This window comes from Halyomorpha halys, unplaced genomic scaffold, assembly GCF_000696795.3.
Source record: "Halyomorpha halys isolate HHAL.00 unplaced genomic scaffold, Hhal_1.1 Scaffold946.1, whole genome shotgun sequence".
Taxonomy (NCBI): domain Eukaryota; kingdom Metazoa; phylum Arthropoda; class Insecta; order Hemiptera; family Pentatomidae; genus Halyomorpha; species Halyomorpha halys.
The window spans coordinates 118,770-257,053 of NW_027107439.1; the positions used below are offsets into that span (position 1 = coordinate 118,770).

Below are 138,284 nucleotides of genomic sequence, written 5' to 3' on the forward strand. Positions count from 1 at the left end.
AAAAAAAAAAAAAAAAAGATATATTGAGTTAGATTATAATGTAACGTTCGCTAAAACTAAGAAATGGGTATAGTTTTGGTTCGAAATAAATTTCTATGACACTCTATTCAAATTCGAATCTCTTTATTTTCGAAGGGAATTGGGAGACATGTTCTCTTCGATGCTTCTGCAAAGAAGAAAAGGACGTTCAATATTTTCCATTCAATAACATAACCACCTATTCGTTTTGTTGGCTAATCAATTTTTTATCTATAATTATATGATATTTTGTTTAAATCGTACCAGTGATGCGGCGAGAGGGATGCGCTGGGATCTCTTGAACTCTGCTCTACCCCTCACACGTGGGGGATAGAGTGGGCTCATGGATCCTCAGGTCGATTGTGTAAATATTGTATATATTATTTTATTTATTTATTTTTCATACAGATAGGTTGATTGTGTTCATCTTGTCTATTCTTTTGTTTATATATATATATATTTTAAGAGAATTTTTTTTAATTATTATTTTTTTATTTATTTTTTTTTTATTTTAGTATTATTTTTTTTTCTTCTTTTCTTTTCTTATTTTTTATTTTAGTATGTATGAGATCATTCATCACTATTACCTATTGCCCACAACTGTGTGGCAAATTGTAATATCTATCAATAAATAAATCTATCAAAGACAAAAAAAAAATTTTTGTTTAAATGGCTATTTTGATTCTTTCATCGTATACCTAGTTTGTAATTTGTCAAGTAAAATTTGCAGGTTTGCATTGATTCTTAGATCTTGTTGTTTGTTTTACAACAATCATTATGGAAGGGATGATTATTAGTTTATTAAATTGAGCTTTATAATAAGTTATACGTAGTTGCTATAGAGATTGTATTACATTTATCCTGTGTGCGTTAGCATCCATGCGGTAGGTGTGCTATCTTGGGAGGCGGAGCTTTCTACTCGGAGCCAAGGTCGGTCCGCTACGGCGCCGTACTCAACGTTGGAGAGGATCCTTCTAGAACCGAATCAAGGAGGCTTATTAATTTTCGAATTGATTGTCTCAATTATATTTCATTAATAAAATAAATTTAAAAAATCAAAGTATGGTTCTATCGGTAGTTTAAGTCATGCTCAGGAAGGATTAGGAATACTTGAAAATTTATCAAGTTTGTTGGTTAGTAGATGTTTTTGATTCTCAGTTGTTGATCCTTTTTATTAAGGGAATGATTGAAATTTAACAATCCTTTTACATAGAACCTAATCTATCACCAGTTACATTGATTAATAATGCACAACACTAAACAATGGTATTTATTGAAAAAGTGTATTCGTTGCGTAATTGCGTTTTGTATTCGTGCATTTTAATATGTTGTTATCAATGCGAGGAATGTTGATTGGCATCCAATTAAACACCGGCAATATTACCAATTCCCGATTGTAATTAAAATCGTCTCGCTTTCCAGTTCTCTTCATTAATATCCCATGGAAGTATTTTTTATTTTTTATCATTTTATGGATTAAAATCTGTACTGGTACAACCCATGAAGTGTCAATGTTTCAGTACTTAGTAAGAAAGTACTGTTAATAGACCAATGGTTGTGCAAAGAGGTGATTCATCTTATGGATTACTTTAAAAAAATGTCTTCAAATTAGTGATCCTCCTTGTACATTGTTTCCTTCAGAATATATTTGCACGAGTAAACTATCCCAGGATTACACATAAGACATCGATGGGGAGATAACAAGTGTGAAAACAATACACCTAATTGACATACTAGTTGGATTTAACTGCGAAGAGTCGATTGATGCCTCCCAGAGAGCTGACTCACCGCGCTGACATCCACTCCTCTAGCCGCTGCGGTTTACGATCTGTAAACATACAAAACGCTTCATCAAAACTTTTCTTTGTTTACGATTGTTTCTTAGGCGGGGCAAACAGAAATAAAAATAATAGGCTGCTGTTTACGTTGGGTCTTTTTATAGGTACTGATAGTCAATTAGTGATCCCAGTTTTTGTTTTGTTTTTCCCTTGTTTAATCTTCTCTTGTGATTGATGTTTTTACACCCCTAATGGGTGTGTTTGGTTTTATTTTGTTACTGTCATTCCTGAGTAAGTGGGAATAATATTTTCATTTTTATTCCCCATCGATTTCAAAACTCGAGAAAAAAAGTATAACCTGAATTTGTATTACTTTTTTCACATGACTTTTTTAACTTTTGTTTGCTTGGGTAATTTAGAATTATAGTAACAATTTGTATTGTATTCTGGTATTAAATGTTCTTTGATTTTGAGCTCTGCGTCTGCATTCACCTCAGAAATCAACATATAACACCGATTTATTTAAGAACTAGTTTTAATACAGTAAAATTAATTTTGAAATTCGTTACATAAGTTAATTCGTCAGCATGTTGAGTATGGTTTAACTAAGTTGACTGCTTTTATTAATGCTTTCATCAAACCGCCGCAGTAGCTATGGAGCCTTGATGTGGATATTACTATTCAAATAGTGATCCCAATCCAATCAGCTAATCATTATTGATTGGATATTAATCCAATTAAGGAGATGAGCTGTTAAGTATGGATGAGCACCGAGGCGGTTACGCATAAGATCATTTAGGCTTAATTAAATGGCCTGACGTTTGTCTTGGTGTCTTTGGCAAAAAACCGTTACAACCCAACCGAATAAATATCTTGACTGACTATTTTGGAATTGGTTTTGTGACATTTGGTAATAGATATCTGTTCAGTTATTCCATTTCTGTTAATAGATTCCGTATTGCTGAAGACTGATTTGCCATGGATTCGAAGGATCCAGCAGTGGAACCCCTCCAGATGATAGACTAATGCAGATCCATGGAGTGTTCCCCTAGTGCACTCCGGCCGGGGGAGAGGCGACGTTGCCGGCTGCCAGTGGTAGAACCGGCAACGTCGACGGCTGTTCCTGCGCTGTTGCCGGATCCTCTCCGCCAAGTTTCCCAACGTACTCCTCTCCGTTCTCTCTTGGCTTTTTTTTCTTCTTTTTTTGGTTCTACGTGGCTTCATATCTGTTTATGCGTGCCTCCTTCGATTTATGGGGACATTTTTTTCCGTAGAGGCGGTCAAAAACAATCGTCTGTCAATCAGCATTCCTTCTCTTCTATTCCATATCTCTATTTCTTTTTTTTATTGTTTTGTTTTCTCATCTGCTCAGTCTGTGCAGGTATTCCAATGCCCACTGTGTTGTCGTAGGCAATAATTCGTATACCTTCTTTTTGTAGTATTAGTTATATTATGAGAATATTTGTCGCCTGCAGGACACGCCTGTCGCAATCATGACTCTGCTTCTATCGACTACTCACAAACTTAAGATATACATTACATTGCAGATGGTAAACAATAATGTTAAAACGTGAAGTGTGTTCAACTGTCAGTGTTTTTTCATAAACCTGTTTCATTATGTGAAAATAGCTTGAAATTCAGCTGTACTTGAGTTATTGTAAACTAATTTCTGTGAGTAGATTCTTATGTAAAAATGTTTTTCTTATGAAAAACCCGATGGTAAGAAGTTTATCTCTCTCTCGAGGTGCATAAGCGTAATGTGACTGAGTTTTCAAAATGACCCTCGTATATTTTTTGGTTTACGGTCTATAACTCGGAAAGTATAACAAGCAGCTAAAATGCTATTAACTATTTTATAGCCCGTATAATGTGCTTTCAATTGGGCCTTAACATAGTTCTTTATGCTCCATAATTTCCGAAATACAGTTTTGTCAAATCTATTATTCTTTTTCTAAAAAACGAGAGAAAATTATTTTGGGAATTTATCTCGGTAAATATTATTTTTAGGAAAATACTTATTAAACTTTTGTGTGGGGAACTTAACTAGCTTCAAATTGATCCTTAATATAACTCTTTACGTTCAATATTTTCAGAGATAAAGCGTTTAAGGTGTAGATAATAAAAATAATTCATAAAATAAAGTAAATATGAAAATAATTTATAGTGCATTTATCGAGTTTCGAAGCCCTAATTTAACACTTAAGTTTCAATAATTTCTGAGATAAAATTTATTAAACTACAATATATTTCCCAAATAAATAGAAACGACATTTTATGGATTTGTTTTGGCAAATATCATGGAAACAACATTCGTTAGGAAGATAATCATCATAGACTACTTTATATTAAGTACCTATAAACATCTCCACGTCTTATAGTTCCGGTGTTGATTTTTTTCCCTCTTATTAAATATTTTAACAATAGTATACGTTTATTTAATAATTAAAAGTTCATTATTTATGAGTTATCACATTATTTGGTGAAATTATAATCCTAGATATGTTGCTCCTCTCAGAACAGCTTATTAATATTTTGACATTAGACGAAGCATGTTGATAAAACCTCGATATCTCTGGAACTATTTGATTTACAGGAGTCTTGATTTGGAATTCGTTACATACACTATAAAGTACTTTATAATGATAACCTTCCCGAGTATAACAGTTTTCGTTATATTTGCCAAAATAAATTCACCAAGTGTTACTCCTCTTCTTCTATAAAGAAATGTTGGTGTTGTAAAAGAACAATATCTCAGAAATTATTGAACGCAATGAATTCTATTATGGCTCGCTTTGAAGGTTGTTAAATCCTCTGTATAGTTTATATAAGAATAGTCTTTCTTGAAATATTAGTTTTTGTGATGATAATAATAATAAGATTATATAATTATGTATATAAGGCAATTTAAAGTTTATAGGCAGCATTGCTTCCTTGGATGTAAATCATATTTTCGCTCTTTAATTGTATAAAAAATATTACAATTAAAATAAATCAATAAACATTAGATATATCTACAAATTATGAAAATACAATCTTACAAGAAACATTTCACATTTTACAAAACCTTAATTTTTATAGTTTCAATAAAAGAACTAATTGTTTATTATGAAAATATTCAGACAGAAATGGCTAAATTCGAATAACGGAGTCGCACATGGCAGTTATTCAGAGAGAAAACGGTCGAAGGCACATGCCTCAGAATTTCGACATCAAAGTTTCTGAGGTTTTTTTTTTTTTTTTCTTTTTTCGAAAATGAGCTATTGAAATTCCTTCATTATTTTTCAATACATCATGCAAAAAGTCTAAGGAACAATTAGTATCATTAAAAAATGTTAAACAACATATAAAAAAAAAAAATAAATAGGTTCAGGAGTGCATGCTATTTGTAATCGGGTGCTGGGGTTATTATAGTTCTGTACACTAATTTATTTTATAATTGAGTGCAAAGATGATAGTACAAAGTTTAGGGCTTTTCAATGCTTATAATTTTTCATTTAAAAATAACATCTACTAGACTAGCAATTTGTGAAATATGTCATTAAGAAAGGAATTCTTTGCATAGTATACAAAGTTAGGAGACGTGATGTGATGAAATTGAAATTGACTAGCCCTATTTTACACTAATTCATAATTTTCCTCCAGTCTAGGACAAAATCTGACGTAAGGAAAATACGTTTACGTGTGCGTTAGTGAAAGTACTTGAATGAATATGAAAAAATCTATATTGAACCAACTTGATGCCTGTCCCCATAGTCTGGAATTTCATCAAAATCTGAAGGTTTCATCTATCATGCCCGAACACAAATTTACTACAGACAAACTTGGAACCAAATTCATGTCTTGATGTGTAAAATGCGAATGAAAATTTTCGATTCCTCCCTTTGATAGAGATGAGGTAAATTTAACCTGTGTATTGGACCTTACAATCTACCATGTTGATGAAAAAGAAAAAAAGCAATACTTTTTTACAACTATATCATAAGTTGACGGCGTAGCTCTATAAAATGTAAAAACTATTAGGCCTTATTAATTCTCAAAGTAATAACTTTCGCATTACTCTTGGTGGGGAAGGTGTTCAGGGAGGTATGAAGACGCCAGCATTAAGAATCTGTCCCGGGACGGCAGTAGATAACCCGAAGGGGATATGGAATGACAGGACAAGAGGCCTCTGAAAAGAATTTGGTATCCTCTTGGACACGTCACGTCAGCTTTGGTTCAATGGACCAGAGCATGCCACTATGAATGGAGACCATCCTATCATCGTATTGATAACGGCGTCAATCAACTGTCTCTGTCAGTTGCAAGGAGGGGTGTCTACCGCCCTCTATCTCCTAGTGTACTTCATACCATCATGGTGTAAATAGTTCAAAAATAATTCCCAATTTATTTCATTTTTTATAAATATGTCCTGACCTCTGCTGTCTTTTTTTTTTGTAAATTCATACTCTGAGTTCATAAATAATTGTAGAAATGAATCGATGAAATATTAGCGAATTTTAATTGTAGATTAAAAAATAATATTAGTAAATGTTATTAAGCATTCAAAATCGCTTAATAATTGGTTTCAATGGTTAAGAAATGGTAGAACCTTTCTTTGTATTTTGTTAACTAGTTCGTATTGATGTATCTTATCGTATAGGTACTGTGTTATTTCTGTGAAATAAATGTTTATTTACTGTGGTATTTGATGCAAAATGTAAATTATTGAAAAAATATTGATATAGCTTGTAATTATTTGAGGTGAAAGTCGAAGTTGAGTTTTACAGTTACAGTATTTCAACTCATCACAACTTGATTTCAAAGTGGAAATAGGAGAAACAAAAAAAAATTGTTGGAGATTTTATAATTTTTTTCGCTAAAAATAGAAAGGTTACTAACAAATATTTTTTTCTGCTTTTTTATGCACTTTTTTTACGCGTCACCTGGACCATCTACCTACAGCTATAACTAGAAAACTATGTATTTGTCAATTAATTAATTGATCGTCTAAATTAAAATAAAATTTTCGACAAAATGCCTTACAATTCGTTTTCAACTATCTTTCCACGTCGCTGACTGTCTAAAAAGCCCTGAACACACTACCTTCTCAGCGTTGGGGTTGACCAAAGAATACCTAAAATTTGTTAAAATAAGTAGTTTCAGGATTATGACGTTGACTCTATGGCACAACTGGACAGTTATAAGTAAGTTGTGGGAGTTATCCACAGGTATATTAAAAAAAGTTACTTTTTTTTTTCATTGTGAACCCGGTGGCTAGTGTAGTAGCAGATATGAAATTCGGATTCAGAACGACAAAAAACATACAGAATCCTTCATATAAAAGCTTCTATGATTTTTTTCTTTGGAAACCCTTTGGGGACTGGACTAAAATATGATCTGACAAATATTTTGGTTGGTTCCTTATACCATATATAGATTTAAATAATACATACTTAATTTCTTTACAAATGATCCGTACTTTAAAAAATGATCTTTCATTTTATGTTTTTTATTTCTGTATGTTATTTTGGCTCCGACCGATAGATATTACCATGCCATGCCGTGGCTAATGTGTAACACCACCGTAACAGTATAACTTAAAACCATTCCCAGGAAACCATGTATAACTTTTATATACTTTAAGTAAATATAATCTGCTGTTTGTGAAAAAAAAAAAAATAAAAATAAGGAAAATATCCAATAGTATACTTTGTCCGCTAATTCTTCCGCGTCTCCTGCGAATAGTTTTTCTGGACCGGAAACTCCTCAGGGAGGTTTTCATGTTTCATGTGAAATTCAAATCAGCTCTCCAAGAATGACTTTATACTAATCTATATAACCATCACTCTCGGCAAATCGTCTGATAACGGATTTCGCACATAAAATTGTCTTCGAATAGATGTATCTAAGTATGAGTTGGTAGAGAATAAGGAAGTCGACAAGCCCGATAAGATGTCTATTCTACATTGACACATACAAGTCGTAAATATAAGAGAAACCTGTATTATACTATCAAAACAGGAGTACAAAATACTAAATAAATAATTAAAAATAATACACACTTGATTCTTCTTCTCCAATTAATATAAATATATATGTTTTACATGTATTTATGGTGAAGCATTGTTTAATAATATATATTATGTTACAGGACCTTACGGGACAGAACAGCAATGACAGCTCGAGCGGCGGGGGCCCAGCCCCCGGTACCCCCAACAGCGGGGGAATGAGGCCTACCCCCTCTCCCACGGGGTCTACTGGTTCTAGGTCTATGTCACCTGCCGTCGGTGGTGAGTCATATATTGTATTTTATTATGTATTATATTCAGTGGTAATAAACTTAGAAATAAATACCGTCGAAGGTGGGGATGGGTTTGTTGCGAGTTGGCAAACACCCAGCCTCTAAGGTCAGTTTGAGAAGTCAATGAGGATATTTAGTCATGAATCACCTTATAAATCTTTTTTTTTGTTAATGATTCATTCATTGCTGAGTTGAAGTGGTATTTTGAACCGGCCGGTTGTAAATATCTATGATTTATGTATTTCTGCTATGATGGTAGGTTATGTATGCTTGTGTACTTTTTTACTTTTCTGTATTTCTTTATTAACAGATGAGCCTGTCGTGGGCCTTACATGGTTATGATAACAATTTGATTTTTTTTTTATGTGTCTCGTGTAAAGATACCTCTAATTATTTACAATATTATTGAATCATTTTAAATAATATAATAAAGGATTAAAGAAACAACAATCAAAATAGTATTAACATCGAAAAATTTTAAAAAATAAATTAACCACAATTAATATTTATAGGATTAACAGAACAAATAACTGACTTATACAATAAAAAAATACTTTGAAAAAAAAAAGAGTGAGAAAATAAAATAAATTGTAATGAAAATACATAAATACTGAGCTTAAAGCAAAATGTTGGCTTCTGTCTTCGAGATAAAGTTAGATATCCTACTTTGTAAGCCACTGCACCTAGAAATCTTGGTAACTTGGATTTGAATTGTATAATGTTTTTTGATCAACTTATCTAATTGATTAATAAATTGAATGTCTATACTGAAACACATCTTGTTTAGGGTTACCATAAAATAAAATTGATTACTTGATATTACTTATGACATTCCTTCCATCAACCCACAATCATCTTAAAGTACTGTTTCTAGAATGGTATTATTACGAATACAATTGGCAGACAGCCCGTAGGATATTCTCTCTCTATCTTGTACTGGAGGATATCCCCGAAGAGCTCCCAGATAGACAAATGTCGAGCCCTGATGTACGGTGGGATAGGATAATCAGAGATAAGGGAAGTTAGAAGAAATACCGCAGGAGCGAGGGTGTACGGTCATTAGTCCGCCTTCTTCCTTATCTTCCGCCCTCCAGTTCTTCTGCTGCATTTCGGTCATTAGAAAGGGGTTTCTTGGCTCCGGTCTTCGCACCGCTATTTCCAAATCTTTACGGGATTATGGGTTGTTTTAAATCGTTTCTTGATGTGATAATTTTACTAGTCTGGTGTTACAAATGTGAATCATAATCCTTATTAACATAGACTTATTATCAAGAACACTTACTCAGGTGATTAACATAACGCTATAAATACGTCTAAAATGCATTTACGAAAATTAGTATTTAGTGAGACCTTGGTAGTTTTTATAGTGGTATCTAACTTTTAATTATTTTTGCAATGGATCCTGGATACACATATAATTATATAATTTATTATGGAGAAGATAGTATTCAGCCTTGCTTTATTATTTTTTTATTAGATATTCCAACGGTTCAGTCCGAAAATGTGGGCCAGTCATTAGGCCTAAAATTGAAAAAAATAAGAGTACGTCTTTTTGAAAACATATGTAATATTGTAAAACTTATAGTAGTAATAATAAATTAGTTATAATAATTTTCGTTAGGGCTGTGTGTTGTTCTAAGTTCCTCAGTCGAAGATCTTGCGGTGCATTTACAGTCCTGTGAAGGATGGATAATGAAGACTATATCTCGGGAATTATATCCTCTATAAAATGATAAAATTTATTTTAATTAAACACAACTAAAGTAGTTACATAGGAGGTATTTTTATAAGGCAAAGTCGTTGATTCTTATGTTACGAAGAAAAAGAATTTGATTATAAATAGATTGAATCAATTTTAGTTAGGCAAATGGAAATTGGTTTAAAATTTATAAATTTTTACGTATTGTATTATTTAAAATACCATTTTGTAGAATTATTCGAAGTATTTTCGACCGTAAGGTTTGGATTTTACGAATCGGTATTTGAAGAAACTTCAGTAATTATTTTCTAATTTTTTTTCTTAGTCGTGGCATAGTTTGCAGCCTTCAGATTTCAATATTTATTTTTTATTAATTTTCATCAATAATATGTTATTCACGGTGTTTTGGACCATCCATCATGAGGTGTTTACTCTTAAAATATTAATTAAGTGCAATTTAATATTGTTTATAATTTTTTTTTAAATTAACTATTTTAGTTGTGGTAGTTTTGCATACCTTTTATCTTATAATTAATTCTTATGTTTTTTTTCTCTTTTTTTAATTCCTTTTGCAACGATTGCCTTAAAATATTTTTTCAGCTGTCACTATTTCTAATATGTCTAATTGAAAATTTATCATGTTGTATACTAATACCAAAACACACTTATTATTATCAACGTATAATATCTATGCTAACTAACTAACCCAGAATGAAAATAAAAAAAAGTAAACATTAATAGTTATTTAAAAAAAAAAAAAACATAAATGCCTTCGTCAGAGAATTCCAATCAATTAATGTTAATAATCTGCTTTGTTTGTATATAATGTATTGATTGTCAAGAAGTGCGTCAATAGACTGTAGTGTTATATATTTAAAAGGAACCCGTTGTTTTGTATCTATAAACTATCTTAATGCCAGAAAAGGAATGCTATAAGGTAATAATAGATCGACTCCATGAATGGGAACCGATGTTTTTGAAATAGTATAGGAAATGAAGAGATCCATTGAGAGAAGAGAGAGAGAGTTAGATGAGACAGATGTTGTAAACTAGGACCGGTTAGGTTAGAGCTAGCCGATAAGTTGGAAACGTGTCCGAATTGACCCACAAACAGCTGATCCACCTTCCGTATTTGCACACAATGGCTGCCTCTCTTATAGTTCCTTCAATTAGCTATCCATCTTGTAACAGTTTCCAAGCCTGCTTGCATCTTACTTGATGTTGAATAAATTATATTCTACGAGTCTCTTTCAGAGATCATCAACCCACGGCCTTGCTGATTATTTTCGTTTTATTCTGTATTTTTTTTTTTGTCCCTATTATTTTATTATTAATTGGCAGTATAAACCCTTAAAAGTTATACTATAGTCCGTATTTATTGCAGGAGAAATAGATATAAAAAATATAAATAATAGAAAAAAATTAAATCCTTAATATATTTTCTGTGGGAAAAATAAATATTTATATTTTCTTACATAATTTTTTTTTATATATCATAAATACATATAGCTGGTTATTATCAGGGCTGGGATTCCGGACTAAGTGGCGATAGAAGGAAATATTTTTCGGAGTCTGCCAAGCCTTGTCAGCAGCAGAAAAATTTATAGAGGTTTTTGATTCCTCAAATGTAATTGTGTGAAAACCCTATTCCTTAAAGCGGAACTTCCAGTTGGTTCCTTATACCAGCATTAAATATGCAATTTCAGTTTCTTAGTTGTTTTTTTTCATTTTTGAGCTAGGCTGATCATATACTATTTTGCGAGACTAGATTTTTTGGACTCAGAAGAAGCAACCGAGACCACCTGAACTTTCCTGATCGTATTACAGCTTCGTTATCTTTGTTAAACTATTATATTTTTGGCTAGAAAAACTATATTCATTTTTCCTAACTCAGGAAACATTAGGGATATTCAAGATGTTATGTTAAATGTAAAATGTTTTACCATGTCAAATGTTATAAGTTTAGGATTGAGAGCAGCCCAGTTTCAAGTCATATTGAAGGTTAACTGCATAAGAGCTCCTAGCGCATTTTTCTGAGCAACTTGTTTTATAACCTTTCCTTCCAAAACTTCATATTATTGTTTACTTCTAAGTTCTGATTAAAGTAATTTATTGCAATATACCTAAAGTGAGTGAAAAGTGGAAGTTGTGTAAAAGTTTGGCTCCCGAGTGTTTTGTTGATCTTCTGACTGGTGAGGAAAAGAATCAAAATGAGCTAGCCGATTGACAACTGTCATTACATTATTACTATTGTCATTCATTGCTTTATTAATTTTAAAAACATCCAAAACAATACCAGCACAATCAAAGCACAAAATACGAGAAAGTAACCAACAAATAAAACGGCGACGAGCTCAGATGGTCTGTTGCTTGACGTCACTCTCCATTTAAGAGACCTAGTAACAGACTCTCAACCATGTTCCATGTTATATTGTTTTAACATGGTAAAAGAAGGAAATATTTCTCCATTTAACACGCTTGTTAACATGTTAAACTAAAAATCATGAATACCCCTATTATAACTAGTGTTTTAATCATATTTGATTTAAAACTATTTAAACGTAGTTTCGGATATTGATTTGTATTCGTAGAAAGGAGCTGTCAAAAGGACAGGTCTATATCATCATGGACATAATGATATAGCGATGATTTCTTCTGTTGAAAATACCCCGACAACGAATTGCATGGAGGACAGGATCGCGAGAATGAATAGGGTTTGATAAATGAGAGGGTGGTACATCAACAAAAATAGGGGCAAACTGTGGTGCTGTGAGGAGATTGATGATCCCTTTAGTAGGTCATGGGTAGGACGGTCCTAACAGGGACGTTGTAGGAGGGTATGGGTGTACCTGAGGATTGGCCATCTAGTATACCAAACTCAAGGTAATGTCTCTTCTTTTCTTTTAGATTGTAAGCTGATTTTTATTGTTTACATTACTGATGGATTCATAGTAGAAACTTAAAGAAATATTACGCCTCCTCCGATGTGTTCCATTGCGAGGGGCCGCACTAGAACCATTCTACACCCTTCTTGCACCTTTAAGTCAAATGGAGATGTTCCTACCTAACATAAAATCTTATGATAAATAATAAATCTGTTTATTCTATGACAAGTTCCATTACAATAATATAACTGGCATTGAAAATGGGCTTTAGTGCCTTGGAGTAAAATACAAAAATTTTAAAAATAATGAAATATCAAAACATCTTTAATAATAATAAATTGAAAAAAAATTAAATAAGACAATAATAATTTTAAAAAAGAAAAAAGCAAATAATATTTACTAATCACTGTAATTATTTAAAGTACAACGTTCAAATGGTTATTATAGACATCCATTGTTTTTTATCAATGAAAAAAATAAATAAAATGAAACCATCTATCATGAGTAAACTATATTCTAATAAAAGGAAAAAATCAAAGAATGAACTTAAAATAATTAAAAAGAAAAAGCAAATAATTTTTGTAAACATATTTACAGGTTTTAAATGAAAACTAGAAATATCAAATGTAAAATAAAAAAATAAAGACCAAAAAAGGGGCTACTTCTTTATTGTAAAACTCCTCAATGATCAGTTAAATAATTTATTTAATAAAAATTAATATATATTATATAATTTTGACAATAATTTTTTTTTTACTGTTTAAATGATAAGGGAAAGCTTAAGATTTGATCCACGAGGTTGATGACCGTAAAGTTTACGAACCTGTAGATTTTTAAATTAACATTTTCGTTTCTCATTCTTAATTTTTCTTTTTTCCGTTCCATATTGCCAATGATTATTATATATGAACTTTTTTTTTTTTAAATGATCCGTTATTCCGAGCATAGCTTTCAATTAATAGTCATAACGTTTGATATTCCCAAAGAGAATTATAAATTTCGTTTGTCTTCTTAGTCAATTTAAGTGATACCTTAAGCGAACGCATAAATCTAAGAGTCCTAAAAAACAAAAATACTTCCCTCATTAAAGTTGTTTTGGTCCGTATCCAAAGGTTGGAATCTGGTGGGTTCCTTCCCCTTCTACCTTCTGGAAGAAGAAAAACTGACCACTTAAATCTCGCTGTTCCGTTATTTTAGAATCTTTTTTTTTTTTTTTACGGGTAAGAAAGAAAATTCTGTATTTAGAACGTTATCGGAACTGATCTAGATGTATTATTCTTTTTTAAGTTGAATACCGAATATTTATTATTTACAAACTAAGCGCGTTTTGACATTTCATTTTCTAAACGAGGATAGCATGGTCTGTTAATTAATGCTAAGGTTAGTATAACGCATAATTAATAGGTTTATCCTCTAAGTCACAATGTTAATGAGCAACTTCATTTTTCTGAAAAAGCGTAGTTTTCAAGTGCCATACGTTTTCGTAGTTCTTTAGATTTTAATCTTGTTAATGATGTAAGGTTTGAGGAGGTATTCAGTATGTTGGATGGGCAACGCAATGTAAACCATCGTTTTGTAGGTTGCATAGTAACTGGTCGCTTATTGCGAGGGGTCGTACAGAGATACAATCTTGAGTCCTCTAATATCCTCTCTATTAGCATACTTGTCGCAGCATTGGTGATCTGAAAGGTCAGCTTGTTCATTGTGCGCGAAAAACTTCCAAGTTTTTGGAAATTATCTATTTGTTATTCATTATTCCAAGTTCATTCTCAAGAAGGATTATTGAAACAGTGTCTACTCATTAATTTTTTATTATGCTAAATTACAGCCTTTTGAAAATTTAAATGAAGTATTTTTCTTTACTTAAGTTTACATAATAACGTTTTTGTGGCTTACAAACGTCGGTTCAGTAAGCTCCTAGGAACAGTAACTGGAATTAAGGTATGCACTTGAAAAAAAAAACATCCGATTCTTACTATTTTTTTTATAGATTGCTAATTTAAAGTTTTTATAAATTAAAATGAATTATTTTTCTTTATTAAAATTTACGTAATAAAAAAAAATTAAGGCTAGCAAAATTGGCTTATAGAAACAGAACTGAAATAATGGAATCTACTTATAAAAAATGGAACGGATATGTTGGTTGATTTTTATTTCAATCATTTTTTCTTCTTTTTTTTTTTTTGGTTAAAGTACAGTTTTTGTAAATTAAAATGGAGTATTTATCTTCATCCAAGTTAACATAATAAAAATGAGATAACCTTTTTTGTGCTTGCAAACTTCGGCTCAGATCACCCACTTTTCATGTACTTTGAACGTGGTTTTTAATCGTGGTTGGCTAATACGGACTCGTTGGTTACATCAGCACCGACTATGAACGTCAAGTACAGCTCTGTTCCGTGGGTTAAGCATCAGCTGTCCGCCCACTGAAGTCTGCCAGGCGCACTCACGGAACAAGGATTTTTTTATATACGTTGAATATTTCGGATTTGCTATCGGTACTAAGTTATGTATTCTTTCCTAATTAATTTTAGACGGCTTAAGTATTATTTCCTAATTAAATTTGTGAACTAATGATAAGACAAAGTGGATATGAAGAATTTTACGGTTATAAGGCTTGGTGAGTCGATACTCTCCTGTATGTCCGCGATCGGCGACGCTATCTATGTTTTAAATAAACATTTTTTTTGTAATGTTACAGAATGTTTTATTATTATATTATTATAGAAATTTAAAATTCAAACCCACAGCTATGCGCAGGTCTCTTACCAAATCGAAATGTCCGATTTTGGGCAACATATTTTTTTAAATCCATCTGGACAACACACGACACAACCTTCAAACACAGAAACCCCTCCTGACCCACTTCTACCGAGGTGGACAAGAGAAGATCTAAGAATAATGACTCGGCACAAGGAGGGGAAAAAAGAACTGAAAAGAATATTAAGTTTTGCTGAGGGACCGGGAACCCCCACCACCTCTTGTCCAAACCGGGCGGGGCGGCCTCGGACGCTTCGTGCCCCGGCTCTTGTACAGTCGACTGGAGGTTGTTCTCTTGTCCGTCCATTGTGGGAATATACCGGGCCATGAAGGCTATTCGGAATCCAATTGGTTGAAATAAAATGAAAATTATTATAATTTATGTGAAGCCGAATAATTTTTATAGGTTTACCTCAATATGAAAATGATAGTAAATACCATGGTTTGGCAGACTTTTTAAAGTCCACTAATCGTTAATTATAAAATATACCTGGCGATTAAAGCGCAGTAGTCAGTACTATCGCAAGTTTTTCGCGAGGTCCGCGAACCAAACTCCTCTTATAAGTCAGTTTAAACACACTAGACTCTATTGGATAGTTTCAACACTGTCTGATATCAACACTAATATATTTTTAGCATAAGTTCATGTTACAGTGCCACTTGTTCATCCTTTGTTATATCGAATACTACTTACATATGTTTATTTGTTAGTAATATCCAAAACAATAGATAAAAGTTATTTTGTAGCACAATAGACTGTTCTTTGGTCTTACATACAGTATTGCTGACGCGAGACCTGTTTCTTGGTTTTATATAGTAAAGAATAAGAGAAAAACTATTTAGTGTAAGAATTTTTTAAAAATTCATTTTGCATTCATTCATTGTACCTATGTAAATATTATGTTCATTGTAAATATAACTGAACACATTTTCAATGTGTCTCTTAGCTTAAATTATATTCCTTTTTACTACCGCTTTGTAAAACTTGACGAATTGTCATACTTAGAACTAACGATTGGTTTATAACATATAATAATTTATATTATGTTATTTATTGCCAAAACGATTGACTGTTCTTAAAAATACTGAACTTTATAATGTACTTTAAATGGAGAAATAAATAAAAATGTTAGATCAATTTTTAAATATCTGATCCATAGTCGAGCTGCTTTATGAGGCTTTATAGGTTTTTCTATAGAACTTTTTTCTGGGAAGCCTAATGGGAAAAGTTAAAATGCAATCTTTCAACTTTAAATTGCCCCTGCTTTCCGAGTTAGCTTTTAATAACACTTACGAAGTCGTCAGAAATGTTCTCGTTTCCGTCCCTGGTCCGGACATTATAGAAGAGTTATCTACAAAAAACAGATTCACATTTATGTATTTTCTTCCTTTCCTAGTCAGCATTATAAGAAATTAAGATGCATTTCTGATCGTTCTAATTTTATTTTTATATGTCTAAATTGAATTATTATTTTATTTTTATAAGTCCTTTTTCAGAATTATATTGTTTTTCACGAGGAGTTTCATCAAAGAAATAACTTAATTCAGTGGTTCTAGTTTCTGGCACCAATGATAATCCAAGTTTAAGAATTTTTTTCTACTCCAGTTTATTGTTGTTCCAGCGAAGTTTACGATTTCTCAATTAATCTTGTTCCATCGGTTCTACAGAATAATGTTTAATTTATTGCTACATTATTCCAACCTCCAGATTAGTTTAAATTAATTATATTCTTCTTGACAATTATATGAGGCACACAAATTCTGAACCAGCCAAATCCATTTTTATATTTTAAATTAACACTTTTGGAATTAGAATATATGACTACAACAATTAAATTACATGTCATTTAATAAAATTATTTTCCCGCATGATAACCTCATATCAAATGTGTTAATAAAAAAAAAAATCAAATCTGAAAATGGATTTGGCTAGTTTTGGATTTCTGCGGTTCATATAATCTTGTAATGTAATAGTTAAAAACATTTATTTTTATTTTTAAATTATCTATTTTGGTTATAGGACATAGGACTAAAAACTTATAAATCACATGTTAATCAACTGATTTTTGAAGGAATTATTTCACCGGGTGATAATCCAGTACCAAAACTGTTAATTAAAAAAAATAAAATTTGAAAATGAATTTTACTGGTTTTGAAATTCTTCGACTCATATAATCTTGTAATGAGATGGTTTAATATAATTTTCTTTATTTTTAAATTAACAGTTTTGGTTCTAGATTATATTACTAAAACAGTCATATCACTGCTGTTTTGAAGGAATTCTTTCACTGCGTGATAATTTATTACCAAAACTTGATTTAACAATAAAAACAAAATTAAAATTTGAAAAAAGATTCAACAGGTTTTTGAATTCGAATTCATATAATCTTTTAATGGTTAAATACTCATTTTGTGTTTCTGTATTTCCTATAATGATTTTTATTAATTTGGAAATTGATTTGTATTCATAATATTTTATTTTCGTTGTTAATAATTAATTATTATTGTTGTTAACGACTTGCATTTTCTTATCTCGCTATATTTAGATGACGATAGCTCTATTACGGTGTGATTGTAGTTGAATATGATACTTTTCTAAAAATTTTGTTTGTTAAAAGCTGTAAGAGTATATCTTGGTATCTACAAGATACTGGGAAAAATTTGGGCATGCGCAGTGGCACTTGCGCTTTTAACAACCCCACACGCTCAAGACCGAAGGCCAAACCTCCTGCTAGATTTCTTAAATACTTTGTCTTTTCTAAGGAATATTTATATAAGTTCTTTGTTTCCTCTGCTTGAATTATTTTCTACCAATCGCGTTATTGATGAACTTCCAAGTTTTACTAATCATGCTGGTGATTTTTTAATTGTTTGTTGCTATTGAAAAATATATCAAATTTGTTACCGTTTTCGGGCATTTTCATGTCCTATAAAAAAACATTTTATCGGTTAAAAAATAAGAAAACATTGCTTTTTGATGAGAAGTAAAAAATTGTACTTTTTTCTTTTTTTTTTTTTAAACAGAGAAAGCCCTATATGGTTTATCATACTTATTAACGCCATCAATAAATTGTTGTACTAGTATAATCTATCGAGTACGTGGTTTGAAACTAATTTTTTAGTATATTCTTATACTTACTTCGAAACTTTTAATTGAATTTCCCTTTTTTTTATCCTATTTAATTTTATAGTTTTCTATTAATAATCTGATTTACAGAATAACAATAACTAAAAAAAAAATTAAATGATTTTCTAAGTGTCACCTGCACACGTGAATCCGTTCGGCGTGTCAAGAATTATTTTGATTTTGATTTTTTTAATTATAATAATTCAGTTTATTTACCGATGCTTTAACCGTGTAGAACGATTTTGTGATTTTCGAAATCATAATTGAATTTATTTTTTATATTCCTTTTTATTTCATATTATTTTTAACTTGAGAAATATTAAGTGGTACAACGTTATGCCAAACTTGACTTTCTAGCGCTTTCTCTCGAGCCGTTGTAGACCAGTGAGCTACTGAAAATCTTGCCCTAATGCATTTATTTATTAAGGACCTACTATTAACTCATCCATTTTCAATAAAATACTTCATCTATTATAGTAATGAATAGAACTATATTTACTATAGTGAAAGATGAAAAAGCAAGGTAATTTTTGTTTACTTTATATTAAATAAAAATATCTTTTGATGGTGCAGAAACTTATTTTAATGTTTCTTAATAACAGTCAAAATTTGACAAAAGTTCATACTTCCTTGAAATACTTAATCTTTTGTTTGATGTATTTGTATCTACAATATTTACTTTGAAATTATTTTTTCTAATCAATCCTATTACACTGGTCTGACATGAGTGTTTTTCACCTCATAATTATTCGCTTTCAATTGATTTAAACTATTAGAAAAAGCATCCTTTTTTTTGTTTTTCAAAATTTATTATTTTTCTTACTCTTGCCCATGTTTCGGCCTAAATTGTTGGCCATTATCATGACAGGCTAGACAAAAGATTCTAACATACCAAGGCTTGCATTTTAGACTGAAAAGTTGGCACATCGAGAAATAAGTTTTGCTTTCTTCACTGACTCTACCAACTGATCAACTTCTCCTTAAATTTATATTTTTCATAATTAATTTAAAATTTTAAAATAAATGATTGACTAGTATTGGTGATATCTAACCTTTGGTAGTAAATAATTTTATATAAAATGATAAAGACTTATCAGATAATAAGTAAGGAATATGCATGCTCCACATCAAAACAAGCTTTAAAATTCTGTTTGCATTGATGTAAGAGATGTTTTTTTTTTTTTTTATAATAGTCGTTTAATGTCAATCTTTCTGGGGACTGATAAAAATGATTTATCCTACAAATCTAAGTCCATGTTATTGAACTCTGCTTAGTCTGTTTAATATTACTGTACCTGAGATTTCATTAGATATAAGGATATTATGGAAATTATTGTTATTCTTATTATGTCTTGTAATTATTATTTGTTATTTATAATTATTGCTTAAAACAATTTATGATTGCAGGTCAGCAAACTATCAGTATGCCGCCACGACCGTCCAGTGGGCAGTCAGACAGTGGTAATGGGCCCACTAGGATGAGCCACTCTCCTATGGCAACTCAAGGTAATAATTGACTTATATTTTACTGTTACAATTTTCTGTTAATAAGTTATTGCATGGATGTTTTTCAGATTGATTGCTCTAAAATTTTGGATTTTTCATCCAACTCGAGTAGTCTCATGTTATGTACTAAATACAAAAATACACCACCCCTCTTACATTCTGTATCATTCGTTTTTTGATACATTACAGTGCCAAAGCAACTAGGCATTCTATTGGTTCTATACCTCTATTTTTTCAATCTCTGCATAAGGTAGTAATGATTTAGTTCTTTAAAAAAATATGTAAATATTAACTGTTTTAGTTGATTTCTTTATATTCAACATCTAATTTGTTTTCGGAAATGAATTTAATAACAGCAAGCTATTTATTACCCTTTTATTTAAACTCCTTTTTTGTCATTTCTCTAATCAAAGTTATTAAAACCAATAATGATTTGATGAACCAATATGAAGTGATAAATCCTTTTAGAAAAGACTAGGGTTTTGCTTAAATTATGCAATCAGTCTCACTTCTGCTCACCATGTTTAAACAAACTACCGTCCAGTTAGTTTGTGTTGACCCAAAACACTGCAATTTTTAAATCATTTAATTCTTCAATATAAACACCAATATTTTTATATAAGCGATTATTTAGACTTATTATTACTTTATTTTTCAGGTGGTGGTTACCCTGGACAGGGCCCAGGAGGAGGTGTAGCACCACCACATATGCACAACTATAAAATGTCTCCTCACCAACTCCCTCATCCTCCACAGTCGCAGCAGGTTCCACCCTATTCTCAGCCTCAGCAGCATCCTCAGTACCCTCAGCAGGGTAAGTAGCTTAGTATTAGGATAGCATGTTATTTAATTTAAACATATATTGCAGAAAAAAAATAAATGTTCGAGTAAAATACTGAATTAAATGTTGAAGGTATTATTAAAGTATATTATCAAGCTAATATGAACTATTTTTAGGAAATTATGCTTGTATGTTTTAAGAATAAGGCTTTTTAAAATGTTCTGAATAAAGGCTATGTAAGGATCAAGCCTTTATAAAATTGTCATAATTTTTCTGACCCTGATGTTCCAGTTTCATGGTTTTATTAGAGTTTAAATTAACATAAAAAAATATAATTAAATGTATATTATTCAAAAAAACTTAAATAATAGGTTTTCTAATAATTTATAGATGAACAATTTTTTATTTTTTAAATGGAACTATGTACTACTATGTACTTTACATTTACATTGTGTGGGAGTGCGGTAGCCACTGGGTAAAGCGTGTGGCTACTATCTTCTAAGGACCCGAGTTCGAATCCGGCTGGGCAGAAAAATTGTTTTCTGTTACACTGTAGCCGTGAGTCAACTCCTGAGGGTTCTGGAGCCCTCATGGGGTTCACCCAGCCTCTTAAATTGAGTACCCTTAATTGGTTAAAAATACTGTTGCAACATCTAGTTTATGTGTTAAACACAATGTGCCGCAAATTCAATTTCTTGTAGCATTCATGTATCATCTCAAGCATCCAACAGTATTACAATCCAAGTTTAAACTAACTTTAAACATCCAACCTCGCATTAATTAATAAGATTTAAACATTAAAATGTATAATTAGCCAATAATTCTTCTATAAATATGAAATAATATACAGAATAACATTCAAGAGTAAAAGGAGAAAATTATATTATAGAATATTAGTGTGTAACCTAGTGGCAAAAGACACTTCTACCTTTAAAATAAAGTGAATTATTCTTATTTTTTACTCAGAATTCACTTATTAGGAATGCTAAGCTAAAAATTCTGGTTGTATTTACTTTACTTATTTACTGTCATCAAGAATTCATCCTTTTAATTTATGATTTGTTTTTCCATTATTAATAGAGTAGATAGAGTAGCATTTTTGTTGTATTTTTAGAAGGTTAATTAATAAATTATATTTTGTTATTAAAGAGTTTACCTAACGAATGTTCTATTCTCTGGAAGTCACATAGTATTAGTTCTTTCATTATCTATTTTATTTAGGAGTGTAATCCGTTGTTTAAGATTTCTACTGTCATTATTTATACAATTTCAGATTATTTAGTCACCCATTGTTGAACTTTAAAACCCCGTTACTTTATTCGATATTAATAATAAAAAAATGTCTTTACAGGAAGCTATGGAGTGCGAGGAGCTGCCCCGGGGATGGGCCCCGCTGCGATGGGCTACGGCTCTAGCTATGGAGGTCAGGGTCCTCCTCCTCAATCGCAGTATCCTCCTCCACGACCTATACCAAACCATGTACAATATCCTCCGTCACCCTATCAGGTATTTATTCATTTCATTTCAACCAATAACTTTATCAATTTACTTATTTTTATGTCGTGCTATATAATCCGTGCACATTTCAAGCTTTTTTTTAATTTCAAGTCTTGATATCGTTATCGTCTGTTAATATCCTCAAAAACAAAAGCATCTATTAAAATTTATAGGGATTTTTCATTATACACAACTAAAAGTTCAAAACTTTAGAAAGTCTCTTTTTTTAATTTAACAGTACATTTATATTATTTAATTCTAAATTATCCCATACATATTTTCTTATTTCTGTATATTAATTTTAAAAATTAATAAACATATTGTAAAACAAAAATTTAGTTAGAAAATTCAATTAGTTTCATAATCATTTGATTTTTACTGACTTTTCGATACTCTTCTAGCTTAGACATTAAAGAAATCAAGTCCATACTCTCCATATTATTATTTTAATTATAACTGCTTTGGTAGTTATAAATAAGGTTATGGTTTTTATTGATTAGATTCATCATTTGATCTTCCCTATTTCATGAAATTTGTTATCCTCTTATTCTGCCTTCCGATCAAAAATTAAGAAAGCACAATAGTACTTAATTTATCTTTGAATTTTTAATAATACTGGAGGATCTTAAAAGTTTCAATAATATTGGGACAGATTAGATGCTGAAGAGGAAGACAGTATCCAAGATAAAATAATTTAAATATTATTTTGTTTTTAATAAATTGAATTTGGTCCGGTTGCAGTCAATTAAAACTCAAATAGTAAATTGGTGTACTATTATTTTTGTTATTATATGACGTACTTAACTGCCATCCCCAATCCTCCCAATACAAACAGCTCACTCTGACTTTGACTTCCATCAAAACAGGTGTGAATTCTGTCTCATTAATTTTCATTTAATTTTATTCTTATCCCTTTTCATCTCTTAATTTGTACTTTCTTTAATATTTCTTCTCTTTATCTGTTACTACTACCGTTTTTATTTATTCTTTATAACCTTTAATTTTTCTTTTTACATTCTATGTTTTATTGTATACCCCTGTTATTTTCTACTAAATTTTTTTTTTTTGTGACTGTCAAGTGTTTATATCTTTTTTAGCCCTGACAAAGCCCTGCAATGTGGGGCGAAACTTTGGCTCTAATAAAATAGTACACCAATTTACTATTTTTTTAAAATAGTTTTAAAGAATTTTAATTGACCGCACCCAGACCAAATTCAATTTATTGATACACTCGGTCAATCAGCAATCTTCCAGTATTTTGTTTTTAATTATTTACCTGAAGTCAGGATAAAAAGAATACATTTATGATTTTTGAAATGGCTTTTATTATCAACCTTAGTTTGACACAACATGTAATTTTCAACTATGATTTTTATGATATTCGAGTACTCATCGGCACATAAAAAGAAAGATTGACCTGTTCATTTGTAACTCAGTCAATGATCCTTCTATATTCTATTTATAAATTATTGGGAATATAAGGTATAATCAGGAATTTAGCTAAGCGGTTGTGAGACATGCCCCACAAAGGGCGCAGGTACAAAGAGGGTACAAAATTAAGAATGAAAAATCTTCCTTTTTTTTTTAAAACTGTGCAATTTATCAAGCTATAAAACTTCCACATTAATGGCTGAAATATTTCTAGTTATTAAAAATTACTGATGAGTAGCTTTTCTTGGATAATAACATTGTTTTCAGATTAAAACAATAAATAATTTAACTGAAATTCTATAAAATTATTCAGACCCTCCACCCCCCATGTTGGAATTGGAGGCCACAGATTTTTCAAACTCACCAAGGGTGCAAAAGGATCTTGCTACAGCCCTTGATATATTATGAGTATTTATGCAACTATTTTTCATTAATTCTTGTCATTGTATTTTCAGCATAAGGTCGTCAGCTATAGCAGTAACATGCCACCTAGCCCTGGGAGCTACAACTCGCATGGTGGTGGAGCGATGGGTCCCCCTCCACCTCACCATCCTGGGATGCCGCCTCCACCACCTCCAACATCTACACCAACTCATGATATTCATGAACCATCGATTACAACTACTCCTCCTGGTAAATATACTTAATTTTTCTTATCCAAATTGAAATATTTTAGATTGTTTATTTTTGGAAGGCTCCAAAAAAAGCTTTTAAATAATCCAGAAAATTTTTTTTCAACTCTAACTAAACACTAAAACTTAAAAAGTACAATGCATTTTATGATAAAATTCATGTTAAATTGCTAAGTTGTTCTAGTTTCAAAAAATTGATTTTTTTTTTTTTTAATAAAAGTATATATTACTCATTTTGAAGTAGTGATATTTCTAAAATAAATAATAAAGTTCAAATGCCAAGCCGCTGTGTCACTGAACTGTTTTGATGGAGAACATGGCAATATTTTAATAATCCAAACTTTATTTATTGTGATCTCTGGGTTCTCTAGCAGTTTTTTGTAATTCCAATTAATAATAGAATTCCAGTTAACTTAATAGAGTAATTATTAAGTTTACTGATTGTTTTTATTTTTGTGGCTCTTTATAAAATTGTCACTAATAGGTAATATTTCACCAATTAAATTTCATAACTTTTATTTATAATATCGATATTATAGGTCCAAGTATGACATCAGTTAGCCAAAGCGGGGGTGGTGGAAGCGGAGGTGGTGGTAGTGTTACTTCAATAGTAACTACCGGTCCTGATGGAACACCTCTTGATGAGGCCTCTCAGCAGTCTACCCTTTCAAATGCCTCTGCAGGTAAGGAGTAATTCGAGTCAATGTTCCTTATTTAATTATACATTACATGTAGATTGATTTTTCTTATATCATTAAATTAACTCAATTTTTGTAATTTTACGAATGTCTTGTTATTATCGCAGCATCTGGAGATGATGGAAACATTACTCCAAGTAAAAGAGTAAAAGATAATGTAACCGGAATAATGGGCTACCATAGCCATCCCACTACACCTCAGAGCACAGCTCCGTCACCTGGCGGCGCCTCGCTCAATTCCATGCATGAGGAGTACCCGCCGGATCATAGCCCCACCTGGCCTAGGACTCCTGCCAGCCCAGTAAGTGCTCTTTTATTTTGTTTAGTATTATTTATATCTTTTTCAGTTAGTTCATTTACTAGAGTTTAGCAAAGTTTTTATTTATCTTTTGAGGCTAATTAAAAGATTAGTTAAATTTCAGTTATATAACTATACTTTGTTCACGTATCTGTCCTGTTGTTCTTCTTACCAATAACCCACTGTAATATTTTTATCAAGAAACAAAAGTGTGATATTACTGCTTGTTTAGTTTTCCATTTTGCTCATGACCTAGGAGTTTTAATTTACAATCAGTATTTTTGTTGATAATGTTTCACTGATGATCCCAGCACTTCAGTTATTTGTCTATATACTAAGTATCACATATCTTGCTAAATTAAAAATCATTATGGCTAATTGTATTCTGTCCACCATGAGAATTTCTCTGAGTATTGAGGATGACTATCCAGCATTTCTGTATATCTTACCTTCACACTGCCCAACTCTGGACTTCTCTAGTTAATTTTTTCTTCTAAATTTGTGTGAGTATTCTTAATAATAAAGCAAACTTGATATTATATGAAAGTGAGGTAGCTCAGTGAGTAAGGCACTGTGTTATTTGTTACTGTAGCCATAAGCCAATCCTTATGGGACACACTCAGCCTCTATAATGTTGATAGTATTTTGTTATCGATATTATAAATACTTGTTCTCAGAATTTATAGAAATAGTTGAAAAAATTCATATGCTCCATTTCCTTCCATTGGGTTCTATATTGCCTAAAGCTTCCATCAATATTGATCCCACGGTCTATCTAACACAAAAAGAATTTTTCAAATCGGATTGATAACTTGTTCAAACAAACAACCCTTTCTGCCGTCTGTAATAGTGGAGATAATAGAATCAAGTAATCTTGGAATAAATAATTTAGCTAAAATAAATGAACTTTGATTCCGTAATTCCTCTATGTTGCTTTTAAACATTTTAAAGTTCAAAAGTTTGCTGGTGTAATAATTATTGATCGTTATGTTTGATACTCATTTTGGACTCTTCTATTTGGCTGAGTTGTACTAGGAGTTAAAGATTTTCAGGACATCTTTGCAATATTTTTCAATGTTTAACATATATTTGTATAGCTTTTGTAGTTCCTCATATGTATATACAATTAACAGGAATCAATGGACTGTCATTATCTTTCTCTCTAAGAATAATCTAGCAAAGGTTTCACTACTAATCAGGACTGTCAGTTTTAAGCCCTCAGGTCGGGTAGGATATTTTCTAAATTTTAAAATTTTGGCAACTTGATAATCATTAATTAATCAACCAACAAGTTATGTGTGTGGAAAGTATTTAGGGATATTTTATTTTCTGTATTTTTATGTCTTCTACTCTTGTTTGAATCCATGATTCTTTGTCTCAGATCTGGGTTAGCATTTTCCGAATTTCTTTATTTTTTAAAATCTCTTGTCTTGATAGCCATTCATTGGTACTGAATGGCTCACCTTTTGCTAACATCGAATAATTCTGTGAGCGAAACAGATATACAATATCATCCTGGAAAGTATTTGGTATTCAGGATTAAATTGTGGTCTTTGTTTGCATCACACCCTCCTTGTAATCTATAATTTGATTATTTAAAAAACCATATTTTATGGACTGTATGATTAATCACCAAAGTTTTTGTTGTTCTTTGTTTTATCATTAATATTTTTTGGATTGGATATGTTCGTTAAATGTTGATTATTTTAAAAGTAAGTCTGAATTTCTTTAAGTATTTTTCAGTATTGATTATGACTTAAATTTCTTATTCTTGTTCCTTGAACATTTGGTAAGTGATAATAATTATTAAATATTATAAAACTAATTTACTTCAAAGTAGATATTAATTTTTATAAATAAAGGAGTAGGTGCTAAACAATTATTTGGAGTTCTATTCATGAGCGAAATTAAAACCACATATTTCCCCACTAATTTGTGTGTATATACTTTTTATTTTATTATTTTTTTGTTGTCTAATGCATGTTCAGTGTTTTCGCTATTACACTCTTTAACTTGTCTACACATAAATGCTTAAGTGTTTTTATTTTGTTATCTTTTTTTTTTTTTAGTTTATTTATTTTTTCTATAATTACGTACACATTTAAGTTTTACTTTAAAAATATAATAGTAGTACGCCTTCTCTCCTTTCCTTTTCTGGGACTATTACAAAGTCCTCTTTGAAGAATGCATTTCTTCTTTTCTTTTTTTTTCTTTAACTTTTTTTAAAAGCTAATTTAAAAAATTATGATTTGGCCTTTAAAAATAAATCGGTTTGAAAAAACGTGTATTTGTTTTTTTTCCAGGTGTTTAACAGTCATATTCCCCAAGATCTGTACAGGCCAAAGGTTAATACTTTTTAAACATGTCTCTTATTCACTGTGCCTGCTTTGTCTTGTTATTTTCTTTATTTATTTGCATATAAATTTCAACAGCATCTAGAAATAACATTTCCTTGATTTATTTTTTTAAAAAAGAAGCACTAACATACTGAGGCTTAAAGGTTAAAAAGAGTTAAGAATTATTGAAAGCATTAATTTAAAAATTATTAGTTCAAAAGCTTCCTTTTAATGTTCAGTAATGAGGAGTAATATTTAATTAGCTCTTCTTTCGCATGTATGTATGTTTAGAATCATAAATTTTGTTTATGGTATATCTTTCATGTGAAACCTTAATATATATTCATAGCTCAGGGTGTTGCAATAAAATTAGTAATAATCTGGTCCACCTATAAGTTTTTTGTTTTATTGGCTGGAAATATTTTGTTTTTAAATTCATATTATTAATTTCTTAGAGTTTTGAATTGTGTAATGTTTATTTATTATTTCGAAAAAATATTATATTTGTTATTGCTTGAATAGACTCTCATCAGTCAATGAAATTAATACTTAATTAAAAAATAATAATAATAAAATTATTAGATATTGGTCATTATGGATCCTGTAGGATCCATCAATCTCTCAATTTAAATTATGTTATGAAAAATCGTGATACTATAAATTGAAAACACTAATTCAGTTCTTGTCAGTTATCTGCACATGGTTGATTCTGATATTGTTATTTATATCTAAATTATCCTAAAGCTTTAATAATTGCAAAAAGATTATACCATTTTGATACACCATTAATCAACATTAGGTTTCTATAAACTGTTAGTGTCAGTTTATTGCTGTTACAAGTTTGTGATCAAACTTTACCTAGCCTGGGTTATTTCTTTAACACTGGTCGTGCTTTAATTTAAAGGTAATTCATGTACAAAGTAGTCCTACTTGTTTAATATAATCATAACATTGGAAATGAATTTTTCATAAAAGGATTCATTTATTGCAATATTCCAAATTAAAATTTTGTGTCTCTTTAAGGTTCTACTGTAAGATTTTTTGTATAATTTTTAACATTATCATAGCTTCAGGATTATTTTGATGTAAATTGGGAAACTGAAATAAACATCTGTATAGGAAGATTACTATCGCCAGTATGTATGTTTTCATAGAATCCGTGCTTAGGGTCAGAATGAAATATAAATATATATCTATTAAAACCTGAAATTCGGTTCAGTTTGAAGTAGTCAAATTATTAATTATATATACATTTAATAAAAATTAAATTATTCTATTTAAAAATCAACTTTTAACCTGATTAATCAAGTTAAAAATATTTATTATATTCTTTTGCATTATAAGTATACAAAAAATAAAGTTTATGTATATTTTACATTACTATTTTTTATTAAAACAATAATAGGAATATAAATATAATAAGTATAAACTCCACAAAATGATAAGTTCTACAGGATGATTTATTGTTTAAACACTTAATACCTAAACAGTTAATCGAAATAAAAGTATTTAACCTTTGATTGATATCTTAACCTTAATAAACTAAACATTTGTTAAGGTCATGAGATGAGCCTAAATTATGTGTTTGTTTTTTCTTTTCTGATTTTTACTCTAAAGTACTATTTTTCAAAATCAGGTTCAATGCCGTATATATTCTTACATATTTATACTGTATTTCTACATTTTATATTTGTTATTACTCTTATTTGGCCACTTTCGGGGCAATATAGCACCTATATTTTTTTAAAATTCATTTAAACTATTTGTATGCATATAAATAAAATCTTTTTTTCTTTTTTTTTTTTAATTTTATAATTTGTGTGCAGCACCCTGAACGATCTCTTCTGTCTGGACATTATTAATAACTGCTGATCCTTCAGCGCACAGCTGCATGAGATACTAAAGAAGTGCTTATGTTATTTCTTGACTAGCTTACAGTTATTTAGTCTAGTTTTTTTTTGTTTTTTTTAAATACAGTAGATTCCCAATAATAAGTTTTTTATTTATGATAAAAATTGTGTATTACAGGTTTAAGTGGTGTGTGGTAAATTAAATTTTATTGATAACAGTTTGTTACTAAACAATAATTATTAAATTAATATGATAAGTATTTTACAAATTCTGAGACTTGAAAAATGGGTTTCATTAATGAATAAGTTTCAAGGATCTGATGGGATGAGTACTTTTTATAATTTTTCCACTTTAAAGTGTATATAATTTTTTTTACCCACGTATTTTACATCATTTGTCACCTTTTTCTGATTTTTCGATACTAAGTGGCCTGTGGATCAGTTTCAATTTTTTTATCTATGAATAATTAGTGATTAACAATCTTTTTCACAGTCCCATCAGCTGGATACTGTTTAGAATCTACTGTATTAAATTAATATTACTCTCTCAGGACCCATAATTAATTTACTAACTTTTTTTTATATCGTATTTATGGCAGTACCTAGTTACTTGAATGGTTTTGTGGTGATCATTAAAGCTATGTGGTATGGGAAACATTTATCCAGGGCATGCAAAGAGTAAGGAGCAGTCTTTTCCTTTTAGTATTCTATCCCAATTAGGGGAAATGCATGGTTTTTATTGCGGCATGAATAAACATCAATTGCAATATCAAATGAGTTAATGTTCAAATTAGAAAATTATAGATTCATTGATCCAACTGATTATTAATACATTTACATACATTTTTTTACTGTTTTTGTTTATTTTCGATATTATTTTCACCAAAACCTCTCAATTGGTTAGTATTTTAAATGCTCCCTCTCTATTGTTCTTTCAAAGAATGTCATCATATTTCCATATTATTCAGTCAAAGTAGTCTAGACTGAAGATAGTTTAAGAGAGTTAGCAGTCGCTTAATTGTACTTACAGTCGAATCTCGGTCACAAAAATTATAAGGGAATGATAAGTCACTCTAAATTTATTATAAATAGTTTGAGTAATAAAGGTTAGGTTTTGGACATTTTAAGGGGAGAGGTGATATTTTTATTTGGGATGCTGAGGCTCAAATAATGAAAATTTAAGATAGAATGGTAAACTGGCTACATACTTATATTTTTTTCATTTTTCACTCTTAAATTCTCCCACCCCACTCAATTAAAACAGTTATATACAAAAATTCTTGAAATAGACACAATTATGGACTATTATAGTTGTGTATTTTTAATAATTATGGCTTATATGGAATTTTTTGATTAGTGGGGAGCTAAATTTTCTGTTTCTCAATAACAATTTTTAATTTTTGAAGGTGTTGTAGTAGAGAAGCTCATCTGACTTGCTCCAGAGGGTTTAGATTTGGGCTGTATGATTGCTACATTTTCTCTTTTCCTTTCAGTATAATGTATTCCTGTGACTTTATGAGATAAGTTTCATCTTAAATTTCTACCAATTATCATGTGATTTCTTTGCTTATTTTTTTCTCTGCTGAACAAGTTTTTCTCAATAAAACTTAAAATTGTCAAGGATCACTAATATTTTGTAATCATTCTATAGCGGTTATCAATATCACATTTTACCCTAATTATTTAGAGTGGAAGGGATTTATATTACTCTCTTTATAATGTTTCTTCTCAGCAGTTTTAGTGATTTTAGAAGTGTTAATTTATTAAAACTAATCAAGTCCTTTGCATAATGAATTTTTTTAGTATTGATATTAGTAATAAATATCACTGGTCCGCATTTTTATTAATATCTTTTTAACTAACAGTATTTACTTTAACTACAAATTTAGAAATAGTTAATAGCATGTTAATGCCATTATTGTATTATTTTCTTTAAAAAAATTTGTTTGTGCTCAATAAATTTGCATTTAGTAGGGTATTGATTAGAATAATTTATTCAGCACTTATTACTTTTTAAATGAAAAAACAGTGACTTTAGTTATTGGGAGTCTTAAAAGTTCCATTGCTCATCATTGCAATCATGACATAATCTGAAGAATTTTATACACCAGTTTTGTTTAATTAATTATATTTTTCATTTTCATTTAGATATATTTTTTCCAATTTAATCAATATATAAATAATTATAATATTTTCTCAAAAATAAATTAATAAACGAACTTGAAAGTTTTTAATATTTTGATTTTTAATCTTGCTCCTCACCTTGAAAATGATTGTTTTTGATAAACATTCTTCCTCGGGATATCTCATTTTTTCTCAGGTTGTTTTCTTTCTCGTCATCGACTAAACAGTTTAAATTGTATAATTAATTGAATTAGCAAATTCTGAATAAATAACCATTCTAAAAGCTCCTTAGTAGTCCAATTTCACCGCATAAAGTTTAATACAGAACAAATCAAATCAATATTTTAATCACATTTCATGGTGCAATGGACTGAGTTTGGTTTGTTTTAGTGAAACTTTTGTTATAGTCGCTTCAAGTATGTTTTCTTGTCAGCCATATATTCATACTCAGATGTTGGTTTACTATGCTGAATGACTGGCTGAAAATCTCCTCTTTTAGGTTAAGGTGTAAATAATAATTTTAATGTTTCAGAAACAACATGATAGCCTGGGTAAGCTGTATGAAATGGACGAATCTCATGACCGAAGGATGTGGCTGGATAAACTGCTTCATTTCATGGAGGAACGAGGGACACCTATATCTGCCTGCCCGACCATATCAAAGAACCCTTTGGACTTATTTAGGCTGTACTTGTTTGTCAAAGAAAGAGGGGGCTTCATGGAGGTATGCAAGGTGCAGTGTAGTTCCACATGGTACCCGGTTTATTTTTTTCCATATCTTTCTTCTTATTAACTTTTTATTGTTTTCATTAATTTTTCCACTTTATTTGGCTAAGGGATTTATTTGCATGCTTTTTATTTTTTTATGTATATTTCTTCTTTTTCAATTTTTAATGCTATTAATGGAAATTAAAATGTTTTGGGTTGCTATTTATAATTTTTAAATCTATATATTAGCGGCAAAGTATGAATTAAGGCATTCTGTGGAATACTTTAGAACTTGGATGTGATAAAGATACTTTGTTTGTATGAAATATTTTTATTTTTTACTACTTTACAAGGTTTAAAATTTATAAGGATTTTTCCTAGAAATTTTTGAATGAGAAATTGTAGAATTTTCTCAGCATAAAACCAAGATTTAATTTATTCATCTGACCCTCAAAAACAGAGGACTATTAATTAGAACAAGGAGATAAGGTGATGGTTAGCCTTCATGAATATTTAGTTAAATCTACATCAAAGTTGCTAATTACAAATTTGGGGTGCTAAATAAAGTTCATCTTTAAACAATAATTACTAACGTGGTTACAACCAGTTCAGTTTAGTTGTCCTTTCTCGTTTACAGAAATATACAGACAATAAGAGTAATTTTTTGTTTTATGAAAATGAGGGGCAAAACAAGTGGTTATAATTTATTATTTGTTTTGGTCTCAAGATCAAAATACGCAGTCCAAGCCAAATAAAATGATAAATTACTAATTAAATTACAAATGTATTTAATAATATTAGACAAATTTAATTATGTTTATCATGCTTAAAAAAGAACAGAATGTTTTGAATAAAAATCTATTCAGAATGAAAGCAAGGATATTGTGCATTTTCAGTTCCAAGTGGGACCGCTTTTATAGTAGGTAGTAATTTTAATGAAATTAATTTCTCCAGTTTGATTAATTCTGTTATTACATTCACAATCAAGAAAAAAAAAATTTAATCCCCTTCCTCTAATTTTGAGGTTTTAAGTTTCAAGATTCAGAGAATCCAAATTTCATTTAAAAATTAGTCTGCAAGTTTTTCTAAGACTACTGGGTCAATTATTATTGGTTTTTGTGTGTGTGTTTTATGTAGAATTGGCACCATCACAAGATTACTCTAGGATGATCCTTGGAACTTGGTACTATTCGCCATTTGGTTTAAAATTTTTATTACAATTCAGTAATAATGTTTTATAAAACTAGTGGGGTTCATTATTATTTATATTGATTAAAAGTATTAGTCTGTATGTACAATAATTAGACAACAAACAAAATTTGCCAAATAATGTTGGCATTAAACAAACTTCCAGGTCATTCTATAAGATGCTGACTTTTGTACTGAGCTGTTAATACATTTAATGGTTTCTTCTTATATTCTTGTGGTTTTTTATTAAGTGTAAAGAAAATGGTTTTGGGAAACAATGCTTTGAATATATTATAGTTTTTGTCTTATGTATTTTTCTTAAAGCTGTTTATGTATTTGTTTTCTCTAAAATTGGTTAATGGTCTTTTTGCTTGGATTATTCTTCATCCTTGCTTTGCTTTTATCCTCATCCTCACAACGTGAACTACAGTTTACTGCACTTTTTTTTTTTTATATTTATATTTAGTGGATATTCTTTATAAAATTGTAACACATTTCCTATTACATGTGTATTATGTGTTAGACTGTGTTAAAATAAGTATTTACAAGTTCATAATTCAACTATTATATGAAATACTAATTGATGATATGGATATTGTTTTCAGAAATATTAAAATGTGCCCATTGTCTCTTTAATATATTGAAATTCATATTAAATCAATTTTCTGTCTTCTATAAAATATTAATGACTTCTTTATCTTAATTAATAACTTTTAATCCCCATACCTTTAGCTGCCTTGTCAGTCAGTTATTAAGTTTACATGAAATGAGTGGGCCTGTAGTGGGGAGTGACAAAGTTCAGAGCTATGTTAGCAAATAAATAACTTTTTAGAATACTATTTGTTTGTTTCAGTGGGAAGAAATTCAAATTTTATTAAATTATTATTATTTTATTATATTAAATTATTGTTTTAGAAAATTTGGTTAATCTTATTGAACTAAATCTTTATGATATATTCTTGGTGATAAAAAGCCTCTTACAGCAAGTTTTAATGTGATTGTCATGCTTAATTGCCAGTTTATAAGTTAATGCTGAAAGCTAGTTGTTAGTAATGGCAGTAGTGTTATCTCTGTATACTATCAATATAACTGTTAGAACATTAGAAAAATAGATATTCACATTCAGTAGTATTATTGTCATTGATATACTGAAAATTATCTGTGTATTTTGTTGTTAATTTTGTATGTAGCCTGTAAGAATCATGTAGTTTTCTTGCACTATTGAAATATGTGTGATCCTAAATTTTGTGTTTGAGTTCATTTTTGTGTTGTATGTTAGAACTCTATTTTTTTCCCCCTTTTTACTCATCATGTTGTTTCCTTTTCTTTTTAGTAATTTTGTTGTGTGAGATTAATTGTATTGCCTTAATGTTTTTAGTATTTTTGCACTTTGTAGCGGACAGTCAAAAAGTGTTATTGAGAATTTGTATTTCAACTTTCACATTATTTATAGGTTACAAAGAACAAGATATGGAAGGACATCGCAGGTCTCTTGGGTATCGGTGCCTCTTCTAGTGCTGCATACACCCTGAGGAAACACTATACCAAGAACTTGCTTCCCTTTGAATGCCATTTCGATAGGGGTGGAATAGATCCACAACCAATCATCAACCAAGTTGAGGCTACATCAAAGAAAAAGGGAGCCAAAGGAACTGCACCAGTGCCCTCTCCAGGTTCTGTCATTTAAAATTTATTTTCCTCATTTTAAACATAACAACATATTGTTAGGAATAAATAGTTACTTTTAAGAAAATCAATAAGTGTTTATTTTTACATCGACTGTTGGCTGATCTCTAACAGTATATAACCTCCATAAATCAAAACATTTCCCACCCCTCACTTTTGTTTTTGGAATGTAATTTTTTTTTTTACAATTTTGAGGAATCATATTTTCTTTTTAAATTTAGTTCCTTATTCGAGGAACATTTTACAGTTTTTTAATTCATTCGTGATATATTTAAAATGATTTCCTTTTTTTAGGTTAAATAAAACATACCTATGTATATTCCATTTTCATATTTTCCTTAAAAAATTCTAATTTTGTCTGTAATTAAGAAACGAGTGTAGACTTAAAGAATAATGTGGTTACAATTAAGATAAAAAGTGAAGGTTACTTACTCCCGTTGTAATAATTCCTGTTTGAATTCAGGTTCTTCAAACTCCCAAGATTCATTTCAAGGTCCTGGTAGTGGCGGAACTAGCATGGACGGCTATTCCAATTACGGAGGATACCCTCAGGATTATAATAGTCAGCAACAACGCCCTCCTTCCCAATCAAGTCAAGGTAATTAAAGAAAAGAAAAAAAAACCTATTAAAAACTCTGTGGACTACTTTGATCTACTTACTTTAAAAACTATACTTGCTTTGTTTTCTGATTGCACAACAACTGTACTAATGAGAAGACTCCATTGGTTTCATTGTATCGCACAAGTATTAATTAATTTTGATTAGTATTGCTGTATCAAACTTAACTAGCACCATGTTCTTCATGAATCGTAATTATTAAATTATTAACAGTTGCTTTTAACTAACTTTAGTATATTTGCGATCTTTTAGGTATAACAATGGGAGTAGTAAATATGAAACTTCTTAGCACCTTAATGCAGAATCAATCAATTTAATTCACTCTTATTATCTGAAAAGGGTTAAATAGGGGGAAAGTTATTTATTTCAGAGTAATGACGAGCAATTTGTACTTCATGAAAAAATATGAATGATGGGGTGAAATAGATCCACAAAGTATCCAAAGGGTGAAATACGGAGGAATTTGATGATTTTGTTGAACAATGTTTGTCAATATATGTTGTCCCAAAACCAGCTAGTGAAATGTTGAAGTATGTCAACCTAAAACTCGTCAAGAAAAATGTACCAAATCATAGAAACAATCTTCACCATGTTTTGTAGTAAGTTTCTTCCTGTTTTGTTGTAAAAAAGGGTTTGTGTTCAATTGCTACAACTTTCTTTGGGATCACTAAAAACTAAATATTAATTATGGAACATGGGTTATTTATGGTAATAACTCATAAATATTAAATAAATTATTTTCATGGTTTTGGTTCTTTTGGCACGATTGCTGTCAAAAAAAGATTTGCACAATACACGTTGGACATTTTATAATTATTTACGATTAATCCTGATACAACATACAGTTTGATATAATAAATTATTATTTTTATCTTTTACAGTCAAAAAACAAAAATGTGAGCCTTAATTATAGGGATAGATATTTTAGCTATTCCGTTATTGTGGAACTTTCCTAAAGTTTTGTATCAATTATAATCCTTCAACATCTTACATGTCAGCTCTAGGACTAATATTCATAAAACTTGAGGTTATAAATCTATTAGAATTTTAAACTTGGGAAGAATCTTTTGATTTTTTTTCATTTACCTCTGAGCTTTTCCTTGTTCCTGGCATCACATTTCTAAATCTTTCAAATAACTTTTTGCCAGGATCTTGATAAGAAGTGTGATCATTATAAACTCGTAATAGGAGACAAAAGGTTTCTGTTATTTCCTTTTTTTTATCAAGTAAATAATGTATTATTTCTTCCTGAAAAAATGTTTTGTTCAGCATAAAACTTGCAAGACGGTTTTGAAACTTCAGCCTGTTGTTCTACACTTAATATGAAAGGATAAATAATTTCATACTTGTTTACGTATAAATTTTATTAACTTCTAAACTTGTCGAAAATTGGAACTGTATCACCTATATAATATTATTGTGAATCACATTTCTAATGCCCATAGCTTTTAGTAAATCAAGACATTAAAGAGTATATGTTTTATAAATGTTTTCATTATAAGAACTTTCTTGTCGAGATGAACCAGGGATTGTTTACTATTTAAGGATACAGAAACATTCTGTTTCTTTCTTTTTTTTTTTTTCTCGGCCAAGACTCCATCTGGAGTCCTATATTGCCTAACCATGGTTAGGGGTCAAAGTTCTCCATTTTGTGGCACCGCCACTCAATGAAAAAAGTCAACATCCCAGGCCAGATTTGAACCGGCACCGCCAATAGACATCAAATTGGTAAGACTGTGTCTTAACCACTGAGCAACAGGCGGCCTTCCTTTAATCTTCATATAACCATAACTTTTTTATTTATAAATGACCCTGATGCCCTCCAATATCCAGGGTCTCCTCACAGTTTCTTCGCCAGCGATTAGGATCAGCTGCCAACAACCATTATCCTGTGTTACTATTAAGCTATTGATATTTTTAAGAAATTGTGACTACTAAAATCATTAAGAGTAGCAATTAAAAACTATAACTAGCAAGTCAGTTATTTCTGAGTGTCAGGTGACTAGAGTGGTAACCAGCAAGCTAATGTAAATATAATATTTTATTAGAGTATGATACATTATTTTATTAATATGTTAATTGTTACATTTAGATATTGTAATTAATTTCCTTTGACTCCTTTTACTTTTTCATTTTACGCCTGACAAATTGTCAGTAAATAATAAAGTGAACAGACCTGATAGTGTTGGTATGGCTAGGTATGGTTGCTGGTCAGGATAACATTAGTGTATCAAATCCTTTTGACGACAATGCTACTAGCAGCTCCCGCGGAGGTCCCTCCCGTCCAGGTAACATTCTTGCATGCTATCTCCAATACCCTCTCCTTTTCCTTACTCCATGTCCACAAATTTTGCCGTTTTATATGTGTTTTCATCGGGCATGAATTCTGTTTTAATATTTGGTTATTTTCTGTTCGTAATGTATTTGTTACTTATATGGAATCCTTTTTTTACTTAAAAATGTTTAAAGTTTCCTTGTTTTCGTTTTTATTTATACAAATTTTGTACTATGCACTATTTTGTTAGTTATTTTCCTTACATTGAAACCTAATTCATAGAGCTTGGGAAGCATTGTCAGGAATTCGCCTTTAGGGAACATACCTTGAATGCTTTAACCGTTTTAAGTAGAAAAAAAAAAGTATACGTAATTATCTAATGTCTATTTTATCTCTAAAGTTATGTTTGATAAAGATTATGATATAATGATAAAGGATTCATTTGACTATTCCTTCAATTTTTTTTCTAAAATGAAAAGATTGTAATTTTAAACAGTATTTTTAACAAGTGTTTCCTGATGGAGTCCTCAATTTTTCAAACAACCAAAAATTATAATATAACAGAAATATAATTTTAAAAAGTGCTTGTTTTGTGATCCAACAATAAATGAACTATTCCTTTTTTACTTTTTATCAAGCGATGATTTTCTAATAATAACTAGTTCTAGGCTTGTTAATACACAAAATTCAAAACTGTACTTGTTTTCTGCTATCTTTGAAGGCATATTTTGAGTACATGCCTAATCCTCTGATAACTGAAAAAAAAATTGGTCCTCTATTATAACTTATAATTTATATCATAAGTATTTATTTCTCTCCCTTATCCTCCAAACATTTATTTACGCCAAACATAATTGAAGTGGTCACATATAGATCTTTTATAATTTGTTGTTACACATTTTCTCCTTTATTAGTTGTTTTTAATAATTTCATCTATGTGTTTTGATAATTTTTTTCATTCTATGTTTAGAACTTAGGGTTGTTAGCACTATTTTGTTCTAAATGTTAATAAGTAGTTGGTGCAGCTGTATGATGTATTGAGCTTGGTGGTTACTTCTCTGTTTATTCAAATGTTTGTTTAATGTTCTCTAATATTTATAATAAAATGAAACGATTTCTTCTTGGTGGTTGGTTAATCTATATGTTAGTTGTTGATTGTGCTTGCTTATTTCGTCAGTTATTTATGATTCGTGTTGGATGTTACAAATTTTTAATTATTAATATATACTTTGTCTACTTGTAGGTTTAGCACCGAGTGGTGGTGGCTACCAGGGGCAGGGCAGCGGCTATCAGTATGGAGAAGGTTACAGCCAGCAGTATCCAGGAGCCCAGTACCCTCCCAACAGACCCATGTATCCACCCTATGGGCCTGAAGGAGACAGGTCAGCAAAGTATACCTATTGATTTTTTCTTGTATCTTCATCTAATGTCGTTACTTAATATATCCATATAATGTGAATGATATCTACAATAGGGGCTACAACCAAAGCAGCAGCAGTGCTAACAGCACCGTGCCACCACCGCCCGGCCCTGGAAGTGGAAACAGCAGCCAAGGACCTGGGCCTCAGGCTCCTCAGCAGGGTCAGCAGCAGCAGCCTCAGTCCCAGCAGCAGCAACAGCCCCAACAGCAGGACTACAACAGGTATCCCATCGGTGGAGGCTACCCTCCCCCAAGGGGCTACCCGCCGCCTGGTGGTGGGGCCAGCCCGTCCGGAGGAACACCTCCCGGCGGCCAGTACTCAGGCGACTTCTACAGAGAGGGTTACTACCCCCCTGGTGCTGGTGGGGCTAAGGCCATGCCGCCTCCCGCTCCTCAGCCGAGGAGGCATCCTGATTTTGTTAAGGATGCAGCACCGCAGCCACCGTACCCTCCCTATCCTCAGCAGAGACCCAATATGTATCCAGGTATGGAGCTAATTTTCAAAACTCTAGTTTATGGATTGGCATTTGATTTATCTAAGCATGAAACATCAATTAATTATAGGACAGTGCTATATAGAAACATACCATCTGTTTTTATTCAGGATTTAAGATTCGTCACATTTCTCAAAAGAATGTGAAACTGTGCTAATTGATTACGAATTCCTCAGTATTTTATAATATATTCTATACGGTATACTATAGATATGAAGAAATACTGCTAAAGAATTTCAGAAGTGCATTTCTGTATTAACCCTGGCCAATTGGGATTGAGATATATCAGTGTTATTTTCCTTACTAAGTTACTTTTAATAAATCCTCAACTTAATCTATAAATATCTTTGTCACTGTTTTTCTCATTCTTGTTCATCTTTTTTTTTTTTTTTTAATGTTTTTTTTTCCTGCTAAAAACACATATTGATAGTAGGAAATATCTTAACTCCAATATAATAATCTAGGAGTAGAGAGTTTTTCAGTTCCTACCACTAATATTTTAATGTTGCTTTCATTTTTGTTCTAACCTTTAATACTGTTTGTTTGAATTAATCATCTCTAAAATATATTCTTTCAGGCTGGTCAAATAACAGTAGCAACAACTTCCGAGGCCAGTACCCTACTCCCGGAGGCAGTCCTGGGCCTCAGCAGTGGGGCCAGGGTCCTTCACGACCTGGTGCTCCTCCCAACCATCAGTCCAATAGTCCTCAATGGCAACCTCCATACCAGCCTTCTCAGGTAATTATTTTTATTTTATTCATTTATAACATCTTTAAGTTTTATTGTTATTATTTCAATACATATTTTATAGAAATAATAATTATAAAAACAGCTGTTCATGTGTTATTGAATAGTTATTTTCTATTTTCTCTTAGGTACTTAAAATAAGTTAAATTTGTAAAATATAAATATTGAATATGAAATTTGCAAGGAATTCCATTTCATTATATATATTAATATTTAACTTTGATCAACCACTTTAAGTTCAAAATTTATTTTTAAAAGTGTTTAAAGGCTAATTAAATGTGAGCTATTTGCTATATGTATCATTACTGAAGCTAGTTTACTATAGTATATTTATTTGATTTAATTATACTTCAGGAGATTTATTTCACGTTTATTTAATGTTAGTATATATATTAAGCTGCTTATTAATTTTTTTTTTTAATTATTAGTAAACTAATAATGAAAACTGAAATTTAATAAGCAGCTTAATGTTAGTATATATATTTCTTTTTGTATTAATTTTTTTAAGGCATTGAATCGTACAAAATGGTAACTAACATGAAAAGTTTTAGTAGCGTTAAAAGTGTTTGCTAATTAAACGGTTCAACCTCCAACCAGCAGTCATAACTATAACTTAATTCCGAGATTATTCTTTTGAATAACTAATTTCCTAAATATTCTTTCAAAAATCTATGAGATCACCTTGAAGAATCTGGTGATGGTGAAAACATCACTATAAATACCATGTTTTATGACCAAGTGTCCCATTTATGTTATTCCACAGCAATTGAAAATTGCATTTTAATTTTACTGGTAAGATTAATAGAACAATCCTCTAACCTCTTTTTAGTTAGTAAATCTTAACAAATTTTATTTTATGATTAAGCACATGCATTTTTGTTTACCTTTGTGATTCTAATGTTTCATTAAATCATTTATCTAGATTAATAGCTGTAGTTAAATTGATATTCCAAAATATTTATCAGCATGTCTAAACACTCAAAGCTCCTTATTCAGGTTTTGTTATTCGCGTTTCCACTATTTTTAGATCTAAACAACAATTTTTATTTTATTTATTTACTAGTTATCTTCCAAAATAAGTATCAAAGTGTTAACAAACAATTCCTATTGTTGTTGGCCTATTAGTTCTTTTATAAAGTAATGCTGGATCGCTTGAGCCACTATGGCTCTTGATGGTTTCACAAGTGGCTGTGTCTAGTAGAAGCCAAGAAAAATTAGTTTCTACAATGAAGAAAAGTTTCAGCTTAAAGTAATAAATGGTAATGTTTGACCATTTATGTCTTGGAAAGTTGTTTGTAAAAAGACATTTGCCAGAAAAAGTTAATAAATTCCTTAAACCTTTCCCAAAGTCTGATAATATTTAAAAGTATTGTTAAAATGTCTCTCATTAAATTTCTTCTGTTATATTTGTAACCTTGGAACATAGTCCCTAACAAATTATGTTTTCATAATTTCTGTATGTGTCATATTTATATTTAAGGTTATTTGATCTGTACTTGTTTAAATTACTTTTACAGAGATATATTTATTACTCTGTTCAATATCATATGATGCCCAGTTATAGTACCATTACTTCATGTATGTACTGAGGCTGCTTGTATGTATGTAATCAATTCCTGATTATCCGTGGCATTGAATGGCCTGTTTGCCATGGATGACTGAAATTCACAGATATGAAATTCAATCTACAAAAGAATTAAAAAATAGTTTTTTTTTTTTAATTAGTGAGTCACTTTTCAGTGACTCTCGCTTTGCTGACAATTTGCTCATCAATAAAGTGTTTAAAGTCAGCATCACATCCATCCAACCAATGATTTTTTCTTCACCACTTTTGGTTGGTGGTTCAATTCTAAATCACGGGCTGCTAAACATTTTTGATACCCCTGAAAATTTTCTAATTCTGTTATTGACTCTATAAAAAAAAATAATAATAAACATTTTTTTCTTAAATGAATTATATTATTTAAAATTGATCCTCGTTACAAACATTACTGACAGTATTCTTAACTAAAATTCTATATACTGGTTTGTTCTCAATAAATTTAGGATTGAATAATAATGGTATTCATTGACCCCTAACTATATTATATCGATCACTTTGCTCATTCTCCTCACCTGGCAACAGTTTTTTTCCATGATTTCAAGAGAGTGGATTGTTTTATTTATTGGCATGCAATTTCATAAATAGTAACTGAATAATATATATATTTATATATATATATATATATATTTATTTTATTGCCACCGATAATCAGGAATTAGATTTAGCTTTTCAATTAATATTTTTTAATACATAACAGTTACTGTCCTTTGTCATTAGAACCTAATATTAACCGTTTTTGTAATTTTCGTTAATAATTTTGTTTTGTTTTGGAATAGCAACCACTAAAAAGATTGTCTGTCATTGTAATACTCTACAAATTGCTTATTAATTAGTATTTGACTGGATTAACTATAAGGCATATTTTAATTAAATAAAATATTGATTGTTAAGGCTCAGCAAGGCTGGGGAATGGGAACTCCCGGAGTGAACCAGAATTCTCCGCTCAGGCCACCAATGGCACCTCGTCCTGGATTCAGGCCAGACTCGAAGCAATACTGTCAAATGCCACCACACCCGGGAGTCAAGGTAGAATATTGCTCTCACTATTTTATTTTTTAGAATTAAAAATATGTGTTAATTAAATCAAGTAACCATTAAAATATATTTCCTATTTTCTATTCATTATTTACTTCTTTTTTTACAGGCTCCTGGCATGGGACCTGGTTTCGGCCCTGGAAGTAGTGCTCCAGTGAAGAGGGAACTTGTTTTCCCACTGGATAGTGTTGAAGCTACCACTCCAGTTCTTTATAAGAGGAGGAGGTTAGCAAAGACAGATGTTGCACCACTAGAAGCTTGGAGGATAATGATGGCATTGAAATCAGGTCTTTTGGCAGAAACTACATGGGCATTAGACGTGCTAAATATTCTTTTATTTGATGATAGTACAATAGCTTATTTCGGTCTTGCTCACCTTCCTGGTCTGATGGATATACTGCTTGAGCATATGAAACGTGCCCTTTCTGACATGCTTGAACCACAAGAAATCAAATCTGATGATCAACCTGTGAAACCGGAAGATCTTGGTGCTGTAATATCTCCTCCTGTCCCCGAGGATAGGGTAACTTTTTTGAAAAATGGTGACTATACCTATCGGAGCCGAAAAGGTCATACTGTTACTATAACTCAAGACACTGATGATATTTTCGTCTTAGACGGTAAAAGAACATGGGACTCAGATGACATAGTCGATGATGGGGACCAGGACTCAAGGTACATTATCAGTTGTTTTAGGGCAGAATTTGGAAAAATTCCTTTCTTTAGGATGTTATCAGGGCCTAATAAAGAAAAGAAAATCGAAGTGAAAGAAGAGCCAAGGTCAGAATCTCCACCACCTCCAGTAATAGAAGAGAAAAAACCTGAAAAGAAAGTAGAAAGAGTTACTAGGAAAAAGACAAAATCATTAAGTGATGTTCTTTCACGAATTAAGAAGGAGGTTCCACCTGAAACGGTAGAAGAACCAGTGAAACCTCCTGACATTAAAGAAGAAGTGAAAGAAGAACCTGTATCATCACAGCCTTCGACTGAGGAATCTCCTCCGGTAGATATCCCTATCAAAGAAGAAGTCAAAGAAGAAGATAAACCATTGTCAAGGATAAGGGATCCTGCTGGCACATTAAAAAGGAGAAGAATATCAGACTATGAAGACGAATGTTACACTAGAGATGAAGCTAGTTTGTACCTTGTAACTGAAACCCAGGATGCTATAGCTAGGCGATGTGTTTGTATATCTACCATTCTTAGGAATTTAACTTTTGTACCTGGTAATGAAATAGAATTTGCTAAAAGTGGTACTTTTCTCGGTCTACTGGGAAAATTATTACTCTTGCATCATGAGCATCCACCAAGGATAGCAAAACAAAGAAATTATGACCGGGAAGAGGACACAGACTTTGCAGACTCATGTTCCAGCCTACAGGCTGACTCGGATTGGTGGTGGGAGTTCCTTCACCATTTAAGAGAGAACGCTCTAGTCAGTATAGCCAACATAGCAGGTCATGTCGATCTCGGTCTCTATCCAGAAGATATCTCAAGACCAATACTGGATGGGTTGTTGCATTGGGCTGTGTGCCCTGCTGCCCAAGGCCAGGACCCATTCCCTACGGTGTCGCCAACCAGCTCGCTGTCCCCCCAGCGCTTGGCTCTCGAAGCACTCTGCAAGCTGTGCGTTACCGACTCCAATGTGGACCTTGTTATTGCTACCCCTCCTTACTGTAGGCTAGAAAGGCTAGCGGGAGTACTCACAAGGCTACTCTGCAGGAGTGAAGAACAGGTATGTAATTTTTATACCATATTTATTTTATTTGTGGATATATGAAGTATTGCACTGCCATAGAGGTAGTAATTAACTAATCACCATAACCTCTTCAATATGGAAAATTGTCACTTGTATGTAATATCAATATTTTATTAATTGGTTATTTCTATTACAATTGGGTAATAATTTAGGAATCAAATGAAAAATATTATAACTCATTAACTCGACTTCAAATTTGTTTCTTAGATCTTATCAGTAAATGGTTTAAATTGAATGAATTTACTTTTGTCAGGAGTTGGTATAGATTACCTTTGCAGATACAAGATTATTTCTTGTTTTGTTATTCATTTTAGATTCCTCTTCTAAATTTGTTTATGCTTTTAAATCCCTACTAATGTGTTTGGTTTTAAATCTATATCTAGATAAATGTTTAATGCCAAAGATAATGCTCGTTCATGCTTTAGAAACTATCCTTTAAGTTAAGATTTCTTTTTTAAATTGGGGGATTTGCTCACCACATAGAATTGATAACGGTAACTGCCTCCAATTATTTGACCAATGATACCTGGGTTGATATGTCACTAATTACTATTCACAAGGTTATTTTGTAATATATGTGAATAACATGAATAATAATGAACAATATGTATAAAAAATGTCAGTAGGGATTATCTGACAGATAGGTTTCTTCTTTTAATCTTATTTATATTATTTGATAAAATATTCAAAAAGACAACATTACTGCATTATGGAAATATATTCATGTTTTATCTTGCAGTCATCTTTTATATTGAAACTCTGTACCTTGAAATGTCAGAAAGGTAACCTCTGTTAGCACTTAAATATTCAGATTGACTTGAAATTTGACTTCTTGAGAATAGGCTACACTTTTTTTCATTAGCGGTTTTATTAGAACTTTGTATTTGTTTATTATTAAATATTAATAAATTACTCTGAGCCAAACTTAAAATGTAGTAATCAAAACCGGAATAAACCGAATTAAGTTTCAATAATTTTTTGAATAATATTCTTAACTGTTACTTTTTCTGCTTTTTTCATAATTTAATCTTATATTACTGCGATTATACTTGTCCTTATGAAATAATAGTTACCTTAAAGAAAATTTTCAGTGCATGATAACGTAATATAAGTAGGAACTGTACTGTGTATTTATGTTGTTAACAAGTTTAAACAACATATGTTTAATGGGTTTTATTAATTTAAAATGAAAGTAAATCTCACTGTTTTTATCAATGCTATCGTTGGAACCCAAGAATGAAGACGATGGAAATTCCTGCTCTAAAACACAGTCTGTACGTAACCTAGATTTTCCATTGTTCGTACAGCATTATAGATTTTATTTAGAAAAGTTAAGCTTAATATTTAAAAGATTTTGAATTCCTCAGTTGCTTTAAATCTGTGCAGGATAGGATGTGTAATGATGTTCGGTTGGTCTAACATTCGTAAATAATTTGTTTGTGTATGCATGAAGCTGTATAGTATGGTCTTTGGCTCTTTTACAAAAAAAAAATTTTTTTTCTAATAAATAAATGGAGAATATGTTTTTGCTGAAGATTCCTAGAATATGACTACAAAATATGGAAAAAAAAAAAAATAAATAAATAATAATAATCCCACTAAATAGGACAAAATGTAATTATAAAGCATTTATATAATAATATAAAGCATTTAATTTATTCTATATTAATTGTTATGAAAAAATGAAAGATAATAATTACTAGTAAAATTGTTACCTATACTGTGTCATGGATCTTACATTGAACTACTATTGTTAACAAGTGGGGATTATTATGAAATCCACTCCAGCTTGATTTAAATTCATAAATTAACATATGTTGTGTTTTAGTTTATTTTGAGGATAGCCAGGTTTGCTACCTTCAAAATGTCCTCTTTTATTTAAAAAAAAAACAGAAAAAAAAAACGATTGGCTCACTACATAAAAAAAAAAAAAAAAAAAAAATGCAAAAACATATTCTTTTTTTTGTAATTTTAGATGTTTATGTGTAATTGGTCGAAGCCATCACTCAATTTGGTTGACGGTTAAAAACTAATCTCACTTTGTAGATCAGTTTTTATTTGTTGTTTGGTGTGGATAGTCCTTGTTTTGGTTCATTTTTATATATGCATGCTTTTTAGAGACATATTTTATAGTTATGCATCCATTAAATGATCTAATCTTTCTAGTTGAAAACAATATGAAAATGTCACTGAGAACTTTCATATTGTCAAAATTTATGGTAGTTTGCCAAAAATATTCCTAGGCTGGTCCAAGAAGAGAAAAATCAGGCCTATTACAATCTGAATAGTCTGGGAGCCCGTGTACATAAATGCCATTTATTTGACCCCATATATAATTTATTTCAATCAATTATGCCTTCGAAGATGGGCTTAAAAATGCATGACTGTTGCCTGAATAAAAAATGGTGGCTAATTGAATTTTCTAACTTTCCATCATTTTTCAGTCTGTGCGCAATATCTTTAAAGCTACCTTCTGGAAGAAAACAAAAAGTATAGTAAATGATATAAAATTTGAGCAGTAATTAGAGACCTTTTTCATTTTCAATATTACACAAGTTAATACAATTTTTTAAGACTAACATTTAATTCTGTATAAAAATTTAATATTTTTAAAAATTTATTTTGGCAAATATCATGGAAATGGCTACTCTATCTAAGATCATCAATATGAAATAATTTATAGTTCATTTAACTAGCTTTAATTTGCTTGCTAATGGACATCTATAAGTCTAATAATTCCTGAGGTGCAGTTTTTCATAAACTAACATTTTTTTCTGTTTAAAAAACTCAGTATTTTGTCAATTCATTTTAGTAATCAGAAACTATTGGACTTCAGAGTCACAGTTTTCATGATATTTGCCAAAAAATGTTGATTTTTTTGTTATATGGATTGGTAGGTTTATGAGAAGGTATATCTCAAGAAATATTAAATGTTAAGAAGAACATTAGAGCTCAAATGGCAACAAATTTTCTCTACTTTAAAAAAGGAACTGATCATCTTTTTCGTCAATTATTAAATATATTAAAAAAATATTAAGTGTTGAATAAAAAATGAGACATCTTCGATGATATAATTGATTTATGTTGAAATTAGTGAGACTTGATTGTGTAAAATAAGGTACATTTTTCTCCAATGACTCCCAAGTTAAAAACACTATTGAATACAGAATGTCTATTAAATGTTTTAATTTTTAGTGAGATGTTATAACTTTATTTATTGTTAATTTTATACAATGATAGTTTTCATAAATCAATATAATTTCCATTCAAAATGATATTTTAATGTACATTTACAGCCTCGTATATGTTTTTAAAATAACAATTTATTATATAGAGGGTTGAGTAGAGTAGCTCCCTAAACTATTATATTCTGGACTGAGGATTGGGTTCGGCTGTAATTATTTATTTTCTTACATTTGCCGTGGATCCACCCTGGGGTCAGGAGACACTCCTGGGGTACCTTTAAGTGGGTACCCTCAATAGATTCCTAAGGAAAGACCTGGGGGTTGAGTGTAGTCCTGAACAAATCACCTCCTTGCTTAATTATTGGTCAAGAAATAGTACTTCTTTATTATTAATGAACCTTAGACCATCCATGGTATTTTGGTATTGCTTTTTATTATATATTACTTAAATTAATTTTTTTTTAAATATTTCAATTTGTTGTGTAGTATATTATCTGTGAGATTAGATAAGTGACATAAATATTTGTTGATTAACAGGTTCTACGAGAATTCGCAGTGAACCTGCTCTACTACTTGGGCGCCGCAGATAGTGGGATGGCACGTACTATTGCCTTACAACCTGCTTGTGTATCTCAGCTGGTAGCATTTATAGAGGAAGCAGAAACAAAGGCATTAGGAGTGGCAAACACGCACGGGCTGTCAGCGCTTCGAGACAACCCTGACTGCATGGGTACTAGCTTAGACATGCTGAGGCGAGCAGCAAGGACCCTCCTTCACCTGTCACAACACCCTGAAAACAGGACACTCTTCCTTCAGCAAGAACAACGCCTGCTGGCCCTCGTCATGTCCCAAATCCTCGACCAGCAGGTGGCATCTGTCATATCAATGGTCTTGTTCCATGTCTCTCGGAGCCAGTCCCCTCCTGCTCCAGAGGCTGCTGCCTCGTAGTCTACAGTGTACAGCTCTCCAACTAGCGTATTCCCATAACATTGTACAAAGCCCGCGGAATCACACCCTCCTAAGTCCCCTCCCCCCCGATTCGACTTGTGTAAAGTGAACTAAATAAGTGGAAAGAGTGTGATATTAAGAAATTATGAAAGTGCATAATTATACGATATAAATAAGATACTTAATAGATATGACACTTGTGATTTTAGGTCTTGTGGATATATACACTCTTAATTAGGAAACTCTAATTACTTTTGAAAATAATGTTAATATATATATATAAATATATATATAAAGACAATATTATTAATTCCATCGATACTGTGGTTATGATTTATAAAGTACCGTGTTTAGGTACATGTATTTATTTAGCTATATTATATATAAATATAAATATAATATATTTACATGCCACGTATCGAATGTACGGACTAGTTAAAATGAAAAAAAAAATTAAAAAGAAAAAATATGTGCTGACTCTTGTCTAGAAATATGTTAATTTTATCAATTGTTTTAATACTCTGTGTTCTAAAATGGACTTTTTAATTTTTCCGATATTTCGACAACATGATGTTGAATTTCAGTTTTAGAGCATTCAATGTCGGTTATTATGTTTTTATTTTTACGATTATTTCCCCACAGTTAGTACGTTTATCTAAAAATTAATTGGTATTTACTTGTGCAAATGCTTTATATATGTCTGAATAAATATTGAAAATATAAATGTAAATAAGATGATTTAAAAATATCCACATGTGTTATAATGACTTATTTTTTAAAACTAAAACTGATTTAGATGTAGTGTTTATAATAAATTGATTTTTAAAGTGTCTCAGGGTTTATGCAGTTAGATGTTTGCCATTTTTCAAGTTAATTTTTATAGTTTTGAGAGACCATTCTCCAAAGTGATTCTGATGTTGCATAAATGCTTGATTTGTATAGGAAAATTGGTGGCCAACTGTGGTAGAATTAAAAAATAATATAAACAAAAAGAAAAAAAAAAAACACAATATGTCTATTTGTTGAATGTGGATTTGAAGATTGTATAGTTGTCTAAAGAAAAAAATTGTAGGTATACTGAAAATATTTTAATTAAATTCTTGTTTAAAAATTAACAGGATTCAAACGTGTTTACCGCTGAATATCTTGCTGAACTGAAGAGTGATATATATATATTTATATATATATCAAAATAATGTAAATATTATGAATTATAATATATAGGTATTTAAAGAATACAGATTTACAATTTAGTGCCTGATGAATTTGTATACCTGTTTTATTATCATAATTTCTGTAAATGCATCATGTTTTGATATTCAGGATAGATTTCTAGTAAGTTGTGTGATTTTAAAGAATTTAAAAAGAAAGAAAACAAAATCACTATGAAGTTATTTTTCAAATAGCTTACCAAAGTGGTACAATAAAACCTTCTTTATTCACTTTATTGTTAAGGCTACATATACACATGATTAACTAAAACCACTTAAAACTTTCCTTCCAATTTTCTCACTATCCTAGAGAAGCTCTCATGCTGGAGTGGTATGAATTCGTAGGCCATGCATGTCTTTAATTTCTTCCTTCAAGGCCTAATAGAAAAAAAAATTTAAGTTATTAATTAGAACTGAAATGAAATATTCAGGAAAAGTGTGATCTAAATTTTGAGGAATGAAATATTGGAAAACTTATAATTATATTGTTTTATCAATGTATTGCTTAGAAATACAAGAGCCAATAAAAAGTTAAAGGTATATTTAAAAAGATTCGAACTAATAGGAAACAGTATCAAGATCCAGAAACTAAGTGGATGGGTACTAATTTCTATTTATTTTTTAGTTGGATGAAGAACTGAGCCACAAATAACTAAAAAAGATTAAGTTGTCTTGTACTACAGACAAACATAAAACTACAAGAATAAATTAAAATTTATACCTCACCCATTTGTTTTTAAAGATTATAAATTACTTAGTGCACTTATTTTTGGGAGGGAAAACAAATTCATATGAGTGTTGAAATCAATTTAAACGCTGAAAGTATGTTGCTCATGTACATTAAGTCGATAATAGGAGAAGCGAACTGATGATCTAATTTTGAAGATATATTTCTAAGAAAGATATACAATAAAACATTTATTTAAAATACCCAGTGAGGAATGTTCTGAAAGTTTGAAGCAAGATGTTTTATTTCAATAGAATTCTTTAAAAAAAAAACTGCTTTCGTCCATGAGATGGATATGAAAATAATGTTTTTGTAACATAGGGTGACTAAGCTCTTTGTACGCGGTCATCTCCCCCCATTCGTGCTTTAATTGATTTCCAGAGAGAAATTTTCATAGAAAAAGAGCTAGACATATCTGGAGACAATTTCATTTCCAAGTAAGAGAAATATATATAGCTATGATACAATTAAAGTAACAACATTAATCAGGTAGATTGTAATCTATCTACAAGAGTACGTATGTTCTATAGGATAAAAGGTAAGTACTCTCATTTTAATTTTTTATAATCATTATTGACAGAATGAGTAAAATTTCTCTATTGCTCCCTCAAAGCACAATAAAAACTAACTAAAACAGTAATTCTGGCAAATTTAAAGGTTTAAAAATCACTTATGAGGTATAATATTGTAACAGAAGGTTGGCATTTAATCTGAAAAAATATTGCGTCATTTTTGTAATATAACAAAAGAACTAAATATTTTAATCAAATTATTTTTATAATTTAAATCATTAATATTTAACATAAAACTGATGATACTAAAACAAATTTAAGTTATCAATTGAAAGAAAGAATCTGATTTATTTGATAAACAGTGGGACAATTGGATTAGCTATTGTAAAAATGTTAAGAAAAACTATTTAAAATTTAATACAACTACTGAGTGTAGGTAATAAACAAGCTAGAAAAGCGTGGTTGGTAAACTTCTAGGTAACTGGCTTCTCACCTTCAAAAACTAATAACACCTGAAAAGACTCATAGAGGGAAAAGGGCCTTTATATTAAAATACAAATTATTTTAATTAATCCAAGAAAAATTATACAACTCTATATGGATACTTCTGATCATAAAAGCTCCAGGTACTAACATCCTAGCATCTGAAAATCGTTCTAAGCTTTTGGATTGATTGGCAGTACTTACTTAAGTTTATTGACTAACAGTTATGAAATGAGAACATGATGTGATCAGTATCAATGTTCAATTGTCATGTTAATCCTCAGACCATTGAAGGGTCAGATACCCACATCACCTGAACTTCATTCTGCTCAGAAGGTCTAACCCCCGAATCAATGAATGCAGTGGCTTAACAAGAAGTACTGTAATTCTGGATTTTAATTTTAAATTCTCAATTTTTATAAATTTATTACTTTTGAATTAAATTTTGGACAATAAATATATAATGAACAATTTCTAGTTATAAATACTTACTTATTTTAATTTGTAGGCACATGATTTAAACTGATCACTTTTCAAAAAAGCGAAATAAAATATTTAATCATCTATGAACAAGAATAAACCAGAATTCAGATGATATTCATTTAAGAACAGATGGACCTCGAATATAACAAAAAAAATTATATTCCCACTAATAATAACTAAGTCATATGGAAGAATGAAGGACTAAAAGTGGACTAGGAAGTAAAGTTAAAAACCATAACACTGAATGATACCCAGAACAAGCTTATTCTAGTGAGAGTTTTTCATAATTACCCAAAGCCACTAGTTAATACTATTTCCAAGAACATTCATCACTTGTGTTTTAGTTAAACTTTTTTTTTACTTGTAAGTTGGGTTAGACTCTTCATATGTTAATCAATGCATTACTATACCTCAAATTTATCAATTTTAAAACTACATTTAATAAAGTGAATAAATATTGACAAATGAAAATATGACATAAATGAATAAATATTAATATACCTACATTTGTATATGAGACATTTAGATCAAGCATTAAATTTTATCCAAGAAAAAACCAAATTTTGGCCGAAAAGAGAAAAAAGTTAAATTTTGTGCAGAAAAAACTCAGAATGTGCAAAATTGTGGGAAAATCCCAAAACATGCTATAATGAGCAACAAAAAATTAGTTTTATGGGAATGTCTACTTCATGATTGAAATTTCTGTCAAAGTTTGGCAGGATTTGAAGTTAGGGAATAAAAGATATAATTGTAAATACTATGGTTTAAAATATCATATTTTATAATCGAACTTCTTTCCTGATTAATCTTGTTAATTTTCAATAACAAAATGTATTTTCAGCATGTATAACAAGTTCTTATGGAGCACATGCATAAAAAATGTCAAAAGCCTAACTCTCAAATAACAATATTTTATTATTGTTTTACTATTCCACAGTTTATGAAGTTACTAAGAGCATAAAGTGTACAATTATTCATCCATGGTAAATAATAACTAATTAAGAACACCTTTAAATAATTATGATTGAAAAAATAAACACCCTTTTTAATTCCGACCTATAAAACAAGAAAAAATGATATTTCATAATTTCATGAATCAAAAAAACAGCCTTAACGAAGTCCAGAGATAAAAAATATTTATAATAGTTCAACTAACTGGCTACAGATAAAGCACAAATCAAGAAAGGTAGATAATAGTAGTTCCGATAACCGCTGTAAGAGGCCGAAGTGGAAATACAAGATTTATAATGATAGTTACAATAACTGATTATAGATAGCAGCACAAATCAGGGAAAGTAGAAATAGTAGTTTCTATAACTGCCGCAAGAGGCCAGCACCAACAAGACGACCAATTCTCAAGTCTAGCAGGAAAATTTAAATTTTGTATTAGGAGAGTAGGAGTTTGCAGGAGTTCGTTCAACTATTTGGTATATGCCTAGATCTCGATCAAAGTAGCTCCTGTAAACTCCTAATCTCCTAATACAAAATAAAAATTTTCCAGCTAGATTTCAGAATTTGCTGTTTGGATAGTGCTGGCCTCAAGCGGCGGTTATCGGAACTACTATTTTCTACCTTTCTTGATTTGTGCTGCAGTCTGTAGGCAGTTAATTGAACTATCATTATAAATGTAGAAATTTTGAATCATTATTTTTATCGAATTTTTTTGTTTTATTAATCAGAATTAAAAAGGTGTATATTTATTCAATCGTTTTTATTTAAGCGTGTTCTTAATTATTTATTATTTACTGTGGATGAATAGGTGTACATTCCTTTATGCTCTTATTAAATTAAGACAGTGTGAAATTTAAAATATCTTTTCATTTGACTTTGACTATAATAAAATAATTCAACCTTTATATGAATGTGTTGAACTGTTATAAAATATCTATTAGTCAAACGAACCTTTTTTAAAAAATTGTGTCTATATTTTAACAATTATACTACCTTAATTTCATTAACAATTATACTATACACTGAATAATAATTCACATCTCCATTTGTTATTCACCAAAAAGAATAAAATGGAATGATATTTTGGATTTATAGGGAATTTTTACTAAATAATTCCAAAAGTATGTACTTAAAAGAAAACATTTTCTTGTTCTTTTTCTTTTTTTATAGTAGATAAAATTCATACAAACTTAAAATGAGTGATGTACAATCTATCATTACTTTCTATGATATATGTTGACCATTTTTTCCAAAAAAGTCAAACAATTGCTTTTTATGTTGAAATAAAAGCTAATTAAGTATACTTAAAATTCAATAGGCCTAATCCTGTAAAACGAATATTTTACAAAACAAGAGATGATTATGAAATTGTTTAACTTTTTAATAAATGGTTAATTTGCATATAGAAATTAGTAATCGTACACAGCTAATTTTGGTCTCAAATCATCAAAAATTTGATTGACATTAAGTAAGGATAAGCTAAGCTTTTCAGTTGCATCGTTTAGGAGTTATTTAGACTGGAAAAATCACTTCAATCCCACAGATCTTACAAAGCATATAGCTGTCTTTACCTTAAGGCGGTGGTTTCCAAACATTTTTCACCATAGCACCCTTGTAGGGATAAAAAAATTTCACGGCACCCTTATCGGGCCACTAACAGATTGTTGCATAATTATTCTTTAAGCAGTTAAGTATGTGAGAAAACAAGACAAAATATTGTAAATTAAATGCTGGAATATTTATTAAAACACAAATATCGAAGGTACATTTTGTATAATATAATACTTTTAATAGGTAATCGTTAATAATAGACACCTACATACAAAAAATAAATAAAAAGTACCACTATAACCCATGTGAAGAGTTCTAAGTTCAGAATCAATAATTAATTGAAAATTTTTAAATTATATATTTATTCCTAACCCCAAATGTCCTATGAGTAGTAAATGTATCATAGACAAGATGATTTTACCATTTTTTATAAATGGATTCTACTTATAAATAACAAAATCATTGTAAATAAATATTACTGCCACAGCACCCTGGCATTCGCTTGAGTAACCCCCCTATTATATGCTCACGGCACACCACGGTGCTAAGGCACCCAGCTTAGGAACCACTGCCTTAGATCATATGACCTCACCCCCAACCCTTCTATTTAGTTATCACTATGGCAGAAAAACTGAAACTCAAGATTGGTGTCGGGTGTTCAATATCCAACATTAGTAAAATTGAAAATTACAATGTGACACTTTACTTTCAAGATATATCCTCACATAACAATACATATCTCTTAGAATATTCAAGTTTTTTTCTCTATTGATAATATAATTATTGTTATTTATAGTAAATTTTGAATTTTCTGAAATCTTTCAAAAGAAAAAAATCGAACCAGGAGAATTGGAACCTGTCATCCCTTGGTCCCTCTATTCCTACACTTCTGAGTGAATGGTGGATGGAACAGAAAATAAATTCTCAGCCCACAAAATTAATTTGACATAATAATGTTTAAAAGTAAATAAATATAATTTTAAAATACCTCATATTATAATGCTAGAGGCCTATGGTTTATATACCTCTACATACGATATTGGGATCTACGCCTCCAGCATGAGCTCGAAGGTAGCCCTCGAACATACCGAAAATGCTTCAGCCACCATTGTAGCAGCATTGAAGAGGGATGGTATCAGGGTGAACCCTGCGAAGACGGATGCCACAATCATTTCCTTTCAGAAGGGCAAGAGAGGCAAACTCCCCCAGTGGTTTATAGTGGACGGCGAAAGCCGAAGGATCTCGAACACCATCCTCTACCTCTGCGTGACACTTGATAGGCATCTTACCTTCTACAATCATGTCGGGGAGAGACTCAAATTAGCCTGGTTGAAGTCCTACAGGCTCTACCACCTGCTCACTTCACAGCAGATCTCACTTCGGCTAAAGTTGAAGATTTACAAGGCAATCATCCGCCCGACTCTGCTCTATGGTGCCCCGCTCCTGCGACACCTCTTCAAGACCACGCTGAAAAATCTGCAGAATTTCCAGAATTCCATCCTTCGGCGAATAGTCAGAGGAACTTCACTCCAAAGAGGCAGTAACAGTGCTGTCCATGATGAGCTCCAGCTCCCATCTGTGCCGGAGTTTATAGGCCATAGGCACATCAAGTTTTTTGATGGGCTGAAGATATCTGCTAACCAGGTGTTCAGAGAGGTCACCACTCCACCAAGACCCGGGTGGTGGCAAAGAACTGTCCCTTGGTCGACATCCTTACCGAGGGAAGGGTTTTGGGCTCTGAAGCCTGAAGTCATCTTAACCCTTTTATCACCCAGTGGAGAGGCACTCCCCGTTCTTTGTACCCCCTGGCCAGCGGCTCCTGGGCCAATATTGTAACCCCCGCCTTCACCAGACCCAACCCAACCCCTTATAATACCATGTGGCAAAGGAAGGGCATTAAATACATATGTATATATTAATTCTGCTATTTATATATTTAATAAAGGAGGTAAAAAAAAAAATTAAAATACCTCAGTAATAAGTCTATGTTGTTTTACAATCGTAAGTCCTTTAAATTGGGGTGCTTCAACCAATATTTCATACATAGCACCACATCCACCTATAACAATAGTATAAAAGAAATATACACCAGCTAAGTACAAACAGGACTGCCATCTAACAGTATCAGAGAGCTAATGTATGAATTTACTAAAAGAATATTTAATGATAAAACAGTGGATAAAGAACAGTGGGTGATTACTGTATAAAGTTAGAAATTATTGATTTTTTTATTACAATTATGTAATAGCAAAATATATTTATACTAATGCCTAGCATAATGAGTGAAATGAGAAAAGATCTTTTGTATTTTATAAAACTAATTAAAAGTTTTAACTATCATAATTAAAAAGCTAAACTATTAATTCTGTCTCATCACTAGTGAATCAGGTATGTACCAAGATCTATTTAAAAAACTTAAAATTTGCAGCACTACAACCCATGAATGTAAAAAAGTAATGTTACTAGACCAACGGTTGTGCAAGGAGGTCATTTGGTCAGAATCACATTAGACCAACAGATTTTTACCCAATTAAGGATTCCCACTTTATGACTGAGTGGAGGCCAGAGGGCTCCCAAACGCACAGGATTGTCTTATGGCTACAGTAACAGAATAAGTAATTATCTGATATTATTTCTTTAATGATATCATTTACCACATCTGTGATATGAACAATAATTTTACTAGTTTTTTAAGGTCCACACAATGTATATTTCTAAATTGATATCTAGTTTTCCACTGAGATTTACATAATTATACATAATTTTTATTTCATTTGATGTAAGTATGTGTATTTATATGTTAAACAAACAATAGGGAAAATAGTAATACTATATATTATTATTACAGTAATATTAATACTACATATTACTAATAGAGTAATATTATTCATTTATTTTTATGGCCACTATTTAACCCAGAAAAATTCTTGTTAATTTGGGACAGATGATATTGCTTTAGTTGTCCTTACTAGAATTAAAATTTATAATTTCCTTTTAGGTTTGGTGGTGAAATGACAATCAGATTTATTACTACTTGCCTGAAACGTCGGTGACTTCGATAGCTTTGGCGTTGGGAAAGTTTGCGGTTAATATTGCCTTGATTTTATTTTCGTTTTCTGTACTGTTAAGAGTTCGCCCAGAAAAAAAATTGGCAAGTGCCTGTAACAAAAAGAATACTAATATCTGACTAGGGACCTGTCAAGTACAGGATTAATTATCTGAGGCACTTGAAAAATAAATAGAACACCTACAGTTGAGTTCTGTAAAACACGCAGTTTATTCCTAGAATGCACTAATCTTAATAGACAATGAGGCATTTTTTGAAATGGTGAAATAGCATACAAGGACCGAACTCCACCTGATAAACACAGTAACCTGCGGCTGTGGAACCTCATATCAACAATCAAACGAGTTTTAACCGGCAAGTAGATAATAAATCATGTCGGACGAAGATATTGAGGATATAGACTATTTATCTGATTTGCCTGACAACTTTCCAAATGCTGATTCCTCGTGTCGGTTTCAAGTCAGTGGTTGGGAAAATGACAATGACGGCATTGAAGAAGAGCAAAATCCCCATGGTAAGAGCCAGGGCACCTTAGTATTATGTGAGGTACAAATGGGTTTTAAAGATTTTAAATTCGTTATTTACTTTCGTTTACCCTTCAATTAGAAAGCCCAGATAAAGAACTTCTTTGGGCTGCTGAAAATGGACATTTAGATGTTGTGGAAAATCTTTTAGAAAAAGATATAACTCTTCTGCATGTAACTGATAAAGATGGATACACCCCTCTCCATAGAGCATGTTATAATAATCACCCTGAAATTGTGAAGGTATGCCAGATACATCCATTCAAGGTTTCATCCCATACATAATCAGGATCAATTAATTTTTTTATGTTTGCAGTACTTATTGCAAGAAGGCGCCAAACATGATGCAAGCACGGTTGATAATTGGCAGCCTCTCCACTCAGCTTGTAAATGGAACAATATAGAGTGTGCGGCGCTGTTACTTTCCCATGGTGCTGATATCAATGCTTCTTCTAAGGGAGGTTTGTACATCCTTAACCTATAAAAAAAACCTAGTTTGTTATAATGGAATACATTTACTGTTCTTATATCAAAAATATCTATCATTAGTTTTTGTTGTAATCGCTTGTAGGGGATTTAGTTTGAAAAATCTTATAAGAGTCCTGTGTACTAGGGAAAACAAAAGGGTCTCAGTGGAAAGTTTTGGATATTTCTTATTTTATGTTTTTTAGGGTGGTGGTTACAAATATCATCTTTTTGACCTCCAATTTTCCCATAAAATTAAAAAAAAAAGTTCTGAACATTAATTTCTTTTCATTTTTTGTCCCAAATAATGCAAACCACCCATTTTTTTTTTTTTATAGGCAACCTTCTAAATTAAGCAAAAAGATAGTGGCATAGTGGAGCATATTGGCATGATTCAGGCAAAAAGTGAAACAATATAATAAATGAAAACAAATCATTGCTTTGCTTTCATAGTAGGTCAAAAAAAAAAATTAGTATTTGACCTATTTATATATTGTACCATAGTCGGGGTTCTTGGTGACAACTCTACTAGCTTCAAGACAGTCCATGAGGAACCCCTCTAGAGAAAGTAACTCAAGTCTATGGTACTTATGTTTGGAATATTTCCAATTCAAAATATAATCAAAACTTTTTTTTGTCGATAAATATTATTTAAGCAAAGCATCAATATATTTATTTTTATCATTGTTTTAATAGCTAAAATAATTATTTTCTTTTTATTCTCATAAACAGTTTGAAATTTTTCAATAACTCTTCAAAAGTATTATTCCTGTTCAGCTTACTGCCCTGCACGAAAGCTCCTAAATACCTTAATAAGCCTCTATTGTATCTCGTCTTTTATTTTTCTGATCACCAGAATCTCTCTAGATATTACAGCAAATCTATCAGCATGACATCCTTATCCTCCTATTTATACATTACAAAAATGTTGTATTTTCTAAGCACACAATTCCTATTGGTAATTATTGAAATTAACTACACCATTCTTTCAAATATTCAATTTGTGCCAGCAAAATTATACAGATGTCATTTCTCTCAAATCTCATTTGCACATTTATCTCAAATGTACCATGTTATTTAAATGTAGCTTAAATCCTGTTTTAAGAATTGTACGTGTCTGATCTGGTGCCTAAACACACACACATATATGGGAGCGTGGTGGCTCAGTGGTAATGCACTGTACTATTTACTGAGGATCCTGATTCGAATCCAGCTGTGACAGATAATTATTTAATCTGTTACTGTAGCTGTGACACAATCCTGTGGATTCAGGAGCCCTTAATTGGGGAAAAATATGGCTGTCGAGTGTGATTCTGACTAAATCACCTCCATGCATAACCATTGGTCTAGTAACAGTACTTCCTTATAAAAAACTGCACCCCTGACCCTTAATGGGTTGTAGCGGTTCAGATTTCTTTTTATTTTATATACATATTGTAGTCATAGTTTACGTCTCTTGTTAAATAAAAACAAAAAGTATTAACTGTTACCATGAACATAGAAATTGGAAATTGAACAATTAAAAGTGAATATTACTAATGATATAAGAAAAAGTTTATTAGTATTAATAATGTGGAGAAAAGATGGTTATTTTAATTGTTGAAAAAAATGTTTGTGTTTAATATGTAAAAAGTTAAATTTCTTTCGTAAATCTATGAGAATTATTTACAATTTAAAATAATTCTTTTGAAATCTTCAAGTAATTTAATAGTAATTTTTGTTATACTTATGCTACAATAAGTCAGTTAATTTGGATGAGGGCAAACAATTCTCGTCATGCATCTTATTTTTCCAATTATCATAAAATTTATCCCTGTGGATTCTGTAATATGGCATAATTGTGGTACTACCCCAGGAGGGTAAGGCTATCATTTTGAGTTAATTCCATTTGACTTAAAAAGTAAAAAGAAGTTGATTAACAAGTAAAATCTAAATCATCTAAAAGCGTAAATAACTTTGATATATAAATAAAGCTATATGTAGATAGCAGAATGTAGATGTAGATTAATTATAAAGTGCCATCTGGAGAAGAATGGCAGAGAGGAGAGGGGACAGTCTGCATGGGACGACCCCGCTACAAAGCTCATACTCATCTAGCGAAGAATGAGCGCACACTCACTTTAATGTACTATCAACCTTCAGCTCTAACTGTGTGGTGTGGGTTTTGCAGACTGTCTGTATCCATCTAAGCCAAACAGGCATTTGGGGGAGCTTGTTGTTGGGCGTTTGCTTAAGCTTGTTACATTTTATAACAGTATTATAAACGGCATAATTATTAAAATATAAATATTTCATTGATAATGAATTTTCATTTTGATTGTCTGGTACTTTACATGAATATTTGTTATGTTTTTCAGGTGTCACTCCGCTCCATTTAGCTGCAAATCACTCAAAGTCTGATCAGCTACTGAAACTATTCCTCTCCCATCCAGAACTTATTCACGATGGATTGGATTCTGCTGGAGACACGGCTTATGATATTGCTAGACGGTCTGGGCCTAATGTTATTCTTTTTGAAGCTGTTGAAGCTTGTTTCCTTTAAGACTTTATTGTGATAAAATGCTCACACTGTTTGTTTATTGAAGTCATGTAATATTGCATCAGAGTATTATATTATGAAATAACTTGAATATTATCAGTATTTTTTCAGTCTTATTTTTTAATTTTGTTTCTGTAATAAAATATCACCTGCCCTGTTTTACTTTCGCAATTTTGTTTTTAAAAAAATGTACTAATAATTTATTTTTCAAGAAAAATGTCAATATCAATGTCAATTGTAAGTTTTATCATTATTTTAAAAATTAGAAATGTTACAGTTAGTATTAATTATAATATTATATTATATAATGTAACAGTAAGTATGAGAGTTCAATAAAAGTCTCATCATTTAGTTATTTTCAGCTGATGGGAATGTTTATGAAATAATTGTTGTCTTCTATTTTATATGATTAGGTGTTTAATGTAAGGAAAAAAAATTATTTTATAAAATATCAATTATAACGTTACCAATTTGCATACTGGCAATGGTCGTTTTTTCTTCAATGTTTTTGTTTTTGTTACACTGAGGTATTTTATGAGCACACCTAATAAATATAAGAATGTTTTGTGATATTATATAATAAATTGTTGAGAACATATTCATAATTTATGTATAGATGTATATTGCTATTTCATACTTATTAAAATTAATCAGTTTGTGGATAATAATGTATAAGCACATCTTAAATGTACACAGTTATTGGGTTACAAGCTTACAATTCTTTTTTTGTATGATGTGGCTAGGATAAAATTTTTATGAGTCCAACAAATTAAATAAAATATGTTATTTGCTGATATTGTTCTAAATTATTAAGAATACCTTACTTGCTAAGCTTCCCCATTTCATTAATAAAATAACCAGCACTTCTTTTTGTTCAGAAGATTAGATTTATTGTACTTACTGCGTTCCTTATTCCAATACCTTCTAGAAAAATAATTTTATGGAGCGATCAACCACAGATGATTGGTCTTGTGTATGAATTGAATGAAAAGAATTTATTTGATTAGCACTTGAATTTAACGGTTGATAAAGCTTTCAAAGACCCTTTTCCCCCTTGGGATTTCATCAGTATTGATTATGTCAGCCATCCAGAAGTGCTTAAATCGTTACCTCCTTTTTCCTAACATATGTGGGTCTTTCGTTTTCAATTTTCATGGCCAGTTACAGCATTTTCGTGTTGTCAGAATCATATTATGTCTGGGTGTATTTGTCTATTTCTCTATGGATGAAATGGTTTCACTGAATATTGATTTTCGTTATTTTATTTTGGTTACTCAGAACCTTTTGGTTTGTTTTGCGGTAGGAGTGTTACTTCGTGCATCCTGGCTAGTAAAAGATTTCAGGACATCATTAGAGCTTATGGAAAGTGTATCAGATTTTGTTGATGGTACTAAAATAAAGCTCATTATTTGGCCTTCAATTTTTAGCAATCTTGTCATCATTTCTGCTGTTTCATATAAAGCTTACAAATTCTCTGTCGAACCTCTTCAATTTTTTTCACATTTGCAGATATTACTTTTATTAAATGCTTTTACCGATGAATTTTCCATAATCTTACTTCTGTTAAGATTTCTGTCGGAAGCTCTGAATATTCACTTGGCTACTATTATTAACCGAGAGAATTTAGTTGCAATTTTAAAAGCCCAAAACATGCTATGCTCTGCTGTTCAACATATTAATAATTTATATTCTGTCCAAATTCTTTTTGTTATGGCGGCAAGCTTCTTCTGCAGTATTTCATTTACCTATCTGTTTATCCATGAAATATTTCTTGCTCATTTTGATAGTATATCTCTTATTTTTTGGGTTGTTGCTTTTCTACAGCTGTCAGTTAAAATGATCCTATCAGCATCATCTCTTACAAACTCAGTAATACAATTTTTATTTAATGAACACATTTTTTTAGAAATATTTTAATCAATGAAAAAAATGTTATTATAATATTTACCTCACATTGGAGATTAACCAACTTGGAAGTTGTCTTCATTTATATTTTAGTTATTAAATGATTTTTAATTTATTCTTTACTTATTAGTCAAGTAATGACGTTGATTGTACTGATCAGATACAGAGTTTTGATCTTCACCTTTATGAGATATTGAAGACTAGACCTCCATCATGGACCCAACTGGTGAGTTTTTAGACAGTTGTCTCAAATTAAATATAAAGTTGTAAGCTGAACCGTCACTAGCTTACTTAAAATTTGTAATTAATTTTTGCAATGGAATGTGCAAAATCAAGTTCATCAGAAAACTCCCAGGAGTTAGAAAATTATTTATGTTGAGCCACAAACAGTGGTCCCAATGTTACAAACCAGAGGTTCTCAAACGGTTCATCTTGTAAGCTTAGGCACCCCTTTAGGTCCAATTTTTCATTGTAAGAATATTATTAATTTATATTCATTTTATATTATCATATTCATGATATAAATTTATTTCAGTACAAAATATTTCATTCAGTTTATTTTTTTTTTAAGAGATATTGTATTCTGAGTGGTAAAGTTTCTGCAGAAATTAGTTAATTTTATTTTTACATACCTCAGTCTTTTTTTTTTTTTTTTTTTTTTTTTTTTTTTTTTACGAAAAGGCCTTGAAGACTACACACACATCATAACTCTAACGCTTCTCGTTCATCTGCTTCCTCTTCTCCCACATATCCCTCATGAGCTCTGCATGTCTAAGTTTCCTCTCCTCAGACCACATAAGACCCTTTCTTAAGCACTTCTTTCCCACAAGAATCTTCACTCCCTTGAGCGTCCTTCTGTACTCATCTCTGTCTAAATAATCCCAGTTCGTCAGCCCCACTTGTTTCATATCATCCCTAACTTGCTTGAAATATCCTGTTGAATTGTTGTGACAGTGGATTTGTTGAAAAATTCTATGGTTTAGTCTTTTAGGTTTCATCTTCATCATGCGTCCCCATTAAACCTCAGCCTTCCCACCCAAACGTCATTCTTTAGGTCCGTTGTTTCCTTATAGATTTGACCTCAACCTGTATCCTTCTGGTGTTCTCATAGGTCTATAGATCTTTCTGATAATTCTTTTTATTTTCAGAAGCCCTTAACCCAAGTATTTATCAATTATATTTATTATTTAATAATAATTTTTATAATCAAATCTTATGCAGTAACTTAAGAAGAGTATGCTAGAAAACTCTTTTATCTCCATTGCATTGATTGAAACAGAGGAATCAACAACCAAGTGAAGGAAAGATAAAATGTTTTTCTCTCATGTATTTCGTTTTTACCGATTTTTAAAATATCTGATATTCTTCTTTACTTTATTCTTTCTAAATGTGATAATTTTATTAATTGTAAATTATATGTAGGACAAGTATAAACTAAAAAAAAATATATTTGTATCCTATTAGAAACATGAACCATTCTGGATTATTTTACTGAAAAGTTATTGCCTCCCATGAGATAGATGGTCCCTTTTGGGTTGTTTCCTTCAAAAATTATTTTATCATTATCACATGATTATTATTTGTCTAAATAGTTGTTTAATGGTCAATTTCTATCTTGTTCTCCCTTTCAGGTCATAAAAGTAAAATATTTTAAACTTTTTTTTGTTATTACTTTCAGTAATTAACCTTTTTGGTGGGCCAAAAAAATTTAACCTCTCCCCTATCAGAAATGAAAGACTTGAGGTACAGAAAATATAAAAATTAAATACCGCCAGTCAGCGCCTTCTATCCCAGATAGATAAGAGTTTCTAACAGTTTCTTAGCCTGGTTCCAGCGAGAGTCCGCCATGACCTTTTAGGATCTGTGAGACCTAACGGTCTGGGAAGACCCACATAGCCTTTGATCTTGAAGGGATGGTGGGGAAGAACTTTCTCAAATTAGCGCCCTTCTGGCTTGCTCAGAACCAATCTCTGTATGCTGACCAATCTCCTCTTTTGGCATACCTCAAAATACCAAGAATCACAACTTTATATATGGACATCGTAGTTGGGTACCAGAGGACCCTAAACGCACCCCTTCATCTATTGAGTGACATTTTTTTTATTTTCTAACCTCTTTATTGTTTCGATAAGTACAGTTTAGAAATATATACAATTCAAACAGAATATATACATATTTACATTTCATCTTGATTTGCTGTATGGTATTATAAGACTTGTTTACAGGGTCCCCTGAAGGCGGGTTTACATAGGTGAAATGATAGCCTGTTGCTAACAAAGGAATGGGAGGGACCATTCAGGCTGGTGGTGACTTCCAGTAGCAGAGCTCAAAGTCCTTCCCTCCCTGAACTTGTTGGAGGGGCGATTTCCCTGAAGAGCGGGTTGGCACAGGCTTTCAGCCTATCAAAGAATTTGATGTGCCTTCGGCCTAGCAATAAGCAAAGCTCGGATTTGTTTACGTGCTTTTCTTTAAGCCGTTGATTAAAAATATTTACAAATGAGTCTACCCAGATCTAATTACCCAAGTTTTATTTGCATATATTTACATACTTGGACTATTTCAATTTTAAAAAATATTTTTTTTTACCTTTGGTGGAGAAAGAAAATCTATTTATTTTGAAAATAGACCTTTACATCATATAATAGATAAGTCAAAAACAATATCCAAAAAAATAGCACAATTTAAGCATTTTTTTTAATTTTATTTTTTAAGTTTATTTTTATTTACAATAATGAGCCGTTGTAATCCACCATGAAACAAAAATAAATTTAACTCTCCTTAGGTCTTAGTTCGCTTAAGTATAATTCGAAAAGTAAATTTTTGCCTATCCTCCGCAGTTATTTTACAAGACTTGTAGGTTCAGAGGATTGTTTTTTTCAGATTTTTCATGAAAGTCACATGTCCCCCATGATGATCCTCAAAACCCCACATTGCCAATCACCATTTTTTAGTTTCAAAATGGCAGCATATTAAGGCTTTAATACGACTTTATCACGGCTACTTATGAAGATTAGATTAGAGTACAAATACAACGTATTTTCGAATCGTTATACCAAATTCTACAACAAAATACGATATCTAATCTAAGTAATTATATTTTTCAAAATTAAAACTATATTATGTTAACATCGCTGCTTTGCTTTAATAGTAACACATCTAAACATAAAGTTTTTATCTTGTTTTGAATTGTACGTGTTCTAAAGATAATACCTTGGACTATACTTAATTTCTCTACTCTACAGACTAATCCAAAGCTAGTATGGCTGTCATGAAGTAACTACAGAATACGTCAAACACAAAATTAAAAAAAAAATTTTGCCAAATATACCATCGCCAAAGTAGCGATATGTAAATATTATATTATAGAAATAATAATTCACTGTATAATAATTTGCAGATTTTTTTCAATATATTTTTAAAGTAAAATATGCGATTTGGTACATATATTGTTAATTTTGGAATGATTAATTCAAATTTTACTAATTTATTTTCTTGTCTTTGCAGATTAAGGTAGAAGATTTAATGTTCGATAGAACTACCAAACTCACTGCTGCTGGATGTTTTGAACTGTCGATTGAAAATCTTGGTTCAGTTAGTATTTGTTAAACTAACCAATAGCAAAATCCATGATAGTTGTAAATATTTTGCATGCTTTGTAACTAAATTGTGGCATTTTCTTTGTATTTTTTAAAGAAGCATTATTTGTTTCTTTGAGTCTATCTTTGCTTTCAACAATTCCTGCTGGTTTACGAGTAAAACTCAACAGAAATCTTCCCTGCTATAGTGTTTTAATACGGTTAGTTCATATTTATGTTATAGTTTGAAAATGACCAAAACAAAAGTGTCAGTGACAACACGCCGAAAATATTTGCTCTGAATTGTTTTTCGTCATTACAGATTTGTTGAGAGAAAAAAATAATACAAATAAAACACACACATTCAGTTGTTTAAAGCAATTTCACTAAACTCAATAATTTTTAAAACTAGAAAAACAGGATTTTTACACATTCACAACCCGTTACTTTTAGACTCGTGAGTATTGTTATTACTAAGAAATATAAAAAGGGTCCCTGTTTTAATTTATTGTTAGAGTAAGGTGCTTAATTTGATTCGACTAATATTTGTTCTTCTGTATCGCAAAAGCAATAATGTTTGTACTACTTTTGTAAAATAATTTAATTTGCTTAGTACGAATTTTTCATCAAACCCAATGGTTAAAAAAAATATATAAAACAAGCCATTTTTACCACATAGCAACCACTCAAACCGATGGAATTTCAACGAACGTAATTCATTGGAGTTGCAGAACAATAAAAACAGATCACTATTTTATTTTTTTAATATTTGGGTTTATTGTATAATGTAATTACAATATTAAATAAATTTATAATCTGTTGATTTATAACTGATATATAACAAAATAATAACCTTATTTTTTTTTTCCAGATGATATCTATTGCTACAACTTACCTGGTTATATTAATCCAGATGGATTAGATTGAAGTTAGTATCTATGAAATGAGTTAAATTGTCATGAAAAGTTTCCTATTAATAATTATCTTAAAATACGAAAATGCTCTTGTTGGAAGTGTATTAATTAGATATATTCCTTAATGTGTAATGTTTTTTCACATACTTATGTGTTTGAAAGTTGTCAAAATAATTGGTATTAACTAGCAATACTCACATCTAAAAATAAAAGCCAATGTTAAAGCAGTATTTTCTATGAAGGCTTTCCAGACTTTATGTAATATTTAGGAAGAGAGGAAGCTGTAAATATTAGATAATGATTAAATTGCACTTTTTTAAAAAAAATTTAATATTCATATTTTACCTTATTATTGTTTTATACTTTTAAGTTGCTCAAATAATACACGATAATTTTTTTCTAATATTCGCTCTCTATTTTATTTTTAATGTTGTATATTCATGAGATATTAAAGATTCAATTCTGAACTCTTTTCTATGCTCTTCCAAAATGTATTCTACATCTGAATTGTGTTAGCTAAAACGTTCTATGAATTTAAAACTATTTATATTTAATTTAATGTTGTTACCAATAATATATTACGGTTTCAATAATTGAGAAATGTGTTTGTATTCAATAAAAAAAAAAAAGTTGATATATCATCAATTGATTTAACTATTCTGAATGTGGATATTGAATAAAATTGAAAGTGAAGTTGAGCCATTCAGCCGGAATATACAATTGATGTAATATCTTTTAAACAAGACCTTATTTCCTTTAATAACCATATTTCTTTTTTTAAATATATAAATTTCTTTATTATCAGATTGTTCTGGTGGGCCTTACACTGTTATAATATAACTGTTTGATTTACTTTTAACTATTCAATAATGGGGAGAAGGGTTTAATCTCGAGAAGAGAAACAAGAAAAAAAGAAACCCCTGACTATTTATGATGTTATAATTATTGAATAATTATAAGTAATAATGATGAATTATTTAAAAAATAAATAAATATAATAATAGTTATGTAATTGAAAATGGAAGAAAGAAAAAAAAATTAAGAACAAAACAACTTACATTTAATGAATTAATAAAATAAATAATTGAGTTATATAATGAAAACATAATTTGAGAAATAAAAATGAAGTAATAAATAATAATATAAATAGATAGTAGTAAAAATAGATAAATATAGAGTTTATAGCTAAATGTTCTGCAACAGCCAGAGTCTTCCAGATGACGTTTAAGCCACTGTACCTTCAATTATGATTTTTTATATATATCATTCGAATAATGAAAATAAATTAATGTTTTTTAATCTAAACATTAAATTATGTTTATTAATAATATTATTTTATAGTGTAGTGATTAATTATTGCAATATGAAATATAAAAGAAAAATGTCTAGTGCATCCATTCATAAGACTTTACTTAATCTTAATGCTACTAACATTCTTTACTGTATCTTCGTTAACGTTGGCCGAATATTTTTTTCGTTTAGCTTTAAAGACCTTTCGATTTGGTACGACAAAGTACATTTCATATGACGGCAATTGAATAAAGTGACTACAGTGGAATATCAGGAAGAAAAACCTTATCCAGAGAATCGTGCGTTTCGTCGCACTATGTGGTGGCTAATCTGAAATTCGTATCCAGCTCCAAATAATGATCTACTACATTGCAAAAATAAGAAATATTTAGTTTTAAAAATTACTGTCTTTAGGAGAAACGCCATCTTGGAAGAGTGTTTTTTTTTAATATTTATTTATTGCTATTTACAACTGTACATTATAATACATTTAGTAAATCTGATCTCAGTTAAATTGGAGTGTTACAAGCGTGTAGAGAAACTACCCGTTGGTAGCACTCTAATGACATTTTACATTAGCTGGTCTCGTGGCCATCTTCTTTTCAGACGCCTCGGAGGATTGTCAGGAATGGAAGAGGATGCAAGATTAGAAACTAGGGGGTTTGAGTGGTTAGAGAGTTTATAATGGAAGGAGTGATATCTGGTTCGGGCTAGATCGGTTACATAGGGAACATTAAGGTCTTTATGTATGATTTTATTTGTGAGAAAGTAAGGAGCATTGAGGATTTTACGAAGGATTTTGGATTGTAAGGATTGAATACGAGAGGAATTCGAAGGTTTAGTGGAGCCCCAAAGCCCAACTCCATATCTCCAGATTGGCCTTATTACAGTCATGTAGATCAGTATTTTTGTAATATGTTGGAAGTTTAGACCGTTTGTCTAGTAAGTGATGTAATAGTCGAAATCGACGTGCAGTTTCCTGTCTTTTCAGTCTCGTGTGAGGATTCCAGGTTAATCACTGTCCAAATGTAGTCCAAGGTAGCGGATTTGTTCGACAGGGGTAAGAGTAACATCATTAAATGAAACTGTAGGGCAGTCAGTAGGTTTACGACGAAGGGTAAAGGTGATTTGATGGGATTTGTTGGAATTTATCTTAATCCTCCAATTACGACACCAATCTTCGAGGATTGTGATATGGGATTGGAGATTTTGGGATACAATTAATGGGTTATTATTAACAGCGAGCACACATGTGTCATCGACATACGTAGTGAGGATAGTGTTAGGATATAGATGGTGTAGAGGATGGGACCAAGGATACTACCTTGAGGAAGGAAGAGTGTTAAAAATGTATAGTAAAGCAGAGGTTCGGTGATAGTGACAGTAGTCGTAACAATTAACATCGTGTAAACTAACAGGTTTGCCGAAAATTAATTGTAATAATATACACATATATTGCGGGAAGTTTTGTTCACTTTAATTTTTTATAAATACATTTGCATTAGATTAGTTTTCTTGTTATAAGCGTACAACCGAAAAAAAGTTCCAATCTATTGTTGTGAAAGCAGCTGCTGGCGTGGTGACGAACCAGAAATTCGGATTTAGACCTCCCTCCTCCCCCTCAAAAAAAGGCATGATTTTATTCCTGAAAAAAATTCTTTTTTAATATTTGATGACTGGTGAAATGCCCACACAGTGACACTTCCAGGTGAAGTGAAACAAAAAGAGGAGAGGAGGGATGATCGCGGCCTAATTATTCAATCTTACCTTGAGTTAAATATGATTAGCCCATTTATGTAATTATCTAAAAAACACGTTCATTTAATATTAAATGAGAACTGAATATAAAATGTAGTAAATGTTTTTTCAGTAATTTCATTTATTTCAACAATAAAAATCCATTTAGTTGTTCTTGAGGGATTCGTGCAAATTGTTAAGCAAAGAATGCTGCCCAGTATAAGTGTAAATAAAAAAAAAAAATGGTTATTTTGAGATATGCATATAAACTTAGCAATACGTGAGATCTATACAGTTCAAAACTGTAATATCTCGAAATATTTTTTTTACTTAGATTTTATGACATATGTCTTATTATGATTCTATGATTTCCTGTACAGATCTTAACCTTATCGCTAATATTGCCTACATATCTCAAAATAATCATTTTTTGAGATGTTACACTTAAATTGGACAGCGAGAAGGCACCCGGTGATAAGATCCTGTGATGATAAGACCCTCTCTTTCTCCGCCACGCCCACGGTGTTCGTAAGGCTCGCCTTTTTGGTTTCAAATTTCCTGACAGCTTACCCTCTTCATTATATTACTTCCTTCAAGGTAGAGGTCCCAATCCTATTTTCTCTTACTCAGGCGTTGACGTATTTATACACCTATATTTTGAAAACCGGGAGACCGACTTGGCTCAAAGTAGGAGAAATGTCAGGGATTAGTGCAGTTAAGACCAAGTAAAACAATTTATAAAATGTTATCACGTACTTTCCCTTACCTCTACGAAAAACGCCTTTTAGGGTACAAATTTTATTATATTACATATTATACTATATTTCAACAACTGCTCGTCCATTTACATTTAATTCTCATAGGACAAATTATTAATCTTTACATGCAGGTAGTTAATTATTCAATAAAAATATCCAGAAAAAGGATAATGTCTAGAAAACGTAATTTTCATGAAGGAAAATGAGAGGATATTAAAAAAATAAAAAAGATGGAAACGATGAGAAAGCCATACATTTATGTATTGGTGCTTTTTTGTTCTTACATTTTGTTTAATAAGTATTTGTATGTTGTTTTATATCTAGTTATTTATACTAGTTTATCCATTTAAAGGAATTCGACTTCTTCAGCACCACAATATTTTAATCATTCAATTACTTTCTTCAGTCCGACCTTCTCCGAATTGAACAATAATTACCAGGTAAGTAGCCACTGCTCCCAGCATCTACAACCAAGTCAATAGTTTAAAAAATATATAATTAACAAATATATAAGATCTCTACATCTTTAGTCAAGTCTCAAACCGCAGTAAGCAAACTGTAATCCATCGTGAAGAACCCTCTTGTTGTGAATTCTATTTCCTTCTTCATTGATAGATGAAGTCTAATCCTTGCCTGGACATCAAGAAAGACCTAATGAATCTTCAAAATGTACTAAGAAAAATCATACTTGCAAATTAGCAATAATAATGTTATGAGATTACACTTTGAATACTAACTATGTGAGTATGATAGTTAAGGTAAATAATGAAAACATTCCTAAGTATAGTCTGTCCAGATTTTGGGTTCTCAAGTATGAATGTTTATCTAGGTACATATATATTCCATTTGGTTTCTTTCTCTTCTCAAAAATATTTGTTGGCATAGTAGGAAATACCCAGGGCAATCTTTTGAATTGGGTCCCTTTACTTCATCTCATAAGGAGGGGGCGACAGTAGCAGCGTGGTAACGCGCCTGTCTGCCAACCCATAGATTGCGAGTTCGAGTTCCCGGACCTATTCTGGATTTTTTTCAAGCTTATAACTATGTAATACTCACTCACAACCTCCCCCCGGGCATTTGTGAGGCCCGTCAGCCAATGGGTGCGGGAGTGACGGACCCACCCTAAGAAAATCACTCAAGAAACGCGCAATGTATTTCTTAAGCACATCGCGCAAGGCCTTGGACCTCCACGGTCAACGTTTGTCAACGTTCAACAAAAGTTTCTAAGGAAAACTTTACTTAAGATTTCCTTCAAGTGATCACTTGTGCTTCTTTGGCTTCCCTTGACAAAATGTTTACAATAAAACTCAGTATGGGTGTCTCCAATATTATACTGTCTGGTATTGCGGTTACTGAATAGCCCCGTTATATAAAGATATATAAGTCTAAATAAATAAATATTATATTGAAAGAGAGTGAGGACATGAAGAGGGGGGGAGGGATTAAATTCATCCTTAGGCGTGGACTCCCTACTGGTTTTATATACATACGCTGCTTTACGCTTCCCCGACTAAAGCAGCAACTGTTGCTAAGGAATTCTCCTCAAAAAAAGAGGCTATACAAATTAAAACTTTTGAAAAGAAGAGCTTATGGTTTGCATTTAGAAGAAACCTTTATTAAGGTCTGTCTTAGGAATGTTTATAAATATGGCCCTTAGCTCCTTGCGGTAGGAGGAATCCTTCCCTTGAATACGGGCAACGTATTGGTACTGTTAAGGTTGTCATGGTTAAATAAAACACTGGCGATGTCTACGTAGATAAGGGGGTATTGTTTGGAGAAGGTTACAGTTTGGTTTGGAACACGTTACGATTGTTCAATATTAAGTTGTTATAATTTATCAGGTCCTGTATCTTTACTGTTATTGAAATACCACCATATAAGAAATGTTGTCGTTTATGTTTTATTTTTTAAATTATGATGTCCTACTTCAATGGGCGGTTATTAACACTAGAAGTGGGGAAATAGTGCAGAACGTTTCTTCAGCATGTTCTGGATAGCGAGTATTGGTAGGAATCGTCTTCATACTTCTTGGGAAGGTGACCCGGTGGCCGAAAAGGAGATAACGGACAACCCTGAGTTCTGCCAGGAGTACGTGCAGTTTGAACTAAACTTTTTTTTAATTTTATATTCTTCTTATATATAATAGTGTAAAGGCGACTTGAGGCCCTAGAATAGCCTATAGAATTTACTCTTATTACACGGATTTGGTGAGTTCGTGTTAATTAATATTGGCTGTTCCCAAATGATTTGTGTTAGGGAACAAAAGGAAATGAACCTCGTTATCATTGGAAATGTTATTGGCCAAAAGAGCTCCATTATAGTTCACAAACCCAAAGCGGTCAATCCATTTCTCAGGTGTTCGCAGTTCACTTCCTCACAGTTCGCGGACAATTTTAACAGATTACATAAATATAGACGTTTGTACGAAGTCACCGTTCACAAAATGTAATCTAATCAAAAAGTTCCCAGTTATAGCACGAAATGAAGCAAACCTCATGCAAAAGAACATATATTCATCTACTCATGAAAATGATGATCGAACGTAAATAGTTTGAGTAAATAAATAAATTAAATCCAATAAACAAAAAAATACATACATACATCATTTCCAATTGAATTTACTTACGCTGTGGGACAAATTACTGTTCATTCCATCAACTAATGTGTTTCTAAGGAGGGAGTTGAATTCCTCACTCTGAAAAAAAAAAAAATAAATGTAATATTTTCATATCTCAATCAAGACATGTTAACATTGCCAGAATCGTATTATTTTGGCAGATGTTCGTGATTTCGAACACTTAGACCTCGTGAGGCGTAACAATGCCAGAAATTAAAAAAATGAATCGTACAGTCCATAAACATTTACAATAACACCTTAAGAAATCCTAATTAATTTTTTTAGAATAAATCATAAATTATAAATTTCCCGTAACATTTCAAAAAGTCTCTACAAAGATAAAAAAAAAAATCTCAGTGATACTATATGTGAAGATACAAAAAAGTATTTTTGTTTTGGGCTTTGCTACTACATATGCACACTACATATTACGGTAAACATGAATAGTTCATTAAAAATTAATATCATTCAACTATAAAATAAAACTTCGTATTAAATCTAATGTTATTAATGAGTTTCCTTACTTGATTTACTAAACACACACAGGCGTGTACCAGGCGAAAGGTTGTCATCGCAGGTAGAATGCATTGCATTGCAAACCATATCCTTCTGTACGCTATTGTTTCACTGACAATTAGGAAAGCATTGCTAGTAACTAATATAAAATTTCCTGCCACCGTCACCAAAAGCTGTAAAAATAATAATTTTAAGTATACAATCTAATGTAGAACTGGTATATAATATATGGCTCAGCAACACTTCCAGATGTCTTAGGCGATTTTGATAAGAGTTTCTTATTAGATGATTAAAATGACCCATCATATTCCAACATACAGGTGAAAAAAAATTTCAACATTTTTTTTTTATTTTAATTAAAACCAGTGTTGGTCAAAAAGTAATTGCAATTATACAATAATAATTACAGTTAAGTGTAATTGCGATTACTTTGGTTCAACTAATAATGATTTTCTGACAAACAAAACAAAAGAACAATATTTATAGTTACAAGTCAAAATTGATGACCGCCAACCATAGTTGAGGAAAATAAAAATGGCGGCTTAAAAAAAAATAAATTTTTTATTCGGAGGTCCATGTCTTCAAAACTACCTATAACACTATCAAAATTAGTAAAACATCATATTTAGTTGAGCAAATTTTCTAAAATGTGATCCCTAATAGAACTGTTTAGATTCAACAGTTCCCTGGTACAGTTTTTCAAAATGCAAATTGATCATAATTGATCATCTTGTGAATTTATTTTGGCAAGTGTCATGGAAACTACTACTGAAGAGGTACTGTCTATTATCTCTCAATTGAGGAGTTGTAGCAGTTTTCATAATATTTGCCAAAATAAATTCACGAAATATTAAATTTTGTAAATATTGGTTTAAAAAATGTTGATTTCTTATAGTTAAGAATAAACTTTTGGTTTATGAAAACCTTTTTTTTTTTTTAATAATTTATTTATTGTTATTTACAACTGTTTACACATATATACAACAGGTAAATTTGCTGTAGGTGACATAGTGACATGATAAAAAATGTGGAGAATCTACCCACTGATAGAACTACAATAACATTTCTAGAGGAGAAGATCTCGAGGCCATCCTCTTTTCAGACGCCTAGGAGGATTATTAGGTAATGAAGGAGAAGCCAGGTTAGAAACAAGTGGATTTGGGTGGTTGTGAAGTTTATTATGGAAGGAACGGTATCTGGTTCTGACCAAATCGGCAACATATGGAACATTGAGGTCCTGATGGATGACTTGATTTGTGACAAAGTAAGGATTTTATGAAGGATTTTGGAATGTAAAGATTGGATTCAGGAGGAATTTGATGGTTTAGTGAAGCCCCAAAGTTCAACTACGTATGTCCAGATAGGCCTTATAATAGTCATGTAGATCAGTCTTTTGTAATGGATTGGCAATTTAGACCGTTTGTCTAGTAAATGTTGCAATAGTCGGAATCTACGAGCAGTTTCTTGTCTTTTTAGTCTTGTATGAGGATTCCACGTCAGTCGTTTGTCCAGATGTAGTCCTAAGTAACGGATCTGTTCAATAGGAATAATGAAAACCTACATCTGAGGAACCAATAGAAATATAGATGCCTATCAACACCCAAATTAAAGCTAGTTGATGCATTATAATGTAATCTATAACGTTTATCTTCGTAGGTGCATTAGTTTTTGCATGATATTGGCAAAAATTGATTCACAAAATATTGATTTTTCGTTATTTGGAAAAAACGTCACATTTTTATACCGTGTATCTCGAGTGTGATCTCAAAATTTATAAAATATACTTTATCTGTAATAATATGATTTGAAGTTTTTTATTTTTCTAATAGGAAATAATCCTTTTTTTTCTCTTAACTTGAAAGAACTAATAAATAAATTTTTGGTAACTTCTTGCTGCCCTTTTTTATTTTCCCTTATCATGGCTGACAGATTCATCGATTTTGACTCTTGTTCTCTTGAGACTATTTATGTCTCATGCAAATAACAATGACGTCTACTCCTCAGCGTGAGTTCAAGATGTCTCAAACTATTTCAAAACGCATAAAGGATAATACGAGAGGTTGCTTAGCCTGCTGCCAGTTAATCTTTTAACTGTATCTTAATTGACATTGGTCTGTGCGATAAAAATGTTCCGACATAAGGACCTCTAGTTTAATTGTTATTGTATAAATAAATTCTAAATTACGTTTGTTGTTTTTACTCTCTAGGATCTCTCGCAAATGTTAAAAAAAATATTGGAAGATTATTAATTGACCGTGTGTAAAGATGCAAGGAATATGGTCCGGGTGCGGTCAAAAAAACTCAAATAATAGAATTATACTATTTTAATGAGCCAACGTTTCGCCCCACGTTGGCTAAAAAGGGCTAAAAAGAGTCCATTTACATAAATTTGACAGAGAATTCCGTCAATCATAAAGTTGATAGACTGCATCTCCCTTACATATCGAAACATTTTGAACATAATAAAATCCACATAATACTTTGTTTTTTCACCTTTTTCTGCATTTCAGAAAAAAAAAAAAAAAAAATTTCCTGTTTCATTTATATTCATGTATCTATCTTTTAATTTATATTCATCTGTTATCTCCTTACGTATACTTATATTAATTACTTTATTATTAATTTTCTATTATATTTTACACTTTTCTGTAATCCCGCTCATTTGGTATATTTTGTTTCTTAATTACTTACACACATTGTATCCCATTATTTTATACTTTACTTTTCCTTTGTTTCTCTATCTGTTTTAATGTATGTATTTAATGTATATTTCCATGTTCACCTAATTTCCTCTAATAATGTTCACCTAATTTCCATGTTCACCTAATTTCCACCTAATAATGTTCACCTAATTTAAATACTGTTCTATCATGTTTACTTTACAAATTATTTTCGTTATTGTGGCACAACTGCCGTCCCCACTCCTCCCAATACCAACGGTCATTTTTGTTTTGACTGCCGTCAAAATAGGTATCCATTCTGTCTCACCATTTGATTTGTATTCTTTTTTTCTTTTTACATCTCTTTATTTTTATTTTCTTTAATATTTCTTTTATTATCTATTTGTTACTATTACCCTTTACATTTACTATTTACTACCTTTAATTTTTCTTATTATATCTTACTTTTTTACATTTTATACCCCTGTTATTTTACACTTATGTTTTTGTTTTCCTTATGTAACTATGTGTTTGTATCTTTTTTAGCCCTGAAGAAGCCCTGCAACGTGGGGCGAAACGTTGGCTCATTAAAATAGTATAATTCTATTATTTGAGTTTTTTTGACCGAACCCGGACCATATTCCTTTCATCACAGTTAAAAAAATATATATTGTTATCTATATAAGTGTGATGCTCATGGCATATTAATTGTTTAATTAAGAATAGATAAGAATATCAATAGATAGTAAGATCAAAAAGATTTTTTTTTTAAAAGATTGTGATCAAAAAGATCACTGAAGAGGATCTAGGAGGGTGAATTCCGGAGAGCGAATTTGTTGATCGGATGAATTAAAAAATTGTGAAATGGTGAAATTGGAGGAGCAGAAATGAGAAAGAAAAATATGAATAAATTGAAACATTTTTATTTGTTGAACAGACCGAAATTGATTGTAAAAGGAAACTGTAGGGAAAAAAAATTGTTTATTATATCCTAGTATTGTATCTCTTTTTTTTTCTGATTATACCATGTATGTGTAATTTATGTATGTCCGATTACGGATTGATAAGTATGCTGTGTGAGATAGCAACCTGATGTATTTAGGCAGCATAGATAAATAAAGTATTTCTCTCTCTCTAATGGACCATTTTCCCATTTTACATGGAAATAAACTATTTATAAATTTCAAACAGTGACCTGAATTCCATAAGCTTCAGATAGCACTCCTGAAGCTGAGGCGATCCTTTCGTAAGCGACAACTGACGCCTCAAGTTGTTCCAATGTCGGTTTAGAGAAAACACGATTCAATTCCATCATTGCGTCTGTTAATATATACACCAAACCTGTAATATACAGCATATTTATTTTATTACTTATTAAATATCTATTTTTAACCAGCCAGCCATGACTTTGAACATTTTTCAATTTAGTTATTTTCTACTTATTTCTTATAATCAGTGTAACATATTTCCTGTTCAACAAGCCAGTACACTCCAGTTCAGCGTAAAATCCATCTCATAGGACATACTTAACACGGAAAAGTATTTCTAGTGGTTCTGAAATGCATCTAATTAATCTTTTTATTCATCTATAACACTTAAACGGAGCATCCTAGCAAAAAGTAATGGTATGAAAAATTAAACATAATTCTGCATTTAAAAAGCACCATAACTTAGTCGGTAACATACTAATCGCAATTACTTGATATAATGCTATAACTGTAATTGTGATACCCCGATTACAATTACAAGATGAGCCGAATTAATTCCCAATTACTAAATCATTAATACTAATTAATCAATTAAAAATTCCCAATTACATTCTCATGCATTTTTTTCATATTCCAAGTAATTGTAATACACTTAGAAATAACTGTAATCCTAATTACAAATACATACACACACATACTTACCAACAAAGCGGTAAAAATATGTTTTACAATGGCTCCATACATAATATGAAAATGATATCCAGTTTAAGATTGCGCGCTCTTAACCTCAGTTTATAGTAAAATGTGAAACAAAGTTCCATGTTTTGGTTTACGATATTGTACTATTAAAATTATTAAGTTATTGTGTTGATTCGAAGTAGGATGTAATGCTGTTTAATTTTCCTTAGGAAAATATTTCGCTAGGATACACCATTTAGGAGATACAAGAGATAAAAAAGACCTTATTAGTTATTTTATTAAATCTATTAGCTAATTAATAAGAGTTTTAGAACCACCAGAAATGCGTTTACGAAACATTAGTAATCGCATTTCTGGCGGTAGTGTGAGCAGTTAATTACTTGCAGATGTGTGTTCAATGAGATGAAGTTTATGCACCTAAATCCTGTTTGCAGTTTCTTCAGCGTTATGTGTAACATTTTTAACTTCTTTGGATTAGTTAGATACTAAATACTCACCTGTAAAATGATCGACGAAACCGATTGATGCAAAGTTCAAGTAGTAAGTTCCGTAAGTAGCTTTGGTATACTCGAGGCTGTCGTAAGAAGTAATTTTGCCAATTATGACACTTATATGAGTTAAATGGTGAATGAGAGAAAACATGTAACGGTGGGAGAAATCTGTTCTAGAGTTGGCCATGATCTCCTGGCACTTGAGAACGATTTTCAACCAAGAGTTCAACCTGCGGCCGACGAAGAACATGGCCAGCATGGTGACGATTGTGGCTGCGGTCCAGACGGACAGCTTCACTTTAGTGAAGGTATAGTCGACGGCAGTGGTATTGTAGGTGGGGACATCGGTGAGGACCACCTTAGTGATCCAATAGAGGGTCATGGCCAACATGGCGGTGAAGAAGACCACTCTGGGGATGGACAGCCGGAACAGGTTCCCGTCCAAGGAGTAAGGGAAGATCCCGTAAACCTGAGAGGTTAGAATAACCCTCCTCAGCATTAAAGATAATTGAGCCATTCCTCCTTGTTCGACCAGACCTCCTTCTGTATTGAGGTTAGGTTGGCCCTTTCCATCTAACATATTACACCGTTCATTGATTCCATGATAGCTTGTCACAATTCAAAAGATGATTTCCAATCACTTCCCAATAAAATAACTTTGCGTCGATTGACTATAATGGCCTAGAGAGATGAAAAATGTAACTTTTAGATTAGTACTTCATTTTTAGATGAATTAAATATATTTCACTTTGTTGAAGTTTCATATTAATAGATTTATGTATTGAAAAACAAACATATACATATATACTATGATAATTGTTTTCATGTCCTGATAGTTATTTTATTCAATTTCACTTATCCTATATGTGAACGTTTCTGTTGACTGAATAACTAACTCGATAAAACCATTTTGAGTACTGTCAATATTAATTCTATAACAATTTTTTGTTGAATAAGTGATTGAGAGCAGATGCAAATTTTATTAAATTGAGATATTTTTATATTTCCTTCAAACTTTTCAAAAAGAAAAATACTAACATTTTTGCAATGAGAACCAATATTAAAAGTACTTTTCTGAAAACATCAAAGAAATGATATGTAATTCTACAAAATATATATAAATCTAAATACTTATAAAATAGCACAATGAAGTAAATACATTCCTTATCGTTTATTATTAAATTGCATTGTGTTGGTCTAAATGTTAAATTTTAGCTAAACTAGAAGTTTATTCATCTCATAATTGTTTAATATTGCGTTCATACCATAATTATTTTATTACATTCTCTTTTTTTTTTCATATATTTTTTATGTAAACGTTCGATTACTCTATGAAGGCATAGAAGTAGATGAGTTGAGGAGGCACCCTTCGGAGTCAAGTCTGACTACGAACTTTAAATTTAGGTTTGGGGCTAAATTATAGAAAAAAAAAAGTTTTTCAACTCTTGTCCACCAAGTGCCCGATTTGGTACCAGGACACTGGGAGCCGAAAACCTACAAAACAAAAAATGAAACAATAAAAGCAGTCAAACTGTTCAAGAGATACTCGTGGCACAAACACATGGACAGACCAACAGCCAAACATTACTTTTTTTTAGACTCATGAGCCTCTAAATCGAAAATTTGACCCGTTGATCTATTTTCAAAATACTGAAAAACAATCAAAAATAGCCATTTGGATATTAGGAGTATTTTCTACAAAGGTGAAATGGTAGTGCATAGGAACTTTCAGAATTAAAATAATAATTCACAAATATTTTTTTTTATAAATCCTAACAGTCTTGGAGACGTCAAATGGTCAAGCAATCATAGAATGACCCATATATTCACATTGAACCGTCGCACCTTATTACCCCCTTACACCAACCTCACACATGAAAGTAGTACCTCAACAATGAACTGTGACCTTGTGGACTAGTCGCTGCTAAAACCAGATCCATAAAGCTTCTTCAAAAAAGGTTCGTTATTTATGAACAAAGGTGGTCAAACACAATCGCACCATCCATCCAAATCCAACACCGTCACTCCCATAGCATACTGTCTGTGGGGAAAATTATGTGGATGAAGCGAACTGATAGGATTATTGAGATATCTAGCTTGTTCAATATCGGTCAGTTTGGTACATGAAGCCAACTGATGATTTGTGGGGATAACCAAGGGGGCGACACAGTACCAATCATTTACGCTAAACCGTGGTCTAAGACTTCCTCGATCTCTCCCTGACCTTCGAGTCGTAAACAACAGTTACTTTTGAATTGAGTAACATTGCGCCACTGTTTTACTAGTTGTGTAATATTAGGATGTGGATATTTATAATATTGTTTTAAATATTATCTACGAAATTGAATAGATGAATTCACGAAAGAGCAACAACTGCCGTAGTATAAACTGTATGATAGTTGCTGTTATGACATCACTTACTGGTCGAAGTAATACTGTCACAATAGGTCTGTCGTGATAGCAAGGACCTAGGCAGGATTTCATCAAGGGGGGAGCAAACCTCGGCCCATTACTCACACATATACATATATATGTTCGGAAACATTGGGTAAAACAAAGATATGTAATTCCACATTCCAAGAAATACCCCTACCATTTTATTGCGGCTTCATAAAATGAATTAGACACTTTTTAAATTTTTATTAGCAATAATCACAATAAATATAAGAGGTGATGAAGAGGTTTGCTCTGAGAGCACCGGCCTTCTGGAATTGCTGGCAAAAACATTAACTATCTCTTCTACGATGGTTGCCTTCAAAATTTATTTTCAACAAACATTCTGAGACTAATAAAATGGCAAACTATGAGTTATAATTAATGAAGAATGGAATCTAAAAAAGGTTCTTTTTTATTCGTTCCTCCATTATTTTTAGAGATAAGTATATGAGTATAAGCAGTACTGTCTCCCAAGATTCCTGATAGTGCATGCAATGGCAGTGAAGTCACATCAACTGTCACATGTATACAAGTTGACAGTATTGTAAACTTGCTTGATAACTGCCACACCTTATTGTAATAGTAAATAGGCGGGAAAACAGTGTTGACCCATATTGTGGTGTTTTGATTATATTAGTACTTCCTTTTACGTAATGCCTCGACAGATACGTAATGCCTAAAAAACGTTTTTATTTATATACATAATAAATAATGCTTCATGTTTGAGTAGGTACTTCAAAATTCCTCAATTTGGCATAAATCGTTAGTGTAATTCATTTTAAACATTAGAAAAAACCAAAGCAGAAGAACTTCATGAAATAATACTAAAAGTACACTAAAATAATAAAATATATATGTCAATTAGTACAATTTAATAATAACTCACCATCAATAATTGTAAAAGTTACTAATAGTGTGCACCATATACATCAAGTTACATTAAATTTGTTTAGATAATTATTAATCTTGGTTTTGTTTTTGTCCAAGCTGGTTTGTCCCAAGCTTTTGTTAGCTCATGCTTTATGACTTGCAATCGGTGATCTATTTCAACTTTGTCAGTATTCATACCAGTTGTATTTTAAACACGTTTAACCCAAAATAAATTCTCTTTCTTTTAACTCAAAGAATACTGATGAAATATTTCTGTATTTAAAAAATCCAAAGTAAAACTGTTTAAGGTACTAGAGCGTTAGAAAATCAATTATTTTCTTTATTATTTCCAAAAAATAAAATGCAAATGAGGCGAGGCCTAGGATTGACAATTGTCCTGGAAGTAGCGGCGAGAGGGAGGGAGGGGTGTACGGAGTGCAGGATCGATGCGGGAAAAGGGAGGGGGTATCGACCGCTCCCTGACGTCAGAGGGTCCACATGAAGGAGGACCAGGAGTACAACATCAGGTTCGTCAAGTCGGTGGAGAGGCACCGCTGCGTTTACGATTTCACGCTTGTCGACTACAGCAACAGGGAAAGGCAGGAGAAGGCATGGCAGGAGATCGCCAACGAAATGTCTTCCTCAGGTGAGTGTCGTGTGTGGGATCGATACAACGTGATTCCGAACAGGGGGTAACAGCTGGAAACCTACCCTCAGTCAACCTGACACTGGATCTAGGTAAGTGTCTATCTCTTCTTTACTCAGGACCAGTCTACCTCCGGCCTATCTTTCCAGAAAATAATAATCAATATCTATACTGATCCCAGGCTGTTTTCTGTTCAACAGTCCTCGTACCAATGCGGGCAAAAATTATTCTCATGTCATTAAAGATATGCTCTGTTGCAAACAAACTCTTGATACATTGTTATGTTAACAGATTTCAGAACTAGGATGGTTTACCGCAACGCTGAGATTCCAATTTTGAACCCAAGGGGTGTTTCTTGATATGATTGTTTCTCGAGTAAATCACTGATCTTTTTTTCCACACTCAATAGTAAATGTTTTTTATTATAAAGAATGGTCATGGATCTACTTATTTTATTTATTCAAATTACAAAATCTTTCGGTTCGTTATAACAGCGAGGAATCTTATTAATTATCTAGTTATTAACTGAAATTGTACAAGCAATAGTGTTGTAGCGAAGTGTAATTATACATATGAATAGTGCCAATACATTGATCAATAGACTGTAAGCACCTACAACCTCATCTAGACCTACTAAAAATTTATCTGTGCTCTTGACATTTCCGCGCCTGCCAATATGACACATCGCAAAAATGGATTTCTTTTTTTAAATTATCGATAAATATTTTTTACATACATATTATTATACGCATACACTTAAATAATGATGTGCGCTTATTTCAATATAAGTTTCTTTCATCCGTATAATACAATTTTAAACTTTTGACAGACGATAGAAAACAGACTTTGAATCCATTGTATTCAGTTCATCGTTGTTATTCCATACATATATATTAATTATTATATCTATGTATATAAAAACTAAATAAGAAAAATAAACAGAGATTAGAGCAAGCAGACCTAGGATTCATTATTAAATACGTTTTGGAGACGTGAAGAGCGGAGTTGCGCGTTGGAAGGAGCTCATATCGTGCAATCAACGGTCGCTGTCTTTATCAGTTGCTGCCCACACAACGCTTCCAGTAAGAGTAGCCACCTTTATAATTCTTCTTTAACTGCATGCATTTCAGCAATGTTAATCTAATTAAATCATATCTTGATTCTCTCCAAGGTGTCAAAGAATCGACATTGTGCATTTGGAAGATGTCTGTGTATTGCATAATGCAAAAATCGTATCGAAGCCTAGTTCGATCTAGATACAACAAATATGTTTTAAAAAAAGGGTGATTTTGAAAAATTTATTCCGGATAGGAATGAAACTACGGTTATTAATTTATTTGTTTTTCTTTAATTAACTTTTCAGTTGTGTCAAATCATTTTAAGCTCATGTCAAATACACATTGCGGCAACTTGAAAAGAATGCTTTGACTCCCAGAGGCTTGAATTTTTTTTTTTTTTGCATATGCTAGATTGAACTTACAGGGAAACTATAATGATATTTTTTATTTATAATTATTTTATGTATTTAATTCCAAATAATTTCCATTCGGTCAAATTATAACAATTTAAGTTGTTTTTATAAATTATTTCATCTATTATGAAGGAAGAACAGTTCAGTGTTATCATATTCAGAGACCTCAGAAGTTTTTAATTAAAATATTTTTTTTTTTCAAGTTATGTGGGGTACGGTGACAATAACTTATGTTTACCTATTTATAATATAAGGAGCAATTGAGTTATTTTTATCAAAAGTTTATATTGCCACTTCTTTTTTTAAAAAAATAAAATAAAATTATTATTAAATCCTTATCCACTTTATTTCAAAATATAAATTTCCTTCTGTTAAAGAGGTATTATATATTTTCAATAAAAATTTAACTTATCTTCATGAGATGCACACATAATTTTTAAATAATAATTTTCCAAAAGTGGGTATATTGATTTTTGATTGAAAATGGAAACGAATTTTCGTTTATGGTTATTGCTTTTCTATGTACTTCATTATTGTTGTAATATATTAATTTGGAGTAGTTTAAAAAATTGAAAAGTTAATCACTAACATATTTAAAGTTTCTATCCCTAGCACGATTCTCTTCCATATTTTATGTCTATGAGATTTAGAAATTGGTATACAGCTGTAAAAGAATTCGCATTGATTTTCGGTTGCATTACTAAGCAGTAGCATTTTCAGTGCATTTTATTGATAGTTCTAGGAGAATATTACCGTAAAAATAATTGACATTTGCACTTTACCGAAGGTCATCGGAAGAAGATGGAGATCTTGCGCACCTCTAATTGAGTTAGAGGGTTAAAAATTTGTAACTTCTATTTGGAATTTTAACTTTTTTACAAGGCTTCAAGGTTTAGCGCACCTTTAGACCCCCTCTAAGTTGACCTAGATGCTTGTCTGAATTATGTTGGTGTTAGTGAAGTGCATTTTGGGGGTTTAAACGTTTTTATCCTACCTTTTTCATCTAGCGCACCTATACAGTCTCTTCAAATTGAGTTAGAGGACTGAAAATTTGCTTTTGAATTCAGTTGGTGATTAACAACTGCATTTTACAGGTCATACATTTTTTCCCACTCCACTTTTTTTTTTTTTTTTTTTTTTTTTATAATTTCATTTAAATAAATCCTAAAAAATATATTCAGTATTTGTTTCTGATAAATATTCCAAAATATAACATGAAAAAGAAATTCAACAATTCAACAGAATTTAAATTTTATTTAATTTCCTCTAGTAAATATTGTTGAATTAATCAAAAATCACTGCTCGCCTGCTTTCAAGACTTCATTTTCCTCAAGATTTCAAAATTTGTTCAAGTGATAAATTTTAATTTTTCTAAATTAAACGAAATAAACAAAATACGTACAGAAGCTTAAGAAATGTTCGTTTAGACTATTTCATAATTTTTGACAGACTTGGCTGAGGAAATTTCCAAAGAAAGGAGAGGCCGGTTCAGCTTCAATGCTGTTAGGGTTGATCAGTGCAAGTTGGGAGGTGGAATACTTTCCTTCGTCGTCTAAATCTACTAGTTCCAGTGCTCCCGCAATCATCTAGAATTTTCTAACACAAGGCGAGAAGAAAACTTCAGTCCAATTTTACGTAAGCTGCAATGGTCATAGGAAGACGCTAGTCACCTACAACTTTTATCATGACGACTAGATTCAGTGTAGGTCTTGATAATACCATCAGGGTTGTTTTCCAGCATCTTCGTAACAATCCCTTCTACACCCTTCGGCTTTAGACACTCATAAGACAAACGGCTTTCTACAGAGTAGTATTAACGCTTAAGCTACCTACCGCTACCACTCCTCGTACTAGTACGACAACCAACTAAACTATCAATACCGTACCGTTCATCGAAGACAATATGTGTTAGGCACCGTTTGGTCAAAACCAAGCAAAACAAATTTCGCCAAACTACACGTCTCGTGCTTGCTGATCTGACTAAGGTTATTCTTCTTCTAGATTTAACTGAAGAATCCACAATATCGAAATTTATCAAGTGCTTTGTGGCTGTACGAAAGTCACACTAAAATTGTAACTTTGGACTACCTCCGCTTCACGACCTCGCTTGACTTACAACTAAAGAAGGGAATGCCAACATGCGTGTATCTGTCACCACGAATCCAGGAGTGATAAGGATGAAGAAAAAAATCCAACTGATTGGGGATGATTGGACTTCAAGGACTGCACCACCGTGGATCTCGCTCCCCAGCTACTTTTGAGCAAAATCTCCTGCAGGTGCAAGAAGGGTTATCATAAAAAAATACTAAAGTTCTCGGTCCTTTGCCGAGTTTGTGGAAGTGAACGTGCATGATCACGACGGCACTCGAACTTGAAGGTTCAGACGATGAAGCCAATTGTCCCATCTCTAAGCTTGCACTGGTCAATCTTATGAGCAATGATTTCTGAGCCTTGATTTAGCATTATATTTCCTTCAAGAGTGTTATTGTTATTTTATCTGTTATAGTTTAAGACATATATAATCGTCTAAGTTACAAATTCGAAAAAAGTTTTTTTTTAATCGACTAAAAAACGTTTCATCCTCCCTCTAAATATGAGATTTTGCCTAAATCTACATGAGGTATAGGCACCAGCGCTCTGGGTTGTGCTGTGGTATTTAAACTATGACTCTTGTTATAGGTTTTCATTAAACTTTAAGAGAGTTCCAATAATAACTCCAGAATAAAGCTCTTCGCTAAACTCCTATCTTATTTAATACTTAATGGATACCTATATAAATTTGTATACATCATACTGTATCAATTTGTTTATGTTACTATGTCCGAGGAGTAGAAATTTACAGATGGAAACTTATATTTCCAGTATCAGACTGCAAAGAACGTTGGAGAAACTTGAGAGGCTGCTTGACGCGTCACCTGAAGAGGAACGGCGACAGCAGTCGGTCAAAAAAACCTTATTACCTAACGGAACACATGCAGTTCGTTGTGCCGTTCACGAAGACGCGTTCAAGAGCAGTTCTCCCGTTCATACAAGACGGTCTGGACGACTTCTTCACAACGGGTGAGCTAGGCTCGAAGCTCGCCGAGAAAGATGACCTTGAAGAGGATTTTGATCTCCTTGGTGAACCCACCGTAAGAAAAATATAATTTAAAAATAGTTTTAAGCTCTTAATTATTTTCTAAGAAGTTGTTTATTCTTTTTGTATTAAGATGGTGCGGCGAAAAAAACTTCCTTTAGAATATTATCTAATACTCTACTATAGGATACCTTGTTTCGTAAATACTTTTGGCGAGAACATAAATTAAATGTTTTTTTGAATGAGGTGTAGATAGTTGACCGTAGATTAATAAAATAAATAAATATGGTTTTGTTTATTTATGTTGTTCTTTGCTGACCGCACCCCTCGACAAACTTCTCCAATCATAAATCTTTTTTTTATTTTCTAAAGTTCACAGAAAAATCGCTAACAAAATTAAATATTGGACACACGAGTACTACAGTTTAACAATCTATTCCATGACCTTGAACGTTTAATTATTATAAAACACAGTAAGAGAGTATATCACAGACTACCACTGAACTCATGTAAAGAAGACGAAAGGAAGTTGAAAATAGAAGTTCTATGGTAGGGAGTGGCGGGTTTTTCAAAAATTATGAGAAGTGAAAGGTGGTGAGAAATAAAAAGTTACCCACATCCCATTGTTCATTTTCTCATATAGGGAAAATTTCCCTCTTAAAGTAACAGATAATTCTTTTCTAAAAGAAGCCTTAGATATTTTTAAGTCAAGCCTTTCACACCTATTTGTTATGGTTCCTAAGTATTTGTACTCATTTACTAACTCTCCATATAGAAGTTCACTGTCACATAGCATTTCAACATTTTGTTCTTCATTCCATAAGAGAACACATATACAAATGTTATAAGAATATAATTAATTATATTCTTATATGATGTCTACCAATATATTTCTAATTCTAGATTTATACCCTTTTTCAAATTTCTTTGCAGGTAGAGAGCTCATTATCGCCATTGCCAGTGCAACAACAGATCATCCGAAAACGTGCCAACAGTCCAGAAGATTCAGAAGAATCAAACCTAGACTATTACAAGAGTAAGAGACTCAAAGAGGAAACAGAACTGGCTGATCCAGACATGAACTTCTTCGTTTCCCTTCTGCCAGATGTCCGTAGTATGAACCCAGCTCAAAAACGCAAAATGAAAATTGGCCTTTTAAAACTCATTGATGAAATACTTGTATGAGGAAGGCTAGAAATGGTAAGATCTAAAACCAAGCATTACAAGTGACGTACTCCCCTGCTGCTGTTGTTGAGTGTTGCTCAATCCAATAAAAGACAGGAATGGTATGAGATCAGTGAGTTATTATTATTTTCATTTGACTTCAGATTTAAATACATCAGGACATCTTATTGTCTATAGGATTATGAGTATTTAACATAGTTATATTGACTACTATCCAATAATCCTATCTCTTTTTACATTAATATTCAGGTGGTTTGGTTTTCTCCTTCCTTTATGTTGGATAATTGGTTAAAACATTTATTATAACCAAATATTGTAAATTGATAATTTTTATTCTTTGTACTGTGATATGTCATGCGTAAAGAATGACAACATTCATCAATTATATTTTATTAAATTAATGCTATTGTAATAAGATTGTGCTGATTTCATCAGGTTAATATAGCATATTTCTGCTGCTAAAATTAATTTAACGTTTAACATTATCATTCAGACCAGAATACTATATTTGCAGTACCAAAACTCATGTTAAACCACACTTCAAGTAGTTTTATCAAGTTTAAGGTGCCATTAGGATCTGTCTAGATAAATCAAGAGCTCCACCCGCTTGTTTCAAGAGAGTTTCATGTGAAATGGTGTCCCAGATCTTTTTTTTATTATTATTATTATTATTGCTCCCTTCCTGTTCATTTCAGATAAATAGGGCCGTTATCTGCAAGTAAACCTATTCTAACCAGAGCAGGGGGGGAGGGGTCAAATTTTTATTCTGTGGGCAGTCCCACAGAATGAAAGTCAAACCCCCCTCCTCAGGATGGATTAAAACCAGCCAGCTGCAATAGCAAGATAGCTAAAGGGACACCTTAAATCCCTTTACCACAAACGGCCTGTTGGTGTCCCGAACGAGATGTAGGCGGAGCAACAGGAAGAGTCATGAAAAATCCTTAGTCCTATTTGGACTATTCTGCTGGTCCCCCCTACCCACTACCTACCTGATTTATCTGATCTAGTGTGATTGTCTAAAGACACCTTTAAATATTGCTTAGAATTAAAAAAAAAAAATTATTTATTTAATATAAAATGGTATGTTAAATTTTCCTGCTTGAAATCAAAGGCTGATTGAAGATAGCCTTACTAAGCGAAGAAAAAAAAAAAAGTAAAAGAGGAACCAATTGCATATTTTAAATGTAGAATATGAAGTTTTTTTTTAAATTGACAAATAATTTATTGTAAAATTATTTTATTTATTGTGGAAATTATAACTGGTGGCATTCATTGTATATGAGTTTTTATTAATAGTTAAAAAAAATATTTAAAAAAACTGATACTAGTTAAAGATCTTTTCAATAATTTCAAAGAGGCCTTCAAAAGTGTCTTAGCTTTTGCAATAATAGCAGTTTTAATTATGACAAAAGCCTTGATCACATGAGCATGTTTTCATGTTCCGAACTGGGAGATAATGGCTTCCTATTGGCTCTACGATATTGTTGTATACCTTTTCATTGTCACTTTATAAACATAATTAGCTATAAATTTAATTTATATAAACATTAAAATGTAGTAGCTGTATCATCTGACGTTAGTTCATTGGATGCAATGTGATATTAAATGAAACGTTACATTTTCAGATAAGTTTGTGCTATATGACAAATATTCTTTTAAAGATTCCGCTATTTACCGTATAAAAAAAAATATATATATATATATATATATATAGTCGTTGACATCACTTTTATTTTAAGCAGAAAGTAAATTAAAGTATACTTATTATAGACATTAACTGTAGAACATAGCAATTTCCATTTTATTTTTCTTTGGCAATCTCTTTTTGTCCTCTTCATTTGAATTAATAGTCAACTTGGATACATCAAGAATTATTCCCGCTTCCTAAAAAATAAGAAATAAAACATTTTCCTATTGTTCAGGAATAAATGGCATAAAATCAAGTATTTTTAAACTTTTGTGGCCACTCCAAATATGGAAATTATTTCAGAAAAATAAACTATACAAGGGGCTTGGCCAATCATATTTTTTTTTTTTTTATTATAATTGATATCGAATTAAGAATAACTATCAGTCTTAAACAAAAGAGCCAAAGTGATATAATGAAAATTTTTAATATTGTTATTTGTGTTGCATTATGAGCAAAGATTTTCTGAAAAACTTACAAAGTTTGTTTTTCATGTTACTACATGTAAATACTATGGGTATGTTTATTAAGTTGTCTTAATGGTTATTGAAAAATGAATTTTGTGTTAATTTTATATCTAGTCTTCATTTATTTTAATGTACCTTTAAAATAATTTAAACATTACCTGTTATCAAGTTTATAAATTCGAAAAATTGTTATAAAATATGAATTAAAATGTTTCCTGTTGTAAAATGTTTTAAATTTTCCTATTATTCAAATGTTCATTCGCAAGTATTGTAAATTTATTTAATACTATCTTTTTAAAATGGTATGATAATTTATAGAGTAATATATAAATATGTATACTGAAGTATCACAGTTACCCAACTAGCAGTAGTGTATCCTACAGCTTGAAAATATTTTCATTGTTATTAACTTTTTTTTAAATTTAATAAATGATTATTATAATAAAAAAGTTTAATTAATTATTTATTTTATAGAATGTCTCAAATAAACTGAATTCAAATATGAGTTAAATTACATGTAATTTACAAAGGGTCAAGAAGTAATTGTAATTGAAAATGCCAATTATAATAACAATAATTGTAATGAGTAATAGCAATTGCTTTAGACAATTACAATAATTGTAATTGTATACTACAATTACTTCAGAGTAATAGTTCTTCAAAACCACTAATGTTTTATGTTTTGAACCATTTAAGGGTTATCATAGAGTAATTATAGCATAACTGAAACCTGTAATTGAAGATGTAATTCAATTCATACCCATCTCTGACTCTCCAACATTATTGGATAAATCCAGTGTCCAATTTTAAGTTTACCAAGTATTGAGATAAATACTATTGTTTCTAAATTTTTTTTTTACGATTTCAGAATATATTTATGGATCCAAATAATGTACTTACAAAAACTTTAGCCATTTAGATTATAAGATATAACAAAATTAATTATTAATTCTAGAACAGCAATACATTGTTAACGGTCTCTTACCCATTTATTTATAAATGAGTTACTGTTTAGTATTTTTTTTATTTGAAATTTTTATCAAAATAAATTTGATACCTTGACTGTTTGCAGTATCTTCAGGATTTTATACTTATATATTTCTTTTGATATGTCTATTATTTTTCCAACAAGACGAGGCCAACGGTTCCGAACTCAGAAAGTTGTAGACCACAAAGCCAGAGACGGGACAATACCTGTCCCATCCCCATTCCTGACTTGGGACAAATTGAGTACTTCTCCTCCCCATATTGTACAAAGTAAATCAGGATACTTTAAAGTCCATTATTTATTTATGATGTTTTTGTCCATGGTCAATAGTCAAAATTTCAAAACGAATTCCTTCTTTAAGGAAGAATAAGTTGATTAAAGTCTTAGACCATTACAGTGAGAGTTCAGAAATTATTTGTAGTAAATGTTACAGTACAATAAAAGCTTGTGCAGATTAGTATGTTACATTTTTTTTCAGATCCCTCTAAAACAGAAAATATAACATGAATTAGTAAATTGCATTGAATATTTGTTACATGAATCAGATGAGATACCTTTTTCTACCGTTGGTACTTGACGGTATACAGTGAGATACTTGGCTGAGATTTGATGAATCTATTCTGTGAGAAATCTACTGAAATATTTAGAGGTGAGGGGCCTCTGCATAATGTTTGAACAAAGAAGAACAAATAAAACAATTAGTAATTAAAGACGAAAGATAATTAGTAAAGAATAATAGTCAGAAATCAAAAGATAATAGGGGAAGGGGAGTGGGGAAAGAGGAGTTAAAGGGTGTGGTTAATGGGGTTTTTGGGGCCCTTCCTGCCCTGCTACCTCTCAAAAGGAGGGAGTATGTTACTTAGGCAGAGGTGAATAAATTTAAAAGATATAAAATGCAGTGATGGCAGGAGTTAATAAAACTATTATGGGTGGTTAAATTAAAACGATAAGTATATCCAGCAATGTCTTCATTAAAGAGTTAATATTAGTAACTGAACTTGTACTAAAACATGATTTCTACCATCAGCTAGATACTTTTTCGGACCAAACTCAAAAATTTGTACTAACAGTAATAAATGTAGCTAGCCTGATGCTATCTTCTGGCTTCCACATAAATAGGTTTTAGGAGTTGCCGTAAGAACCCTCAGCCTAGAGCCACTGAAGCCTGACCTGGTATAACCTTTAAGGTTTTAGCCAACATGTAAACCACAATCCAACAAACAATCACCTTATATCAATTTTTGTAAATAATTTAATTTTGCTTATTTAATATATCCCTCTTCCACTCTTAATTAATACCTGTGATTGTAACCGAGAGTGAATAATACTACTCGGCACTCTTTATCCTTCTACAAGGATCAAAATTAAATACCTCAAGATCTTGCTTTCCCCCATCTGACTGTAGGCAAAAATCCTACAGAGAGATGTTGCTATCATGCAAGGATTTAAGGCAAATATCCTTAAACTTCTTTTACCCCATTCGATTGAAGACCAATACCCTGCAGAACATGGATACTATCCTGCAAGGACTTAAAGTGCATGCTCTTAAAACTTACTGATCTGTGGTTCGTAGATTGACTCTGCATCGGATCCGATCCTCCTGTCCTCGAACTTTATTGTTCGAGGCCTTCTAATAATAGCGCATCTTACCTCTTAAATTGATGCTTGAAGTGAATACATACCTTGATTGAGGCATCAAAAACCAAAATAGGACAATTTAAAGAAAAAAAGTGCCTGAAATAATGCAACTACCTAAAACCAACCTCATGGCAGGAGACCACACTAAGGCATTACTTCCTACGTGTTCAATCATTACAGACACTTGAAATGGATCCTCCCTAAGGACTATCTTATCTTACTATTCCAAAATCATATCTTTATTCGAACATTTGCTTATTTTGCATGCCTTGTAAAATGTTTGAGTTAGATCATTGATGAAAGTTTCTATTATTTTAAAAAATAATATTATTCATTTTGAAGCTGGGTTCTTGACTTAACTATCTTTTCTGGTATAGGTTTCATAATTTTAATTAAAAATGAATTTATAATGATAAGTTTTAAGTTTGTGTTCTTCACTCACCAGACCCCTAACCATCTTTTCCTCATATGTAAAAACTAATTAAATAGTTTTCTATCAATTTAACTAAAACTAGTCTTAGTCTTACTAACTTGTAAATTCATCATAGAAAGTAAAAACTAAAATAAATTTAATAAAATAAAGCATTAATTTTCCAGTGCATTTATAATACACAAACAGTTTATTTTACTGGAAAACATATTTCAACTTAATCGCAACATAATTATTTTTCAGAACCTATTTAGTTATATAATGGAATATTCTTCATTTTGACTCAGAAAAATAAAAAAATGATCATTAATAGGAAAAATATCAGAATATTCAATTGTATCTAATTTGCTAGGCTAAATCAGAAAGAAGATTGTTGCATCTTCAATACCAGAATTACATAGAGGACTATAATGTTTTATTTACAAGACGAACAAGTACAAAAACAAACAATTATTTACAAGCTATAAATTCAGAAATAAAATTATCTAGGCTTTTTCATTTTTATCCTTTTCTTCAATATTGGCGGTATGGGTTTCTTCATTACTTTTCTTTCCCTCACTTGACATTCCCTGAGCGATCCTTAGATATTGTTCATGGCGATAATCTTTTCTAGCTGCATCTAACAAAACATTGTGAAGGAGATTTCGGTTGTGAGATAAATCTTTTGTTAATGGAGGATATGGGTTTCCTGAAAATAAATAATTATTTAGAAATTCATTAAATCTTAATTAATTAATATGTTTTGAACATTATAAGTAGTTTAAAATTATATGCAAATTGAGTTTATTGATCAAGAAGAATGTCTTATTAATAAGTTTGACTGACCAATGAATTTTAAGTCTAAAGAGATGATCTATAAACATTACCATAATAGAACACCCATTTAAAACCAAGAAATAATTTATGGTCAGTAAATATTGACTTTCACTTGATAGCTGCAAGTGAAAGTACCCATTTATCAACTCTGGCTAAAATTAGTTAGCAATTAGGACAAATCACCCCTCCAGCTCTAGTATGACTATAAAGTATATAAGGTAAGCCTCAAATAAATAAATATCTGACAACAACTATAATATAAAATATAGTTTAATTTGAATATTCAATTAACACATATGTTGAAGAATATGATGGGCTAACATTAAATTACTAATGTTGTCTCTTTTAAAAAAAAAGTTGGAAAGTTTTTTAGCCATCCAACTATCCATCTCTATAAATGGTTGCTAATCACTACATAAAAGAAAGAGATAAACCTAAAAAATAAAATTGTGTAGTCTGCTACCTATAGAAAGAGGGTTTCCATTTTACAACATAAGTACACTACATATGGTATTACTTTAATAAGTATTTGATAAACTTCATAGGTGTGAATCAATACTAAGACGCTCAAAATTTCAGCGAAGCAGCCTAGGAAAATAATTGATAGAATAACTAAATTTAGGAGAGCCTTAAAGTGAGGATAGATCAGAAGTTATCTAAAAATAATGATGTGACTAGATATAGTATTGATACTACTACTATCAGCCTCAACTATGTTTAGAACAGGGATGATATAATGAATTTATAAACATTCACTACATTTACTAATAAATATATACCTCTCAGTTCTAAAACTCCTTGTGGGAATGTTTGGTCTTGATCCGATGATACTCTCAGAAGCCGGGTGTAGGACATGTTGCATTCATGAAATCTTGGAACAAGGACTTTGAACAATTTATGGAGGAGTTGTTTTTCAGTAAGCCAATAATCGGCTATTTCCATTGTTGGTGTATGACAATCACCATGCCTGATAGCTTCTGAAATGAGCTATAAATAAAATTATATATAGAGAGAAAAATAATAAATAAACTTCAATCTTTGCATTATTTTTAAAAACTAAAACAATAATTACTTAAATAAAAAGAATAAACTTATACTCACTCTTTCTGCATAGCCACGGGCTTCATCTGCAGTCCTATAGTTTAGCTGAATTCTTTCATGTTTTATTAGGCCAGTAACAACAATCCTAAGTTTTTCTAATCTTCCTTCAGGTCCTTTAGGATTTTTGAGATTATAATGTCTGGGTCGAATATTAATTCGTAACTTCGAAACTAACTTTGATACATCTGCTTGATTCATAATGTATTTTATTAATAGAACTCTTTATTATTATACAAATAAAGTTACTATTGGAATCATAAAAATTCAGCTATACTAATACTAGAACCTTCCGACCATCCTTCCTACTTTACAAAGAGGACATAAAACAAGTAGCAAAACAACTCCAAATATGCTTCTAAGACAGCTCAAATATTCCACCAATGTGCCTTCAATAGGTTTTGAACTAAAAATGAAATTGTAAGAGTTATTAAAAATTAAACAAATAAGCAAATGAAAATCAAAATAAACCTTATCTTTACAAATAAGAAATAGTGTGTGATAAAAATATGTTTGTTAATAGATAAAACCATAATTGGAGATAATCTAAAAACTAAAATATAAACTAATGAAAATTTAAAATAAGTAATAAAAGATAATTAGTAATGATTGTATTGAATGAAATAAATTAATCAGTGACATATGATGAATTTCAGATGCATTTGTAAATTATTTTATATGAAACCTAATATTCTAACCATTTAAAAACCTTTTTATAATCATGAAATGATATTTTGGTGAAGAATTATTTTAAATAGCTCCAAAGACAGCTCTTTTATAATAGTCAATGGCATGCTCTCCAGATTGGATCGCCCAGTTATTCCCAAATCTCTCCAGTTCCAAATATTAGAAGAACTCCATGTCACTCATTTGGTGATTACTAAGATGAAGCAACCCGCCAGAAGATATTTATGTTGGGAAATAATAGATTGAGACGTTGAAGGACTAGTTTAAAGCTGTGAGTCCTGCGCCAAAGTTCGTCACAACCCTCAGAAGACCGAAGTTCATCTTTGGGTTCTGTCTAAGGAAAACTGGAAGAGAATGCGTATTCACTGTTTGCGTCAAAAGTGAGATTTGAAGTTTCCACCACTTTAGCTTGTTTTGTACCCTAGTACTAGCGTCGTTTCTAATACTAAAAATTCAAATATTACTCATAAATTCATAAGTGTTTGAATGAATAAATAGTGCCAAGACATAATATTATTTTTGAACAAGCGTTTGCGAACGTGAAGATTAAACAGGTTACAAATTGTTTGTTTTGGTCAATATTTACTTTTAGGCCTTTGGTATGATCTTTACAATTTTCCATAAAATGAAAATGAATATGTTTGAGTAGTCACAATTGTAGCCTTATTTAAATAATAATGATGGTCCAGTGTGAAATTTGTCGTATTAGCTTATCTGAAAATGATCTCCCTTATCATACTAATGGAAAGAGACATTTAAAAAATCTTGTGAGATATCAGTCAACTTTGAAACCAGTTGGGAAAACTATATCTAACACTCCATCTGAAAATGGTTCGTCTCAGTATTGTTCTTGTAATCATATCCTTTGTAGCTGGAAAGATATCATATCTTCATGAATTGAGCTTTCTGTAAATAAAAATCATTTGTAGATATTAAAATATGCTGAAATTTCAGTTCATTTATACATACATACTGTATTACAATGATTTTTGTTTTATGTTGTTTAGTGTTTTTTTATTTTTATGTGAGATTGTCCGTTCATATTTTAAGACCAAGTAAGTAATCAATCAATTTAAAATGTTGATGTTCAAACATATTGTTGCTTTACTTCAATAGTGACATATCTGTAAAATAAAAATAAAAAAAGTCAAATTTTATTTTAGTTTGATGTATTCTATAGATAATACCAGACTGGAGTAGCTTTGTGCCACTTCTTCTTGAGGACAGTTTGTCGGAAGATCCTAGTCTGCAGTATAATCTTTTGAATACATCCTATTTACAATAAGACCAAAACTTTTGTTGTCTAATATGTATTTAGTAGTTAAATAGCTACTTATATAATTTATTAATATATGTTAAAAGGATGTAAAGGTGTTTATCTCTATGTTTGCGTCTACAGTGTTTTCATTGATTAAGATATGTTTTAAGCCATGCTTTATTTTTAAGCAAGTCTAGTTAGTGTTATATATTTTAGAACTAACTAAATGAGTCATTTATTTTGACAATGATATATGTTTGCAATTTATAACATTAAAGTTTCATGTTATAATAGCAAACAGTTTTGCAAGTAGAAAAAACAAGAAAGAAATGGTTATTCAAGAAGCCATGCAGTCCAAGCATAATGGGCTGCTACAAAATACAGAATACCAATCAATCAAATTAGGTATTATATAAACACTGATATTAACAAATTAACTAAGATATACTATTTCCAACATGATACAGTGTTCTTTTTTATAACATTTTTACTTATTAAAAACAAAATTTTATTTATTTATGTTTTTCCTTTGTAAATTTTTTTTTGTTCCTTCTGTCACATATTTATCTTTTCTGGGTCATCTATCACAAATACTGAATTTATTGTACAGATCCCTGCTTCATAATAAAGTATAAACTTATACTATTAGTCTTGTGGATTTAACTTAATACAACTGTCTTTTAGTAACTTGTACTTAGTGCTTTTTAACTCCTGTATTATCACTAATAGTCATCCCTATTATGAAAAAAAAGTATTAGTGTTATTCCCACGTTTTTTCTATACTTGTATTTATGAACCAATACTATTAGCTTCCATTATGAAACAGGGCCCAGGTTTTATTGAATTATCTATACAATTTTAAAAGACTTTTAACTTTTGAAGTTTGCTGAAAGTGCTTATTAGGTGTTTAATTATTTTATTTCTTTAGTAGAGGAAGCCAGCAAACCAAAGGAGGATACAAAAGATCCTATATCTGTGAAAAAATTAATCCTGCCCAGTTGTTCAAAAGAAAAAGATGATAGTATTACAGTCCCTACTAAAACAATTGATAGTGAAACAAGTAACACAAATGATAGTGGTACAAAACGAAAAGAACTCACTCCAGATAAAAGAAATCAGGATATATCAAAAAGACGGGTTCGTAAATTTATAGTTACATTTTCATTAATTTTTTAACTTTTCTACTTTAAGTTACAAACTATTTCCTATTATTTGCAACTAATTGTAAATGTGCATTTTTACAGTTAACTAAAAATAATAGCTGGTAATCTACTGTATTTAGTTTATACAAAATAGTATAATTGTGTCTTGGAACTTCTGGGAAACTGCATTAAGTTGATAATGTCATTGACTCCAAATTTTGAAGTCTTTATCTGAAATATTGAAATGGATGCATTTAAACTTTTTTTTTTTTTTTTAACTTATACTAATCATTTCAATTACTTAATTGATTTTGTCCTTAAATACTATTATAATCTGTTCAAATCATGTTTAAGAGCTTATGTTGCCTGAATATCTATGACAAATTACTTGTGAGAACTTGGAATTAACATTAGGAATCGAAAAAAAAGTACCTGTGAAGAATCCTGAGCAGAGGTTTCCAACCAGAGGTGGGCTGTGAGTTTTGGGGTTGAACTGCGGGAGAGTGGTAAAATATATTTTTTAGGACAAAAGGACCTATTTTTGAAACTGTTTAAGTTCCTGATGTTTGAGTGTCATATGAATGGTATTAACAGATAAATGCTTTATAAAAGTACTTCAATATGCTCGTTTAAGTACCCAATTTAAGAAAAAATTTTTTTTGGGAACACTAAGTTACCACAAGTCAAGAGTGGGGGTGGGCTGAACATGATTTAATTTCTGGCTTTGTGATCAGCAGACCTCTACGGGTTGGGACCAGTAGGTCCTCACACTCTTGGTGGCCATCATGATAAGTAATGATAAAGTTTATATGTTTTTTTTGTTAAGGTCTCTCATCTTTATGTTAAAAGATTTGTATTGTTCTGATCTAAGAGAATTTATGTGTGACCATCAAAAAATAACATTTTGATTACATGAGGTTTCAAACTAATATTTATTACTACTACTTGATTTTTAAAAATGAACACTCTTAATACAATTAACTTAATTTTATTTAAGAGAAGTTAGGCTCTGACTGTAAAGGATTAGTTGGGGGTTAGTTTATCTTTTGAGCTATTGGAAGTTGGCAGCTGCGATCTTGTTAAAGCAGTAATAAGTGCTATCATATACGTTAAACAGATTACAGCTGTTGACTTTCCTTGTTACACTTGTGCGAACCGCAACCTAAAGGTTTCTTTTCAGTCGAGGTTGGGGCTAACTTCTCATAAATACAAATAAGTTAATTATGTTCATTTCTAAAATTAATCTTTTGTTGTAATAAATATTAGTTTGAAACCTCATGTAATCAAAATGTTATTTTTTTAATGCCCAGACATTAATCAGAATGAAATAAACCTGATAAGAAAAAGAGAACAGACTTTTACAACTAAAACAGGATAAACTTAATCAGTAGTTCTCATGACAGCTGCTAGATGAATGCTGATTATTCTCAGGATCAGTGGTCCCAACTCATAAAAGTCCAGGGAACACTGAAAAAGAAATTGAAACATCTGCAGCCCACCCCTCTTCCAACCTGTGGTAAAGTGGGGTCTTTAAAAAAAAAAAGTTTTTTAAATTAGGTTTCTTCAACAACACATTGAAACACTTTTGTAGAGCTATAACTAGAGCAAGTTAAATAATCCCAAAATTTTTGAAATATTTCATTGCTTCTACTGCCATAAATGGCAATTTATCATTTTCCCTGGAAAGAACTTATGACATATAAATAAGAAGAATCCACTGATAAGAAATAACAAATAAAAATAAACAAGAAACCAAGGAAGAAAGTTGATAAACAAGTGGTAAAGTAGTGTTTCCCATAATGTGCTCCAGGATAGTTAATTATCATGAAGATTCTTCACAAGCACAAACAAAAAATTGTAAAAAGAAATAAAAATTATATATTTTGTAAATATTGTTATTTTGGCCATTTTTAGAGTTTGCTATCTGCTTTCACAATGAGTAAATATGGTAGCATGGGAGAGAGAAAAAAATGTACTGAATTAAAAATAAATGAGATCAGTTCTGATATAAGTCTCTTGGCTAGCACCTCTATAGTCTTCTTTGTGGGCTGTAAGGATTAGTGGCAGCAAATAGTCCTGGTGTCAATGGGCTGGAACTTAATGTTAATCTGTCATGAAAATTATTGAAATGGTCTGTGTTGCATTGAGGAAAGGAATTTCAAGATCAGAGTGTCATGTTTTGTTAGAAATATAAAAGGGGCCTTAACAATTTTAAAAAAATATATAAATATTAACATAAATAAATTTCAATTTAGTTTATTTTTTACTAATAATCATGTTTCAAAATAAAAACTTTAATTAAAAGGAAAAAAAAAATTTTTGCAAGCAATCTACAATTGGGTTAGGTAAATTATAATCATTAATGGCAAATTTTTATCATGTTTCTTTTGATATTAACCCACAATTAGATTGAAAAACTATGACTTTTTAATAATTCTTTTTAGAGATTAGTTTTGAATTTGTTGGTTGTGATAAAAAATACTAAGCATTATTTGTTGACTTCAACATCATAGCCTATGTAATGTATGCTTATGTTGTACAAAAAATGGCTTAATGATCGTTATAGCATGATCTTAGTTTCGATTTCATCTTTAAAAAAGTATTTATTTTGTACTTTTTTCTTTCTAGCAAAAACGAAAATTGAAAGAGGAAACTCCTAGAACTCCTTCTATACCATTTGTATACATCAATAACCTTGTCAGTTTCGATCATCAAGTGATCAATTTTGTTATGCAAGTTGAACAAACTCAGAATGAATGGGTCAAAATTAAATGGGTAAGATAATTAGAGAAATTAATTATACAATAATAAGTTTTTGTTATATTCTTTTTTAATTTCAAATGATGGGCCAATAATGTCGAACATAATATATTATAAATGAAGGAACGTTAAAGTGTATTGGCCCCTCTACCACATTCTTTTTATTAATTACTTGCACCATGAGAAATTCCATTCATACACCAACTGGAGAATATTTCTTTGTGAGGAGATATACCCTCCCATTTCTCATCTCTCTGACCTTCATAGTCTGCATGCTTAGTAGTTTTTGGAAAAATTAATATGCGACATAGGAAATCAATATAATGCCCAAGGCTATACTAGGTTTCAAAACATTCATGCTTTTTAAATAATTTTGTTCTGCTGTTGCTTTGTGAGGTTTTGGTTTGATAATTTATATTATTGAAATTAGTTAAAATAAACATATACATATACTTTATTATTATGATTTGGTATCATAAATTAAACCAATACATGCGATAATGAAATGACATACATAACGAAAATGAAATTTGTTCTGTTGGTCAGACCAAGTAAAGTAAAATGCTTATAGCTAACTTAATACTGGGCCGATTAGGTAATTTTTTCTCATTATTTAAGGTAGTTTTATTATATATATTTTCATGTAAATTTTATGAAAATAGTAGTCTCCAGAAGAAAAAAAAACTCAATAAATCGAGGTGAAAAATTTCTATTCTATTTTTAGTTTTTTTGAAAAATAATATTTGATATTATGAGAAAAATAAAAACGACTATGAAATGCTCTTTAAAAAAAAAAAAAAAAAGTATTGATCTACTTTACCCCAAGCCACATTATGTTTTTATAATTTATCGTAAGTATTGTATAGCTTAATAGAATCAGCAATGCTTTTTTTCTTATTCCTTTGAGGGAGATGAATCGATCGGTGTACGATAACAGTGAAAAAATTCATACTTTCTGAGCTAAAAACCAAAAACGCTCAATGTTGCTCATAACTTTTTTTCTACTCGAGAATTCAGGGGTTTCATTATCTTTAAACCTTTCCATGGCGAAAAGGAACATTTTGAAAAAACTGCATATAAATTGGTCCACTAATTCAAAAGTTTATTGTGGATAAAGATTTGACCATTCCCTTTTATATATATAGATTCATAATTTTAAAAGTGATTTTTGTTTTCAATATGTTTAACATATTATAATATTACAATTTCATGTATAACAGATGTAAAAGTGTTATTTCTTTATTTAAAAACTAAAAATAACTGAATATTTTTTCATTTTAGGTTTTACAAGATGTTGAATTTACATTTGGACATGTAATACCAGGTGTTAAGCCAGTCCTTTATGGTTCTTCTTTTTCTGGACTCGCTTTTAAAACAAGTGATATTGATGTATATCTTTATGATTGTAAGTAAAAAAACAATACAAAAATTGAATAAGACAATTGTTTATTACTTATCTGTAAATATACATAAAACATGGTTTTGATAAATAATTGTACAGCTCCCATCATTTCAACAAAACTTGTCATCATCATCATCACAGGTATTCGCCAGATCAAGACTTTGCTTCTATTCCTCTCTGGTCTTCTTTAAGGGTCTATCAAGCTCTTGTTTCCAAAATTGCTATACATCGGCTTCATCCTCACCTGCTCATCTCAATTGTGGCTGTACTCTCTTTCTATTTCCTTCCACAGACCAAAAAAGTAATTCTTAATGTGTGAGTCACTATCCATTCTTGCAACATAACCAGCCCAATGCGGTCATAAGAGTCTTATATATTGTACCACTTCCCGTCCCCAGTAAATTTGGAACAACCCTGCACTGCTCTCTAGTGCCTCTACCTAAACTGGTCACCATTCTATACACTGGTAAACAATTCATCTTAAAATTTTTCTCTCAAATATGATTAAACTATCGGTATTCACATGCAATAAGGGCCATATCTCTGTGGCATAAGTTAGTACTGGCCTAATTAAAGTTTTATACAGAGATATTTTGGCATTTCTCGACAGCAAATGGTATCTTGATCCCCTATCAGGCGCAATTTAATTCATTTCTTATTAAGTGTAATTCATCTGAGAGACCAAGTTCACTAAGATGTATTATATTTTATTGTGATAAGGAAATGATATTACTGATACACTCAAGTTTAACAAAACTTTTACATAAAAAAATTTATATAACATTTTTATTAAAATAAATTGTGATATAAATTTTCACTTAATGATGGCATTAGTTTATAAGTCTTTTTATCAAATATTTATTATAATAAATACTCTAAGTATTGTGTTAATGTTTTTAATAATTGAAGAAATAAGATTATAACTTAAAATTTTAAATTATTTATGTAGTAGCTGTCTGCTTGTTTGTTCTTGTTTTGAATCAGTGTTCTGTTACCTCTTTCCTACTTTATTTACTGCAACTGTATGAATTTCATCATTTACTTGATATTCCTTCTCATTAAATAGCAAATAGGGAGTGCCTGCCTGATCATCTAGGTAGGGTGGATTAAAAATTCTGTGTCTTGTTGCCATTTGTATTTGGAAAAGGAGAGAAAGAGACAAATGGCACATTCGAGCATAACTCGTCTGACTGATTAATTCATAATGAAAGGTTTTTAATTGGTATCAATAAATTTGCTTAATAATAAAATTAAAGACTTATATAATTGGGCACAATTAATCTCTCAGATTCAAAATAATTTGATGAATTCAGAAAATTTACTGAAAATAAAATAAGTGGTATAGTAAGAGTGGTAATGGTGGTGAGGAAGATACCTGAGACCTCTTTATATATTAAGAGAGGTAATGGTGGTGAGGAAGATCGCTGAGAGCTCTTTATAGTAAGAGAGGTAATAGTGGTGAGGAACATCGCTGAGAGCTCTATAATAAGAGAGGTAATAGTGGTGAGGAACATTGCTCAGAGCTCTTTATAGTAAGAGAGGTAATAGTGGTGAGGAACATCGCTGAGAGCTCTTTATAGTAAGAGAGGTAATAGTGGTGAGGAACATCGCTGAGAGCTCTATAATAAGAGAGGTAATAGTGCTGAGGAACATTGCTCAGAGCTCTTTTCTCTCTTTTAAAATACAGAAACTTTTCAGGTAAAAAGAAAGTCTACTTATTTCACAGATTACATGTACTTGAAGCTGTAGAGGTTGATAAAGTTTAGGCATCTTGTTAGGAACCTCGAGTCAGAAATATCACTGGTTTGAATCTGGTCTGGGTGGGTTGACTTTTTTATTTAGTATGTTTCTCATAAATTGTTCTGCAATTATACTGAGGTTACTTTGTGCCAATTCTTCTGGCTATAGGACAGCCTAGGGACCTATATTAAATCATATCAGCAAAATATATTTTTAAATTTAGATAAGTGTTTTTCATGATTTGTTACTTATTATTAATGATAAAGTTTTGAATGAATTGTTTTCTTATGTTGCAGCACGAGGAGGGGAACCAGATCGAGCATTTATACAACGAGATGGTGGAATAATCTATCGGTTTAGATTATTTAATAATATCATACGTATACCTAATGCTAGGGTTCCAGTTATTAAAGCTACTCATATCGGAACTGGGATAGACCTTGATATAAGTGCAACCTCTGGACAAGCCGTTGCCAATAGTCGTATGATTCGCTTTCTACTCAGTCATGATTGGAGAATAAGAAGCCTTATGATGCTAATAGGTTATTTAGGTAAAAAGTATACACTTATTGGAGTAAATAAATTTTCTAGATACTCCATAAATCTTTTAATCATATTCTACCTACAGAATTTGGCACTTCCAATTCTGCCTCCTCTTAGTCAAATTGTTTATGGGGCTACAGGTAGGACATGGCCATTTGCTTTTAAGGAAAATAATTTTTTATTAATAAACAATAATAAACAACAATTAGCTGAACTTTTCATGGGATTTTTTGAATTCTTTGTCGATTTTACTTTTTCAAAATATGTTATTTCTACATATTTAGGGGAGAAAATTCCTGAGGAAGACATGGAAAAGGAAGATATTTTGGATAAAATGGTTTATTATAAAAATTTTATTGAAAAGGGAGGTGATAAAATAGTATACAGAAGTATTTGCGTTCAAGATCCATTGGAACTTAGTCATAATACAACTAAGGGTATTACTGAAAAAGTTCTGTCTCAATTCAAATTTATCTGTACGAACGCTCTTCAAATCAAACAGACAGTAGATGAAAGGGACTGGCTCATTGAGATGTTAAAAATGGAATATATCCCTCCTTTTATTGATAAAGTTGGAAATGGTCCCATTCCATTTGAAGTTAAATATGATTTTGAGGGTGACGATTGGATTTCTAGTGTTAAGCAGTCTTTGGAATTGGTATTTTCCACTTTAGGAATGGATATTGATTGGAATTATCCAGTTGTAGAAGACGATACAAAAAAAACAAAACTATCACCTGGTTTGACATTTTCTGTCGAAACGAGGAAATTCATTTTTCCTAAAGGACTTAAATGGTCTATAAATCAGCTGAAAGCCGGCAATTATAATTTAAAGGAGTTAAACAAATCTCTGATGGAAATTTCTGAAACCAAACATCAAACAGTCTTCTGTGCTCAGTGTTTTGTTTCGCTTGACCAGCCTAAGTTACTTAGGATAACTATGAAGAACAATTGCACACACCGGATGTTTTACAGAATGTTTCCTATCTTAAGGAGTACTTTAGAATTATTGCTCAATCATGCTTTTCTTGAAATAAATAAAACTTCCAATGATTCGAAATCGACTGAGTGAAGAAATTGAGAGCATATCCAAAAGTTTCAATTGTTGGCTCCAATCAGCTTGAATTCTCATGAAAACGTTGGAATGTATAATAAACTTCAGAAACTTACATAATTTACTTTTTATGTTTATAGTCCGACTTAAATTACCAAAATTTGGTAATTTCAAACTTTTTGAAATATGTCTTGCTTCAGGGATAAAGACAAACTTTATAGTAATTATAATTGATTGACCTCAATGAAACATTTAGGCTGTGATAAGTAATAGTTTTAATAAATTTTAATTATTTGTAGTTTTTTTATGCATATTTTTTGTGTGTTTAAACGTACTGTGTATGTTGTATATCCTAAGCCTAGTACATAAATATGTACTGATATTTATGAGGTAGTAATTTATTAAAATTACATTTTAATTTTGAATGATGGTTAGACTTGAATATTATCTCTAAAATAAATAATTTATATTTTTATTAAAAGTCATTTGTTTTTACCTTTTTCCTTGATTCTGTTAGCTATTGTTTGTTTCACTCATTTTCATAATGTTTTTTCCCAAAGAGTTTAAAAAATAATAATGAAGAGTTAGTACTTTACCTTATGTTCAAGTTATTTTTTTGAAAATCCTTTAAATTATTGAGGAAGATTCAGAATTTATGAGAAATAAAAAATGAAGGTTTTCTGATGAACTCGGTAAGATTATTTAGTTGACCTTATGTAATTAACGAAGGTAAATGATCCAGATGGTGATCAAAAAAAGATTTCCCGAAAATAGTACTACAAAATAAATAGATTTTGTATTATTTTGAACAATCTTTTTAGACTGCTGACCTGATCATCTTCCTTCATAGATGTTATAACATCAACTGTAGCAAGGAATCATGACCATCAAAATGGGAAATTCTTTGTTTTTGAAAAAAAAAGATCCTAATCTATTCCTATTTACCGCATGGCAGTATGAAGTAGAAAAAACAAGTTTATAACATAAGTTAGTTTTTTCAGAAATATATTCTCTGAAAGAAAATAACTCATGCTTATTGTTAAAACACTTTTATTATTAAAGAAAATAAGTAAAACAAATTATAATCTTATTTGTTACTATATAAAAACAAAATTAAGACTTTTTTTTAACTATTATCTTGTCCATTGTTGATACCCTCCCACTTTTTTCTATAGTCCACTGAGATTTTATTCAACTAATTTAGCTACTGAATGTTGGCAAAAATGACAAAAATTTATACTTTTTAAAAAGCGAGCCAAAATAATTGTCAGGTTATGAGATAACGAAGGACCAGGGCAACTAAGACTTTTCATAATTTTAAGCAAATAATACTGTAGGATACAATTGTGTTGCACAATAATTTAATAAAACATAAAAGTTCATCTTTGCTGATTAAAAATTTAGTATTTATAATGTCTCTAATTCTTTTTAATTCAGTATATTTCTTATAAGTTTCAGGACTGCGTTATATATATTTTGCTAAATTTTTTAAAAAACTGTGTTTATAACTTGGAATACCAACAATTTTTAATTTTTCTCTTTATATAATTGTTATGGTGATATTGGAGCGGAGAAGGAATGTCTTGATATTAATTTAATTTTTTTCTTCCTTAACTTGGCTCATAGCATTGTCTCCTTGATAAATTATGTTTCCTTTATCAAGAAAGAAAATATTTTTTATTTAAAGGCACTTGACTTCATCTATGTGTTGGTGCTAAGTAATTTTAGCTCATTGTTCCTTCATATTATTTTTCGTTATATTTCTTTTCACCTAAATATTTTCACAAAGAGTGAAGAAGAAAAATTGAAAATTTTATTTTTACTAACCTTTGCAAAAATATGTATCTGTCAATTAAAATACACAATCCAAATATATGCTTTATATCAATATATTTTTGACTTTTTAAATATTTATTCATATAGGTCTCATTGCTGCTTCTGTCAGACCAAATCAAGAGAAATTGAATAAGAAATTGTTAACAAAATACATTAAGATAAATCTCTCAAACACCAGTATTATAAACTAACCAATATTATTTACTGGTTTTTATTTTCTACTTTTACAAGTTTGTTTTGGAATTTTAAACTAATTTTTGTTTATTTAATTGAGCTCTTGTTAATGTAAATATACAGTAAAATAAATTCCAACTTTTTTTGTTTTCTTTGAAAAAATAGAAACTTCATTTCTTCTGGCTGTTGGGCCATATTTATCTAAGCCATGCTGACTCCCAAAAATTCATTCAGATTCTTTCTTGGAAGTGGTGATTGTTTAAATTTTTTTAAAGAAATTGGTCGTCAAATGCATTCTTGGAGAAACTTTACTACTTGCAACCATATCTTTCTTCAGGTTGTCTGTAAAAAGGAAAGCAAGACTTAGAATGACAAGTCTTCCGAAATCGTGAGTTGCTATAAATCAATAAATCTGCTCATTTTACTGTGTAGAGGCTATAACTCTGAGACAAACAGATGGGTTGAATTCGATTATACCATTTTGTAGGTAACTTAATAAGCTTAAATTATGGATAATATTAAACCTTCTGTGTGATGCACTGTTTGGATCTTAGAGCCTCCCCTTCCCATCTTACTGCAACTGAAATCGACAATTCACTGGATGTTGAGTAAATTTTGAAAAATTGTACACACTAAAGTTACTCTGAGAAACTACTAGCTTTAAAAAAAAAAAAAATAACCACTGAGATCTTCCATATCCACCAGTCAAATATTCTGCTGCTAATGAGATATGGAAATTGTTAGCTCCTGAATTATTTATCATATAGAAGTACAGAGCCATTTATGCCTGGAAGTTTCTGTCTTTTTTTAAAAATAATTTATATCGAATCTTAGATAGCTAATCCAATAGAACGAGCTTGTGTTCTTTTAGTTCAATTTATAAGCGTCTTACGGATATAATTTCGCGGCGGTTCGTCGGAGTAAGAATAGATTAGTGTTTACACTCTTTTGTGTCGGAAATTAACGAAATATCTTCTGTACAAGATAAATATTTTTCAATGATTCACTATTCTAAACTTTTATAAAACTAATTTGACTAAATTAGTTTTCTGAAATTGATACGTCTTGTGTAAGGTTCTAGATACGAATGAAAATGATACTCTGGGATGAGAAAATGTTTCCAGCAGTGTGGTAATATTGTTCGCACGGCTCTATTATTAAAACGCATTTTCCCACCTCAACTATGCGTAACATTCACTTGTGTAAATTACATTCTTTGACAACATAAGAGTTTGTAAACAAACAATTGCAGCACTATTTCATATTAGGTTCAAAAAAGTAAGTTCGACCCCTTAATTATGAACATTACGCTACATGCATCTGCGTGCATAATAGCCAGCGAGCATTTACAGACGACCTAGTACAAGAGCCGAAGAGGAGGAAAAAGGCAGTTATCTCACCCCAATTTTTAATTACTTTAAAATGAAAACTATGTATAATTACTAGTCAAAATTGATGAGTCTGCCTAGTATAGGTAGGGGGAATAAAAAATGGCTGTTTCAAAACCTTAAAAAAACATTAATTTTTCATTCGGAGCTCAATATCTTAAAAACTACCAACAACACTAGAAAATCTAAGATAACATTATTTAAAGAAGAGTACATTTGCTAAAATATGAGCCCTAAAAGAGTTATTTACGTTAAATAGTTTTCGAGATATAGCTTTTTAAAAAGCAATATTTCATAATAATTTTGTATGGAACGTACTGAATGATCAGTAGTTAGTGAATTTATTTTAAAAAATTTATATATCAAAAACCATGTGACGTACAGAGTATTAGTACTCAAATCAAAGCTAGTTTAATGAACTATAAAGTAGTTTATCTTCGTAGGAGTAATAGTTTACATAAAAATTTGCTAAAATAAATTGATTTATGGTTGTTCGGACAAGTTTTCATTTGCCAAATTTATATTCATATGTAAATATCATAAAAACTACTACCTATACGAAGATAAGTGTTATAAACTACTTTATAGTAAGTTAAATTTCGTTTATTTTGAGTGTTTGCAGACATCTGTGCGTCTTATGGATCTAGAGATATATTTTTTCAAAAATCCTACATTTTATACGAACAACTAGAAATTAACATTTTCTGAGTTTATCTTGCCAAATATCATAAAAACTACTACTCCTACAAAGATAAACATTATTAACTATTTTGTAGTAAATTTAACTAGCTTTATTTGAGTGCTGGCAGACATCTGTACGTTCAATGGTTTCTGAAATGAAGTTTTTCATAAATCAAACTTGACAGTTATCTCACCCCAATTTTTGATTACCTTAATGAAAACTATGTATAATTACTAATCAAAATTGATGAGTCTACCAAGTATAGGTGGGGGAATAAAAAATGCCGGCTGTTTCAAAACCTTAAAAAAAACATTAATTTTTCATTCGGAGCTCAATATCTTAGAAACTACCAACAACACTAGAAAATCTAAGATAACAGAGAACTCTTCTTAGAGAAGAGTAAGTTTTCTTAAATATTATCCCTAAAAGAGCTATTTACGTCTAATAGTTCTCGAGATATAGCTTTTTAAAAACCAAAATTTCTTAAAAATGTTGTATGGAACATACTGAAAGATCAGTAGTTAGTTAATTAATTTTGAGAAATCTATATCTCAGGAACTATCTGACGTACATATGTCTATTAGCTTTAATAGACTATAAAGTTTATGACCTTTACCTTATATTTGCTAAAATAAATTGATTTATAGTAGTTCGGACAATAAATTTGATTTATGAAAACCTCATTTCAGAAACCATTGGACGTGCAGATGTCTGCCAGCGCTCAAATTAAAGCTTGTTAAATTTACTACAAAATAGTTAATAATGTTTATCTTTGTAGGAGTAGTAGTTTTCATTATATTTGCTAAAATAAATTGATTTATAGTAGTTCGGACAATAAATTTGATTTATGAAAACCTCATTTCAGAAACCATTGAACGTACTGATGTCTGCCAGCACTCAAATAAAGCTAGTTAAATTTACTACAAAATAGTTAATTTGGTTTATCTTTGTATGAGTAGTAGTTTTTAGGATATTTGGCAATATAAACTCAGAAAATGTTAATTTCTTGTTGTTCGTATAAAATGTAAGATTTTTGAAAAATATATTTCTAGATCCATAAGACGCACATATGTCTGCAAACACTCAAAATAAAAGAAATTTAACTTACTATAAAGTAGTTTATAACACTTATCTTCGTATGGGTAGTAGTTTTTATGATATTTACATATGAATATAAATTTGGCAAATGAAAACTTGTCCGAACAACCATAAATCAATTTATTTTAGCAAATTTTTATGTAAACTATTACTCCTACGAAGATAAACTACTTTATAGTTCATTAAACTAGCTTTGATTTGAGTACTAATAGACATCTGTACGTCACATGGTTTTTGATATATAAATTTTTTAAAATAAATTCACTAACTACTGATCATTCAGTATGTTCCATACAAAATTATTATGAAATATTGCTTTTTAAAAAGCTATATCTCGAAAACTATTTAACGTAAATAACTCTTTTAGGGCTCATATTTTAGCAAATGTACTCTTCTTTAAATAATGTTATCTTAGATTTTCTAGTGTTGTTGGTAGTTTTTAAGATATTGAGCTGCGAATGAAAAATTAATGTTTTTTTAAGGTTTTGAAACAGCCGCCATTTTTTGTTCCCCCTACCTATACTAGGCAGACTCATCAATTTTGACTAGTAATTATACATAGTTTTCATTTTAAAGTAATCAAAAATTGGGGTGAGATAACTGCCTTTTTTTCTTTCCGGCTCTTGGATTATCCGTGTACAGTACACATCGTATCAAAGAAGAGTGATAGGTGACAAGGCAACGCTTCACTTGGGAATGTGGTGATACTTCACACCCCAAATACAATTCGTTGTGCTGGTATGGTATACTTTACATTACACTACATTGTGTGTCCGTTATGTCATGATAACATAGCCATTGCGAAGGTAGGCACTAAATACATTTCAGATAAATATACCGTAGTGATATATTTCTTGATTAAAATCAATTTTTAACATTAAAACCCCTCCATCGAATTGGCATCGTAGATTCCCCGAAATGTCATTACTCAAAACGACATAATATATTTACTGTTAGAATCCAGAACCTTTATTAAAACTCATTAATTAAAAATAAGGGATACAAATCCCTTTAAACAGTGACAAATGTCGTATTTTTTTATCCGATTCAAATATTTTACATCAGTAAGGTTCATAGCTTTGAAGATAAAGTTATTTAAGATGTAGATGTTTAGGGTGGTTCGATGTAGAATTCGTTATTCCTCAGAATCCTGAAGAGTGACCGTGGCTTCATGTCAAAATTTGATCTGCGCATTTGTTGACAAAGACTTTCCCAATTCCTTTTGGGCGTTAAATAGAAAAAAAAAGTGAAGTTTCGACGAAGACTTAAAGTTTGGAGTGGTAAAGGAGACAACTATACTGCCTGTACAACAGGAGGATAGGAGGTAACTGTTTAAAAGATAGTTTGGAGTGGTGAAGGAGACAACTATACTGCCTGTACAACAGGAGGATAGGAGATAACTGTTTAAAAGATAGTTTGGAGTGGTGAAGAAGACAACTATACTGCCTGTACAACAGGAGGATAGGAGATAACTGTTTAAAAGATATTTTGGAGTGGTGAAGGAGACAACTATACCGCCTGTAGAACAGGAGGATAGGAGATAACTGTTTAAAAGATAGTTTCTTCAAGAAATGGTTGCCTTCTCAAACAATTTTCTATAACGTAGCAGGCTCACGAATCTACTTCCTAGCAGATTCAGTTTTTTTTCTCTCCTTTATTATTATCCATACCAAAGCCACCATGATATTCACCGTTGTCATTACTTTCATTCCAAATACGACCCTTTTCTGTGTTCTATAAGGTTATTTTATTTACCTCCTACTTGGTCATTATCATTTCCGACATACGATGGAGGGAGGGGAAGGGTTATCCTATAAGTAACCGACCTATTTTAACTATCGAACTGACGCTGACGCAGCTATGTGGTTGTTAAGTTGACGCCAAAACTCACTCAGCTGCGGACCACCCTCTTCACTCCCCCTCTCCCCTCCTCCATATCCATCCATCTTATGTTTGAAATATGACCAGGTAGAGGGTAAATAAAATTAAAATAGTTAAGGTTCGTCGTTGGATTGAAAATAATTGCAATGGTGAATATGATGTGTAATATATATTCAATTTGAATCTGAATATAAATATATACACATATTTATTTGACAACTCAGTTGTCATCTCACGATTGCGACAGCCTTAATTTTATAGATTTAATCTGAACGCCCTGACGAAGCCCTGCAAAGCGTGGAGCGAGATGTTGGTTAACGATAAATAGTTTTCTTTTAATAGTTTTATACCTTTATTGACGCCATCCGGACTATCTTCCTACAATATATATAAAACAGATGATCTGCAAATATCGAAAAACTGAAATACAAATATCACAAGCAATACGAAAGCCAAACTAGCTATATTTTATCACACTGATTAGTACGGTTAAGGTTTCGAAAAATTTGAACTGATAGTCCTCTGATTAGCGGGAGTATTCAAATTCTGTGCAATGTGCACACTGACGGATTCAGATGTTTGGGCGGGTTTCCTATTACATTTTTGACAGATGTTCGTATCCAGAATTAGTTTAAAAAAAAAAAAAGTGAATAAAATACAACCAAAGGATTTGGTCTTTTAAATGTTTTAGGGTTATGGGAAGAGAGGATGGTGGATTGACGATCCTTTCCTTAATTAAAGAGATTTTTAAATATTATCGAGTGCTGTGATAATGCAGTGTTAAGCACTTTCCTGTTGTTATTTTTGTTTTCGTATGTATGCTAATTTATTTCTTGTAATGTGATTTATAGTTTGGGATGTTTCAGCAATATAAACTTTAAGATAATCCAAACGACTAATCACACATGCCATCTTAATCTCATCAGATTGTTGTCGGATTAATAATTTATTTTTGAAAAAAGTAATGTTTTCAATTTGGCACTGGTTCTATTCGTAAGCTTGTTATTATGAACATGAAAATCTTAACAATTATTTTATTTCAGCTGAAGAAGACTCTTAAAATAAAAAATACCATTCCTACAAATTTTTACATTATTCATTACTCAAAACGACATAATATATTTACTGTTAGAATCCAGAACCTTTATTAAAAATCATTAATTAAAAATAAGGGATACAAATCTCTTTAAACAGTGACAAATATCGTATTTTTTTATCCGATTCAAATATTTTACATCAGTAAGTTTCATAGCTTTGAAGATAAAGTTATTTAAGATGTAGATAATTAAATGTTTAGGATGGCTCGATGTAGAATTCGTAATTCATTGGCTTTTGTTTTAATTTCTAGTCCACACAGTTCTCAAGATACCGCAATCAACTCATCATTCATATCGTAATCTACGTCAAAAAAATCTTAAAAATCATACGTAAATCTTATTGTTTCAAGAAATTATTCGAACCATTTACAATCTCTCAATTCAGGTTTAATATTAGTGGTATCACAATAACGCTTATTCATACATATTCCGCCAGTCTGCTGGTGTACCTCAGGGTAGTACCCTTGGTTCTATCCTTTATACAGTTTTCACAGCTGACATCCCAACCCATCCTAACACTATCCACACAACGTATGCCGATGATACATGTCTATTGTCCGTGAACAATGATCCTTACATTGTATCCCAAACCCTCCAATCCCACATCACCACCCTTGAAGAATGGTGCCAAAATTGGAGGATTAAAATTAATTCCAATAAATCCCACCAAATCACATTTACCCTTCGTCGTAAACCAATGACCTCTTGTCCAACAGTATCCTTTAATAATACCCCACTTATTCCTGTCGAACAGATCCGTTACTTAGGACTACATCTCGACAAAGACTGACATGGAATCCTCATACAAGACTGAAAAGAGAGGAAACTGCTCGTCGATTTCAACTATTACAACATTTACTAGACAAACGGTCTAAATTGCCAATCCATTACAAAAGACTGATCAACATAATTGTTATAAAGCCTATCTGGACATACGGATTTGAGCTTTGGGGCTCCACTAAACCATCAAATTCCTCCCGAATCCAATCCTTACAGTCCTTATTAAAATCCTTCGTAAAGTCCTTAACGCTCCTTACTTTATCACAAATCAAGTCATCCATCAGGACCTCAATGTTCCATATGTTGCCGATTTGGCCAGAACCAGATACCGTTCCTTCCATAATAAACTTCTCAACCACCCAAATCCACTTGTTTCTAACCTGGCTTCTCCTTCATTACCTAATAATCCCCCTAGGCGTCTGAAATGAACATGGCCTCGGGATCTTCTCTTCTATAAATGTTATTGGAGTCTTATCAATGGGTAGATTCTCCACATGTTTGTATCATGTCACTATCTCACCTACAGCAAATTTACTTGTTGTATATATGTTATACAGTTGTAAATAACAATAACTAAATGATTAAAAAAAAATATATTAGTGGTATTAATTTCTCCGTTAGTATGCTTGTTTATCAATATCCCTCTGACGAAATTCCTCAATTCGTAAAAACCTGGAAGTTGTTGGTGAAATTCCTTATTAAAACTAATATTAATATTATCTTATTAGAAAAATATAATAACCATAACTTACAAACACTAAAACTTTAAAGTATACGTAATAGTTGACTGTTTCCTAAAGGATGAGGGCTGTAGGCTCAAGGCTCAAACATGTCTAAATATTTTTTTATATACTTGTTGGATTGGCGAACATGTCTGCTTTACAAATGTCGGACTGTTATGGTTATACCATTTTTTTGAAATCATGAATCCTCAGGGAATGTGCATGATCCGCGGAATTATCGGAGTATATTAGAGTAACTGATCTATGATAGTTGACGACAGCCAATATTTTCTGCATGAAGGATATGTTAGAAAAGTGCTGAGAACCGAATGCAAACGTCAATCATCTGTATATTTTAAGTATTATAACAGGCCTACGATTTATTTATTTTTTAAGCTGGAAGCTGTTTAAAAGGCTACACATATTAAAATACAGGAGGATAATAAGACAATCTTTATGTTTATAATGGTAATTATCACAGTCTTTCTCAATGGGTTAAGGTTAGCATATACAGGGAGTTCCTCTCTCCTTGCTATTCTTAAATGTTGTTTTCGAAAATGTTAATAAAGTGGTTAAAAAAATCTATTGATGCAGTTCTGACAATCACACGCAAAATATTTTTACATAATTCACTAAATAGAACCGATTAATAGATTCAATTAATTAAATGTAAAGAGTCATTTCCTGTACAGACCTTAAGACCGGCAACGTCGATCTAAAACGGGAGGACACCTGTTACTAATTAAAAAAATTATCAAGAGTATGAGATAAATTAATTTTAGCCTATTAATAAAGTAATTAAATTTGAGACATATTGAATTAAATACAGTTTGAAAATAAAGTAATGTACAACAGCTTAAGAAATTAATTTTAAATCTGTGCTGGGAAATAATGCAATTGTCAGAGGATTCTAAATGCCTTAGAGTGACACTGATCACTTTTCTAATCATAGAACGTCTTCAATTTGTTGACATTAATATTCTTTGTTTATTTCCTTTTACATAAGCTCGGTTTTCATTTTTTTTTTAAGTCTTTATCATTCTAGATTTGAGATTTGAGGATTAAGGAGCCTGATGCAGTTTGACTATTCATATCCCAGTCGACGTTTACACTCGCAGAACGCTATATCCAAAGATCAGCAGGCAGCTGAGAAGTGAGCGAAAAAAAGTATGAGAAAACGAATCCGGTAAAATATGGTTCAGATCGCAAAGCTCGAGGAATAGAAAAGTAACGGCTGTACTTGGGGCACAAATATTTTCGTTTTAATATTGTGAAATATCAGCTCTAATTATGATTATTCTGATCTTTGATAAAAGAATATGACTTGATGTCTATGATGTCTATGATGTCTATGATCTATTGATGATATAAATATGACCGACAAAATCTTAAAGTTGGAAAGATCCTGTCTAGGTAAGACAGGTCCATGAAATATAAAAAAAAATTAGGGTTTTCTATACAAACGAAATATTTCTTCCCTAAAAGCAAAATTTCATTTATACAAAGCTTCTGGGTTCCAAAATCATAAATGGTACTCCAAAAATGGTCTGGACATGACCTCTACCCTTTTCTATGAACAAGACCGGACATGAGGGTCTAAGTTTAAGTTATTTCTCATTTTTCTAGGTCTAACACTGACCCGGTACATGACTAAGTTATATCTCATTTTTCTGATCCAAACCCTGGTTATATGGTAAATATTATATAAATTGGGTGAAGAAGATAGTAATGATACTTCCCAGTAACCGGTTAAATATATATTTTGTTTATTTCGCTGTTTAAATTAACGTAAAGCTGTAAGTTAGGTCCTTCCTAACTTTAGAATCATCAACTGGGGTTCAGATAATTGATATGAAATTATATCCAACCATGTTATTAATTAATTTGGGAGAGTTATTACTTATTAATATAAGGAGAGTCTGATATTATGAATCATTAGTTGATATAATAATTTTCATACGATCCTATGTTAAATATTTCGTTTTGGCATAATTCAAAGAGATATAACTTTTAGTAGCACGGAAACAAATATCAGTTTGTTAAGAAATAAAATATGCCAAAAGTGGGACATTCATTGAGGAACACAGGAGGAAAAAAATAATTAATACATGAGATAGTGGCCAACAGAAAATACCCATGGAGGAGGGGCGGCTATATAAACTTCTTCACTCAACCTCCCAAGGCAATCAGTACCGAGTCTTCACATTGTCTACGTCTCCATCATGATCAAGGTAGCCATCCTGTATAATATTTGTATATATATATTTAGCGGAATACCTCTATACCTTACATAGAATGATGACGTTTGTTTACTAAATATCATTATGATGACAGTTATTTTCATTTTCACGTCTCATGCAAAATTTCGATTTCGAGTTAGTGACAAGTACGAATCGAATGAGGTCCCTTCGAATCGAAACAACCAAGACTCACAAGATGGTGTGTCTGTGTATGGCCAGCCTAGGTTAAAACTACAAGTCATAAGAAACTGAAATTATTTGTTTAAAGTGTGTATACGCTTGGGATGTGACAGCAAATTTTTCGATAAAATCGATTAACTGGAAGTGCCTCTTTAATGAATCGATTTTTCAGATTTTCTTCGAATCAGCTCTAACGATTTTTATTAAATTCAGTTTGTCAATGTACAATTAAATGCTAATGCAGAGCTTTCAGCTAGATCGTATCCTCATTGAAATAGTCTAACGGTGCTTAAATGCAGATTTAAAAAAAAGTACTTCCTTTGAAATACTTTTAATTTATTATTTGAAAACAATAAACAGTTCTCATTCTTAAAAATAATAATCAAAGAATAAATGCATAATATTAAAGAATTTTAAGAACAACTAAAGGAAAATAGTTGCATTCGATTCGAACGGGAAGAGGTGATACCACCAATCCTTTCCGATTGCATGACGTCTTCGTTATCTTTTGTTAAATTGTTTTGTTTTTTTTAAATATAAAATTTATATTTCTTATAACCACCTCGAGAGACCCTAAAATACGAATTTCTATAGCAACAGAAAAATAAAAAAAAATTATTCATAATTTTCGCATTCTTCGGTAATTAGAAGTTTTTTTTTTCGAAAACCACAAAACACACTAACCCACTATTCTACACAAAACTTGGGGACGTAAACACGTTGGTAAGTGTAAGCACCGCACTACATTTTTGTTAATGGTGCTAAAGGAGATTTAATTAAACAATTTAATTATAACACTATAATAGGAGTGTAAAAGATAAACAGTATACATAGAAGTTGGTAATTCTGGTTTATTAAAAAAAAAAAAAAAAGGCCAAATATACGCATTTCCTATGTTACAGATAAGTGTACATATATACATATTGTTTGGTTTCTGTTTTTTTCTATAATTGTTCTTCAACAAATATATACTCCCTAATTGTTCCTTTTTTAATTACATTATAATTTATTTAATGTTATATTTAAAAAATCTATCGGTAATCATGATTTATTCTTCCTGCGTCGTTGAATTCCCACGATGGATCTCATTTTCATTCAAAATAAGTTGTATACATAACAAATTATTCAATTTATTATACATAAAAAATTATTGATATAAATGTACAAAAAGGTTATTAATTCAAATAAATGATAAATATGATTTTATGAAATTGTACAATGAATAAAACATACTGAACTTTTTCTCCTCACTTACTCTGTTCTTCTTTGATTTAGGATGAGATTTTTACAATTAATAACTTTAAACTATACTTAGAAGATTAATTAAGATTCGAGAAATTTATTTCTGACTTCCAAGTTCGAAGTTAACTTATATTAAAACGAAGATATTTTATATTTTAAAAAAATCCATAAATTACAGATAATCATCATATTTTCTAATTAACATGATGATGGATGATGATCCAAAAGTAAAAGGAAACATTTTTATGAATACTGAAATATTAAACTAACGATTAACCACAAAATAATCAAATAAAAAAAAAAAAAAACTTAGAAATAAATACAAAAGGTATTTGGAGCTTGCCATAAGATTTTCTATTCTTTTTTAACGCAACATGGATATTTCGGTTAAATAACATTGGAATAATCTTCGATATCGATATTAATAAGAATTTTGAATATCGAAATAGATATAATTGACAAATAATTTTTAATAATTAAAATGAATACGTTATTTTTTAAAATTTTAACAAGACATACTTATTTGTATAACATTTATAAACCAACAAATTAAACTGAACGACCTTGATAAGTTAAATCAAATATTGTCCGCGAGATTCTATGCTGTATTCTCACTTGATTTTTGGTCAGGGTATATTTACTGAAAATGTATTTCTTTAAAAAAAAACTATTGTGAAAAAACCTCTACATAGCAGCGAACAAGTAAACAATTAGTTTTCTGTCCCCAAGCGGAGATAGTTGCGTACTGAAGTCATCCGTCATACTGAGCCCGCTACAGAGGAAGGAGCGATCTCACCTAATCACTACTCCTCGAAGAAACTGCCTGTTTTCCGTACCGAACCATTTTACACGCTTTTTATCGAATTTTCAAATAACCAACAGGCACGAAACATGTTTTTATGAAACATTTCTTTCATATTTAATGAATGGAATAGATAACGTGACTTAGACATGAACTGTGAGATACTGGATCATTATTGGCCTGACTGTTTTTATGGTTAAAGGATATGTGATTCCAAGAGTATATATTTATAGCCAAAGATTTTTCTCTTGACATAGCAGGAAGCCATTTCATGGAATTTTCTTTATTCTCTTTTTTGTCTCCTCCACTAACAACTTCCTTGGTAGTTCTTCTATCTTATGGTACAAGCTATGTCTCTTCCGTTCTCTATATTCCTTCCTATAAAACTAATCCATTTAACAAGTAGTTTATAAACTGTTCCGCAAGAACTTTATCAACTGTTCCACACAATTATCGAATTCCGTTCAAAAGAACTTTAACAACTTTTACACGCAATTATCGATTTCTGTTCATTTTTTCCTTAATCCAGGTAAGTATTTATCACTGTGCTTTATTTAATAATTAAAAATTACAGCCTTTTTTATAACATGTGAAACACCTCACTTCAACAGTCTAAGAAATATAGATAATATTACAATATTATTTACAAATATTAAACGTAAATAGTTAAACATGTCGTCGATTATGTTGTGACGACTCGTTACTCCAAAAAAAAATATATATATATATATATCTCCTAAGAAACAAGAAAAAAATATGTGGCCACCTTGGGACTGGTCGACAGAAGTGAAACTTTTGGAAATGAAATAATTTATAAAAATTTTATTAATAATGACTATGCATTTCCTCCAATAGCTTAAGGTAGAAATAATAATTACTTTCTTTTATATAATTATAACAGTACAACAGCCATTTCCTAAGTCAATTCTATAAGGAATATATTTTATATTATAATGAAAGATTATGAGATAACAGGAGTTACCCAATCTGACCGATGCAGCCGGGGTAAGTTTCTCTACTATCCCATTCTCCTATTACAATATAAAAATGTCCCTACTAGAATTGATCTGCTCTGTCTCCTCCCACCATTTCCGTTTCACCTCGCGTCACGAAATCTATTTACTCCCTTATATATGTATTTGTTTCTTAAGTTGTAGAACGAAACGGTGAAGAAGTTTAACTTAAAATAAAAATTTATAATTCACTTTAAAAAAATCTTTACTGTTTCCTATCGCATTTTCAAGTAAGTATGATTATATTTTTAAACTTGTAGATTGTTAATGTTGCTTGTGTTTTTTTTTTTGTCTAAGCTAGGGCTAAAAAAAAAAGTTTAAGTAAGAAGGATCTAAATAACTAAGAAAGAAAAAATCAAGAAACTTATTTTATTTATTAACTTTTATAAAATGCCTAATGTTTTAGAATACTAAAAATTAAAACTTTTAAAGTAATTTTTACTAATAACGCAACTTCAAAAATCTTATTTTTGTTTCGATAAGCAAGGATCCAGGTATTTTCTTAAGGTTGAGGGAGAGGAAGGCATTTGTATTTCTTAAACCTAATTGGAAATGTTAATCTAAATAACATATTAAAATACAATTTTAATAACTTAAATCTTGAAATAAAATTTATTTTCCAATTAATGAAATTATAATAAAATTGCCTTTTCTTGAAGATTCCAACCAAGGGAATCTGAAAGAATTTTTTTTCTTTTTGATTCGTGGAAGGAAACTGAAAATTGGTGATAAAAAAAAAGGGATTGATTAGTTTTGGAATGCAATGCCTCATATCTTCAACTAAGTGAGTTCGCCCATCACAACAGCCCTCATTAGATAGACCTACATACATGTGAGGCATTTGATTCCAAAAAAAAATCAATTTTTTTTTTTTTGAATTATCAGTTTTGGTACTAGTTATGTGGATATAAAAGAATTTCTTCTGAAAACAGAAAATTAATTAAAAATAAAAACATTTTACCTCTTCAAAACCTTGTACCAAAACTGTTTATTTGGTGACAAGGTGCATTCCAAATCTCTTTGAAGTTCAGTTTCAGTTCACTTATATCAATAATAAAATAAAAATTGAATATATGGTTTATCTATAATTTATTTATTCAATTTAACATGGATTCTTCAACCAAAGACTGTGAGTTGGACGTTCTAGCGTTTCAGTTAATTTCCAAAGTATCTTGCGAAGTGGTGAAATAATGGAAGTTAATTGCTGAAAATAAACAACCGAAAACTTTTATAAGATCAGTCAGTTTATCTTTGACACTCCAATTTTCATGTTTTTTCTTCAAACACCGTAAGAAAAGCTAATTAAACAGGGAGAAGGCGATGGGAAATAAACGGAGGTTAATTTCTTGAAGATTCCCCTGAGAGATAGGACGATGGCTATCATTCGACCTCTACCCGGAGGCAGCCAGTCATCAGGGAGGTTTCGCCATAGTTACAGAACTTGAGGGACCATTGTTAAGGACTTTTCGCACGGCCGGTTGCATAAATTAATTTATAATCATGAGGACTGCTTCAAAACATATCAAATGATGTTATGTCTAACAGTTCAGTTTTTGATACGCCTTATTATGAAAATGAAACATTGTGGAAAAACTACTAGTAATATATTTTTTTTATAGTGTTCAATTATCAAAAATATTCATAAATTCTGATCAAAAAGTTCTGCTAAATAAGTACCAATCCAAGGTTTCTAGTATACATTAACAATACTATTTTATCACAACCCCCAATCCATTCATTAAATGCTATGTTCTATCCTACCAACTTGTATAGCTGTATCTAGGGGTGAAGACAATTTTTTTTTTTTTTTTTACAAATCACACTTCAATTACCACTGTACATAATTCCCCAAGTTTTGTGAGCTCGTTTTAACAATATCACTATTTTTATCATTAAAAAAAAAATTAAGACAAAGGAAGGAAGAAAATTATAAAAAGAAAAAATACTATTTTTCTTTCGTTATACAAATTAGGAGTTTACCTACCGCACTGGCATACAACATGGAACCTGGCAAACTTATACTGGTCTGGCATCAAACGAACATATTAAATCCATTTCCAGCTTTTCAACCCTAAATTCTAACCGTAGGACTGTTAAAGTTTAGATTAACTGCTTTACTAGTTCATAATTTATTTTCGTTAATAACCCAAATTTGTTTAGAAAATAAGTTCCCTAATCTGACGGAACCCCACTTGGTTAAAAAGGGACCCTTATTTCAAGGCGTAAATCCGAAAAATAACAAATTTGTAGGATTCGCTTTTTTGACAGAATGCAATTTACAATTACTTCTTCCAACGAAATGTAAACGTGGTTACTGTACTAATTGTACAAAACAAACATTTACATTTGAAATTCGATGTAAACAAGGCATGTAATTATTTTAAGAAAATTCTAAATTATATATTATTTTATTTACTTAAAAAATCTGTTTTGTCATATATCTGATGATGTTTATATTGTTCTCTTCAATACCCATTTGAACCTAAAATTAGTCATATATCTCTCTGTATAATCTTATTAGTCATATCTCTCTGTATAATCTTATTTAATTAAGAAAAAATTTGATCCAATCATAATCACGACAAATGGGTGGTATATATGATGTGAATATATAATAAATAGAAAATAAAATACAATTCATCAGTTTCGTAATCTCAATGATAACCCTCTAATAGACTCCAAGTACGCATTTTAAGATTAATGGGTCTATAAAGTATCTCCTTAATAATGTGATTCTCACCATGATCAGTTAATTTTCTGCTTGAAGTAAATACGCCAGAGTTTGACCCGGTTTATTTAAGCATATGAATTGAACACTACCCTTAAAAAAACCTTGTTTCTTTATTACTCTGTAGATGACTTTAATAAAAAAAATTAACCTATCGGATGCTGTGGCCTTTTGATTGATTTTTTTGTTTTGTTTTTTTCAGTTTTTGATTCCTTGTTGCTTGTTGCTGCAAACGGCTTTGGCTGGTCTTCTCTACAAACCCGTCATAGATTACCATGTGAGTATTCATTTACATCCAAAGTTTCGGTATCGACGGAATATTTAAGTAGATTACGATTTCATGTATTATACATTTTAATAATTCATCATTTATAATTTAATATATTAAATAAATTGTTATCAGTTTCAGTAAGCGTAGTTAAAAACAGTAGCAGTCATATAATAGTAAAACTTGCTGTCGGCAGGGGGTACAATAACCTATTCCCCTTCAAAGGGAAAGTAAATTCAAAAGAGGGCAGTAAATCCAAAATCCTACGTAAAATCCTTGATGCTCCTTATTACGTTACAAATAAACTCATTCACAAAGACCTTAACATCCCATTCGTTCCAGATTTGACCCAACAGATATGCGTCTTTTCATTCCAAACTCCTTAACCATCCTAACCCATTAATTCTTAATCTTTCATCCTTAACAATCCCTGATAATCCTCCGATGCGTCTGAAAAGAAGATGGCCACGGGACCTTCTAATTTAAATTAATGTTTGAAGTACCACCAATGGGTGGTTCCTTCCCAAGATTTTCAAGTGTATATGAAATCTACAACATATTTACCTATTGCATTATTTTGTACATCTGTAAATTACATTAAATAAATAAAAAAAAAAAAAAAAAGGACCGTTGATGATAGTCTTGAAGCTCTGGTTTGCATTAAGATTAATAAGAATGTCCGCCATTGTAATATAAGTTGAAATAGAAAGGAGCCAGTGTTTGGCTCCTACTCCTCTACCACGCACCTGGAGTTCATCATAAGGCTCACCTTTTTTGGCTTCACGTTTTGGCTTGCCATCTCCATTATACTCTTTCATCCAAGGTTTTTTGTTATTAATTGCAATCACTATTGTAAGACATGATCATTGTTAATTTTTGTTTTATCTAAGCCACAAAAGTATTTATTAATATAAATCAGACGTTCTCAAATTCATTTTCAAATTCACTCACTCAGTCCAAATTCTTGCTCGTCAAATTATTAATTTTATTTTCAGAGAAAATTATAGGGATTTAGCAGGATGAGAACAGTTGTTTCAAATATGCCTCCTATGTCTACTCGTTCTTAAAATGAATACCTGGTGTAAGTAAGGGTATAGAATCAAAAGGTTAAATACAATGCCCATTACAGTGGTTCAACTTAATTATTTTTTTAAAATATACGTTCAATATGAAAAATTAATAAAAGTTCTTAACAAATAAAATAGATGTAACAATATGAGGCAATCGGTTGTAAAACCTAGTGTATGACATTTATTGTAAATTGAACTATTTGGATTCACAAGATTCTTTAGAGCTAATTTCATATATTTATTAAAGAATGTTTAGGGAATTTTAAGGAATGATGTTAGTATTAAAGAGTTATAAGTGACCACAGATCCAAAGTAAGAGATTGACATTGAGAATTTTCCTTATTTAGTTATCTATAATATTGAGACAGTATTAAAATTATTTTCTACAATTTTACATTTCCTCGAATTGTGAGTGTTTAGAAATGCCAACGGGAGCCTTCGAATAAGTCAGTTACATTCAAATGAGCAGGGATGTTAGTTGCACAATTTTATTTGCTTTTCGCTTTTTATGTGTTTTTACGGGACTGTGAATTTTTCGATGGAAACAAATATTGTTTCAATTTTGAGAAACTTCCAACGAATCTATAACTGTATTACATAAACAAAGAACAACATATATTCGTCACTTTTTATTGTATAAATGAGAAGGATGATAAGATTTTTAGAAGGTTGAGGGGTGTACTCCCCTACCCATCATTGATCAGTTTCCCTGTTTTCCCCAAACTGAGTATTCAAAAATATTCCTTTTCTGTTCGAAATATAGAGCACATATTGTGAAAATCCTCTGAGACTGTAATAGATCGCCGACAAACCGTTACTAAACTTTAAATTAGCTAAAATCTCGCACAACAATGGCGAATAAGAGGGTGTGAAGTGAAAGGTGCGCCGGGAGCTCAGGGTTACTACGTGAGAACTAAGTTGTGAGAACTCTTGCCAGTTAACAACATATAGGCCTTATTGTGTAATCTATTACTCAATGCAACTTGGCCATAATTAAACCTGGAAGCGTTCGTATTTTTAAAAATACTTCAAATACTTGATTCAAAATAAATCAAAAACTTATTTTTAGTAAATAATTTGGATGTTTTTAAACGAAAAATACAAGTAAATAGATGAATTAAATCAATACAGTGACAATAGTTAATTCCGTTCTGGGCAACGTTAATGCGAATCGATGTAACTGCAACTCAGCGTTCATGAGTGAGTCGTTTTTAATTTTAAAGAGGAATACTTGAGTTTATCTATATTTCTAAACTTAGTTTAATCTTATATGAAGATACTGAAATAGCCGATTATCAATATTAAACCAAGATTCATTCGACTTCCACCATCAAATAATCAACCAGTTCGATATAAAATCCTCACTGATTCAAATAATCTTCACACGCTGTAAATAAAAAAGGATATGATGATGATAATGATCCTCTGTAGGTAGATGCATTTTTAAAATAAATAAATATGGTGATAAGTTTTTTTAAAAATATGTACAGTAATTATGACCAAAGGTATTACTTGTAAAATTTGAATAGATTTAATGTTTTATAAATTTGAACATTAATGAAACTGATTCCAAATATGTGGTAACATCCGATCGCTATTAGTAACCAAAATAAAAACGAGTAATTACTTTGATAGTATGACAACTGTAACCTTCTCATACAGAACATATCGCTGCTTTATTTTAATAGTGGTATATTAGACAAATAAAAATGTTTTATTTTATTTTGAATTAGAAGTAATCCAAAGATAGCACCGTAGACTAGGGGTTACTGAATTCGTCTTTCAGACTGTTCCGAAGTTAGCAGGGCTGTCAAATATTAACTCCAGTCAACGATACAAAATACGGGATGCCTCAAATACAAAATAATAACGTACCACTACTAAAACAAAGCAACAATATGCAATACTTTTCTAAGTCATTCTTGATACTTCGATATCATTAGATAAATAAGGTAAGATTTGTAACTTTGAATTACCATCGCGTAAGGACAACATTCTATCAAGTTCAGGAAATCTATCCACAATGTATTTAATTATTTTAATGCATGAAATTCGATTTTTCATAGATATGATAAATTGGTTTGAAAAAAAAAATTCGGTTAGTTTACAGATCTTTGAGCTCTTCATCCCACTCTTCTACGAGTTTTTTCACCTCTGTTCGTCTTGGTCTTCCAGGTTTATTACACAGTGTTCTTTATCGCTCTTAGTTTCGGCCTCCCTATTGGCCTAAGTTCTAAGGTTGAGGTGTGCATAGTCATTCATGGGACAAAGGCTCTTGGGTGGCTTCTCCTTCCAACATAAGCGTTAAACATAAATAAATTAATAATATATAAAAGCGCCTACTAAGTACATAGGCAATTAGTATAATTTCCTCACCACTTCTATTGGGTAGGTACCTACATAATTACCTATATTTTGAGGTATAAGAATAAACTTTATTATTTTTATGTGTTAATAAATTGGATTTGTCGTTTGATAATAAAATCTACGGGAGTAGGTTTGTTTGAAACTACGTGTCTAGGATAATACTTTTGTCCGTCGTGAATCGAAAGTATTGGATGAAATTAATGCTAAACCATGAATAAATTACCCTTCAAATTAGGATGAAATCAGAGGAGCCGTTTTCGAAATATAGGTGGCGGAGAAAAAATACATTTGTGCATGCGCAAGCGAAAGTAGTAGTGAATCTATTCTAATAAAATCTGTATGAGGCCAATCAAATGCACTGGATTCGTAAATCAAATATAAATAGTTATGAAAAAAATATTAAATCATCAATACAAGAGCTTTTTATAAGTAAACTTATAACTGTGTCTGGTTCAGGACCCTCACCCGAAGTACGCCTACAACTATGGCGTCAACGACCCTACGACGGGGGACGTGAAGGAGCAGAGTGAGGCCAGAGACGGTGACGTCGTGAAGGGCCAGTACAGCCTCGTAGAGCCGGACGGCTCCGTGAGGACAGTTCACTACACTGCCGATCCCGTCAACGGATTCAATGCCGTCGTCAGCAAGTCCCCCGGAGTGCACCCTCATCCCGCACCACATCCAGTACCAGTCCCAGTTGTGGCTAAACCAGGTAAGTGCATTAACTATCTCTAACATAAATTCTCATTAGTTAATTTAGTTAGTTGGTACATTTATATTTTAATACTTAGTCCATTATAGAGGGGGTGAAAAGTAAAGTCGGAGTTGAGGAGGCTCCGTGATAGAGGGATTCAAATGTTCCTTGTTGTCCTGGACCTTAACAAAATTGTCCGCTATGAAGGGTTCCCGGTATACAGGGCTGTACTTTAAGTCCGGGTTACTTTAATAGGATAACTTTTTAGGGTAACAGTTCTCTTCTCCACTGTCCAACTAGTGTATAGTATATATTTTTCTATTACTTTGTATAGCAGCAATTTCTGTTATGATCCACTATGAAGAAACGGAACTCTAATCTTACCTGTTTAATAAGATATTTATTTATGACAAGGAGGATATTAAATGAAATTATAACCAGTTGCAGTGCTGAAGACCGTGGTTCCAGAGTACGCTGAGTACGCCTTCGCACCTGCAGCAACCTACGACTACGCGCCAGAGGACTACGGGCTCCACCACGCCTACCACCCGGGAGTTCAGGACTACCACGGAGCTGGATACCAATACTACTGAAGGGCAAAGTCCATTGTTTTCTCTGCAATCGACATTCTCAAATCACCATTCAAAAAAACATTTATTAGAAGAGAGCCATTGATTATCAGGGAGTATTTCAATTCGATAAGGTAGATCTTCAAAATCACAAGTTGCTTCATTAGAAATGTTCGATTTAGACCTACCTACCTACCTAGGTAGAAGTCAGCAAGTAAGGACCAGCGTGTAACACTGACATTCGCCCCTCAGGATTTACATTGAGATGACTACTATCTCATGAATTAACATGGTTAAAACATCTAATTTTATACCCTTAATACATTCCATTTCATTTCTTAATATAGATTGGTTAGTGAGATACATTAATTCGCTAACCAAAAACAACAGTTTATAAACGAATTAGAACTAGAAGTTTTATACTTTCTCTCAGAATAGAATATTAAACTGTCTTTTTTTTATACTGCAGTTTGATAATTTATATATATGATAAATAATTTTGTTTGGTGATAGATGATAATCAAAAAAAGTATTAATACCTATATCAAAAGATCAGAATTATTTTTATTATTTCTTTAAAGTAATGCATTGTATATTTTATTTTTTGTATAGACTATGTAATATAATACAAGTGCTGTATTGTTTGTAAAGTAAAAATGATTTTTCAATATATTTTTTTAAAAAATTGTAATGATATGAGTCTTACCTTTCCCCATTTATAAATACACATAATGTTATAGCCATTTATAATAGTTTAGTTTAATTTGGCTCACCATTAATTAATTTAGTGGAAAATCTAGATACTTTCTGAAGGAAGAATTACCCCTGCTTAGCACTAGTTCACAATTCAAAGACCCATCTTATCATGGGTGATTAGTTTTGAACTAGAGAAAATTATAATTATTCAAAGTAATATCAAATTTTTTTTTAATTATTAATTATGTAACTATGGTGATAATGTCCATCTGAATAAATATATATATATATGATATATATAATATATGAAGTAGAAAAAAGGTTTTGGAGAGTTACACACAGTAATACACCTATGGTTATCATATGGTATTACTATACTAAAATTAGGATATGAGGTGATCAGTACCTCTGGATCTACTAGTTGTATAATAGAAAGGCGACTTTCAGATTATTGAAGAGAAGTTTTAACCTTTATGATATTACAAATGTGCTTCTTAAGAAACATGGAATTTTTGGATCTCTAGACTACTAGTATTTACAATAGATCCATATTGGTTGAGATGAAGAAAGGTTTACAAGGTAATCAAGAAAGGTCCTTCAAGATATTGATTGTTATAGATAACAGAGTTGGGCAAATATTATTCGATTGACAGGAAACAAATACATTTGTATTCGTGAATTTTCTGCTCGAATAATCAATTATACGGGAAAAAATACGAATAACCATCCGAATACTCTTGTATTCGCGATTTTTTTTACACGAATAATCGATTATTCATACAAAAAAATACGATTAACCATCCGAATACTTTTGTATTCGTCGTTATTTTACAGCAGTAATCTCTTATTTGAAAAAAATATAATTTAATTAAGACTACTAAGACTTTTTTTGTCTTACAGACCTATGGCAGTTCCTTTAAATATTTTATGATCGCATATAGATTAATTTTAACTTTTCTGATATCTGACATATTAGGATCCCTTTCTATGTTTTCTCAGTGGTGGAAAACGTAAATTCCATCGATTTTGAGATCACTTATCGATTTATTTCAATTTTTCTGATTTCTAAAATGTTAAAGTCCATTTACATGTTTTTGGATATACAGAATATGAAAATGTTATAGATTTGTTTTAACATTTCTGATTTATAACATATTAGGGTCCATTTATATATTATATTTTTGCATATCTTAAAATATATAAAGAGACCTTAATATGTTAGAAATCAGAGAAGTTAAAATAAATCGATACGCGATCTTAAAATCTATTACATTTTGGGATCATAAATGGAATTGCAACATTTGCATATTGCATAAATGGACCCTAACATTTTAGTAATAAGAAAAGTTAAAATAAATCGATGCGTGTGACTGCTTTACAAACTGCGTAAATTCCTACTCCTACATGCTTTCTCATTATCCGTTTCTTCTCACTGATAGATTATTCAAAGTAAACCACAATGGTCCCAATTGATCACTCTTCCCTCAGACCGCTGGTGTCCGTCAAGGTAAATCCTTGTTCCCATCCTTTACATAGTCTATACAGCTGACATCCCAACCAATCCTGACACTATCTTCACCACCTATGCCGCTAACACATGTTTGCTCACAGTTAATAATAGCCCTTTGATTGTATCCTAAACTCTCCAATCCCATATCAAAACTCTTGAACAATGGTGACGAAATTGGAGGATAAAAATAAATCCCATCAGATCACCTTTACTCTTCGTCGTAAACCTGCCAACTGCCCTACAGTAAACCTTAATAATGTTGCTCTTACCCCTGTAGAACAGATCCGCTACCTTTGGCTACTCGTCTGAAAATCTTTAATGAGAACCTCATACATTGGTAATCGAAAATAAACGAATTAAAAAAAAAATCTATTTGTTATTCGAATAATATTGTATCCGACTAATTTTTTATTCGATTGGAATAATATTTCAAATATTCGGATGGTTTAGTCGTATTTTTATTTGAATAAAAATGTATTCGCCTCTCGTCAAAGTAATACTTTTCGCCCAACTTAACACAATAGATGATACCTACTAATGATTAAGGGACAATAAGATACAACATACAGTCTAGATTTCTATCGAATATTTTGAAAGATGTCTATGGGTTTATAACTTTTTTGTATTTAAACGATTGAACTCTAATTTAAAATGATTTGAGCTCATAATACTGACTTTTTATTATATTTCATAATTAACGATCGTATCATACAGGAAGTTGTAAATTATGTAAAATCTGTTGTGGTTACTGTATCTTTTATGAGCATCCTTCTTAGTATTTAGGTCAGCCATTAAGCTCTTCCTGTACTTTAAAGTAAAACATTTATAAGCGGACGTGTAGTACGTTAACATAGTAAGCGGACATCCAAGTAATAAATTATAACCTATCTTGTTATATGAAACATACATTGTTTATGTTGATTTATATTTTGGGATGAGTTGGGATTAATAAAGAAGACTGATTACAAGAAGAAGAACCTATTTATTATTACAAGAGGAATCAATGATGGCCGTGGCCATGGCCGTGTCCCTCTCCGTGACCGCCGTAGACGTGCGGGTGCGCCCCGTGTCCGTGCTTCTTCACTACAGCGTTGAAGCCGTTCTTCTTATCGGAGGTGTAGTGTACCTCTCTGGTGGAGCCGTCGGCCTCCTTCACGGTGTAGAAGCCCTTCACAACGTCGCCATCTCGGTGCTCCCACTGTGACTTCACGTCTTTGGAGTGGGGGTCGTGGACGGAGTATTCGAATTTGTAGCTTGGGTGAGCCTGAAAAGATGCGGTTTGTTAATTATATTTAAAACAAATATATCACTAGCTGACCCGGCAGTGCCTTGCATTCGATATTCCTATATTTGAAAATGTATATAGAAATTCAATGAACACAAATGAAAGATTGATATAAATTATTATATTTAGTTAAAATTAAGTATTAACGTATACTTTATTATAACTATTTGGTGACATAAATTAAACCAATAAGGAACAAAACAGAAATTTATACTATACTTCAAAGCTATATCAATCATTTTTTTTTTTTTACCACAAAACTCAAGACTCTACCAATTGAAAAATATAGGAATCCTGTTTTTTATTAAAAAGATTAAAATTTGAAACCCAAATTTCGCCCTTATTCTTGTATACATAATATAGCTTAATAGAATTGGAATTTTTTTTTCTTATAATCCAGAAATAGAATCGATTGGTGTGCAATAACAGTGACAAAAACTTATATTTTTCGAACTACAAAGCCAAAAACACTTAATTTTGTTCGTAACATTTTTTCTGATTTTCAACGTAGGGATTGTAAACAATAACGTTTTGAAAAAACTGCACGTAAATCGGTCCAGTAATTCAACAGTTTATTTTGGACAATGAACTTCCATAAATACTTTTTCAGCTACAAACCAAAAACGCTCAGTTTTGTTCATAACTTTTTTTCTACTAGAGAATTCGGAGATTTCATTATCTTTAAACCATCTGGGGACTATTTTAAAACAGTTCGTGAAACTGTTAAGCCAGGACTTTAGGGACTTAATTAAATCTGAATATGGTTATAAATATGTACCTAAAAGACTAATAACTTATAATTTTTATCTCTGATTTAAACATTATTTGTCTTGGCTAAAATTTTAGATCTCAAACATATATATTTATAGGAAAAATAATAACAGATAACGAATTTGAACTCCTATTACAGTGTAAATCATATTTTAAATTGATAAAATTTTAATGTTCTTCCAGGAGGCAAAAAATAGTTTTATAGGTATAAATAACAGAAATGTACCTACAATAATAAAATTTTGAATATTTGACCAAATTTCTGGTCAAGTGTGAACCTTAACGATGTGCGGGATTGGTCCAAATAAAATAAAAATTAAATAATTACTACATATAATAGAGATATGAAAGTTCAAAATAAATATTAATTCCATATCTCATTATACCTATCAAAGATATCATCAAGATATCAAAGATATCATCACTTTCAAACCGACTCGTGAGTCATATTGATATCATTATGGTCAATTCTAAACCAAGTCTTCATATCTATAATTTCATTTGATAGAATGAAAATAAGTTCCCAAAAATAGTTTTAGAATAATACTTTTTCCTTCACAGAGTTGAGAGAGCAAAGGACTGAGTGGTTGGCTGGGAAATAGAATGCTTGCACTCCGAGTGATTATATGCTTAAGAAGCAACATTCCTTTTGTTTTTATAATTTTTTTTTGTTTGTTTAGTATAAAGTGTAATAAGTGAAGTTACATCCCGGTACAAATCGCACAACTGTATCTTGTATATTCGAACTAAATGCAGGGAACATTAAACAATAATAAGCCAATACAACAATATTTTAATTAAAATTGAGTTTGGCCATACTTCATTTTGAACGACAATGTATCTCATCATTTACAGTGTTACCATCCAGCATCCTGACATTAACTTACATGATAGTCGACGTCTGATCCATGTCCTCCATGCCCGCCGTGTCCACCACCATAACCTCCATGACCATGGTCACCATCGGGGAAGGCGAAGGCTGTGCCTAAAACCACTGCGCTGAGGCCTAAACCGAGGAGAATTGTAAGAGCCTGGAAAAAGAAAACGACATAATTATATCTGAAGTTCTATTATATAAATAAATAATAATAAAAAGCGACAAATTATAATTTACGATTAAAATCCCGATCCAGATCTTTTACCGCAGTAAAATTCCAAAGTGCATGACTCAAATTAGTAAAAAGTTGAATTAGGTCCATCAATACACTATCAAAATTGACGTTTACATCCTGCTTAAATGCTTAATATAAAACAAAAGTGGTGGGAATATATCAAAGTCTAAATAGAAAGAAAAAAGTTAACAATCATGTACTACTAAACTATCCCTACAGAAGTGAGAATTTTCAACCACTTATTCGCTGGTACTGGGAATCGGAATCGTTTATTAAAAGAAAAAAGTACACCACAATTTTATTCGAAATAAAGGTTTCATCGCCCTCAATGATAAACTGAGATCTTAGAAGCGATTTCGATTGAACAAATAGAACAGTGCTAGAAATACGTGTTCTAATATTAAATATTTTCTAAATTTGAAAAATAAAACTTTTTAAATTAAAAGAAATAAAATTATTACAATAAATTGCTAAATATAAAATAATTATGTATTTTTTTTATAACATAACTGTGCTAAGCCAACCAAAAACCACATATAGTTGTACGGACCACTTACAAACCAATCAATACAATAAAAATCGCGTAATATTTATTCTAATTATACAATAGATTTTATTTTGCCTACAGGCTTGTTCCAACACGAGTTTCGATTCAAACTACATCATTTCATCTAACTAATATCATCACACTGTCTTATCCAAGGAAAATAGTTAAGCACATGCGTAAGCAAAATTATAGACAGATATAATTGAAAGTCAAAGTGGCGTAAGTCAAACCTGGAGTTTTGAGATAAGAAACTTTAGTGGAAGATTTATAAAGTTTTAAAAAAGGGATAGTAGCTTTTTGTGTTAAAACTTGTGAGTCGAAATAATAATTAACTATTGTAAAGCATTTGAGGTAAATATACTCCATATTAATTAAATAATTGTTTTATTGAGGATTAATTTATATAAGAACGGAGTGACACGCCGCAATTTCTCTAGACGGTTCAATTGATACTAGACTCATTTTATAATACTTTCTAAGTTCTCTACAACTTCAAACTAAGTCAGATAAACGGTTTTCGAAGTACAGGTTTATCAAGGAAAATATGTTTGTGCAAGCGTCAACGAAAGTAGTGGATAGAATACGATGAAATTGATAATTGACCCTTTCGATTTTTATTCTGCCAATAAACCCCAAACTGGACAAGCAGTTTATAGAAATATTTGTGTCCCAAAGAACATACGTTTAAGGATGTGTAACCGAAAGAGTGGATGGTATTTGATAGAATTGGTGTGGAGTTTCCTAGAAAGCATTCCGCACTGTCACTGAAAATTGCAACAAAATCGGAACAACAACAGCAGGTGTTTTACTCGTCACCTGGATTTGACTATGGACAGAAGGGGGTCCAAATTATTTTTTCTGATTTCTGCAATGTAAATGAAAAAATCATAATTTTTTTTCATGGATTTGCACGATTACAACATACTGTATCAAGAAAGCAAAATTAAGAAAATTAAACTATTTGAAGTTTTCAAAAATCTATGACTGCGCAAATTAAACCAATAGTGAACTAAAATTGATATCAAATATAAACAAATTTTCTCTTCCAAAACGCTTTTATGACACTGGTTTTCGAATTTGAACCGAAAATATATTTAAACTTTTCCCTAGTTGAACGGGAGAGCTGTTCCATGAGACTTACCGAACAGACCATCGTGAGCTGACTGTGCCCAACACTGGCTCCAGGTTCTATTTATCCAGAAGTGGTGGAGCAACGACTTGCGACAGCCGCCCCTCGTACGTACACCATGTAATCCGCCCCCGACCGCCAATCCTCATCTACGTCGTCCAAGGAATCTTCCGTCTTCTAAGGCGATCAAGAGGATACGTCGTGGTTCATGAAACCTGAGATAAACAAGGTCATTAATCTAATTCGGATCTTCGGCACAAAGAAGAAATAAGATTATCGACTAAGTACTATCATTTATTTATCATTTTGTGACAACAAAATCGTTACCTTCATCGATTTGTCATAATAATCTTCTAAGAAACAAATAATACTTTAAAAGTTTCAACAATAATTAAAGGAATTATCTATCAAGAAAAAAAAAAAGAATAAGAAGATTATATTCGTAAATATGCAGTTGAACTCAACAGATTTTAGAAATTACTGCCAAATATAGAAGAAATTTTAACCCCAATTAGATACTCTAAAATTACCAAAACTTCCCACTTAATTTCTATTAAATTGGAGGAACCGCTTAGTCAAGATGAAATTAAGCGTTAATAGTAAAAATTGCAGTACTCAAAAAATATATCTGAAATCAAGATAAATAAATGTACTGTACCCTTATTGATAGATTTATTTATTGATAGATATTACAATCTGCCACACAGTTGTGGGCAATAGGTAATAGTGTTGGATGATCTCATACATACTAAAATAAAA

At 31.0% G+C, this 138,284-nt stretch overlaps 10 protein-coding genes and 1 long non-coding RNA gene across 22 annotated transcripts in view; 6 read left to right on the forward strand and 5 right to left on the reverse strand.

Moving 5' to 3' along the window:
- Positions 1-7,926: 7,926 nt before the first annotated feature.
- On the forward strand, positions 7,927-50,620 carry osa (trithorax group protein osa; the record flags this gene model as incomplete). Of its 9 annotated transcripts, none has more annotated exon segments than XM_067045706.1 (19): positions 7,927-8,065; positions 19,955-20,053; positions 20,712-20,867; positions 22,186-22,340; positions 24,218-24,395; positions 24,934-25,077; positions 25,200-25,393; positions 27,694-27,735; positions 32,233-32,433; positions 35,050-35,269; positions 35,746-35,880; positions 38,100-38,189; positions 39,420-39,558; positions 39,651-40,081; positions 40,668-40,828; positions 43,332-43,466; positions 43,585-45,210; positions 46,470-46,508; positions 48,957-50,620. In XM_067045706.1, coding segments are annotated over 19 exon segments (4,695 nt in total), but the record flags the coding sequence as incomplete, so codon positions are not given.
- On the reverse strand, positions 31,800-40,706 carry LOC136795379 (uncharacterized). Its single transcript, XR_010842968.1, has 4 exons — positions 40,618-40,706; positions 36,988-37,149; positions 35,715-35,862; positions 31,800-31,919 (listed from the first exon to the last, which is right to left on the reverse strand). It is a non-coding gene; the product is annotated as an uncharacterized lncRNA (long non-coding RNA).
- A 138-nt stretch (positions 50,621-50,758) lies between the features above and the next one.
- Positions 50,759-58,680, reverse strand: LOC106687317 (bolA-like protein 3). Its single transcript, XM_014431133.2, has 4 exons — positions 58,537-58,680; positions 58,324-58,444; positions 57,256-57,344; positions 50,759-50,956 (listed from the first exon to the last, which is right to left on the reverse strand). The coding sequence occupies exons 1-4, from the start codon at positions 58,678-58,680 to the stop codon at positions 50,897-50,899; spliced, it is 414 nt and encodes a 137-aa protein (XP_014286619.1). The 3' UTR covers positions 50,759-50,896.
- A 44-nt stretch (positions 58,681-58,724) lies between these two features.
- LOC106687316 (ankyrin repeat domain-containing protein 49) lies at positions 58,725-62,674 on the forward strand. The gene is made up of 4 exons (XM_014431132.2): positions 58,725-58,866; positions 58,959-59,119; positions 59,193-59,337; positions 61,699-62,674. The coding sequence occupies exons 1-4, from the start codon at positions 58,725-58,727 to the stop codon at positions 61,881-61,883; spliced, it is 633 nt and encodes a 210-aa protein (XP_014286618.1). The 3' UTR covers positions 61,884-62,674.
- A 283-nt stretch (positions 62,675-62,957) lies between these two features.
- LOC136795378 (uncharacterized) lies at positions 62,958-67,391 on the forward strand. The gene is made up of 3 exons (XM_067045705.1): positions 62,958-63,749; positions 63,946-64,011; positions 67,290-67,391. The coding sequence occupies exons 1-3, from the start codon at positions 62,958-62,960 to the stop codon at positions 67,389-67,391; spliced, it is 960 nt and encodes a 319-aa protein (XP_066901806.1).
- A 4,975-nt stretch (positions 67,392-72,366) lies between these two features.
- LOC106687308 (putative gustatory receptor 2a) lies at positions 72,367-81,002 on the reverse strand. The gene is made up of 5 exons (XM_014431120.3): positions 79,048-81,002; positions 75,201-75,365; positions 74,686-74,754; positions 72,603-72,692; positions 72,367-72,523 (listed from the first exon to the last, which is right to left on the reverse strand). Exons 1-5 carry the CDS (start codon positions 79,207-79,209, stop codon positions 72,449-72,451), a joined length of 561 nt encoding a protein of 186 aa, XP_014286606.1. The 5' UTR covers positions 79,210-81,002; the 3' UTR covers positions 72,367-72,448.
- A 2,983-nt stretch (positions 81,003-83,985) lies between these two features.
- Positions 83,986-93,497, forward strand: LOC106687330 (uncharacterized). Its single transcript, XM_014431151.3, has 3 exons — positions 83,986-84,202; positions 88,536-88,804; positions 89,683-93,497. Exons 1-3 carry the CDS (start codon positions 84,055-84,057, stop codon positions 89,932-89,934), a joined length of 669 nt encoding a protein of 222 aa, XP_014286637.1. The 5' UTR covers positions 83,986-84,054; the 3' UTR covers positions 89,935-93,497.
- Positions 93,498-95,537: 2,040 nt separating this feature from the next.
- mRpL17 (mitochondrial ribosomal protein L17) lies at positions 95,538-97,460 on the reverse strand. The gene is made up of 3 exons (XM_014431152.3): positions 97,062-97,460; positions 96,740-96,947; positions 95,538-95,832 (listed from the first exon to the last, which is right to left on the reverse strand). Exons 1-3 carry the CDS (start codon positions 97,257-97,259, stop codon positions 95,630-95,632), a joined length of 609 nt encoding a protein of 202 aa, XP_014286638.1. The 5' UTR covers positions 97,260-97,460; the 3' UTR covers positions 95,538-95,629.
- Positions 97,461-98,312: 852 nt separating this feature from the next.
- LOC106687333 (speckle targeted PIP5K1A-regulated poly(A) polymerase) lies at positions 98,313-107,942 on the forward strand. Of its 3 annotated transcripts, none has more exons than XM_014431153.2 (5): positions 98,313-98,576; positions 99,932-100,140; positions 102,774-102,920; positions 104,187-104,310; positions 106,344-107,942. In XM_014431153.2, exons 1-5 carry the CDS (start codon positions 98,423-98,425, stop codon positions 107,660-107,662), a joined length of 1,953 nt encoding a protein of 650 aa, XP_014286639.1. In that variant the 5' UTR covers positions 98,313-98,422; the 3' UTR covers positions 107,663-107,942. The 3 variants fall into 3 exon arrangements, with proteins under 3 accessions (XP_014286639.1, XP_024214403.1, XP_014286640.1); XM_024358635.2 differs by having other exon boundaries at positions 99,935-100,140; XM_014431154.2 differs by lacking the exon at positions 98,313-98,576 and adding an exon at positions 98,618-98,800.
- An 11,535-nt stretch (positions 107,943-119,477) lies between these two features.
- LOC106687325 (cuticle protein 7) lies at positions 119,478-131,154 on the forward strand. The gene is made up of 4 exons (XM_014431146.3): positions 119,478-119,533; positions 125,710-125,784; positions 129,669-129,924; positions 130,348-131,154. Exons 1-4 carry the CDS (start codon positions 119,525-119,527, stop codon positions 130,497-130,499), a joined length of 492 nt encoding a protein of 163 aa, XP_014286632.1. The 5' UTR covers positions 119,478-119,524; the 3' UTR covers positions 130,500-131,154.
- A 2,489-nt stretch (positions 131,155-133,643) lies between these two features.
- LOC106687326 (cuticle protein 19) overlaps positions 133,644-138,284 on the reverse strand; it is a 7,262-nt gene continuing 2,621 nt past the window's right edge. Inside the window, exons 1-3 of one of the 2 annotated variants that reach the window (XM_014431147.2) lie at positions 137,538-137,716; positions 135,625-135,768; positions 133,644-133,945 (exon numbers count right to left, since the gene is read on the reverse strand). In XM_014431147.2, coding sequence (XP_014286633.1) covers positions 133,682-133,945; positions 135,625-135,768; positions 137,538-137,549 — 420 coding nt within the window. In that variant the 5' untranslated portion in view covers positions 137,550-137,716 and the 3' untranslated portion in view covers positions 133,644-133,681. Of the gene's footprint in view, positions 133,946-135,624; positions 135,769-137,537; positions 137,717-138,284 lie in introns of those variants that run through there. The other variant, XM_067045715.1, reaches the window with a different exon arrangement.

Excerpts from the sequence above, each read along its gene's own strand:
- LOC106687317 (XM_014431133.2), bottom strand. The coding sequence starts at position 58,680 with ATGAGGTTCCACAGCCGCAGGTTACTGTGTTTATCAGGTGGAGTTCGG. Across the intron at positions 58,445-58,536 it reads GTGTTTTACAGAACTCAACT|GCACTTGCCAATTTTTTTTC; the intron begins GTAGGTGTTCTA and ends TTTTTGTTACAG. Across the intron at positions 57,345-58,323 it reads CGAAGTCACCGACGTTTCAG|GTGGATGTGGTGCTATGTAT; the intron begins GCAAGTAGTAAT and ends CTATTGTTATAG.
- LOC106687330 (XM_014431151.3), top strand. The coding sequence starts at position 84,055 with ATGAAGGAGGACCAGGAGTACAACATCAGGTTCGTCAAGTCGGTGGAG. Across the intron at positions 84,203-88,535 it reads CAACGAAATGTCTTCCTCAG|TATCAGACTGCAAAGAACGT; the intron begins GTGAGTGTCGTG and ends TTATATTTCCAG. Across the intron at positions 88,805-89,682 it reads ATCTCCTTGGTGAACCCACC|GTAGAGAGCTCATTATCGCC; the intron begins GTAAGAAAAATA and ends ATTTCTTTGCAG.
- LOC136795378 (XM_067045705.1), top strand. The coding sequence starts at position 62,958 with ATGTCAGCCATCCAGAAGTGCTTAAATCGTTACCTCCTTTTTCCTAAC. Across the intron at positions 63,750-63,945 it reads CATCATCTCTTACAAACTCA|ATACAGAGTTTTGATCTTCA; the intron begins GTAATACAATTT and ends TGTACTGATCAG. Across the intron at positions 64,012-67,289 it reads CTCCATCATGGACCCAACTG|ATTAAGGTAGAAGATTTAAT; the intron begins GTGAGTTTTTAG and ends TTGTCTTTGCAG.
- LOC106687325 (XM_014431146.3), top strand. Across the intron at positions 125,785-129,668 it reads AACCCGTCATAGATTACCAT|GACCCTCACCCGAAGTACGC; the intron begins GTGAGTATTCAT and ends TGTCTGGTTCAG. Across the intron at positions 129,925-130,347 it reads CCCAGTTGTGGCTAAACCAG|TTGCAGTGCTGAAGACCGTG; the intron begins GTAAGTGCATTA and ends AATTATAACCAG.
- LOC106687308 (XM_014431120.3), bottom strand. The coding sequence starts at position 79,209 with ATGCTGTATATTACAGGTTTGGTGTATATATTAACAGACGCAATGATG. Across the intron at positions 75,366-79,047 it reads CTGAAGCTTATGGAATTCAG|CTTTTGGTGACGGTGGCAGG; the intron begins GTCACTGTTTGA and ends TTATTTTTACAG. Across the intron at positions 72,524-72,602 it reads ATTACAGTTTGCTTACTGCG|ATGCTGGGAGCAGTGGCTAC; the intron begins GTTTGAGACTTG and ends ACTTGGTTGTAG.
- mRpL17 (XM_014431152.3), bottom strand. The coding sequence starts at position 97,259 with ATGAATCAAGCAGATGTATCAAAGTTAGTTTCGAAGTTACGAATTAAT. Across the intron at positions 96,948-97,061 it reads CCCGTGGCTATGCAGAAAGA|CTCATTTCAGAAGCTATCAG; the intron begins GTGAGTATAAGT and ends TTTTATTTATAG. Across the intron at positions 95,833-96,739 it reads AGGAGTTTTAGAACTGAGAG|GAAACCCATATCCTCCATTA; the intron begins GTATATATTTAT and ends ATTTATTTTCAG.
- LOC106687333 (XM_014431153.2), top strand. The coding sequence starts at position 98,423 with ATGATGGTCCAGTGTGAAATTTGTCGTATTAGCTTATCTGAAAATGAT. Across the intron at positions 100,141-102,773 it reads AGGATATATCAAAAAGACGG|CAAAAACGAAAATTGAAAGA; the intron begins GTTCGTAAATTT and ends TTTTCTTTCTAG. Across the intron at positions 102,921-104,186 it reads AATGGGTCAAAATTAAATGG|GTTTTACAAGATGTTGAATT; the intron begins GTAAGATAATTA and ends TTTTCATTTTAG.
- LOC106687316 (XM_014431132.2), top strand. The coding sequence starts at position 58,725 with ATGTCGGACGAAGATATTGAGGATATAGACTATTTATCTGATTTGCCT. Across the intron at positions 58,867-58,958 it reads AGAAGAGCAAAATCCCCATG|AAAGCCCAGATAAAGAACTT; the intron begins GTAAGAGCCAGG and ends CCCTTCAATTAG. Across the intron at positions 59,338-61,698 it reads CAATGCTTCTTCTAAGGGAG|GTGTCACTCCGCTCCATTTA; the intron begins GTTTGTACATCC and ends TATGTTTTTCAG.